The following is a 144179-nucleotide window of genomic DNA, read 5'->3' on the forward strand; positions in this document are numbered from 1 at the left end:
TCAAGAGAATAACTTCCTTCAATGCAGGAAATATGAAACCCCTTAGTGATGCTGCTCCAAACTTTAACACACCCCCAGGAAAAACAAATGATTGTTATATGCCTCAAATGTTAGACATCCAACTCAAACTTTTCTTTTTATGCAAATAAATACAGTCTACAAGGGTGATTCTGCAATCCGCTGTTTCTTTCAGTGAGGCACCTTCACAGGGTTCACAGGTAAATGGAAGGTCAGGGGCTACAGTGTAGTGGCCCAGTCTCCAAACTGCATTGCTTGTCCGTTTGCAGTGTAGGATTTGCAAAATCGCACCTTGTATGCAGCCAGTGTGGCAAAAGCAGAAAATGCCAGCAATGCACAGTTGGTGAGTCCACATGTGAAAAAGAGTTAAGGTTTTGGGTGGGCACTTTCATTGTAACAGGTTATTGGTTCGTACTGTAATATTCTGATAATGTTCTGGTGTGCTAGTCATATTTGTGAATAAAGTGAATATATGAATTATTAATGTTGGTTGAAAAAAATATCAATATTTAAAGATAAATCTTTCACCTGAGAACATTATTTCCCCCCCATCTTCTCTTTGGATCCCCTCAGATTGGTTAAATTCTGCACTTCAGTGGATAGCATGTATATGCAAGTTACCTGACATTACCAGATTGATATCAGAGCTGAGAGGTTATACCGGTCATAAAAGATTGAACAGGCTGGGGCCCTTTTCTCTAGAAATCTAAATTCTACAATAAAATTGGAGATATATGGTAAGAGTGATGCTCAGATCAAACAACGAATTTCAAAATGGTCTAAGTTTGATCATTTTGGGGTTTCTTTGTACGAATTCCAAATTTTGGACAAATCCAACCATTTTGAGTAAGTTTACAAATTATTAATTCATATATGTAGACACATAAAGGTCTCTCCAGGTTTTTATTACCCTGCCATGTGGCATTATTAAGGGCAATCTAATAGAGACCATTGAATTCATTGCATTCAACCTGTAGTATTTTGGAAGGGAGAAGGATGTAACCGTATGGTAAGGATGATTTGGATTGTCAAGGATGGAAAGTCTCCAGCAGCCGTATAATGAACTTGCATTCATCAGACTTGTGTGATACAACTCAAAGTGGAGGTGGATTAAAGGTTCATGGTTTCATCTCCTAGCTTGCCTACATGAATAAGCTCAAAGCCAAATTTCACCAAATCTCAAAGAAAATTGAATTTTCATAACTCTTCAGCCTTTTAAACAGTTATACATTGTAATTAATAAGAGATGTGCTAATGACTAGTTTAAAATCAGATCCATTAGTAACATACAACAAGGACTAACTTTTAGAAACAAAATGAATTACAAGTACAAATTTTAAATATACCATTTCAATAATTTTGAAATAGGATATGTTTACTATTGGCCAGAGGCACTATACTTTCAATTAAAACGACTATGGGATACACTTTTCTGATAATGGGTGCACTGGATCGCCTAGTGCAATGAATACAGAAAAATTGGGTTGGGAGGAATGCATACTTGTAAGCAAGTCCATCTGATTTTCTAGCCAGTAATTTAATTTTACTCACTTTACCCTGAGGATTCAAGACGTAGAACCAGGAAAATCTACCCCTTTTTACATATGAGTCAAAATTAAGACTATTAATTCAAGTGCAACTGACTTGTATGTTATAAATTGATAATTGTCACTCATTTCACAAATAACCTTGCAGAAAATCAGACTTATGATGAAAGCCACATGAAAAGAGTGACATGACACTTGTACTGTGCTGTATTACAAGTGCACCCTCTAGTGTCGTTCCCTGACCTGATGAAAGCCTAGTGTCCCATCTATGTATACACCAATGATGTATTGCACCAAGCAGGTAAAATAAACCTCGTGTTTTACCACATATGTTCTCATAACTCTCTGTATTTGTCGCATTATTTAAGGTGCTCATTGGCAACTTACATGTTGCAAATTAAAAATAAATGCAGCATTTCCTTTCATTGTTTTGAGGAAGGCAGCTGCAGTATGAGAAATATTTCCCAAAACTGATCAATTACAGTCTTCATTCAACAATTTTCAATAACTAGTGTAATTTAACCCCTAGTGATCAACAAGGTAGATCATTCAATGTGATTACTTGACTGTATTAACTCAGGTTTGGCTGAATCCTGAGAAAGAAGCAAGGACATCTTGACATTTTAAGTATAATCAACCTGGGATTGTCCAATTCACAATTCCGAGGAAGCTGGTATGTTGAGGGGATGGGAGGGTTACAGAACATTAATGTTAAGGAGAATTCAGGCCTCATAACTTTTATTTTCTGTCTCCTAAGACAGATGAGTAAGATTTCAAATCTATTTCAAATACCTATTTCAAATTTCAATTACTTCGCATCCACTTTTCATTAGAACATTACAGCGCAGTACAGGCCCTTCGGCCCTCGATGTTGCGCCGACCTGTGAAACCATCTGACCTACACTATTCCATTTTCATCCATGTGTCTATCCAATGTCCACTTAAATGCCCTTAAAGTTGGCGAATCTACTACTGCTGCAGGCAGGGCGTTCCACGCCCTTACTACTCTCTGAGTAAAGAAACTACCTCTGACATCTGTCCTATATCTATCACCCCTCAACTTGAAGCTATGTCCCCTCGTGTTTGCCATCACCATCAGTGGAAAAAGACGCTCACTATCCACCCTATCTAACCCTCTGATTATCTTATATGTCTCTATTAAGTCACCTCTCCTCCTCCTTCTCTCCAACGAAAACAACCTCAAGTCCCTCAGCCTTTCCTCGTAAGACCTTCCCTCCATACCAGGCAACATCCTAGTAAATCTCCTCTGCACCCTTTCCATAGCTTCCACATCCTTCCTATAATGCGGTGACCAGAACTGCACGCAATACTCCAGGTGCGGTCTCACCAGAGTTTTGTACAGCTGCAGCATGACCTCGTGGCTCCGAAACTCGACCCCCCTACTAATAAAAGCTAATACACCATATGCCTTCTTAACAGCCCTATTAACCTGGTTAGCAACCTTCAGGGATTTATGCACCTGGACACCAAGATCTCTCTGTTCATCTACACTACCAAGAATCTTCCCATTAGCCCAGTACTCTGCATTCCTGTTACTCCTTCCTAAGTGAATCACCTCACACTTTTCCGAATTAAACTCCATTTGCCATCTCTCAGCCCAGCTCTGCAGCCTATCTATGTCTCTCTGTACCCTACAACATCCTTCGGCACTATCCACAACTCCACCGACCTTAGTGTCATCTGCAAATTTACTAACCCACCCTTCTACACCCTCTTCCAGGTCATTTATAAAAATGACAAACAGCAGTGGCCCCAAAACAGATCCTTGCGGTACACCACTAGTAACTAAACTCCAGGATGAACATTTGCCATCAACCACCACCCTCTGTCTTCTTTCAGCTAGCCAATTTCTGATCCAAAGCTCTAAATCACCTTCAACCCCATACTTCCGTATTTTCTGCAATAGCCTACCGTGGGGAACCTTATCAAACGCCTTACTGAAATCCATATACACCACATCCACTGCTTTACCCTCATCCACCTGTTTGGTCACCTTCTCGAAAAACTCAATAAGGTTTGTGAGGCACGACCTACCCGTCACAAAACCGTGCTGACTATCTCTAATGTACTTATTCTTTTCAAGATGATTATAAATCCTGTCTCTTATAACCTTTTCCAACATTTTACCCACAACCGAAGTAAGGCTCACAGGTCTATAATTACCAGGGCTGTCTCTACTCCCCTTCTCGAACAAGGGGACAACATTTGCAATCCTCCAGTCTTCCGGCACTATTCCTGTCGACAATGACGACATAAAGATCAAGGACAAAGGCTCTGCAATCTCCTCCCTAGCTTCCCAGAGAATCCTAGGATAAATCCCATCTGGCCCAGGGGACTTATCTATTTTCACACTTTCCAAAATTGCTAACACCTCCTCCTTGTGAACCTCAATCCCATCTAGCCTCGTAGCCTGAATCTCAGTATTCTCAACAACATTTTCTTTCTCTACTGTAAATACTGACGCAAAATATTCATTTAACACTTCCCCTATCTCCTCTGATTCCACACACAACTTCCCACTACTATCCTTGATTGGCCCTAATCTAACTCTAGTCATTCTTTTATTCCTGATATACCTATAGAAAGCCTTAGGGTTTTCCCTGATCCGATCCACCAATGACTTCTCGTGTCCTCTCCTTGCTCTTCTTAGCTCTCCCTTTAGATCCTTCCTGGCTAGCTTGTAGCTCTCAAGCGCCCTAACTGAGCCTTCACGTCTCATCCTAACATAAGCCTTCTTCTTCCTCTTGACAAGCGCTTCAACTTCTTTAGTAAACCACGGCTCCCTCGCACGACAACTTCCTCCCTGCCTCACAGGTACATACTTATCAAGGACACGCAGTAGCTGCTCCTTGAATAAGCTCCACATTTCGATTGTTCCCATCCCCTGCAGTTTCCTTCCCCATCCTACGCATCCTAAATCTTGCCTAATCGCATCATAATTTCCTTTCCCCCAGTTATAATTCTTGCCCTGCGGTATATACCTGTCCCTGCCCATCGCTAAGGTAAACCTAACCGAATTGTGATCACTATCACCAAAGTGCTCACCTACATCTAAATCTAACACCTGGCCGGGTTCATTTCCCAGTACCAAATCCAATGTGGCATCGCCCCTGGTTGGCCTGTCTACATACTGTGTCAGAAAACCCTCCTGCACACACTGGACAAAAACTGACCCATCTAAAGTACTCGAACTATAGTATTTCCAGTCGATATTTGGAAAGTTAAAGTCCCCCATAACAACTACCCTGTTACTCTCACCCCTGTCGAGAATCATCTTCGCTATCCTTTCCTCTACATCTCTGGAACTATTCGGAGGTCTATAAAAGACTCCCAACAGGGTAACCTCACCTCTCCTGTTTCTAACCTCAGCCCATACTACCTCAGTAGACGAGTCCTCAAACGTCCTTTCTGTCGCTGTAATACTCTCCTTGATTAACAATGCCACACCCCCCCCTCTTTTACCATCTTCTCTGTTCTTACTGAAACATCTAAATCCCGGAATCTGCAACATCCATTCCTGCCCCTGCTCTACCCATGTCTCCGAAATGGCCACTACATCGAGATCCCAGGTACCAACCCATGCTGCAAGCTCACCCACCTTATTCCGGATGCTCCTGGCGTTGAAATAGACACACTTTAAACCAGGTTCTTGCTTGCCAGTGCCCTCTTGCGTCCTTGTAACCATATCCGACCTCACTACTCTCAACATCCTGTACACTGGCACTACAATTTAGGTTCCCATTCCCCTGCTGAATTAGCTTAAACCCCCCCGAAGAGCACTAGCAAACCTCCCCCCCAGGATATTGGTACCCCTCTGGTTCAGGTGAAGACCATCCTGTTTGTTGAGGTCCCACCTACCCCAGAAAGAGCCCCAATTATCCAGGAAACCAAAACCCTCCCTCCTGCACCATCCCTGCATACTGAATACACTATACATTTTCATACTGAATGCACTTGCATTAACAATATATTCAACCACTTGCTCCAACTGACATCCAGGGAATTCCCACAAATTGAAATCCCAATCTTGCCAGGGAGGCACAGGTCTCTGATGGAAAATGATGTTGATACATTTTGAGCTGTTGAGGTGGAAGGCATAAACATTTAGGAACAGGAAGAGGTCATTTAGCCTCTCGAGCCTATTTTGCCATTCAGTGGGATCATGGCTGATCTGTGACCTAACTCCATGTACCTGTCTTTTCCCCATATCCCTTAATACCTTTGGCTAACAAATACCTATCAATCTCAGTTTTAAAGTTAACTATTGACCTTGTATCAATTACCATTTGCAGAAGAGAGTGCCAAACTTCTTCCAAACTATGTGTAGACGTGATTCCTAATTTCAATCTTTGGAGATCTGGCTCCAATTTTTACACTATGTGCCTTAGGCTTAGACTTTCGAACTAGTGGAAATAGTTTCTCCCTATCTACCCTACACGTTCCCCTTAATATTTTTAAATCTTTGATCAAATCACCCTTAATCTTCTAAATTCCAGGGAATACAACCCTAATTTGTGTAATCTCTCCTTCGTAAATTACAAATTTGGTAACTTGCAGCGTCTTTAAGTGTTACAGGAGGAAGATTCTCAATTTACTGGAGAAAACAAAATGACAGGAATATCAGAAACTATTGCAGTGATTTCATTAGTTCATCTCCTATTCCATAAAAATGGTAGCTGTTGCTGACTCATAACTTTCGATTGGAAGTTTTTGGAGCTTTTCATTTCCATTGTTAGGTGTTGATCTGTACATTCTATACTTAATTGGTTGCAGTTTAATGAATATAACATTTTCAGCTTATTGAGTGCCACAGAGATATACAAATGTATATAATTTATTTAGTGTAATACTAGACTTTCAAATAGGATAAATCTGGAATACTCTTCTGCACTGTAATGCTATTTCCTAGCTACTGCTTATTGTGTTTTATTTTAGTGGTACTTACCCTTTAACAGCTGGTTCCAATTCTTGTGCTTACTTCTTGTGGATGTGAACAATCCCATGGCACTATTTGAAGAACAGGGAGTTCTTCCAGTGTCCTAGCTAATATTCTTCACAAGGCCAATTCCACAGGAGACAGATTTCATTCATTTGTTGTTTGTGGCGCTTTGCTGTGCACTAATTGGCTGCTACATGTGCCTGTGTAACAACAGTGGCTGCACTTCAAAAGGAATCCAACAACTAGAAATCACTTTGGGATGCTCCGTGGATTAAAAGGTGCTATTTCAATGAAAGGTCTTCATTTCTCTCTGTACTGCAGCTTCCTTGAGCTTGTTCAGAACATTTTAAAGCTCACTCGTGCTGGTAAGGGGCAAATAGTTTACCTACAGAACATAAAGTTATAGCTTATGCACCACATAAGTACAAAGAAGGTTTACTAGACTAATACCTGGAATTGGACAGGCTAGGCTTGTATCCGCTGGAATTTAGAAGAGTAAGAGGCGACTTGATTGAAACATATAAGATCCTGAGGGGTCTTGACAGGGTGGATGTGGAAAGAATGTTTCCCCTTGTGGGAGAATCTAGAACTAGGGGTCACTGTTTAAAAATAAGGGGTCGCCCATTTAAGACAGAGATGAGGAGAAATTATTTCTCTCAGAGGGTCGTGAGTCTTTGGAATTCTCTTCCTCAAAAGGTGGTAGAAGCGGAGTCTTTGAATATTTTTAAGGCAGAGGTAGATAGATTCTTGATAAGCAAGGGGGTGAAAAGTTATCGGGGGTAGGTGGAAATGTGGAGTAATCAGTTCAGCCATGAACTTATTGAATGGCAGAGCAGGCTTGAGGGGTCTAGTGGCCTATTCCTGCTCCGAATTCGTATGTTTGTATGTTAGTACATTTAAGTTACTGTGCAAACCTGAAGCATGGGTCCCAGTCACAGTGACCCTTTTTTTAAAAACTTTGTTTATTGAATCCACTGAATGGGAAACTGATGATGTAACCATGGTAGATTAAAATCCAATTTATCTGTTTTTAAGATAGCTCTAATTTTTAAAAAAGTGATCCCCTGATAATAATGCAAATGTACTGAACTATCTATATACTTTAAAAATCTTGCAAATTTGTACACTTCCTGTCTGTGGCATTTTACTTCCTGTTGTCATACATTTTGCCTCCTAACTGCCTTCTGAAATGGCCTAGCAAAGCCACTCAGTTGTCAAGGGCAATTAGGGATGAGTAACAAATGCTGGCTTTGCCAGCAACCCCTACATTGCATGAAATAATATTTTTTAAATGTGTCAACTTGCATTATACTCTTGCACTATGGGAGTATGAACAAGTTATATACAAATGAGGAGCATGGTCCTCTTATAATGGGCAGAACCCTGACAGTCTGAACATACCTGCTCGTCTGAGGATTGACTTTGGCAGATAAATCCTCAAGAATTGTATTATGTAAGTTGAAGAGGTTCCCCAAATAACAGCCATGCATATGTTATCTGATGGAGTCTCCAGGTTCACCCAAAATGCAGGTACAGGGCTAATGAAATTATCTTTTACCTCACCGAATGGGCAGGATTTCTATTTCGGGTTTGGGACCTTGACGTTGTGTTCACTTCCGGGTCCCGACCTCACATACCATTTGCAATATGCACCTGTTGTGATTTTAATTAGAAAAGAAGTTAATTGGCCCAGAGTCACGTTCAACGCCCAATTAGGGGCGGTAGATGTGGGGAGGAGGCGGAACACAGGAAGCAGCAGGCTTGATTTAAAGGGATTTAAAGCCTGGCAGTTGCTGTTCATCTGTAAAATAGGTGAAGCTGAGCAGAGGGCAGTGGGCCCCTGTGGCAGAGCAGCCCCCCATTTTCTGGTGCCTCACTCGAGGTGCCGATAGAAAGGAGAACTATCCTGTTCCCTACCAACAGCAATAGAAAGCTGCAAAGCTGAGGAAGAAGGCATGACTGGAGGTGGCTCATGAGGTTAGCAGCAGAGGTGTTGCTGGAAGCAGTGAATGCAAGAAGGAAGAACTGGGTCCAGTGCAGGAAATGTTTCAATGACCTGCTTAGGTCTGGCAAGGTGAGTCCAGAGATGGCATGCCTCCTCACCAGCAGTGACCAGAATACAAAACTGAGGGGCATCCTGAGGGCGCATAAAGTTCTGCTGACCACAAGACAGATGTTTGCTCAGCAGCATCAATGACCAATAAACATAGTTCATTATCTGAGCGCTACTGGACAGTGGGCTATTAGGAAGTCTGCAACATCCTATGTGAATGAAAAGCTACAAGTGGTGAGGGAGTGAGGCGATGTCCTAACACCATGTTTTCACTTTGCAGGCCTAATGGGAGAACAATACCAGGGAGAGTGAAAGGGGGTTCTTGGATGGTGGAGTCCTGCAGCTCATGTCTCTAATGCATTTCGAGGAGCTGCCCCTTGATCTGGCCAAAGTAGCAAGCCACCGGGATGTTAGAGACGGAGAAACGGGAGTCCATCATAGACAGGGTGAACAAATCTCAACATCCCCAGATTCAGGGGATGCATGGCAATCCTCCCCTTACAACAAGCTGTCAATGCATAAACTGTCATCTACATTATTTTGTGCAGCTGAAGTATCTGGTGATTTTGCCAATTTCTCATATCCACCTTCTGTTATATCTCTCACGGGGGAGGAGTCACAACGCTGTCAACCTGTTCAGGAGGAGTCATAGAGGAAGAAGACAGCTCGGAGTCTACACCGTCATATTTATCTTGCGCACCCTCCACCAGTACAGACACTTGCACGTTGGTGAGTCTTCGGGTGTCATTAGAAACAATGACGCAGAGTGGAGCATATATCACCTCAGAGCAGCAGAATACGGGGGAGGCAGAGTCGGCTGTAGCCAATCCCCCTCAGAGGATGGAGGACAGGCGCAGCCCTGCTTATCAGGGTGGAGATGCAGAGCCAAGGGATTCATGAAACAGGTGGCTCTACTTGGAGATGTCAGATGTAATCCCACATGTTGGAGTTACCTAAGGCTCTGCTGGGTCATGGGATGAGACTGGAGGAGTCCATTCATCTCATGTGCTCCACAATGTCTCAGTGCCTTTGAGCACATGAGCTCCTTCATTGAGAGTGGCCAACCTCATGGAGAGCCCTATGCGAAGCACTCAGAGTGGATGTGAAACAGCGCACTGATATGTACAGAATGCATGCTGCAGTCTGTAGCATTGACTGGTCAGTGGTGCAAATAGTGCAAAGAAGCACGGAGTAGATGTAGGTTGCGCCCAGCTGGTAGTATCGATCAAGGGCGCCAAGAAAGGCCTGAGGTGGCGACAGATGATGATGAGGGGATCATCCCTCATGGGACTCTGTCACCATCATCTGCCTCCATGGCCCCTTCGGTGGACAAAGCATCTATATAACACACATTATTAGAGGCTGCCCCTGCAGTAATGCCAGTGCAGCAGCCTTTGGACGTGCCCCGCTCCCAACACATCCACAATGATGCTGAGCACCCTGGCATCTCAGACCCAGACAGGCACAGGCAAGCAGACTGCCTCCGCCTCATTCTCAGCCACCGGGGGAGTACCTTGTAGGAGTCGCTGTGAGTGCAGGCCAGCATCTCAGTAGCGTCACTTTGTGGGCCAATGGACGGAGGAAATTGCCACTGCCCTTTGAGTTTGCGTGCCGCTAACCCTCTTGAATCCAATGTAATCCCCTGCCCTCATAGAGCATCTGTCACCTCCATGATGCTGAGATGCCACCAAGGTCTGCTGCCGCTATTTAGTACACGGTTGCAAAAAAGTGCAAGACCACTATGAATTTTACAGCCATGCGAAAGGCCTTGGCGATGATTCCTGTGACCCCTCGTATGACCCTCAACATGGGCACACAACTCAGCAAACATCTGCCTGGACAGGTGCAGCCTTCTTGGGTACTGATGCTCCGACATGTCCAGGTAGCTACTCCTTTGGCAGTAGACACTCTGCTGAGGGTATCGCCTTCATTGGATTCTTGCCCCATTCCTCACCCCCCCCCCCCCCCCCCCACCCCACCCCCACACCCCTGTTGCCCAGGGGTATACCCCTGTTCCTGCAGATGCTGCTCCTCATCACTAGTCGATCCTATCTCGGGGTAGCTTTATCCCATTTCCTGTTACGTTCTTCCTTCCTTTCTACTAGAATGTGCAGTCTTCAGAAACCCCCCTCTCAGGAGCCTGTGAGGCCCGTAAGCCAAGGGACCCTTCCAGCCAACCCCCTCCAAAGTTGTGCTTCCCAAAATGCCCTTGTCAAGAGTGAAAGGATATGACAGATAAATCTCCTGACTATGTACAGCTGGTCGTCTGTGAATGAGGGCCTTCTCTGAGCCTTCCCTCTTTAATGGAGCCTCTTGCTGCTGTGCCGCTGTTCTGACTGGCTCCCCACTGTGTTTGCGCCTGCTCCTACCTGTCGTACTTGATCCCATGCCTTACAACGAAAATTCAAAACTGGTGCCTAACGAGCTGACAAGAAGCTTGTTAATTGGTTTATCTGGCCATTATTTGATCTCAGGTGGGATGCTTCTTCAGAATCTCAGCACAGCCTTTTAACTTTGAGTGTGCCAGTTTCATGTCGGGAAACTGTCACACCAACCCAAGGGGTGGCTTTAAGTGACTTGAGGGACAATCCTGTTCCAGCCCTCTAATTGATATAAAAATCCTGACCAATGTTTCCTACCAGCAAGATGGTAAACACAGTGAAATATATTCAATAACAAATTTTTAGTTTCTGTTTAGAAGTTCAATGTTTGATTTGTGTTACCTGATTTACACCAGGGCAGTGGTGGAATATCACAATTAGACTCAGTATTTGGAGGTGAAGAAAGTCCCCGAGCGTGGAATGGTATCATAACAGTTATCACGTGACTGGACTAGGATTCCAGAGGCCTGCATTAATGCTCCAGAGATATGAGATCAAGTCCCACTATGGCAGCTGGGAAATTTAAATTCAGCTAATTAAATAAATCTGCAATAAAATGCTAGTATCAGTAATGGTGATCATGAAACTACTGGATTGTTGTAAAAACCCATCTGGTTCACTAATGTCCTTTAGGGAAGGAAATCTGCTGTCTAACCTATATGCGATGACAGAAATGGCCTAACAAGATATTCAGTTGCCAAGAAGGTGGCTTACCTTCTCCAGGGCAATTAGGAATGGGCAATAAATGCTGGCCTTGCCAGTGTTGCCCACATCCCCATGAATGAATAAAAAAGATTTTTTTTTAATGCAGGAGTTAAGCAATTACTACTGCTCACCAACATTAGTAATATTCTATTTACTTAACAGATGCAAAGCTTCTAGCAGGACTTTGAGACTGAGTTTCAGAACTCATTCTAAAAATTTAAAAAAAATACAGACTATTGTGATGATTATCCAGGTTCCTGTCTTTTACTTCAATGGAGGACACAAACGTCAACTGTGGTGATTCCATTGCAATTTCAGCTGAAGTTAGTGAGCTTAGCCCAGACCAACAGTGCACCTAGGACCTTCCTGATTTGTATTCCTCAGTTACTACATTGACCAAGTAGGTCATCAGGGAAGCCTTAATCACAGTATTTCAGTAAATAAAAACTCAAAGTTAACAGAAACTGGAAACATATGAGTGTTGACATAATCATTCAATATTACTAAGATTTGAAAAAGCTAATGATTATGTTCACTCTTCTAGCACACCATTAAGTTAATTGGATAACTTTTCCTAGTGATGCTGACCATTAGATATGTCTTTTTCGCACATGAATTATCACTTTGGATGTTCAAGTCCATAAATTATCGACACATTCTTCATGATGTAGCTGCACCACAGAATTGCCAAAATTGGTTGAAGACTCATGAACCAAAGTAGCTAAAAACTAGCAATCCAATTCTAGGGTTTATTTCTGTCTGGTACAGTACAAATAGAAAAGAACCAAAACTACAGCATTATCATCACATCACCATGATCAATATTTTTTCAAGGTAATGCCAAAAGTGCTTTAAACAGTGGAATACATTTTTTTTTAAAAAAGGAGTTATACCTTAAGACTTTTCAATAATATAGCAATAAACCTTTATAGATTCTATAATTAACTATCCAATGAAAGATTGCAAATGTAATAAAAACTCTTATTTACTATTTTTAAACATAAACTATTTGACGAATAAAACAAATACTTTCAATTATAGTGCTCTTAGCTTTTTTTAAGTGCATGATGCTTCAATAAAATGCTCCAAATTAATACAACGCTATCTTTCCAGCTCAGCCTCCAGTATCTCTCCCCATGCATCCACATCCATTTCACACATGCTGTTGTGCAGAAGCTCAGTTGCAGAATGAATGTAACTGTATTGGCCGTCTAACCATGCTCGTTTTATGTTGCTTTTCTTGTAGTTCCTCACCAGGGTAACCTACAAATGAACAAAACAAAATCTCTTAGACAATCTTAATATTCTTTTTATCATCAATTGAACAAAGGCATTGTGTGAGGTGTGCTAAAATCGACAATTAAGACGATTCTTACTACCATTAAGCTATTTGTATTATTGTATAAGATTAAGTTTCATGAAATCCTGCACAATAAATGTGGATTAATGATTTCATTTCTTAAAAGCACAGGAAAGAGGTTGTGCAGATCTCTAATGTTGTGAATGCAATGTTTTTCAGCATTTCATGACTTCATACTAGTAATGTTATTATTTACTATTACACTCTGCTGTCCGTGTCCTTGCCCATCACCCACTGTGTTCGCTTACCTACATTGGCTCCTGGTTAAACAACAATTCGATTTTAAAATTCTTATCCTTGTTTTCAAATCCTTCCATGGTCTCACCCCTGTCTATCTCTGTAATCTCCTCCAGCCCCACAACCCTCTGGGATATCTGTGCTCCTCTAATTCTGGCCTCTTGAGCATCTTGGATTTTTATCGCACCACCATTGGCAGCCATGTTTTCAGCTGCTGAGGCCCTAAGCTCTGGAATACCCTCCCTAAACCATTCTGCCTCTCTACTCACTTCCCTCCTTTAAGATCCTCCTTAAAGCCAATTCTTTGGCCAAGGTTTTGTTCACCTGCCCCACTATCTCCTTATGTGCCTTGGTGTCAAGTGAAGCGCCTAAGAAAGGTGCTTAAATTAAATTATGTTAAAGGTGCTATATAAATGCAAGATGTTGTTGCAATAGCCATGCATTGTGATCTCTTAATCTACTGGGGTCTGGCAAACTGACAGACTGATTAAATTTGTGTAGCAAGTGCCAGGGTCAATGAACACATACTCCTGTGTTAGCAGCTACCATATTTTGTCTCTATTAGATTTCCTTGTGAAAGGTGCAATTGCAATCTAAACTAAAAAAATTGAAAGGTACTGACTTTGTTTTGGCGGCTAACTTATGACTCTCTCTGTGAAGTAGAATTTTTACATGGCTGTCACAAGGAGAATATGGGTTGCTGAGGAAGAATTCCAACAGTATAGCTGAATGTTATAATAAACCTGTAATGATTCAGAACTGGGTTAAAACTGCCCAAACTTCCTTCATGTACAACTTTTTCAACAAGGAAAGAGAAGCATTTTTCATTGCATCAGTCTGAGCTGGATTGCAAGCACAGTTCCAAAGGTGAAAGACAATGTGCTAAAATCCACTCCACCTAGTTTCCTGGTTAAGGTAACTTAAAGATGAATTATTGTTTTTCATTTCTTTATATTTACAGACAATTGAATGGGATATGGAAGCTATTGTTGACAATGAACTCAGAGATGTGGATATATTCAGATTTTCCATCCCTATTCCTTTTAGGACTTGGCTTTGTCGTAGCAAAGTTATTGGGTCTGCCTAACTAAAGTACTCTGTGTGCTTGCAGTAATCACTGCTATTATTGTAGATGGAACAATCCAAGTTTCAATACAATTAAAGATCATTTTGTAAGACAAATTATATACAAGTATTTATTGCAGAACTCTAAAATATGGATATAAAAAGGAAAAAACTGTAAATGCTGAAAATCTGAGAAAACAAATCTGACCCATCAACATCTATAAAAAGATAGGTTAATATTTGGATCAGACCAAAACTTTAACTTGTCTTATTTCTCTACAGGTGTTGACAGACTTTGCTTATATTTTCAGCATTTTTTGTGAAAGTTATTTTATAAAATATAATTATGTTTAAACGATCTATAATATGGACACGGAGTTCATAAAATTGTATACTATAGCACAGAAGGAGGCCATTCGGACCATCGGGTCTGCACTGCTCTTTCAAAGAGCAATCCCAGATAGTCCCGCTCCCCCGCTCTTTCCCCATATCCCTGCAATTTTTTCCCCTCTAAGTATCAATCCAATTCCCTTTTGAAGGTTACTATTGGATCTGTATCCACCACACTGTCAGATCAGGTGGTGCATTCCATTACTAACCACTTGTTGCATAAAAAGGGTTTTCCTCATGTCACTTCTGGTTCTTTTACCAATCACCTTAAATCTGTGCTCTCTGGTTATCGATCCTTCAGCCACTGGAAACCGTTTCTCTTTATTTACTCTATCTAAACTCTTCAAGATTTTAAACACTCTATATAATCACCTCTTAGCTTTCTCTGCCGTAAGGACAAGAACCCCAACTTCTCCTGTCTATACACGTAACTGTAATCCTTCATTCCTGGAACTATTCTAGTAAACCTCGTTTGTACCTTCTCCAAAACCTTTACACCCTCCCTGAAGTGTGGTACCAGAATTGGATACAATACTCCATCTGGGGCCGAATTAAAGTTTTATATAGTTTTGGCATAATTGCCTAGCTTTTATACTCGATGCCTCTGTTTATAAAGCTCAGAATCCCCTATGCTTTATTCACTGCTTTGGTAACTTGTCCTACCACCTTCAAAAGATTTGTGCACTAACATCCCCAGTTCTCTCTAAACTTACATCCCCTTTAAAATTGTGCCATTTAGCCTGAATTGTCTCTGCTCATTCTTCCTCCCAAAATGTATCATCTCACGCTTTTTCTGCATTGAGTTTCATTTGCCACGAGTCTGTCCATTCCACCAGCCTGTTTATGTTCTCTTGAAATTACCACCTTCCTCATCTCATCTGATGTAGTAGTTGGCATTACTTGTCTCTCTTGTTCTTTGCTAATCATTATAAACATAAGAACATAAGAACTAGGAGCAGGAGTAGGCAATTCAGCCCCTCGAGCCTGCTCCGCCATTCAATACGATCATGGCTGATCTCATCTCGGCCTCAACTCCACTTTCCTGCCTGTTCTCCATAACCCTTCAACCCATTACTAATTAAAAATCTGTCTATCTCCTCCTTAAATTTACTCAATGTCCCGGCATCCACCGCACTCTGGGGTAGTGAATTCCACAGAGTCACGACCCTTTGAGAGAAGTAATTTCTCCTCATCTCTGTTTTAAATCTGCTACCCCTTATCCTAAAACTATGACCTCTTGTTCTAGATTGCCCCACCAGAGGAAACATCCTCTCTACTTCTACTTTGTCAATCCCCTTAATCATCTTATATACCTCAATTAGATCTCCTCTTATTCTTCTAAATTCTAGAGAGTAAAGGCCTAAACTGCTCAATCTCTCTTCATAAGACAAACCCCTCATCTCTGGAATCAATCTAGTGAACCTCCTCTGAACACCTCCTCAAGAAAGGGGACCAAAATTGTATGCAATACTCCAGGTGAGGTCTCACTAATGCCTTGTACAGTTGCAGCAACACTTCCCTACTTTTATACTTTATTCCTTTAGCAATAAGTGCCAAAATTCCATTTGCCTTCCTTATTAGCTGCTGCACCTGCATACTAGTTTACTGCGATTCATGCACAAGGACACCCAGCTCCCTCTGCACCAAAGCACTCTGAAGTTTCTCTCCATTTAGATAATAATTTGCCTTTCTAGTCTTCTGACCAAAATGGTTAACCTCACACTTATCCACGTTAAACTCCATCTGCCAAATTTTGTCCCATTCACCTAACCTATCCATATCCATTTGCAAATTTCTTATTTCTTTATTGCAACTTACTATCCCACCTATTTGTGTCATCTGCAAATCTGGCTATAGTACCTTCTATCCCTGCATCCAAGTCATTAATATAGATTGTAAATAGTTGGGGCCCGAGGACCGAACCCTGTGGCACCCCACTAGTTACATCTTGCCAACCAGAAAAGGACCCATTTATCCCGATTCTCTGTTTTCTGTTGGTTAGCCAATCCTGTATCCAAGCTAATAAATTGCCCCTAACCACGTGATCTTACTTTGTGTATTAAACTTTTGTGCGGCACCTTATCAAATGCCTTCTGGAAGTCCAGATATACTACACCTACAGGATCCCCATTATCCACTTTACTTGTCACAGCTTCAAAGAACTCTAGCAAATTAGTCAAACATGACTTACCCTTCATAAAACCATGCTGACTCTGATGGATTGCGTTTTAACTTTCTAAATTTAGTTAGAGTTTAGTTTAGAGATACAGCACTGAAACAGGCCCTTCGGGCCACCGAGTCTGTGCCGACCATCAACCACCCACTTATACTAATCCTACAGTAATCCCATATTCCTACCATATCCCCACCTGTCCCTATATTCCCCTACCACCTACGTATACTAGGGGCAATTTATAATGGCCAATTAACCTATCAACCTGCAAGTCTTTGGCATGTGGGAGGAAACCGGAGCACCCGGAGGAAACCCACGCAGACACAGGGAGAACTTGCAAACTCCGCACAGGCAGTACCCAGAATCGAACCCGGGTCCCTAGAGCTGTGAGGCTGCAGTGCTAACCACTGCGCCACCCTCCTGTTAAATGTCCTGTTATTACTTCCTTAATAATGGATTCTAACAATTTCCCAACGACAGATATTAAACTAACTGTTCTATAGTTTCCTACTTTCTTCCTCTTTCCCTTTTTGAATAAGGGTGTTATATTAACATTTTTCCAATCCACTGGAACCTTCCCCGCATCCAGGGAATTTTGGAATATTATAACCAATGGATCCACTATCTCCGCTGCCACTTCTTTTAAGACCCTAGGATGTAGGCCATCAGGCCCTGGGAACTTGTCTGCTTTCAATCCCAATAGTTTGCTCAGTACTTTTTCCCTAGTGATAATGATTGTTCTAAGTTCCTCCCTTTCTATAACCTAGGCAAAATACTGATTTAGTGTCTCAGCCATTTCTGTGTTCCCCACTATTAACTCCCCAGTCACATCCTCCAAGGGACCAACATTTACTTTGGCTTGTTGTGCTTAAATGTCATAAGTGCAGACTCTCTGCTGAATAGAATAAGCATTACCCTTAAAGTGTTTCCATTCCTATATTTTTGTATTTATTATAATACCATGGACAAATACGGGGAGAATGTTGGGGAAAGAAAACAAGAGAAACATAGGAGACACTAAAACATTCTTAGATACAAATGGAAAGAAAGGCAGGTTGGCAGTTACTAACACAGATGTTTAACTTTTCATGCAACTCAAAACATAGCAAACTGCACTTACCTTCCATGAAAGTCCACTTGCTCGATCACACTGCAGCTCTCTTTTACAGACAGCCAATATTGTTAAGCAGTGATTGTACCACAGACTGTCACTGTTTTCAATCAGATAATTCCAGGTTTTGCATGTCATGGCAGCATTAGACAGGCTTTGAATGTCCAGTTCACTGAAAATTTTCAGAGTTAGCTCTTGAGGCAAAAACTGTGCGAAATCATGACAGTTTTTCACTCTTTTCTGTTCAGTGGAGAAAGGAGTTTTATCTTTACCAACTATGCTCTGTTTATTTTTTTTGCAAGACCTGAGCATAGTTTTTTGTTCCAGAATTTCAGAGGTATTTTCAAAACCTACAAACAAAATTCAATTTTACTTATCTTATTGCTTTATTTTTCTGTTGCTTGCTTTACAGACATAAGTCTCTGTCTTCAAACTGCTTCTGTCTTTCTATTTGTCATCTACCCTTTCTTTCTGTGGTTCTCATACATTACGTGTCATTATCTCAGCCTGTAATTTTTGTGGTCTCCTTATATAAACTATAAGTACAGTCTTTAAGGACTATTCCCACATCTACAGCCTGCAAATTACCTTTCTATGCTGAGTTTATCCATGAATGCTTCATGTTATTTCTGAATCTGTGAATTTTATCCCTGAAGCTGTCTGGTTTAACCATTTACTTCCCTGGTTTATCCTGCCTATTTTAGCAGTTTTGTATTTCTCAGGTTTATCCCTTATACCTGTCAAATTCATCTCAGAATTAAGGATTTTTTAAACCCCAGTTTATGCCAATGATTTCCTGTGTTCTCATCCCATGGCCCATGAGGCTTGTGTTTCTTGTTTCTCTGCTAAGTCATGTTCCATACTGAGCACATTTTACACAAACATCAGCATTTTCAGGCCAGCTGCTGTTTATTTCTGGAGGCACCGCCTTCTCCCTCTTAGCCACCTTCCCCCTTCAACCACAGTCGCTCCCTCTTAAACCCTTTAACCCACTCTCTCCACTTTAACCCATTCGCTGACCTGTTCCGATTCTTTTCCTTTGGGTTTAAATGTCCGACGGTTGACGTTTGTTTACCTGAAGCGTCACGCTCGCGCATCCGTCCGTTTTCCGTGTTCCTGCGCATGCGCGGAGAGGGTACCGTGACCGGTCGCGCAGGCGCGAAGGGTGGGCTGCCGTGCAGCATGCCGGGAGTTGTAGTTCCAGCTATTGTGAAGGTGCTGCTCTTCCCGCTGCCGAATCTGAGAGAAGGTGCTCAGGCCGCGCGGGGACAATAACCCGGGAAGGAGAGAGGGCGAGTGCGGCAGGGGGAATGTGATATTCCGAGGCTGAGGGCAGGATGGAGCTGGAGCCACAGGACGGGAGCGGGACCATCGCCTTAGTGAGCGGCCTGAGCGCCATTGGCCGTGGGCCGTTGTTCCGGGTAAGTGGCCCTGCACCGCCCGACCTCGCCATCTCCCCGGTGCCGCCCAGCCGCGCTCAACCCCACCATCCAGTACCCTCCACCACACCGCACTGACCTCGGACCCGCCGCAAGCCCCGCACTGCCCAATGACACTGAGCCTGCAGCACAGAAACAGGCCATTCGGCCCAACTAGTCTGTGGTGTTTCTGCTGCAATGGAGGTTCCACCTGCATATAATCCTCTATTCCCCTCTCCCTCATGTATTAAACTAGTTTCACCTTAAATGCATCAATACGGTCCACCATCTACAAGGCACAAGTCAGGAGTGTGATGGAATACTCTACACTTGCCTGGATGGGTGCAGCTCCAACAACACTCAAGAAGCTCAACACCACCCAGGACAAAACAGCCCATTTGATCAACACCCCATTTACCACACTCAACAGTTGGGCGGCGCAGTGGTTAGCACCGCAGCCTCACAGCTCCAGCGACCCGGGTTCAATTCTGGGTACTGCCTGTGTGGAGTTTGCAAGTTTTCCGGGTGCTCCGGTTTCCTCCCACAAGCCAAAATACTTGCAGGTTGGTAGGTAAATTGGCCATTATAAATTGCCCCTAGTGTAGGTGGTAGGGAAATATAGGGACAGGTGGGGATGTGGTAGGAATATGTGATTAGTGTAGGATTAGTATAAATGGGTGGTTGATGGTCGGCACAGACTCAGTGGGCCGAAGGGCCTGTTTCAGTGCTGTATCTCTAAACTTCCTCCACCACCAACGCACAGTAGCAGCAGTGTGTACCATCTACAAGATGCACAGCCAGAACTCGCCAAGGCTCTATCGACAGCGTCTTCCAAACCTGTGACCTCTACCACAGAGAGGGCAACAGACAAGTGGGAACACCACCTGCTGTCACAGAATGCTTCCCCTTGTCCACAAGTCCAAGGGACTGTGCCATGCAACAAGCAGACTCCACACACCAGAGAAAAATTAGAGGGAGCATTATCCCTGGCATGTCCCTGAACCCACATATTTCCTTGTTCCTTTTCTATCTCCTTTCATGCCGTTTCTGTGCTTATCTTGTTTGTGCGACTAATCATCTGCTCCCGTGACTTACTTCATTCCCAGTAACGATGCACTGCATTTGCAATTGGGGAACTTAAGTGTACTTTTGAATAGAAAGTCCAAAAGTTGTTGTAATAGTAAGTGACTCTGTTTTTGGGGGGCTGGGGGCTTTCGTTTCTAGGTTTCCGATAAACGAGTGTCCAGAAACCATGGTCTGCTGGAGGTGGTTGATGAGAAGTTGCGCATCAAACCCGTGAGTAGGTTTCTGCCTGAACAGAGATATTTATTCAGTAGTAGTTCATGCCTATAGCCAGACTACTCAGAAATGCCCAATCTCATCTAATCTCAGAAGTGAAGCAGAATTAAACCTGGTTGGTACTTGGAATACCAGGTGCAGTAGTTTATAACCTTTGAGGCTTTCTGTGGCTGGGTACTGCATGACATTCCGTGTTCAGTTGATTTGGAAAATATTATGATTTGCCTTCAGTGTAAACTTCTGAGATTGATTGGACCTCCTGTTCAGATAAGGGGCATCTCTGGAGCTGTTTTTCTGGCCAATGATATTGAGGTAACTCAGTGTGTTTCCCTTCTTGGTCTAATATTTAAAAAAAAAGCATAGTTCATGTTTGTGTATCTTATAAACACTGACTAAATCGGTTTCCAGTTCAGCTCAAGTGTCCATGGACTCTGCTATTTTCCACAGGGTTGAACTAAGGCTAATATGGGCCTTTTTATTTCCAAATGCAGGGCTCATGCACAAGTGAGGAAGAGCATACTGGAGAAAAATGGGTTTTCTGTAGAACATGTAGCAACATAGAAATCTCTCATTGAAGTGTATATGTATAGATATATATACATATACACACACATCTTTAATCATAAATTTAAATTAATAATTCATGTCAATAATTAGTAGCCTACAATATAGAATAAATCCAGAACCAACTGTTCTTGCTAAAAGCCACCACAATCTTATGCCAGCTGGGCTTCTCTTCAATTCTTAATTGAAAGAATTGTGTCGAATTCAACTAGTTGTAAACACGTTCACATAGTGTGATGTGCCCTCTTGATAATGCCAACTACTACATTTAGTTGTGATGAGGAACATAGCAGACTTCAAGAAGACATAGATAGGCTGATGCAATGGGTGCACACATGGCAGATGAAATTCAATGCAGTAAAATGTGAGGTGATGCATTTTGGTAGGAAGGATGCAGAGAGACAATGCAGTGGTACAATTTTAAAGAGTGTGCAAGGACAGAGGGACTTGGGTGTGTTTGTGCACAAATCTTTTGAAGGTGTCAAGGCAGGTTAACAAAGCAGCGAATAAAGAAAATCAGAACCTGGGCTATATGACTAGAGCATAGTGTGAAAAAGCCAGGAAGTTGTGCTAAACCTCTATAAAACAGTAGTTTGGCCCCAGCCAAATTGTGTCCAATTCTGGGCACACTTTAGGAAGGACATGAAAACTTTGGGTAGGGTACAGAAGAGATTTACTAGAATGATTCCAGGGTTGAGGGATTCTAGTTATGCGATTGAGTGGAGAAGCTGGGTTGTGTGCTTTGGTAGAGGTATTTAAGATCACAAAGAGTTTAGATAAGAGTAAATTAAGAGAAACTGTTTCCAATGGCTGAAAGGTCAATAACCAGAGGGCACAGATTTAAGGTCATTGGCAAAAGGACCAGAGACGACATGAGGAAAAACATTTTATGCAGTGAGTGTTTAGGATTTGAAATGCACTACCTGATAGGATAGTGGAAATAGATTCAATGGTAGCCTTCAAAAGGGAATTAGATAAAGACTTAAAGCAGAAAACAGTGCAGAGATATGGGGAAAGAGCAGGGGAGTGGGACTAAGTGGATTGTTCTTCGAAAGAGCTGGCACAGACTTGATGGGCCGAATGGCCTCCTTCTGTGCTGTACTGTTCTGTGATTCTATGATTTTCATTCCTACACATAGGTCTGTCAAGCTGCTGTGGCAGGTTAATTTTGTTCAGCCAGATTTGGTTGAATTCAATTATTTCACACCCTAATCTCCCAGAGATTGCTAAGAAATGTTAGACAACAAGGTGGAAGATTTCTGTTGAAGGGGATGAGAATATATCAGGATTTCTGTCTTCCATTCAATGCTGTCATAATATCCTGATTTGTTCTTCCTTGGTCCTTCAAAGGTGGGAGATGCTATGTGTGAATCAGGGTCTTGGGACTTAATTACAAAGTTCTGAATATGAATAGATGTGATCCAAGGCTGTGAGATGGGACAGTCATGACAAATTTTCAGCTTTGAATGCTGAGATTTAATGTGACAGATTCTTTGAATAATTATTCTTTTCTTTGTTTATTGTACCATGAATGTGGCAGATGGTGAAAGTTGATCAGATTTTGTTTGGCATTTGCTCATTATTGCAATACATCTGAACAGGTCAGCAAATAATATAATCCCAAAATAAGAAACTGAAGTTTGCTGAAAATCTAAGTGTTTGTATGCATATGTCTGGCTTTGTGTGTGTTTCTCTATCTGCTAGTCACTTAAAATTTGTAACTTGTTTTTTTTTTAGGCAGAATGCCCTGTATAGTGACCAAACGTTCTCTTTGGCCAAGTAGATAGTACATACGAGGACCATTACACCATTAAATAGAGAGGGTTTAAAAAAAAACCTGTACATTAGCCGTACTTGCTGCCTACAGGGGGAAAGGAGATTTTGACTTATAATCATCAGAATTTTTTTTTTGGAAATATATTCATTATCTTGAAACTTGTCATCCATTGTACAGAACTTGTCAAATTTGAACTCTGAAATAAGTTTCTTCCTGTATCTATTTAAAGTCACTATTTGATTTTTCTTTTCTGCACATATTGCAACTGTTATCAGTAAATCTGATGTATTTAAAATATTGGGATTTACTTTGGGAAAAGAGTCATAGGGTCATTCTGGCATAGAAGTTGGCCATTCAGCCCATCGAGTCTGTGCTGGCTCGAGAGAGAGCAAGCCAATCAGTTCCATTTCCCTGCCCTATCCCCAAAGCCCTGCAAGTTTATTTCCCTCAAATGCCCATGCAATTTCCTTTTGAAATCATTCATTGTCTCCGCTTCCACCACCCTCATAGGCAGCGAGTTCCGGGTCAATACCACACACTGCGTTAAAAAAAAGTTCTTCCTCACATCCCCCCTGTATTTCTTGCTCAAAACCCTAGTCCTTGTACCGTCAGCTAACGGGAACAGCTTTTTTTGTCTACCCCATCTAAACCTGTCATAATGTTGTACACCTTTATCAAATCTGTCCTCAACCTCCTTTGCTCTAAGGAGAATAACCCCAGCTTCTCCGACCTAAGCTTGTAGGTAAAATCCCCCATCCCTGGAACCATTCTGGTAAAAGGTATAGTATGCTTTGCTAAAATGCAAACCGAGTTCTTAGAGGTGTTTTGCACCTGGTTACTGGTAGAGGGCAGTCAGTTCCTATTAATTTTGTTTATAAAGAATCACTACTTTTAGATCTGGTCAAAGTGTTGATTGGTTCCAAATAATGTCTAATCCACAATTCGACAACAAAATCTTACTCTTGCTACAGCAACAGCTGCATTTATATAGTGCCTTTAGCATGGTAAAATGTTCAAAACCACCTCATAGACCCGTTATCAGACAAAATGTGACACTGAGCCACATGAGGTATTGGGACAGGTTAAAGAAGTAGGTTTTAAGGAGAGTCTTAAAGGAGGACAGAAAGGCAGAGAGGGAATTCCCTCGGCACCTGATGGAACGGCCGCCAGTGGTGCGGGGCAAAGGAAATTAGGGTGGCACGAGGCCACAATTGGAAGAATGAAGAGATCTCAGAGGATTGTCGGGCTGGAGGAGGTTTCTTACGACCAGGTGAGAAAGGTATCTAGGGGTCCCTCTCAGCCTTCACCTGGTCATACTGTAACAGGGTTTGATTTTAAACACACTTTTTTAGCTCTCCCGTGGTGAATCCTTGTTTACCGCTTTCCAATTATGAGGCAAAGAAATGAGCACAAACAGGCTTTCTTAGGTTTAAAGAACAAAGGTGAAATTTTATTAAAATTTAAACTTAAACTCTAATTCAGTTAACGCCTGTGGATACACGATGCGCCCACACTAGCATGCATATGCGATACATACACGCAGATAGGGACGGAAAAGAGTAGAAGAAAAAATAAAGTGGGAAGGTTTGAGGCAATATCTGAAGAGTTGTTATGGTTCTTCGAGCTCACTGTAGAGTCCTTGCTTGTAGTTAATTCTTGCTTTTCGTTGGGGCCCAGTATTCTTCTTAAACCTTGTTCACTGTAGGAGACTTTTCTCTCTTGGGGTTCATGTGTCTTCAGTGGATTCCAAAGCTGGTGAGAAAGAGATGGGAGCAGACAGGAGAGGCTCTTTTCAATCCAGGAACCAAGAGTTTTCTGTCAGTTCAAACACTGTCTACAATTTAAAACTCCCGAAGTTGGCCAGCAGGGTAGTCACGTAACTGGTATAACCACTTCTGGCTTTGTGTATTGGGTGGGTCAGGGAATGATCCTTTGCCTACAAATACTGTCTGTTAATATGCAAAAATGTCTTTCCAGCCAGGGGCATGGCAACCCCTTGTATCAGGCCTTCTCCTCTTCCCAGCACAATTTTAAATTTAATGTCCATGTGACAAAATTAATGTGCCTCATTCTTGGCAGATGGGGGCCTGCATGACAGGTTACAAAGATAGGAAAGGCAAGATCATGGAGGCATTTAAACACGAGGTTGAGAATTTTAAATTTAAGGCATTGCTGGATCAGGAGCTAACGTAGACCAGTGAGCACAAGGGTTGGGTGAATAGTACTTGCGAGTCAGGATATGGGCAGTAGAGCTTTGGATGAGCTGAAGTTTACAAAGGGTGCCAGATGGGATACTGGCCAGGGCAGCATTGGAATAATGGAGTTTAGAGCTAATAAAATTATGAGTGAGAGTTTCTGCAGCAGAGACTACAAGTAGACATTTTAAATAAGGTAGAAGCTGATTATTTCATTTGTATGCACAAAGTTTATTCTGTTATCCCAGTTAAACTATTGTTCTATATTGCTGTCGGCTTTTTCATGTTTGAGATTAATTCTGGAGAAACAAACCAGCAGTCTTTTGCAGTGAAACTTATTTAAACTGTGAATAAGCATAACAGGACAGTACTTCATGCTCTTTTCAAGTTTAGTTTTTGTTTAGTTTAGAGATACAGCACTGAAACAGGCCCTTCGGCCCACCGAGTCTGTGCCGACCATCAACCACCCATTTATACTAATCCTACACTAATTCCATATTCCTACCACATCCCCACCTATCCCTATATTGCCCTACCACCTACCTATACCAGGGGCAATTGCTAATGGCCAATTTACCTATCAACCTGCAAGTCTTTGGCATGTGGGAGGAAACCGGAGCACCCGGAGGAAACCCACGCAGACACAGGGAGAACTTGCAAACTCCACACAGGCAGTACCCAGAATTGAACCCGGGTCACTGGAGCTGTGAGGCTGCGGTGCTAACCACTGCGCCACTGTGCCGCCCTGGGATTTAATCTGTTTTCATCCTCCATAGTGTTAACAATATAAATTCTTTTAGACTTATCAAAGTACTGTTTCATGTTATGATTCTGTAGTAGTTCGGAGTAGGATTTTTGGAAGGATAACCAGTAACTAGTAATGTTTAATCAATTCCTAAACTCTGAAAATATTCACATGTGTGCAACTTTTAATACTGACATGATTCTGCCTAAAAGTATTAAATGAAGGCAAGGGCAAGCTTGATATACAGCAGAAGAGAATAATATATTTGGATGGTGCTTTCATAGTTCATTCGTGTGTTTTATAAATTAAGAAATTCATCCCATGAGATAGCTGGTCTGATCACCCTACATCTATTGCTTACTAATGAGTCTTGTGTGTCTATCATCCACTCCCTACAAGTTCAGGTTTGTGCTTAATGGCAGATGTGTGGCAGTATCCAACGGTAGGTCTGCTTGAATTTGTTTAAAAATATTGACAAGTATGATGCATTCTGTTTTGAAGATGCCTCTCTTCGTTTGTTGAGATGCTCTGTAGAATTCTTGTGGCTCTACAGCATTTTTGATCAGAGGAAGGTCATGTAGCTTGAATGTTCCAAATGTCTGAAAAAGGAGTCCACATGGTTGGAGTTGCAAAATGAATTTCCCATAACACTAATTTAAAAAAAACTTACAAACTAGTATAATGAAAAACAGAACTTATTCAGTGACTGGAAACCAATGCCCTAATTCAAAAAGTGTGGAATTACAGAATCTGATACCCAAATACAGGTAATTCAGGTACCGTACGCTTTTAAAAAAGAAAAATTCAGTCATGAGATGTGAGCATCGCTGGCAAAGCAGTATGTGTTGCCCATCCCTAATTGCCCTTGAGAAGGTGGTGGTGATCCGCCTTCTTGAACCACCGCAGTCCATCTGGTGTAGGTACATCCACAGTGCTGTTAAAGAGGGAGTTCCAGGATTTTGACCCAGTGACAGTGAAGGAATGATGATAAAGTTTTAAGTCAGGATGGTGTGTGACTTTGAGGGATATTTGCAGGTGATCCTTGCCCTTGTTCTTCTAGGTGGAAGAGGTCACAGGTTTGGAAAGTGCTGTCAAGAGCCGTGATGAGTTGCTGCATTGCATCTTGTAGATGGTACACACTGTTGCCACTGTGTGCCCATAGTGAATAGGGTGCCAATCAAGTGGGCTGCTTTGTCCTGGATGTTGCTGAGCTTCTTGAATGTTGTTGAAGTTGCAGAATTCCCAGCCTTTGACTTGCTGCTGTAGCTACAGTATTTATGTAGCTGGTCCAGTTTAAGTTTCTGGTCAATGGTAACGCCCGCCCCCCTCCCCAAGCTGTTGATGGTGGGGGATTCATCAATGGTAATGTTGTAGATCAAGGGGAGATGGTTAGATTCTTCCTTGTTGGAGATGCCTTGAGTAAGACCTACCATTTTACACTAATTACAAGTTTTATTATATTGCTGAGATGATGCTGATGTGGTATTATTGTTTTAAATGAAATCATTTTATACACTAATGAAAGAACTCTTAAAAGCAACTGGGTGATGTTATTTTCCAATAATTCCACTCCTTCAGACTCTAAAAAGCAATTTTAAACTTACCAAAAAAGGCAAATGCTGAAGTTTTCATGGAAAAAATTTTGGAATGGCAGAATGCATTTTCTGAAATGCAATGAACCTTAGAAACTAACGTTAAATCCGAAATAAAAACAGAAAGTGCTGGAAATACTCAGCAGGTCAGGCAGCATTTGTGGTGAGAGAAACAGAGTTAATGTTTCAGTCTGATGACCTTTCATCAGAACTGGAAACATTTCGAAATTTAACTTTCAACAACAATAACAGCTGTTATTTATAATGCCTTTAATATAATAAAATGTCCCAAGGCGTTTCACGGGTGCGTCGTAAAATAAACTTTGACACCGAGCCACATAAGGAGATCTTGGGGAAGATGACTAAAAGCTTGGATGACAGGTAGGTGTTGAGGAGTGTCTTCAATGAGGAAAGAGAGATTTAGGGAGGGAATTCCAAAGCTTAGGGCCTTGGCAGCTGAAGGCACGGCCACCAATTGTAGACCAATTAAAATCGGGGATACTTGAGGCCAGAAATAGAGAAGCGCAGAAATCTCGGAGGATTGTGGAGCTGGAGGAGATTATAGTGGTAGGAAGGGGCGAGGCCATGAAGAGATTCGAAAACAAGGGTGAGCATTTTAAAATCGAGGCGTTGCTTAACCAGGAGCAGCTGAGGGTCAGTGAACACAGGGTTGCTGGGTGAACAAGACTTGGTGTGAGTTATGACACAGTCAACAGGTTCTAGATGGCCTCAAGTTTACATTACAATAGTGACTACACTTCAAAACTACTTCATTGGCTGTAAAACATTTTGGAACATCCTGTGTTTGTGAAAGGCGCTATATAAATGCAAGTTTTTCTTTCTTTTCTCAAGTTTTTGTAGAGTAGAGCATGGGATGTCAGCCAGGAGTATGTTGGAATAGTCAAGTCTGGAGGGAACAAAGGCATGGGTGAAGGTTTCAGCAACAGATGAGCTGAGGCGGGGGGAGTTGGGCAATGCTACATACTGCTCAACTACTTTGCAGACCCCCGGAAAGTCTTTACAGATCCCTGGGGGTCCACGGATCCCATTTTGAGAAACCCTGCCTTATTTGACCATTTACTATTGTTATGATGTCAGTTGGCACCAGCTGTAAAGCTGATTGCAGTCAGTAGCTTTAGCGACATTAATGTGTTGGATATCTCTTGTTTTTTTTATTCCAGTTGCACACTAATCCATGCTTCTATCGGTCCTCAAGTGGAGACCAGTTTCTGCCCTTGGAGAAAGATAAATGGCACTGGCTGAACCCAGGAGACTCTTTTTCTTTGCTGCCCGACAAATATATATATAAAGTCATCTCCTCCAGCCTTGACCAGACTTTAAGGTGACTTTTCAATTCAGAAGCAAGCAAATAATTATATCTATGTGGTGTGGATTCATTCAACATTAATAGGATGATATTTTCATGGATAATGTAACCTTGTTACCTTTCTAATATTTGACTTCACATTCCAACATTATAAAGTTTAGAAAAGTAGTTTTTGATGAACATGCATTGTTTTTAAGTAGAGGTAAATCCATAAAATATGCAACTCGTTGAATAGTTTTGATCTTAAGCTACTTTTATATGAGAATTGATTGATGCTGTTTGCTTTGCAGTTGCTAATTTAACATGCAGATCTTTGCAAGTGGTAATGATTCACAATAAATCTATGGATGACTGTGCTTTAAACTGTCCTCCATATGCCCTGCGAATGCAAGATATACAACTGGGAAAATTCACTATTCTGATGTAAATCTTCTAGTCTCTCTAAACATCATCACTTAAGATGTTCCATCTCATATAGGGGATAAGAATACAAAATTATTCTGCTTCATAAAAAAGGAGACAGAGCAGACATTAAGAATTACTGATCCATCAGTCTATTGTCTCATTTGTACAAAATTCTAACTGGAATTACTCAAAATAGGAGAAAGACAACATTAGACGAACAACAACCAAGAGAACAGGTGGGGTTTAGGGAAGGATACTCTACAACAGACCATTTGCAGACAATGAACTAACTCATTGAGAAGGCAAATGAATATGAGAAGGCATTCAATTCAGTGGAACACAGATTTATTGATAGCTTTAAGGAAAACAGGAATAAATGAGAGATATGTGAAGATCGTAGAAGAACACAGATGCAACAACCAGAATACACATCGACAAAGATGTAACACAGACAAGGGATACATCTCACCATAAATATTCACATTAATGGAAAACATATTCAAGAAGAAACCCTTAGACAAGAGCAGATTAAATATTGATGGAGAAAAACCAACAGACTTAATGCTTTGCAGATGATGCACTAATTACTTCTTCTGTTAAAGACTTGGAAGTACACCTTAAAGACAGTAAAAATATTGGACTGAAAATGCACAAAGGCAAAACAAAGCATATGACGAACTTTAAGACAGAAGACACCATATGCATTGAAGACAAAGAAATTGAGTAAGTGACTGAATACAAATGTCTGGGCCAAACATTAAGGAAGCAGGATTGTACAAATGAAGAGGTACTGGGTAGGATTAGGGCAGGATGGAGTTGTTTCGGGAGATAGACTCATTACGTGTGATAAGAAAATACTACTGGCATTAAGGAGGAGAGTGTATGATCAGTGTGTGCTACCGACTATGACACATGGGGCGGAATCATGGACAACTACAAAATATACAGAACAAAAACTGTGTACAACTCAGAGAGCAATGGAAAGGCAAATGTTACACATCTGTATTCGTGATAAAATCAGGTATAGTGAAATACGCCAGAAAACCGGAGTTAAGGACATCATTCAGAAGATAAAAGATGCCAAATGGAGATGGGCTGGGTATGTTGATGGAAGAAATGATAACAGGTGGGTAAAAAGGCCAAAGGAGTGGCAGCCATGAACAGGAGATGAAAATGATGATGGAGAGATGACATAATATCATACCTAGGAACCACATGGGCAAGAACAGCAAGGGATAGAGATAAATGGAAAAGGCATGAGGAGGGTTACATCCTACAGTAGATGAACGCAGCCTAAATAATAATGATGATGAAAAATACTGTTCTTTTGTAGAAGTAAACTTAAAAATGCCTATGGGAAGTGTGATTCTTACAGTTCTTTTCTGGCCCAGAAAGATTTCCTTCCCATCCACCTCTTCCTTTCCTGCAGCATTAACCCTACTCTGCATCTACTTGTCCTAAAAGTTAGTGAAATTTATATTTAAAATTTGTCAAATGTATAACTTGGGTTGCTGTAAAACCACATGAATGTGCAGAAACCTTTGAAGTACAGAAATCACTTTTAGTGGTAAGTATAATCAATTATAAGTGGCAGAACAGTGCCCTTCAATAAGTAGCACATGAGAACATTCAATACCTACCTTGAGGAAAGTTTTGCTGTTTATTATAATCATTAAACATGAATTATTTTTAAACCTGTAAAGATTCTTTTCAATTGAGCTTTATCAGTCCATTATATTTTGCAATCAGGAGTTTCTTTCTGTTGAAACATTTAAATGGTCACACCAATTTGAACAGAACCATGAAAAGGAATTTAATTACACATGTTACACCAAAACTTGAAATTGGCTTATACACACCACTGAGTCAGTGGCGCTTGAGATTGCTTGGCCATGTGAGCCGCATGGAAGATGGCAGGATCCCCTAGGACACATTGTACAGCGAGCTCGCCACTGGTATCAGACCTACCGGCCGTCCATGTCTCCGCTTTAAAGACGTCTGCAAACGCGACATGAAGTCCTGTAACATTGATCACAAGTCATGGGAGTCAGTTGCCAACGATCGCCAGAGCTGGCTGGCGGGCAGCCATAAAGGCGGGGCTAAAGTGTGGCGAGTCGAAGATACTTAGCAGTTGGCAGGAAAATAGAAGCGCAAGGGGAGAGCCAACTGTGTAACAGCCCCGACAACCAATTTTTTCTGCAGCACCTGTGGAAGAGTCTGTCACTCTAGTATTGGCCTTTATAGCCACTTCAGGCGCTGCTCCACAAACCACTGACCACCTCCAGGCTCTTACCCATTGTCTCCCGAGACAAGGAGGCCAAAGAAGAAGAAGAAATTGGAATAGGAATTTTTATTAATGTGTACAAAATGTATTTTTTAATCAATATTTAAGTGAGGTACTGAAAATGTATTTATGCCATCTTTATAATTAATGCATTGCAGAAACAGTGATCAGTCAAGTTTTGAAGACATCACCGATGAGCACACTAATTCTCCAGGAAATTTGCATATGGGTAAAGGGGATGCCAACGAAGGCCCAGATATTTCTCAGGGTCACACAGTAAAACCCACTACGTCATCTGGGGCTGTGACAACAGATGATCATTCCAGAGAGCAATCCAGTGCATTTGAACCAAATAGCATTTTGCAGAACCCGGTAAGGATTGTGTAATTCGCAAACTTGCTGTTTAAAATTTAAACCAATTCATACTCTTTCAACCCCAGTCTAATATTGTGCCTGTTGAGTAAGGGCCTGTTAGATAACCTGGAATCTTCTGAGATTCAGACTGCCTTTTGAAGTTTACTGATAGTGACTGCTGTGGATTTTGACTTGGTCTGCAGGAAATTAGTGTAATCATATTAACTTTAAAGTGTCTAAATGTGTCCTGTGGAGGAAATAAAACTAGGTGCAGTATCACAGTAACATGCTTGCACTCTGTATTGTGATATTGAGTCATACAGGCCAGGAGAATCGAAGGTGCAATCTTTGGTTGATGCTGAAGTAGACTATCTAGTTTTGCCTGTCACAATTTGCCATGGCTCCCAGGCCAGGGAGAAGATAAAGTGAGTCAGGATTCTTAGTCCGGGTTGCTCTGTATTGATTTCTGCTGGAAGTTTGTGTGTGTGACTGAAAACAGGACTGGCTCCAGCTTTGAATTACCGATGCTAGGCTTGCACAAAAGGAACAGCGGCTTGGGTGCAATCCATCGTTCTTTTTAAAGAAATTGTCACTGAATGGTTCTGTTCTTAATTGATTTGCTATTTAATCTAACTCGAGTAACTTGATTACCATACAGCTTTGTTTAAAGAGATTATGGGCTGAATTTTGTTCTGACGATGGGGGTCCCAGCAGCGGGCCAGAAGGTGGGGAGAGAATCTACATAGCCCTCCGATGGACCCCCTGTTGCAATTCCACGGCGGGCAGGCAGTTAACTGCCTGCCATCCCTTTAAGGGACGAGCTCCTGCTTGCAAGAGCTGCTGGCCAATCAGAAGGCTGGCAGTTCTGCAGTACCAACAGCGCCACTGGTTACTAATATAAATGCTAAGACAGGTTGTGGCCGATCACTGGACCTAGTTACACTGAAGCACTTGTTTTAAAATCTAATTAGTAACATTTTAATTCAATCCTATCCTGTATTAGGTTTAATTTTTAAGAAGAAAAATACGAGCTGTCCTCGCTGTTCAGTGTTTTGGTGAATGTTTAGAGTCCTGGGCTGGGTTTAAACTACCAGAGTAAAAACAGACTTGCTAGAAATGCACAGGCAGTCAATCTGAAAGGGAAAGTAAGTAAATTATGGATGTAATCCTAAAATTACATATCTATTAGAACTGTCAGGTGGAAATACCTTATAAACCCAAATGATATTTCCTTGCCAGCAAAATAGGTATCCAAGTATTTGTGAAGTACTAATGTAGTTTATTGACCTAGCAAGGAATTAGTCACTTTCTACAGACTCTCAAGTGTGTTAGCCGTGCCTCAGTTGGTAGCACACTCACCTCTCAGTCGGACGATTCTGGATTCAAGTACTGAGGGAGTGATGCACTGTCTGAGGTGCTGTGCTTCAGGTGAGTTGTTAAACTGAGGTCCTCTCTGTCCTCTCAGATGGATGCAAAAGATCCCATGGCACTATTTTTGAAGAAGAGCAGGGGAGTTCTCCCCAGTGTCCTGGCCAATATTTATCCCTCAATCAACATCACAAAAACAGATTATCTGGTCATTATCACATTGCTGTTTGTGGGAATTTGCTGTGTGCAAATTGGCTGCCACGTTTCTGACATTACAACAGTGACTACACTTCAAAAGTACTTCATTGGCTGTAAAGAACTTTGAGAAAGCACTGCAATGCCCTGTTGGATAGCCTTATATGGAAACTAAAGGTCTGCAAAGGAAACCCAACCGAGCCTGAATGCCGGACCCGGAAGTGCGACCTGACCCGACCCGAACCCAACATATGTCGTCGCGTCCCGTCAGATCAGGTAGCAGGCCTTTACCCATGTTCTGATGTATAGGTCTGCTACCGGACTCGACCCGACGGGTCGCAACAGCATGTGTCGGGTTCGGGTCGGGTTGCACTTACTGGTCCGGCATTCTGGCTCGGTCGGGTTTCCTTTGCAGACCTTAAACCTGGTGATTGTATAACGGGCTATATAAATGCAAGTCTTTTCTTTCTATCAAGAGTCTGGAGGACCACAGTATCGGTTATGCTGGTGGCTTTGGAAAGCATTCTTTGGTCTAGTTGGCCCTCTCCCTACTTAAGAACAGCAGATACTCACCACAAGCAGTTAGGATCTTTGCGTTAAACCTTCTGCATCCTGAAATTACTTCTGGATTTCTTAACATGAATATTTTCTATTATACAAAAACTATAGTGCATTGGGAAATTTGGTGGATTATGTATAGCGTCCACAAATATGCTGTTTGTTTTCAATTTTATGCCAACTAGCTGAAAGTTTTTTTCATGAAATATGGATTTAAGATCCTTGGAATTGAAGGACATGTCTGAAAGCTTTCTAATTATATTACAAAGATGCATTTTATTATTGCTTTTGGTTCTAGACTTTGCAACTTGATAATTCAATCAAGTTTTTAAATGCTTTTATTAAATAATCAAAGAGTCTTTTCGAACAATCTTTGAAAAAGGAAACATTCTGGGCTCTTCCAATGAATCAGCAAAGTCACCTAGTGAGCTGCTGAACCATATAGATAAGCTTACTCATCCGATGAAAGGAACTGAATTATCATCAGTACTTTCAGGTTGGTAGGTCAGGAAGAATAAATTGGTCACAATTTTAGGTCCTGAATTCTATGCAATGACTGGATAAATATCCAGTGAATATTGGGGTACTGTTGTGATCCCATATTGTAATTCCACTTGAGGCAAAATATTTAAATGGATCATGAGGCAGTCTAACCCGTCCTCTGCTAACCAAAGTAATCTTGTGTTTTTGTAGTCAAAGAGTGAGCAACTGAAGAATGGTCATGCACCTCAGAACCCGGTGCAGAGGAAAAGAATCTTGCCCGCTTGGATGCTGCAAGTTACAGCAGAAATACTAAGTACTTCATCTACAGTCAGTAAAAAAGGTAGGACTGCAGACTATTAAAGACACTTGTTGCAACAACAGTAAATAATTTTGATTAAATTCTATTTTGACAGAAGACTCTTTACTTAATACTTTTCTACCCAGAAATGTCCAGTATGGTTGCGAAATTGTGCACCACCTTTGTGGCCTGCAGATCTGAACTTCTGTTTGTACCAACATTTTTGTGTTGTCGGGTTGATGATTTCATATTGTCATTGCTGTTTCTCCAAGAAAAGCAATATCAAAGTGCAAAATTGCTGTAGGTTCTGCCATAACATTTTATTTTTTTAAACCGATTCAGAAACCCGCCTTTATGAGAGTCACAGTTTTAAAACTTCAACTTTTCTGGAAGATTCAAGTGATGTCCTCATCTGTCACTTGGATTGTATGTTACACTGAAGTGTCTTCTGCCCTCTCAGGTGCATGTAAAAGGTCCTGTAGCACTATTGAAAGAAAAGCAGGGAAATACTCCTAGTATGGAGACGAATATTTATCTCTCAACCAATGCTGCCAATTTATCCCATTGCTGCTTGGGGACTTATGGGGAAAATTAGCTGCTGCATTTCCCCACTTCACAATGGTGATTACTCTTCAAAGTACTTAATTGATTGAAACATTTTGAGACATCTTGAGGTCGTGAAAGGAGCTATATAAATTTAAATTCATTCTTTTGAGATCTGTGAATCATGTTTGATATGCAGATCCATTGGATTAGGAGCAGCTTAAAATATTCTGTTGGTGCTGCCTTTAACTACTTGTGTCTTATGAAGTCACTTGATGGCTTTCTGAATGGATGAAGTTATAAATGACCGTTGATGCAAGATTAGGTCTAGAATTGCCTGTTTGTCATAGATGGTGTGTACTAGAGTCCCATATTTATATATTGTATTTATTCTTGTGATGTGAGAGGCTCTGACAAGCTTTGTGTTTACTGCCTATCGTTAACTGCCCTGTGAAGTTGGTGGTGGGTCCTCTCGAACTGCAGCAGTTTGATAGGTCACATCAAGAGGCAGCTATAATAATAACAACAATAACTTGTATTTATATAGCGCCTTTAACATAATAAAATACCCCAAGGTGCTTCACAGGAGGACTTTAAAGCAAGATTTAACACTGAGCCGCATAAGGAGATATTCGGGCAGATGACCAAAAGCTTGGTCAACGAGGTAGGTTTTAAGGACCTTCCAAGGAGGAGAGGTTTAAGGAGGGAACACCAGAGCTTCAAGTCTGGGCAGCTGAAGGAATAGCTGCCAGTGGTGGAGTGACTAAAATCAGAGATGCTCAAGAGGCCAGAATTAGAAGAGTGCAGATATCTTTGAGGCTTGTGGTGCTGGAGGAGATTACAGAAATGGGGAGGGATGAGGTCATGGAGGGATTTGAAAACAAGGATGCAAATTTTAAAATCAAGGCGTTGTTTGACTGGGAGGCATCGCAGATCAACAAGCACAGGGGTGATGAGTGAACAGGACTTGATGCGAATTAGGATAGGGTCAGCAGAGTTTTGGATAACCTGAAGTTTATGGAGGGTAGAAAGTGGGAGCTCGGCCAGAAATGCATTGGGATAGTCAGGTCTAGGGGGAGCAGTGGCTGAATAAAAGTTTCAGCAGCAGATGAGCTGAGGCAGGGGTGGTGTCAGATGATGTTACGGAGGTGGAAATAGGCAGTCTTGGTGATGGCGCAAATATGTGGTCAGAAGCTCGTCTCCGGGTCAAATATGACACCAAGATTGTGAACAGTCTGGTTCGACCTCAGACAATTGCCAAGGAGAGGGATGGAGTTGATAGCTAGGGTGAAGAGTTTGGAGTGGGGACAAAAGATAATGGCGTCAGCCTTCCCAATATTTAATTGAAGGAAATTACTGCTCATCCAGTACTGGATGTCAGGCAAGCAATCTGATAATTCAGAGACAAAGGAGGCGTTCAGAGAGGTGGTGATGAGGTAGATCTGGGTGTCATCAGCATACATCTGAAAACTGACACCGTGTTCTTAGATGATGTCGCCGAGGGGCAGGATGTAAATGAGAAATAGGGGATCAGGGATAGATCCTTGGGGGACACCAGAGATAACACTACGGGAGTAGGAAGAGAAGCCATTGCAGCTGATTTTCTGGCTATAATTAGATAAGAATTAAACCCAAGAGTCAACCATATCGGTGTGGGATTGGAGTCACATATACTCCTTCCCCAAAGGACATTAGTGAACCTTTTTACTCAAGCCAGCTGTTATTTCCAGTTCTTTTTTTCAAAAAAAAACTGAACTCAAGTTCTCTGGACTATTAGCTCAGGCCTCTGGCATGTTAGTGCATTAACGTAACCACTATAGTATTTTCCGTATCAATTAATATTAATTAAAATTTGACTGCTACTTTTGCTTGTAGAATTGTATTTCAGGCAGAGTTACTATCTAAAACTCTGTTCTTTGTCTTTGTACATACAAATGCAGTTAATTATGAATTTTTGAAACCGGATTATTTGGGTTGTTGGAAATTTAGATCTGCTGCAGGTATCTTTTTGGGTACAATGGCATCAGTTATTCCTGCAAGCAGTTTGAGTATCTTCTATTTGCATATGTATAACTGATGCATTGCCTGATGTGGTAAATACAGATTCAGTAGTAGCCTTCAAAAGAGAATTGGACAAATACTTGAAGGAAAAAAAAATTGCATGGATATGGGGAAAGTCAGGGAGTGGGACTATGGGACTGCTCTTCGAAAGAGCCAGCCAGACTTGATGGACCGAATGGCTGCCTTCTGCGCTGTACTATTCTGATTCTGTGATTCAATCTCTCTAAGGTGAACCAAGGAAACATTTAGTTATGGCCAGCTGCTATTTTTTACCTTAAGGCCATCATACTGAACAACTGTTATGACTGAACTCACTCACTCAGTTCAATCTGTACAATAATAGTCAAAAATAAAGAATGTACAATGCTCGTCTGCATCAGTAGGTCATCAAGGTGGTTTATAACTGTCCTCTGATATTTCTAACCTTTTTGCCTCAGTGAAAGCCCTCTTTAATAACAAAAACAAGAAATGCTGGATTCACTCAGCAGGTCTGGCAGCATCTGTGGAAAGAGAAGCAGAGTTAACGTTTCGGGTCAGTGACCCTTCTTCGGAACTGACAAATATTAGAAAAGTCACAGATTATAAACAAGTGAGGTGGGGGTTGGGCAAGAGATAACAAAGGAGAAGGTGCAGATTGGACCAGGCCACATAGCTGACCAAAAGGTCACGGAGCAAAGGCAAACAATATGTTAATGGTGTTTTGAAAGACAAAGCATTAGTACAGATTAGGTGTGAATATACTGAATATAGAACATCAGCAAGTGCAAACCTGAAGAAAAACAACCTGAAAAAAAACAGTGGGTAAGCAAACTGAACAAACTAAGATGAAATGAAATAAATGCAAAAAATGTAAAAAGGAATGCAAAAAAAAGGAAGAAAAAATAACTAAAAATGACTAAAAATGAAAGTAAAGTGGGGGGCTGTCATGCTCTGAAATTATTGAACTCAATGTTCAGTCCGGCAGGCTGTAGTGTGCCTAATCGGTAGATGAGATGCTGTTCCTCGAGCTTGCGTTGATGTTCACTGGAACACTGCAGCAATCCCAGGACAGAGATGTGAGCATGAGAGCAGGGGGGAGTGTTGAAATGGCAAGCAACCGGAAGCTCAGGGTCCTGCTTGCGGACTGAGCGGAGATGTCCCTCTTTAATAATGCTGACTGTCCTTGTAGGCTTTCCTTTTGTAAAAGCTTCTCTTTCTCTGCCCACCTGTATGCTAGCTTTTGTCATTATTACTTCTTGCTGCTCATAGCCAGACATGGATTAATTTATTTTCTTTATTCCAAATTCTAAATTTGAGGTCTTTATCTGCTCTCGTGGTGCATCTTTCCGTGTTGCAGTTTCTGCTGTTTATTACTTAAAAAATAACATAGTTGGCAATTTTCCAATGGATTAAAAACAAATCACTTGATTTAAAATGCAGTGCTATTGAATGTTTTTATTTATCCTCAGGACATGTTGCTGGAAAGGAGGCATTTATTGTTCATCCCTGGTTCCCCTAAAAAGGTGGCGGTGGGTGTTTGTTTTGGAACTACCGCAATCCTTGGTTTTGCACAATGGTATTAGGTAAGGAATTCCAGGATTTTCCCCCAGCGATGGTGAAGGAATGATGTATGTCCAAATCAGGATGGTGTGTGAGTTGGAGGGAAATAGGCCATGATGTTCCCATGATAGTGCCATTCTCGTCCTTGGAGGTGTTGTTAAAGTGAGATCGGTGAGTTGCTGCAGTTTCCTGTAGATTGTACATACAGCAGCACAGTGCACCAGTGGTAGGAGGGGTGAATAGATTACAATTGATATCCTGTGGTGCTGCATATTTATCTGTTTAAAATGCCCAGTCTATATGCTGTGTGTTTTTCCCCCCCCTTTGTTGGCATTGGATGGCAGGGAATTGTGAATAGACACATTTCGCTAAGAGTTTGAAGAAAAGTAAGCGAGCATTTGAATTGCATAGAATTACATGGAATTTACAGCACAGAAACAGGCCATTCAGCCCAGACTGCTAGTGTTTATACTCCACATGAGCCTCCTCCCACTTATCTTCATTTTACCCTGTCAACATACCCTTCTATTCCTTTCTCCCTCATGTATTTATCTAGCTTCCCCTTAAATTCAACTACATGGTTATATTCCTATTAAAGCTTGGCTTGGGTATAAAATTAAAATCCTACCCAAGCCCAAGTCCTTTAATTTTTTTTTCACGCCTGACCCGACACGAATATCCTTCATCCGTTCCGGCAGCAGGGTATTCCTGCAGATGGAGTTGTGGGGAATCATGGGTAAGCCTGATCCCATGACTTCCTGGAAGCAGCACTGTCCAGCCCAACCCAACCTGAGCCCGAATGCTGGACTAGGAATATAGACCCAACCCGAACCCGACACATGTAGTCGGGTCTAGTCGGCTTTGGGTTGGGTAGCCGGGATTTAATTCCTATGAACCCTCATCTGTCACTGGCCCAGATACTTAGTTATTTAATATAATTCGTTTTCTAGATCCCCTGTTAACCATTTCAGATTCTGTCCCCCACCTCCTTTAATTTACACCTGAGCTTCTAAATCCATGCCAAGAATTAAATTGGAACCAGTCAGGATTCCAGCAGCAATCCCATTCAGTATACCCTCTTTCCCCCCCCCCCCCCCATGATGATATTCCACTTGCTAGTTAGTTTCTTAGGCAGGATCTTTCCATTCTTAAGTCTTTTTGCAATTTATGTGATTGTTTTTTTTATCATCCACATAATCTGAAGTTTATTCCTGGCAATCAATTCCTTGTGAAACTGTCAGGTTTGTAGTTGCCTGTATATATTTTGTCAGCTTTTATAAAATAGATATCCAATTAGCTAGTTTTCCGATCTAGTGGGATGTCCTTCACATTCATCAACTCATTCATAATGACTAGTATGACCTCACAAATTCCATCCATTGTCTCTCTCAATAACTTGTGATAATTACTATTAATCCTTGAGGATTTATCTATTTTGAGCCCTTTAGTCTGTCCAGAATCTCCATTTCCTTCTTTCCAAGATGGTTGGACTATCAGTGGTTATGGACTAATGGAAAGCTGATTGGCTACTTATTTTTATTATCCCCAGGCTGTCCCCAGTGGCAGGAAGTATTTCCTCTGATCCCCAAATAGCAACATTTCTCTGAATTTGTCTTGTTACCAGTCTGTGGAGATTGACAACTGTCTTTAAAGTATGCAATCCTTGAAGGATTGTGAGACTGAATCCAGTCATATAGTATCAGGTGACTCAAGCTATGACACAGCTTGATTGCATAACTAAATCTATCCTGTATGTCAGTTCAACGGTACCCACCTTTCCCTGTGTATCGGTGAAGCATTCTTTTCCAGAATACGATTGGGCATCAGTGGTGTTCCTTGGCAGCACATTCTGGGTAAAATGCACGACTGCCAATCAGTTAGACCGAAACCATTAATATAAAGTATTTGCCTAGAAGAGGTATTTGTGAATTTATGAATACTTGAGGATAAGGCCATTGTCCTGATGATATATGAAAAAAAATCATGCAATTTTCAGTTAAAAATCCTGGTGTTCAGTGGCATTTCTGTGGATGATTCTACTTGACAACTCAGGGTCATTGTTTTATTACCCGCTTGTGAAAAATCTTTATTTCATTACGTAATCAAAATGAAATTGAGGGTAATATTTTGATTATAATCTGTATTAATTTTCTTTTATTTTGGCTGTGGCTTATTGAAGTGATTCCAAGTTGCTGTTCTTCGTTGACTTTTTTTGCAGTGATTTTACTTCAATTATTTTTTTATCTTAGCAATTAGATTTAGGAAAGCATCCCAGTAGAGTTTCCTGACAAACGCTTGAGTATCAATCTGAAATGCTCCTGATGCATTTTACATTATTTTGACACAAGCCTCTTTATTTTTGTTGCTTATCTCCATGTTGTAATATTAAATAGTCTGTTGAATCTTCTACAGCTTCTTTAGATAGTTGTATTAAATAGAGACAATAAAAATAAAGCATTGAGCAACGGAAAATCCTCTGAGGATTTTCGTCACTATTATGTTTGGATTTTATCATAAGTTTACATGCTTAAACCAGAACTCCCTACTTACATTTAGAGCATGAGCTTCTACAGCTGCACTTCCTCATTGTGTATCTATCCAAAAAGTAGATGCGGAGTTCCAAGGATGAAATTTCACATCCTGTGTTTCTTCCCTGTAGCATTCTCTCCCAGATACTGTTAGTACTTCGAACTGTGTCTCCTCTGCAGAGCTATTTAAACTCTTCTAACCATCACTTGCTAAACCAGGGTTACTGAAGTATACACAAGGCCATGGCAAGTGTGTGACTTGCCCATTGAAACCTTGGTACAATTTGTGTGGGGGGTTTTCGCAATTTAGAATGGTGATTTTAATACATTCCAATTATTATTTTAAAATATATTGAGACCACAAATGACTTTTTTAAATCACAAGTTCAGATCTTTTCCTTTCTCCATGTGGTGAAGTTGTTGGCAGTGGGGGGGGAACCGGAGTGGAGTGCTTATCATTCATTACATTAAGTCGCAATTCTTCCTGATGTGGTCAATCTTTACAAATGCTTAGGTGGGTCATCACATGGGGATACTGTATCTTTTTTTTTAAAATGAAGATTCTCGCAATGATTCAGTGAGTAGCTACTCCATGTAAACTAAACTAGAAAGATACAAGACTTGGGCTGGATGGGTTGATCTGAGCTGGAGCAGTCAGACAGACTCTGGCTAGAATTTTACACTCCCCCCACACCCCCCAGGAGCTGGCTGGAGGTGGGGGGTGCTGTTCCTGTTGCCAACCTGCCTCCGGAGGAGGTGGAAAATGGCTCGCCTACCCTAGGCCATTTGAGGCCCTTAAGAGCAATTAATTGCCACTTAAGGGCCTCCTCCTGCTGCAGCGGCAGATGAGCACCTCGCCAGCTGAGGGCGGTAATACCTGGTCGAGTCCCCTGTGCCCCCTGGAGAGTAACCCACCCCGCTGGACCATCTGTCACTTTCGGACCACCTACTCTCGATCGACCCCCTTGGCGAGGCCCCACACACTTACCTCCATTCCGGGCCTACTCCATCTTGCTGGTCCTGGCTGGGTGCAGTCCCAGCAGTGGCCACCGCTCCCGGTGGTGCTGCTGAGCCTGCGGAGCTGTCGGCCCACTGATAGGCAGGCAGCTGTCTCAGGTGGGACTTCCTGCCTCAGAGAGGCAAAGTCCTGACCGAGACCAATTAAGGGCCTGGGCCACATACAATAGCAGCATGGCTTCCAGGCCTGGTGGACGGGGCTTCTCCCCCAACTTTTCAGCCGGTGGGCCTCGAGAAGGTGGTGGTGAACTTCAGTTAGGGATGGGCAATAAATGCTGGCCTAGCCAGCGATGCCCACATCCCACGAACAAATAAAAAACTGCTTGTGTGTGGATGTTGGGCAGGATAGAATGCAATACCTCATAATTATAGTCTGTTGGCACTCATTGCCTCATGAATATAATGACCACTCTGGCAAACTGCTGAGGGGAGAGCACAATGGGGTTGCTGACTGGTTTTCATAGAACCATATTCCAGAATGGAATTAATATCTCCAGCAGTGGGGGAAAGAGGTAAGTAGCAAGGAAAAAAATGCACCATTTTTCTGCCAATTTGATCAGTTGTACAGTAAGTCTTGTTGCTATAAATTCTTAAGGGCCTAGTTTCCCACTGCTATTTTAATAGTCATTAATTCATTTAGTTAAAAATAAATGATTTAAGGACTTTGTTAAAAATAACATAGAAAAAACTGTTACCCAAATGGGTTAATCATTGTGCTGCCACAAGAAATTAAATCCCTTAGTTCTAATTTCCTTGTCAGCTGGAACAGTTTTTCTGCTACTTACATAAACAGAGAAAAAATTTACTGTGTAAATAATTTTTATCTAATGTAAACGAGTGTAGTTATCTACTCATGGTTCCTCGTTCTAGAATTAATTCTTTTGAAACTGCACACAATATTGCAAATTGGGCCTCACTAGTGTCTTCTCTAAGTGTGGAATAGCTTCTTTTGATTTGTAGTCAGATGTCTTCAGGATGTTTCTCTATTATTTGATTTTTTAATTTCTTCCGCTGTAAGGAAAGATTTGATTAATATGCACAGATGTTTAGGTTCTTACATAGACAATTTTTTATCGATAGTTGAATAGATAGTTTTATGTAGATGGTAGTTTTCTGAGAGAACAAATACTCCATAAACTAAACATTATTAGTAAATTTGGTGGTTAATTGTATCCATTTGTTTAGGAGTTTAGGAAGGCAGAACCCATACTACTTGTTCCTGGGTCAAGATGTAGAAGCTTCCTCTTAAAATTACAGTTAAGGCTGCTACCTGGAGCAATTTACATGCTTTTGCCAATATTTTCTTTATCAACAGCTCATGGTGAAAACTCTGTGGAGCTGCAGTGCTCCATGCTATTCTGCACATTCAGAGTCCTGTCAGCAATCTGTGCTTTGGTATAGTTCCAATTATGAAAGTTAATGAGTGAGGAAGCATGTTGAATTAGTTCCAAATGGCTGGTCCTCAGTCTTTGAAAGAAGTTCACATTCGACACAAAGGCTACTTCCAACTCTCTTTCCAGCTTACTGTTTGTATTTTAGTTTTATTGTCTGGCACTTGCAGTTATGGCCCTGGTGCTGCCTTTTAAAAGAACTAACAATGTGGTTCAAAACAAACCCTTGGATATAATGGAAGGAGGGGGAGAATTGGAAAATTAAAATGGCAACATACAATGTGAATTTCTTAAAAGACAGCGCCACTAGCTTATCCCCAAAAATAGATGTCCATAATTTATATTTGTGCATGACTGTTGAAACAGCGAGGGAAACCTGTAAGTAGGTAATTTCCCCCATTTTCTGTTGACATGTCATTTTCACTGTTCTAAAAATGAAGCTTTTTTTAATATAAAAAAAGAATAGTTGAAGTGGCTTTGGCCAGTTTTTGGATCGATTCAGCTGTTAGAATACCATATTGCCAAAGCTTAGATACCTCCACAGGTACCATATTCGAATCTCCTGTAGCACCAACTTTTGCAGTGAAAGTTTTGTGGAAATATGCTAGTTTTATAATCCATTTTTTTCACATTTTCATAGTGCTCCCCCCATGTTCAGTGATCAAGCAGTGTAATTTTCATTGGCTCTGTACATACAGTACCTAAAAGATTCTGTGCTTTTTCCACTGTCAACATGAGCGGCAGTAGGCCATTAGCCCCTTGAGCCTGCTCCACCATACAATAAGATCATGGCTGAATTTCTACTTCAACTCCACTTTTCTGCACTATCTCCATATCCCTTGATTCCTTTTGTATCCAGAGATCTATTGATCACAGCCTTGAATGTACTGATCGACAGCTCTCTGTGGTAGAGAATTCCAAAGATTCACAACCATCTGAGTGAAGAAACTTCTCATCTCAGCCCTTAGTTCTAGACTCTCTAGCCCAAGGGAAACAGCCTCAAGGGATTGGATTTTAAGAGCTCACCGCCAATCTTAGCAGCAAGCTCAGAAAACGTTGGCTCGCCCATGCAGACTGCACGCCAAAGAGCCACTGCAATCTAGTCGCGTGGCGGCTCATTTAAATGGCCAGGGGGTCCGGCGCCACCCCCCCAAATCACGTGGAGGGGGCAGGTTGTCCGTTGTCAACAATGATGTCAGCTGCCTGTGCGCAGGCTCTGGCGCTGTTTTTAAAGGGCACATTTAAATTTTTAAACAAATAACCCCCTCCCCTGCCCCCACCCAAAATTAAATAAATACATTTATTATTGTTCATGAATTTATTAATTACGTATAAATTTCTAACACCCCTTTCCCACCCTCCCCCAATAACAATTACAGTAACCATTTTCCCTCTGCCCCCCCCCCCCCCCCAAAACACTTACCTTTTACATCTGACCTTCCTCCCGCCCCCAAACGGCACAAAATTTAAAGGTCAGCCCTTCTCACCATCCCCTTGCATCCATTGCATTTATTTGAACCCCCCCCCCCCCCCCCCCGCACTGAAAATCGTACCTCCTCTCCCCTCCCCACCAGTGTGGTGCTGTGTATCCCCGGATGGGGATTTGAAGGTGCGGGAGTGCCAGCCGCCATGCCGGAGATCATGGCGGGCGCTCATGTTCACAGGTAAGTCTATTTAAATGTATTTATTTTATTGATTTGAATATTTTAATTGAGGTCCTGTTGCCCAGTGGCGGGAGATCCACCACGGAGCCTCGCTGCTACCAAGAGGATCGGGCCGGGCCCTCACAGCATTAAGGTCTGTGGCGGGTCTCATCCGGAACCATCTTCAGGCCCCCCCGCCATGGAACTCGATGACTGGGGGAGAACAAAATCCAGCCCAAGGTATCTGCCAAGCCCTCCAAGAATTTGATACTTTTCAATGAGTTCACCTCTCATTCTTCCAAGCTCCAGAGATTGAAGGTCCACAATATCAGTATGTGTCTTTTTTTTTTAAACCTTGAAAATCCTTGTTGAAATTCCTGTTTTTATTTGAATGCTTTGATCAAGAAGCCTCTGATTGCATGAGGCCACAACCTGCCAGTGCCAGAGAGAAAATGGTGCAGTGAATTGCAGGCATAAAAGGATAGCTGTGGGGGAAAAATACCACCAATTAACTCTGATCTTTGAGAGGGGCTAAAGCTTTCAAGTAAAAACATGAATAAATTTACATCAGACACAATAGGGAATGTTCTAGGTCATTTTAATCACTTCAACCTACATTTGTATAGTGCAATTAGCATAGAGGTGTAATCAGAGAAAAATTGACGCCAAGGCAAAGAAGACGATATTAGGAGGAGTCAAAGAGATGCATTTTAAAGGAGGTGATGGAAATGGAGTGGTGAAGACGTTTTCAGAGAACATTCCAGAGCTTAGGGTCTGGACAGCTGTAGACTTGGCTACCATTGGTAGGATAAAGGGATAAGAGGCCATAGTTTGAGGAGCGCAGAATTCTTGGAAGATTGCAAGGCTGGAGAAGGTTACAAAGATGGGGAGAGATGAGGCATTAGGACCTGGGAACCAATGTGAAAGGTGAGTGGGACTAGGTCTATGATGGGAAATGGGCACAGACTTGTGCATGAGCTGAAGTTTACGGAGGGTGAAGGTTGGGAGGCCAGGAGAGCATTGAAATGGTTGAGTCTTATGACCAGGCATAGATGAGGGTTTCTGTAGCAGATGTGTTGAGGCAGGGCCAGAGATGGATAATATTAGCGGTGGATGTAAGTGGTCTTTATGATGTGTAAGATATAGGGTCAGAGGCTCAGCCCATGGTCAAAAAGGACACTGAAGTTGCAAGTCGTCTGCTTCTACCTGAGATGGTGGTTGAGGAGAAAATGGAATTGGAAGTGAAGGTATGGCGATGGTGGCATGGTGAATGAATTTCCCCCCGCCCCCATAGTCTTTCGCGTATCGCTGCTTCGCCTGCCCCCAAGGAATCAATGTAAGCAAGCGAATTTCTCCCGCAATGGCTTCAGTCTTTCCAGGTTTTTAACTGGGGGAATTGTGGCTCACCCAGGACTGGATGTCAGACAAGTAGTCTGGGGTCAAGAGAGAATTGGGAATGGGCTCTTAAAATTGCACTTCCAACTTTTTAATATTAGCAACAGAGTAGAAATAGTTAAGATATGGAGCATTATGACTTGTAGTTAAAACCTCCAGATTTTTCTGGAACATAGTCGAGTTTATCCCGTGCTTGGAATATCCAGTGAAGTTAAGCCGTATAAAGCCCACGGAGAAAAGCATGCAGACAAGTCTTGCATGCTGATAGGTCTTGCCTGAGCCAGGGATGACAACATTGTGGGCTTGACTAGGTGCTTCATTTTATTTTCCTAGGTTACTTTGGGTCTCCTTTTTCTTCTGGGTGTGTGTATCTCCAATAATAATGCTGTGATCTGTGTTCTGTAGGGTAACAATTCGCAACTGTCCAAGATCATATGCACTGAGCACACCTTGTAGATCAGGAAATAGTCCTTTTGTAGCAGTTGGTACATATCATTTTGCAATGTTTGTGCCTTTACAGATACAGTTGGAGAACCTTCAATTACATAATTGAGAAATGTATCTTGTGAGAGGAGGGGTGTAGCAGTTCCAGAATCAGGGAACAGGTGGAGCTGAGGCTGGAGCCACGTATCAAACGTAGAGGGGGAGGGAGAGTGGTTTGAACAGGTTTTAGTTTAGTTTAGTTTAGAGATACAGCACTGAAACAGGCCCTTCGGCCCATCAAGTCTGTGCCGACCATCAACTACCCATTTATACTAATCCTACACTAATTCCATATTCCTACCACATCCCCACCTGTCCCTATATTTCCCTACCACCTACCTATACTAGGGGCAATTTATAATGGCCAATTAACCTATCAACCTGCAAGTCTTTGGCATGTGGGAGGAAACCAGAGCACCCGGAGGAAACCCACGCAGACACAGGGAGAACTTGCAAACTCCACACAGGCAGTACCCAGAATTGAACCCGGGCCGCTGGAGCTGTGAGGCTGCGGTGCTAACCACTGCGCCACTGTGTCGTGGGTATTTTTCCCCCATTAGTTCTAAAAGCACAGAACATTTCCAATTGCTCTTTGGGAGTAAACAATCCAAAAACGAAATGAATGTAGAAGGGGAAATCATCTATGGCAGATAATGGAAACTGGTTTATCGTATTTTCATACGTCGTGACACACGTTTCATGGTAATAATACGCTCTCTTGCTTTAGTGCTCAAGATGGCATCTTATCCTCAAAGGACTTTAGATTTCATATGCATGCTGAGATTGAGTATGTGACTCTTTGTGCAAGTAGAAATTCTGAATTTAGTTTGTTGTTGGCTGTGTAACTCCCTTGACCTCAGCAACAGATGGGATTAAACGTAGTGAAGGATAACTTTTTTTTTAAATTATCTCGTTTGACACCTTCTGTCCTGAAGTTACTGACTCTTGTTGCAATAGGGGTATCATGGGCACCTGTCCTCCTCTGTCCTGTCGCCCAGGTGGCCACTCATAATATGTGAGAGTAAACATTTAATGTAGTTAAGGCAATCAATCACGCAAAGCATCACAGTGAAACCCAATATTGTCACCACCCCAGTGTTGATGTGCACTTTGAAGAGGTGGATTGGAAATGGATCTAATTTTTAAACGGTTTCCAGGATTCCTTTGCTTTTATCCTTAATAAAAGAGCCTATTCTGTTTCCTTGAATGTTAAAAAGGGGGGGAAACTTTTTTTCCATAGCACTCTACAATTAATTGATGCACTCGTAACTTATTGTTTCAATGTGTGTTAGTTTTGGCATCAATTCTTGAATGAGTTCTTGTCTGCGGTTACAAATCATTAAGATGATACGTGGCTTGATGTTTGAGTACTCTTTCAGATTTTTTTAAAGTGCAATATAGAATTTTCTTTCGGTAAAACTGAAGGGTAATTAATCTTTAAAGCCATTAAACTGACAAAATTTGGAGCCTTTAATTAAATATACTTTGCATGTATACATTTGAGTATATGGTGGGGGTGAATGTTTGACAAGTTGGTGTGTTTGAGCATCGGTGCTGAAGTGCTGAAAGTTGCCTTGCATTTCTCCCCTTTATAGTTTTGAAAATCTCTTAAACACAGACACATAACTGTTGCAACAAAAGTAAAGTTGTTTAACCTCTTGTAAAAATAGGAGTTTTGTTATGGAGCTTTATCTGCTGTTAGTTGGCTTTTGTTCATTGCATCAGCTCAGTTTAAATAGTGAAATGAAGGATTTTTTTGAATAGGTTTTCCCATCCTGATTTTCAGTATCACTTTGATAATATAAGGAATATAGAATAGACTTATCAAATTTGCTTTATAATTCTTTAAATCATATAAACTTTCATTAAAGTACATTTCAGATTTTGTTCTCTCTTAAATATTTGAAAACTCTTAAATTATGTTCCTGGTGGAAACTCCCATGAAAAGTTGTCTTGTGTCCATTCTGTTGGATGTTGGTGTCATCGTCTTCGACAGACTAACAAACTTCAATATAGGATATCTATAATGAAGGCTGTGAGCTTTTCTAATCAAGTCAAATAACATTACATCACATCACCAATGAGCACTACAGGTACTAGTGAATAATGTTGCCAGATGTAACTAATGTGGATTTTAGGTATATTAGTGCTTTTTAGATGAGGGATGTCATTGGGGTGTGCAACAAATTTCTCAAATTAGACACCTATTCCAGTGATGATATAGAACAGGAAGCAGCAATATAAAGACCAGTTGACTCTGTACTCAGCATCTTAACCTCAATCTTAGACGTGTATCCCACTATACCAGTGTGACATGTCCATTTCCCATTTCAGACATCCTTATTTTAAGTGAACGTATCGATCTATGCTGTGAATCCTTAGCCACTAGAAATTGTGTTGAGCCCTCCCAATCTGATTTCACACAGAGCGCTTATAGCCAGTAGACAGAAGGTTTTCACTCTATCTCTGGGTTATTTAAAAAAAAAACGATCTGAAATTTGCATTGGTTACTATTGTGTTTGGCATGATTCTTGGGTGAAAATTAATTTAGCAATTTTTTAGGCTGATGGTATGGCTTTGAAATTCATCAGCATATTAAAATATTTTAATTACCTTCCAATAGCTTTTGAGTTAAATGCTTATGTAGTACTGAGCTGTACAGACCAGAGTTCCAGTTTGCAACCTGGTCTGCACAGAGTTGGTTGATGTTGTGAGGGATATAATTTGGAGCGTGGAAACCATCCTCAGTAACTTAGCATTTGAAAGAAGAACAGTAAGTGATTATTCCTGGTCTTGATCTTCAAAGATGCACATAATCACATTTCCTTGAATGTAATGCCATTATACAGAAACACGTCACAAGAAGCTAATAGTACTAATCCTTCTAACAAAGGCTGAATCAATCCGCAAGAGTTTAAATGTTTTCTTCAGAATGTATTTTGATTTAGCTTAATCTGCAAGACGATTTGGAAGACACTTCCTGATGGCTGGACATTTTCTTCTTCATTCTTGGGATTTGGGTGTCACTGGCAAGGCCAGTATTTATTGACCTTCCTTGAGAATTTGGTGGTGGGCTACCTTCTTGAACCGCTGCAGTCCATGTGGTGAAGGTACGGCCACAACGCTGTCGGGTAAGAAGTTCCAAGATTTTGATCCAGCGACAATCAAGGAACGGCGATATACATCCAAATCACAAAGAGACAATTAGAGGTGGTTATGTTCCCCGTGCACCTGCTGCTTGTCCTAGGTAATGGAGATCATGGGGTTTTGGGGGTGCTGCCGAAGAAGTCTTGGTGACTTGCTAAAGTGCATCTTTGGCAGCATCTCAGTATTACATGCTGGTCTTTCCCTTCTTAAACCAGAAAAGGAGGCCCAGTGCCCATATAATGTTCAGTGGCATTACTAGCACCAAATCCGCCACCATCAACATCCTGGGGGCCACCATTGACCTGAAACTTAACTGGACAAGCCACTTAACTGCTGGTGACTACTAGAGCAGGTCAGAGGCTGGATGTTCTGCAACTAACTCTGATTCCCCAAAGTATCTCCACCACCTACAAGGCACAAGCCAAGCTCACACCTGAAGATTTTGAAGGTACCACTAGATGGCTGCTGGCATCAGTAGGACAGCACCATAGCAGCAGTCATTATCTGCAGAGTAGTGGGGAGAAAGCTTGAAAAGAAATTCTAATCAGCAAAGTAAATTATATAGTAGGAGAATAGTTCAGCATTGAAGTAATATATCAGTGTATAATAAATACAACCAATTGCTTTTTTATTTCTGTCCTTTATGGGTGAAAATATACCTGAATTTGTTCATTGACTGAAGCAGTTTGCCTCTGCTGAGCTCCAGTGAAAACATTTCCGCAGTGGAGAACAAAAGCATTTATGAATCTCTTGCCAGCAAATTAGCCTGGTTCAGATTTCTAAAATTTTCCTGGATAGGTTACAGTTTAGGGAGGAGTTTTTTGTGAAAAAAAAAATTTGTGAGACACATGGTACAAATATTTTGATCTGAAACCGTTAGCATAGCTTTCCATTTGCTTGGAATTTCTGGCATTTTATAAATATATAATCAAGGAATGTCTGTAAAAGAGATGAACCACAGTGAAGGTTTGAGATATTTGCTGGTCTTTGTTTTCAGAGCTTTACGTACTTGTATCATACATTGGTTTTCCCTGCTTACCTGGAAGTAACCAATCAGCAATGATATTGCAATGCTGAGCTGTTTTTTAAAAAAAAAATTGTCAAGAAGTAATCAATTCTGCTAAGTATAGAAGAAATGCATTCATGAGAAACCCTAAATGGAATCCAGCTGTGAGAACCATCATTCGGGCAAGTGATCATCTCTGGCATTGTCATTGTCTCTGGGGCTTTTTAAGTTAAATTGCAATAATCAGGAATCAAACTGGTCTACATGTGTTAAATGTTGGAGTTGATTGTTTCACCAGAGTGCATCACTTGCCAAAACCAAAACCATCTAAAACTTTTTGGCTGATTCTACCTAATCAAGCCAAGGAGCTTGCTTGCTATTTGGACAAACAAAACACTAGTCAATGTAGTTGTCCACTATCAAAAACTTGCATTTAAGCAGTGCCTTTAACAGTGAATGCCCCAAAACGTTTCAAAGAAGAAAGAATGAGGAGAAACAGGCACTAAGCAGTAGTAGAGGAAGAGTTGAAGTGATGGAAGGCATGTTCAAAGAGGTACATTTTAAGAAAGTTTTTGAAAGTGGAGAGGGAACTCGCAAATCACAGGTTTAGGGAGAGTTTCTTGCCGGGAAGGAGGGAGACAGCTGAAAGCAGCGCTACAGATGTTGGGGTGGTAGACATGAGTTAGGACTCATGGATGGAGGAGTTTGCAGCATTGGGGTAGGGTAAGGCTGCGGATGAATATGCACGTAAGGATGAAGGTTTTTGTTAGGGGGCAGGGAACCAATGAAGATCAGACAGGATAGCTATTAGGGCAAGTGATTTAGTGCCACACTACATCCCATGACAAATCCTGTGAATTTTTGCACTTACTGCGAGTATTAAGTGCCAGTTTATGAGTGGATACAATAGTAACTAGTCCTCTCTGCAACCAAAGTTTAGCTTTATGCTCCTTCAACTACTTGGGCTGAATTTTATGAGTGCATCCCGCGCGAATGCGCTGTCCCTGATCCCCCGTGATATTATGCGTGGGGGCTCGTTTAAATAGAGGGGGGGGCGGAGCAACTGCCCCCGATGACATAAGGGGGCCACCGCTGCATTCCTGGCAACGGCCTCTGGTGCCAACGCACAGGCGCCGGCACCCTTTTTAAAGGGCTTTAAGCCCTGAGCACACATTTAGATTTTTAAAGATAGACTGCACTTAATATATTTTTAATAAATAATTAGGAGATGGAGGCCCTTCCCCTATCTCCCTAATGGTCATTTCATTGCCCGAAATAACCATCCATTGATTTTACAAAGATCCGAACTTCCCCCCCACCCCCAACCTTCAATCTTTTGCCCTTCAACCACTTCCCACCATCCCCACATCCAATTAAAATTGATTTCCCTGGTCCTCCACCCCTCCTGCCCTGAAAATACTATTGCTCCCCCCTCCCCACCAGGTTCTTGTCCAGAACACCGTGCAGCGTTCCAAAGGCGAGTGGAACACGACTGACGGCTGTAATATCGGAGTGGGACGGCTGCCGTCTGCAGGTAAATTTGAATGTCGTTAGGGCTCATTTTAATATGGAGGTGAAGGGCCCGCCGCCTGTTGGCGGGGGAGGGGCCGCTCTGAGGTCCGCCTGCCGCCGGTAATATGCGGCGGGCCCTTCCTGACGTCGCGCGTCAAGGCGGGTCTCTCCCCGCAGCATTTTACTGGCCCCCGCGCCGCGACCTGTGACGTCGAGGGGCCGGTAAAATTGATCCCCTTGTCGTCATTGCATTCAAAATGGAGACAGCTTTGTCAGAACCAACTTTCATATTAAATTTATTCCTGTAGTCTTTCCCAATGGATATTTATGCATTATTTCATAGCCTATCAACATTGTAATTACAAACCATATTGTTTAATATTTGTGCTCATTTAAGTAGTAATATGGATCCCGAATTGAATTAAATTAATTTACAATTGTTTTTTAAAGAAAGGTGTCCTTTAGCTAGAATTAATTTCTCTTTTAATTGTTGATATAATTGAATTAGCAATTCTCCTTGAATACTGATAATTGTTCAAAGTAATCCATTTGAATTCACTGAAAACAACCCTTGGCACATGACAAATGGCAAATGTCCCATTGAGCCTCTTCCTTTCAACAGAGCATGTAAGCAATTTACATTTTTACAGGTTTTGCCCAATTCAATTAATTTCCTAGGGATGGTGAATCCACAGGTGAAACTTCTTCCAAGAGAATTAAGCTGTCATTTTTCTCCCTAACTCTGCAGTTGATGAACAAAAACTCCAGGGTATCAGGCTAACTTTACAGTTTTCATTATTTACCTGGCCAGTCACTTTGACGTTATTCCAGCAGCACAGGAACAACAGTGTATCCAAGAGTATTTGCCTATGTCTGTCTGATTCTTCTCATCTGCAGGCTGTTACTAAATGAGATATTCATCCAGCTCTTTGTGAAAGGTTTATACATCTGTCTAATCGTTATAATCTTCCACCCTTTAGTTAATAAGATATTCATTCAACTCTTTGAAAGGAGTCAATGAATTAAGATGTCTATCAAACACAGTTAATGTTGTATGCCATTGCAACAGCATGTGGCCAATGAGAGAATTTGATTAAACTATGGTCTTTCACAAAGATTTCCAGTTTTGTATTTGTGTTTTCTAGTTTTTCAATTACAGTTTAAGGCCAATAACTGGGTATATCTACAGTGTCTTTATCTTTCAACGTTTAAAAAAGAACTGGCTCTTGTTCTTAATTAGTGGGTTCTGTGTTTTTGCAGGATTCCTCACAGAATAGTAATTGAACTGAGCAATGGCTCAGATTGTGACTCTATATGGATTAGTGTTGATAGGTACATTGGAAAGTATGAGAACAAGTGCGTTTTCCGAATCAGTTTGTGTAACTGGAAACACTATAACCATGTAATTAGTGTTGAGCAAAGTGATATTTCCACGCAAATGTTGTTCTGTCTTGATGGGTAAATGTTGAGAAAAGGATTATATGTCATTTATTCAATTTATTAAAATAAAATTGTGGTGTTTGCATTATACTTTAAACACTTAACCTATATTTAAAGAAAACTGAAATCCCTCGCAAGTCCCCTGCCCCTTTGCTAAAGAGCAAACTGTTTTTTCTCCCTAGAAAAGTTAACCAATGGTGATAATTAATCTTGTCTTACAATGTGTCCAGCTATTTATAACTGATATTATGTTCATTTGCAGGCTTTCCTTTTACCTGTAAAACTAAATATGGAGCTACCTTTTTACTGGATTAAAATTACAGATAATCTGTAATACTATTCCACTTGGACTAAATATTATATTTTGTAACAGACTTTATAGTAATCAGAATGTTTTAATGGATTTTCCATTGCTAAGGGTTTTTGTATTGTTTAATCCATGGCATAGTCAAATGAGAAAACTTGTTATTGTACTGTCTATAATTATTTTTTTGTTCATCTGTTTCATTAGTTTCCTTGAGCCATCAATGTTAGCTTTTGACAAAAATAATTTTGAAACTGTGTGTACTGTTGGCAGCTTTTACCTTTTGAAATACAGGCACATTGTGAAAGGGGGATTTTGAACTGATCCCTGCATGGATGCACTACCTTTTGTTAACTTAGTATAGCATCCTGAAAAATCTTATTGATGCCCATCCACAAACTCTTTGTCTTAATGATTTTATCAAAAACCAAAACAAAAGAAAATCTATTATTTGCTTAGAGTTAGATTTTTACTTGCCAAAATAAGCTAGTAATTTACATGTAAATGTTTTAAAAAGCTACAATGCTCACTAATAATTTACTACATGGTAGTTAGTTATCAGCTGCAATCTGAACATCAGATGTAATATTTTTAAGTTATGCTGAGAATCTAGGTATTCCTCTCAGCCATAGCTTAATCAGAACATCCAATGCAGATGAATTTTCAGCATTCCTTCCTGTGGGTTAAACATCATCAATAACAGGTGCTCTTAGGTTTTAGGTTTCCAAGCTCATGAAATAGCTTACAGCTTGGTGAGATAGCCTCTGGAGAATTTACTTCAGGCAAATGGCTGGAACATAAAAGAAAGGAGAAAATGTATTTTTAAACTTTTCCTTGGCATTGATCATGGTTTGCACTTTGCGCTATTGAAGGGAGAGGGGTGTATATACCCAGTAAATTAAACTTATTTCCAAGTTCTAAAGATAACAGGGAAGTATGTTTGGTTCTTTTGTGGGATGGGAAATCTTTGCTGCAGGTAGACAAGTAAGTACCCCAGTTACAAAAAGTAAATCTCTATGCAATGGGGAAAATCAGCAACCACTAGCCCCTCTTTCCCCCCACCCCCCCCATACCTTTCTTTACCCTTTTCTCTCTCCCTATAAAGTGTTCTAAGATGTGGCTCTGCATGTAAAAAGTACAGAAATGCAAGTTGTTCTAGGTAGTCAGTTTCTGTTGGATGTTCTTGTGGCATAATGATATACCATGATACTCGATACTTGTGTTCCTGATATCTCTAATCGAGATTAGCAGCATTTAAACTGTTGCATTGTTAATAAATTTATTGTTATGCAATCATATGACACAATCATAATTTGTAAATTCTATTAGATAGTAATACAACTATGTCCACATTATGGAAACTATATGATGATTGTGATGTCCTCTCAACAAGACAATTCCTTCCAGTATTGCTGTAAACGAATCTGTTCTATTGTGCATTTATTGTGGAAATAGTAGAATTTGTAGGGGACAATTATCTGTTAATAAATAACTTGCCCTGTTTGCTTTAGTGCACATAGAATTATTTTTGCAGTGTTTTATCAAGACTTTGGTTCATAATTTGTATATCTTTATCTTGCTTTAGGTAACGTAAGGGGACGGGGAAGAGGAAAAAGTGATGTGGATCAGACCCAAACTCAGGTAACCCAACCAGGAAGAAAGAGACACGAGTCCTTTGAGAATGTTAAAGAAAATGAAGCAACAGATCAACCACAGGAGAAAAAGAGTAGAAGGAAGAAAACAGAACCAAATGAAGATGAAGAACAAAGCAAGGTAAGACTACTAAAATTCCTCTTTGGGATTTAGTAATGAAAAGGCTTAATTTACTCCCTTCATTTTTAACTTCAATATTAATGATATGAATGAGCAACATCTCTACCTCTACAAGCTTGGACTGATTTCAAGTTCATTTTCAGGACTTCTGTTGCAGCTGGACAATTCTGTCTCTCATCAACCCTAAGACTATATTCCATTTCCTACTTAATCAGGGATGTTTCTCTATCATTCTTGAAGTATGGCATGGACTCGATGGGCTGAATGGCCTCCTTCTGTGCAGTTATGATTCTGACTAAGGATTCACTATTTCTTTGCATTTCATTCCCTGAGTTTGCAACTTGCAAAAATTAAACCTTAAATAGTAAGGAAGTTTTAGGAGGAGTAATTTAATCCTCTTTTTTAATGGAAGCAAATTAATAAGCATTGTAAATTTAGTTGAGTGTTTTTAAAGCATCAGTTTTCATTATTTAAAATGGAAAAACTGCAGGTTTTAAGTAAAAGCTTAACATGCTGGAAATGTATAGCAGGCCAGTCACTATCTGTAAAGATAAAATATAATTTTTGATGCTTCAGGTGTGTACCCTGCATCAGCAAGCAAGCTGCGTTAATTTGTATATGTTAATTTTGTTTTGACTGGTTGTCATGACTAACTTGGCAGCAGTGAACTATGATGAAGAGAAAGATGATAAATGCTAGAAATATAATAAAAGATTGGCCTTTTCGGTGTAGCCAGTCTTTTGCTTTCAAACTCTGGTCTGATTTGTGGTTCTGTCATTGATTTTCATTTTCTTGTATTAAGTTCACACCCACCCCTTTCCTGCCTCTGTACTTGCTTAAAACGTGTTACATCTCTAATTTGTCCAGTTTTGACAAAAGGTCATCGATCTTCCATCCAAAGGTGCTGCCTGACCTGCTGAGTGTTTGTTTTTATTTCAGATTAAAGTGTCTGCTGTTGCAATTTGTTTAATTCTATGCAGAGGAAGTAAATAGATGGTTGCAATTCTATCTCTCCTAGAACAATACTAAAGAGAATACTCTTGGCGCAAATTCCACTAATGTGAAAGGCAAAGAGGAAATGAAGAACAAACTCATTGCACCTTCTAAGGCTAATGACGACTGGAGGCTCGATGACACTGATGAAGACAAAAGCCAACATAATCATGGCTCGCATCAATCGCATGAAGTAAGTGACTGGGTAGTGAGTCGTAAAGAGGAGGAGGAGGAAGTGCAACGAGTAAGCAGAGGAGGCGAGCAAGAATCTGAAACCACACACACACACAGTCCAAAACCTGATGAGCCAGAACCAGCAGAAGGTGCAAGTGCTTTTCAAAGTATAGAGCAGAAGAAGCCTCGGAGAGCCCCTTGCATGTATGGAAGTAACTGTTACAGGTATCAGAAATCTATATATATAAAGAGATATGTACGTAAAAAATCATGTGCATTTCATATAGCTGTATCCATCATATCTTCCAAATGCACATTTTTGGTTTTAACCAACAGAAACAGATCACGTGAAGATTTGGGGAAATCGCCAATCAAATGTTAAAAAAACTATATAAACTTCAATAGTAACTGCTGAGGACATGTGAAAACAGCGATTTAAGTATGAGTATTCAGCAAAATTTACCACTGAAGGAAAGGAATTGAGAAACAATTCAAAATTTTTTTTGGAAATCCTTTTTGGCTTCTCTGCTATGCTGATTACTTACTACTGGAGATAGTTTGTAACATGATAGAGACATAAACTCCACAGTTCATAAGAAAATGATTAAGCTTGGTAATGCAATGCCTCTAGGAATGGAGACTGTGTGTAAGTGAAACCAGAGTTACAAGTCCGTGCAAGTTCCCAGACCAGTTAGTGTTGGCACGAGACACTCAGGCTACCAGGTTATAGCTCCCAGAATACACCTGCATATGACCTATAACCATTATGATTGATATCAAGACTGACTCTTCACAGAGTTAGAAATAGTAGTTTAAAATCAGATTTCTGGAATTCCAGTGAAGACATGGAGCAGCCTTCTGGGTGGATGATATTTGAGTGGTACTGAGTGTGGTTGGGCACAGGAGGGAGAAGGAACTGCCAACTAAACTAGGACTAAGTACAAGTGAGAGAGGGAGGAGGCTTGTCTCTTGCGGTTAGGGTGGGTCAAGTAGCAGGAGATTATTGGCAGGCAGATATGTGTGGTCAGCGATAGATCTGAGAGTTTCCTTTCAGGCTGCTGCGGGTGCATAGGATATATAGAATATAGAAGCATGGGATAAGGATGCACAGCTGTAGATAACGTAGATAGGGATTCTAACGGAAGGGATAAGGAGAATTGGGTGCAATAGCAAGCTGCAGTGGTGGCAGCAGAAGCGAGAAAGGATGTGGGAAAGAGTGGGTGATGGCAAAGGGAATAGGAATGAAAGAAGGGGTGAGAGAGCAAGGTGGTTAACTCTTAACTGCCTGTTGAAATGGCCTAGGGATGAGCAAGAAGCGCTAGCCTTGCCAATGAGACCCACATTCTGAGAATGAATTCTTAAAAAAAAAAGGCTGATACAATTCAAAATGCGAGGCCCAGCAATAGGATGCTTTGTTTTGTTTACAAGTGTTTTTTTTTTGAAACAGCAGCTTAACCTTTGGGCTTCATGCTGTAAAACTCCAGCTTTCTAACCCATTAACATTCTGTAAATGTGCATTTTATTCAGTAATGTCTCCTGTTCCAGTTCATCACATGAATTTTACCTGGATGCCGAAGGTGTCTCAAATGTTTTACAGTTCCAGTGTGAATTATGTTATGTCCTAATCTTTAATACCTCACTGCTTTTAATCATGGGTTCTCTTATGATCATTTGCAGTGGTGGAACTGAGACATACACAATTGGATCTGATTAAAGAAAGAAATAAGATAAAAAGAATTTGGTTCCAGTGGTCACATACTGCTGGTTATTGAAAGACCTTGAAAACTTCAAGCTTCAATAGTCACTCACATGGTTTTTTGACTGACTGCCTACAAAGTTCTCTCTAGTTGTACCTGCCAAAAATGCACATCATATTGTCTTCTCCACAAGGGATCAGTGTCTTAAAGCAACTGTTCCCAACTGTCCCTGTTTTTAAAAAAAAAAAATCTTTAGTTATAAGATAAAGATCACATTCTAGAATTATGCATATCTGGAAAGTTATGCAAATAAAATTCAGTGAATCAGCACAAGACAATTCAGAAGAATAGAAGACAATTTTTTTTTATATTCGTTCAGGGGATGTGGGTGTCGCTGGCAAGTCCAGCATTTATTGCCCATCCCTAATTGCCATTGAGAAGGTGGTTGTGAGCTGCTGCCTTGAACCACTGCAGTCCTTGGGGTGTAGGTACACCAACAGTGCTGTTAGGAAGGGAGTTCCAGGATTTTGACCCAGCGACAATGAAGGAATGGCGATATAGTTCCATAAAGTTATAGATGAGGTTAGGTAGTGTGGTAGGAAGAATCTTTTAAAGTCCAAAGAAATGGCACAGAAAATAGGTTATAAATGCAAGTAATCAAATTGGGTAATAAAATTACTGCAATAAGTAGCACATGGGCTACTTATCCATGCCCACACCTGGCTAACATTCAAGCTTGAGCTGATAAGTGGCAAGTACATTCATGCCACAGAAGTGCCAGGCAATAACCATCTCCAACAAAAGAGAATCCAACCATCTGTCCTTGACATTCGATGGCAATACCATCACTGAATCCCCCACTATCAACATCCTGGGTGTTACCATTGACCAGAAGCGATACTGGACCAGCCATATAAATACTGTGGCTACAAGAGCAGATCAGAAGCTGGAAATTCTGCAGTGAGTAACTCACCTCCTGACTCCCCAAAGCCTTTCCACCATCTAGAAGGCATAAGTCAGGAGCGTGATGGAATACTCTCCACTTGTCTGGATGAGTACAACTCCAACAACGCTCAAGAAGCTCGACACCATTCAGGGCAAAGCAGCCCCATTCACCACCTTAAACATTCACTCCCTCAACCACTAATACTCAGTGGCAGCAGTGTGTACCATCTACAAGATGCACTGCAGCAACGCACCCAAGGCTCCTTTGACAGCACCTTCCAAATTCACAAACTCTACCACCACCTGTAAATTTCCCTTCCAAGCCACACACCATGCTGACTTGGAAATATATCACCGTTCAATGTCGCTGGGTCAAAATCCTGGAACTCCCTTCCTAACTGCACTGTGGGTGTACCTACACCACATGGACTGCAGTGGTTCAAGAAGGCAGCACAGCACCTTCTCGTGGGCAATTAGGGATGGGCAACAAATGCTGGCCTTGCCAGTGATACTCATCCTATGAAAGAATAAAGAATAGACTGCGAAGGCAAGACCAATCTGAAATACTCAGTATAATTTGGAACCATAATGAAATAAATTAGATGGGTGTTTTTAAAGAAGAAAGTGAGCAGAAGTGAAGAGAAAGAAAAATATTGAAGAGGCGAAAGAATAGAACCGTAGAGAGAAAAATGAAAAGAAATTAAAACAAAGTTAACATGGAGACTGTAGTTGCAATTCCTTGGAGTTTCAAAAGTCCATCCTGGGCCTCTTGAGAGATTGCTGTACAAATGTAGTTACCTCTCAATTATTTGAGGGTTGGAATGTCTGCTGAAAGACTGAAGCGGGAATGAGTTTGAGATCCTGTACACATTGCCGATTGAGAAAAATTTTGTGTGTGTGTGTTTTATCAGTTTGAATTTGCTGCAAACAGCCATTTAAAACTCCTTAACGCTTCTAAAAAGGCAGAAATATTTATAGCTTGAACATAATTTTTAAACTCATTCTGCACTCGATTTCTTTGGAAAAAATCTGATGTTAGATTTGGATAGTTTGGAAGATTCGAAATGGGAAAACCAACACATAGTTTGCTGGACTATCTGTTTCTAATTAAGTCAGTGTTGGCATCTTTGCAGTTTCTGTTTCATTTGATCATTTTAACCTTCCTTTCATACCAAATAACCCTTTGTACAAAGCCAGTTAATGGAAGATTTTGTTACTGCTTTGCTTTTCATTGGCTGTGTGATGTTTCCTGATTGGGATAATGGATGCATTTGAGTCGAGAGTGAGAGTTCACCACATCTTTGAACTGTTTAGTAATGATTTCTCCTGCTGTTAATTCTTCTTCTGATTATGTTACATTGACCAAGGATTTATAATAAACCAGAAGTGTGCATACTCTCACTATCCAATTGAATATACATTGTTGAACTGAGTCTATTTTAGCAAATAGATTCTCCATGTGGCAAAAGCTTCACATTTAGAAACGTTCTCACTGGTGTAACTATTGCTGATTCTAACTATATCTGTAGGTTTTAGTTACCTCATAACATCCAAAATATTTCAGACCATTCAGACATTTTCATATTATAAAAATGCCAGAAGGTTATGTTAAAAGGAGTACAAGTTCAGTGCATCTTTTTAACAGTTCCACTTTTGCACCCACAGGAAAAATCCAGTTCATTTTCAAGAGTTGAGTCACCCTGGTGATGCTGATTATGAAGACTCAACAGATGGGGAGGAAGATGATGACAGACCAGAGTGTCCTTTTGGTACTGCTTGCTATAGGTCAGTAATTTATACTACAACAATTAGCATGTTTAAAAAAAAGTCCAAAGTCACATTTAAAGCTATCTTCCTTTTTATTGATCAGTTTTATGAGATCCATTGTAGGGAATTCTGAGTTGAGCTCTTCCAAGATTCGCTCATAACTACTGAATGACATATCAAACAAGCAATTCTTTGGAACCCAAGAGAGAAAATTCCCTCTTACTAAAGTTGTGTTTTTTTTTCATTGTTGATTTCATTTTATATATGTTAATGTGCTATACAAATACCAGTTGTATAAAATCAAGCGCAGACTGGGAGATGTCCGACTTACGGGAGTACGCTCATGATGCTGTGCTAATTGCTCACATGGAAATTCATAGACTGTTTGTCCCATGCCTGTAACTTGTTTTTCCGTGACAATAAGCGTCAAGAAAAGCATGGTCATGGGACAAGATGTTGCATCTCTGCCCCAATCTCACTAAATAACACCCCATTGGAAGTGGTTAGCAAATTCTGCTACCTTGGGTCCAGGGTGACAGACAATCTATCCCTTGATGCAGAGCTCAATACACACATAGGGAAAGCTGCTACCACCTTTGGCCGACTCGCAAAACACACATGGGATAACACCAAGCTGACTCTTAGGACCAAGCTGAAGGTTTATAAGACCTGTGTTCTCAGCACCTTGCTATATGGCTGTAAAACATGGGCGATTTACAGCTACCAGGAAAAGAAGCTCGATAATTCCCATCTCCACTGTCTGCAGCACATTATGGGTATATCCTGGCAGGACAAAATCACAAATGCAGTAGTCATCTCAAAGGCAGAGCTCCCAATCTGTTGGCATTAATCAGACAGGTGGCTTCGGTGGATCGAACACAACTGCAGGATGGAAGACGGTCATATACCCAAGGACCTTCTGAATGGTGAGGTAGCTGGGGCCAGACGACCATTGGGGCTCCCAAAGTACCACTTCAATGATGCTTGCAAGCATGACATGAAGGCTCTAAATGTCGACTATTGCACTTGGGAGTCACTAGCTGGTGAAAGAGGGAAATAGCGTTACATCCTGTGCACTACCACGACAACCAGTGGTTACAGCAGCTTGGCAACAAGTGCCAATGCTGAAAACAACTCGCAGCATCACTTGGCAGCTTCACCTGCAGCACTTGTGGCAGAACCTGCCTCTCAAGGATTGGCCTTCACCGCCATCAGCAAAGGTGCACCAAGAGAAGACACCCCACCTCAATGGATTGTTTGCTGTGTGCCCATCATCCTTCGTAGACGGAAGGATGCCAACATGTATAAAATCAACAGTGGGTGAAATATCCGCACATGTAGTTGCAGTGCCTGTGACATCAAAGTCTGCAATGCCCTAGATAGCTGCAGTCACCAAGCTCAGGCAAAACAATGAGAGAAGGAGAGGGGTGGGGGTGGAGCAGTTCCTGGTTCACCTTGGCTAGAAAGCACAGGGGGAGTCTGTAAATGGAGGAGAAATGGGAACTGGTCCGGGATTGCCTGTAAATGAAAGAGAAGTGGAGACAGCAGCTCTGGAGAGGGACAAGTAAGAAGCAGTGGAGGGAGTGGGGGGTAGCTGCAGGCAGCAAGTGTGATGACATCACCAACCGCAGGCACAAGCCAGTACCAGTATGAGTAAATGGGCGAACACCAATGAAGTCAGTGGTGAGAGAAACTGCTCACATGCCGACGGGCGCAGTGCAAGCCGTATGCACAGGCACAAAGATGCCTGGCCGATCGGCGTCAGGAGTTAGTGTCTTTGCAATCCAGCCTATACAATCACACTCGATTGCCACTTTATGGTTGCCACTCTGTGGGTGACTTGATAGATGGGTTTCTTTTGAATAGTGGCCACATATATCCGTTTTAGTCCACAAATCATTATGGTGCCATTAACAAGGGGAACAATTACTGCCTTGGAATAACTGCATCCCTTTTGTAGAAATGGCTATTTGAAGACCTTTATTTTCCACCTGTGTAGCAGTTCCTAATTTGTTAATTGCTCCATAGCAGTTTGTAGATTATAACGGATATGCTTGCCCACTTTCAAAAGAAACCCATCTATTATAGCATACAGTGTAAAATTAAAATCAATCCCTACAAACTAGTTCATTGAGCAGTTGAAACATTCAGTTTCATGCTGATTGACTTCAGCTTCAAAATTGGCACATTAGCCTTTCATACAGAATTTCTCAGTGTATCCCAATATAAAACAGTAGCTGCAAGGAGACACAAGTTGTTTATGTAATGCACCTTTGTAAAGCAGTGTTGATAAAATATTGACAAGATTAAGAATAGTTCTACAAACAGCTAAAGACTCAACTGGTCTATCTAGCCTGTTTCGCACAATTTGTGATGTGTTTTATATCACTGTGTATATACTCTCAACCCACCCACAAGCCATGCAATCTCCTGGGAGAGGCGTAAAAAACAGATAAACACCCAGGCCAATTTGGGGGCAAATCTGGGAAATTTATCTCTGACTCAAGGGTTTCAAAACTGCTCCAGGAGATTACTATGGCTCTGAATTCCCTGAAGTACCTACCTTTTGCAAGAGGTGATGTCCACCTCGAACAGAAACAGGTCCAGCTCCTGCTTATGAAACATCACTATAATTTTGCTTGCTAATTTTCTTCTAGATAAAATCTGCAAAAATAGTGCTTTGGTTGTGATGCCCTCCATCGTCACACAGCCTATGAAAACCCTCTATGTAAGTCTTTTGGGTGAGATTGGAACCTTGCTCCAACGGGTAAACTGCCTTCCGAATAGAAGTATGAGGAAAGTTGGCAAGAAAACTGAGTGTTATAAAATAAAACTAGAAAAATGTAGTGAGAGAACATTTTTAACCACTCTATTCTCTGACTAAATAATCCTACTGAGGTTCTGAAAAGGTTAATAGAGTGAAACACACCACCATTTTATCACATGTATTGTGTTTAATTAATGGTAGATTAAAATGTGTTTTCCCTTTTTGTAGGAAAAACCTACAGCACAAGAAGGAATACAAGCACACACAGCCTCCAGGTAACATTGATTTCTGTATCCCGCAAACTTAATGGGCTGAATTTTACCTTGGGTAGATGGGAATTCGCCACTGACGTGAAAGTCGGTGGTGAACCCGCTTCCGCCTAGCCCGGGGATCCGTCCTGTATTTTACGGATCCCCAGGCTTTAATTGTCCTGAGGTGGGACTTCCACCCACTTGAGGGTGGAGGTCCCGCCTCTGTGAGCTGCTGGCCAATCAGCGGCCGGCTACTCTTAGTCCCAGCAATGCCACCGGGAGCGGTGGCCACTGCTGGGACTGCAGCCCAGCCGATGCCAAGGAACCTGGAGGGAAGGTAAGGTTGCCTCACCAGGGGGATTTTTCTTGGTGAGGCTGGAGTGGTCATTTGTGCAGAGAGGGGGGCGTCTTGGGTCCTGGGGGTGGGTTGGGAGGGCCCTCAATCGGGCACCCTGTGCCTGATTGCCATGGCACCCCCCCCCCCCCCCGGGCCGCGGAAAGGCTGGCAGCTATCGCTGGGCGGCCTTTCACGTTCCCAGCACGCCCACTTGCTTCGGGTAAAATACCCATGGAGGTGGGCGAGGGCCCTCAAGTGGCCAATAAGTGGCCACTTAAGGGCCTTGATTGGCCCCAGGTGGGCGGGCCGTTTCCCACCCCCCCCTGCCCGGCGCTGTAAACTTGGCCAGAGGCAGAAGCGGGGCGGGTAGGCCTCCTGAAGCCTCCTGCTCAATTTTACGCCGCCCTCACCCCACCATCCGACCCACTGGGGCGGCATAAAATTCAGTCCAATGCATTTAATTGGTATCTTGATTTTTGACATATATTTCCTTTTCCTGCAGTGTTCAGTATATTTATTGTGAATTGGATTCGGCTTTCATCTGTATCCCTCACATAAGAACAAAATGCTATAACTTTTTCACACAATCATAAGTGCTCATTTCTCAAAGAATTTTCAATGTCCATGATTGTAAAGTTTCCTTCGTATTTTGAGTTGCACATTATAGAGAGCAATGTGCTGGAAATATTATTAACAGCAAGCTACAGGACTTCTACCTGAAATTTCTCAGTTCAAGGTTAACGTGATGTTTTTGAAGGCTTTTGACCATCGGTACAAAACCTTTGTTTTGGGATGCAGGTTATTCAGTGAAAACTCCAGTGAATGGAGCCTTTATGGTCCGGGGGCAATATAAAACAAAAATTTGAGTTACTGCTTTATAGTAGTTTATGCGGCAACTTCAGAAATTAATTTAGGACTTCTTGCTATGAAAAGGAATTAACTTTTTTTTAGCATTATGATAAATCTAGATGGATTTGATGGGAATTGGAAATTGTGAATTATTTTTCAAAGTTTGCAGTTACGTATTCATAGAATTTTTTGTGGGTACAGTGCAGCAACTAAACAACTTCATTAATTTCTATTTCAAACATCTATTTTAATTCTGGATATATAGGAATTCAATTTTTCATTTATTATAACTATGTAAAGTAACATATTTAACTTGTAATATATATAGATGTGCACTTTATTTTAAGGGAATGGTAATTAATTTCATTCCCCATAAGGATTTTCTTTTCATACACTTGAAAGTTAAAATAAATAACACCACCATGGTGGTGAGCATGTGAGAGACACCACTAAAAATATGATCAGGATATTATGAAGAATTATTAGATGATACTGAACAGTGAAAGGAATGGCAGCATAGAGGAGTGGAACCTTTTTATTTAAGCACTCAGTTGCCGAATCAAGCACTCCCAGGCCAAGTATATTGCAGCCAGATGTCGAGTAATTCTCCAACAGGGTAACTTAACCTCATCTTCAGTACAACAGTCCATACTGTATCAATCATGATATTTTTCCATCTCTCCACACGATCCATCTTTACAGCTTCTCTGAGGGAGATTGCCAGTTACTGCCAAGTTAGGGCCAATTTTATGCTTTTTGCCCATGGCCAACAGGATTGAGTCAAGACTGCCAAAGCCCCATTCCATATAGTTGCTTAAAGCTAGCAGAGAGATTTTCATCAGTAAAAAATTCAAACACAGGCTCTAAAGATGAGTAACACGCTTAACCCACTGTAGTATGGAGTCTTGCAAGTGATAAAATTATCCATTGTAGTTAATCATAAATGAAAACGATTCAATGGATGACACAACCTCATCACCTGCAAAATACTTACCACTTCACAGTCGTTAAATTTTGTGTTGACATTCAGATTACTGTAATTTTTGTTCATATTAGATTTGGTTCCTCTTATGTGATAACATTTTAATTTTAGAAAGTGAATTACGAAGACCAAAAGGGAAAGTTGTGCAGAAAGGTAAGGAGGTATTTTATTTTTATTACTCTTATAGATTTATTTTATGTTCATTCCCGAACCAACACCAATAGATTATCTGGTCACTTATCTCATTTACTGTTGGTGGGACCTCAGTGTGTACAAATCGAATGCCACATTTACCACATTGACTACGCTTCAAAAATAATTCAATGGCTATACAGTACTTTGGGACATCCTGAGGTTGTGAAAAGCACTATATAAATGCAACTTTTTCATTTTCTATGTTCTGCCTCTTTATATAGTATTTGAACTAGTATTTATTTCTCTGGACTTCCCTTGCATGGTGTTGAGAAAGTCATTGGTTTAATAATTTATCAAACTTCCCAAAGGACTGGTCACGACTGAGGGAAATTGAATGTAAGAGAAACTTGTGTGATCATTTGCTTTTTAAAAAAAATACTACTTTTGTCCCACTACATACGAACAGGAGTAGGCCACTCGGCCCCCCGAGCCTGCTCTGCCATTTAACAAGATCATGGCTGATCTGATTGTAACCGCAACTCCGCATTCCCACCTGCTTCCAATAACCTTTCGCCACCTTGCTCATCAAGAACCTATCTACCTTTGCCTTCAAAATATTCAAAGACTCTGCTTACACTGTCTTTTGAGAGAGTTCCAAAGACTCACGGCCCTCTGAGAGAAAACATTTCTCCTCATCTCTGTCTTAAATGGGTGACCCCTTATTTTTAAACACTGATCCCTAGTTCTAGATTCTCCCACAAGGGGAAACATCCTTTCCACATCCACCCTGTCAAGACCCCTCAGGATCTTATATGTTTCAATCAACTCGCCTCTCACCCTTCTAAACTCCAGCAGATACAAGCCTAGCCTGTCCAGCCTTTCCTCATAAGACAACCTGCCCATTCCAGTTATTAGTCTAGTAAAGCTTCTCTGAACTGCTTCCAACGCATTTACATCCTTCCTTAAATAAGGAGACCAGTACTGTACGATTGAGGGAAGTGGCAGCATCATATCCTTTTTAAAAAAAATTTATCAACTTATAGAATGTTTAGCCATGAATTGACCAAGAATATGATGTTTTAGTTCATATGAAAGCTGCAGGGGAGATATTAAGATACTGAGTCAATTGTACTCTTTAAATTCCACCGGGTTCTAAGAAGGTTGAATCTGATTAATACAGGATTATTTCAAGTGGTTAAGAAACGGATTAGAAATAGGAAGCAGAGAGTACTCACAAGAAGTGTAACGTCTCTTGGAAAAACTGTTGACTGCTTGGGCCCCTATTGTTTCTAATCTATTCAAGTGACCTAGATACAAAAGCCAACTATAAGATGGTCCAAATTGGTGATATTACAAAAATTGGAAGAGCAATGGCAATTGAGAATGCAGCAAAGGATTTTCAAAATGAATAATACAATTGGGTAGAAACCATGGTAAATGAAGAAAACAGTGGCAATTGGTTGGGAGGTAGGAGAGAGAGAGAGTAGAGATAAAATTAATGTACCCTGATTGGTGGAATGTGACAAGTGGTGTTCCCCAGGCATCTACTGATGTCACAGCTTTTCACTATATATAAATCAATGACTTAGATGGAGCAAGAGAGAATTGTCTGTTCAAGTTTGCAGATGATGCTAAATTCGGAGGCACGGTAATTGTGAAGATGGGAGCAGGAGGTTACAAAGGGCCACAGGCAGATTAAGTGAGTAAGCAAAACTGTGCCAGATCTAGTTCAATATGGGAAAGTGTGGGGTCATCTATTTTGGATTCAAGAATATTTTCTTAATGGCAAGAGAGGAGAAACTGTGGAGGAGCAAAGGGATTTGGGTGTCCAGGTACACAAATCACTAAAAACTAGTGCACAGATGCAAAAAGTAATCAAAAAGCCTAATGAATATTGGCCTTTATCTCGGAGGTTGGAATATCAAGGGGAGGAAGTGATACCTTAGTTGTGGAGAGTCTTGGTCAGACGCCATCTGGAGCACTTCATTCAGTTTTGGGCTCTGCACCTTGGGAAGGATATACTGGCCTCGGATTGGCTGATTCATTAGAATTATGCATTGGCTGAAAGGGTTAAATTGTGAGGACAGGTTGTATTTCCTTGGCTCATTGGTTGAGGGTTGATGTAATTGGGTTATTTACACTGATAAAAGGATTAGATAGAATAGAGAAGCTGTTTCTTCTGCTGGGGGATCCAGAAAAAGGGGGCACAATCTTAAACTTGTAGCTAAGCCAATCAGGAAGCACTTTTTCCACACAAAGGATAGTGGAAATCTCTCACACTAAAAGGCTGTGAATGCCAGGGATTTATTGACATTTTCAAGACCAAGATCAACAGAATTTTGTTAGGTATAATGCCATCAAGAGATAAGGATCAAATATGGGTAAATGAAGTTGAAGTACAAATCAACCATGATGTAATTGAATGATGGAACAGGTATGAGGGGCTGAGTGGCTTCCCCCGTTCCTGTTTTCCACTGTTCAATTTGTTTTAAAAAAAAATAGGGAAACAGTACACAGTGAATGGAATTGAATTGAGAAGAAATTTCAGAAGTGACCTGAGAGTAATTGTGAACACATTAATTTCAATGTCCAGACAAAGTGATTAAAAAGCCAATAGCTAAGATACATAGTCAGAACAATAGCAGACAAATCTACAGAAGTTATGCGAAGGGTTTACAATGTTCTGCTCAGTTCACACTTGGAATACTGTATTCAGTTTTTGCTATAGAAAATAGATATACTTGAATTAGAAAAGATACAGAACATTACTTTTGGTTCTGCCTAGCAACCTTGTCGATATTAAATAATCTAGTTAAGGTAAACCCAGATTCTTAGCTTGAAATATGATATGAGAGGACCAAGAAACAAACTGAAATGAGCAAAAAGTAAACTTAGAACAGTAATATTATTTGAATGTTGAGAACTAATCTACCAAATGTCGTAACAAGGCACAGTGGCGCAGTGGTTAGCACCGCAGCCTCACAGCTCCAGGGACCCGGGTTCGATTCCGGGTACTGCCTGTGTGGAGTTTGCAAGTTCTCCCTGTGTCTGCGTGGGTTTTCTCCGGGTGCTCCGGTTTCCTCCCACAAGCCAAAAGACTTGCAGGTTGATGGGTAAATTGGCCATTATAAATTGTCACTAGTATAGGTAGGTGGTAGGGAAATATAGGGACAGGTGGGGATGTTTGGTAGGAATATGGGATTAGTGTAGGATTAGTATAAATGGGTGGTTGATGGTCGGCACAGACTCGGTGGGCCAAAGGGCCTGTTTCAGTGCTGTATCTCTAATCTAAATATTGGGATTATTTAATATACAATTAGATGGTATGACTGGAGAGGTAATGTACTTCAATGAGCCAAATGCCCTTTCTTTAATCTTGATTTTTCTTAAATGTGTTCATACTGTGCTTTAGTTTTTAATCGTTGTCTCAGACATTATGCATATGTATGAATATATCTTTACATTATACACTTTACAGCCTTCTGGAATCAGCATTGAGTTCAACAATTTCCCGTCATAACCCCTATTTCTCTCCCTCCCCCCTGCCCCCCCAAACTTTTTTGTTTTTTATTCCTGCTTTTGGATGGCAGCTGGTGGTGATGATTCTGCTTTTCGCATTTATATCTCCTCTAGATCCAGCTTTTTGTTTCTTTGCTTGTCCCACTACAGTCTCCTTTTGCCTTGCACCATCATCCCTTTTGTCATTTGCTCTTCCTTCCATCCAATTGCAGACCTTCCCTTTTGTGCTTTCGGCCCCTCCCCTGCCTCTGTACTTGCTTAAAATCTATTTCTGTCTCCACGGTTGCTGCCAGCCCCACTGAGTATTTCTATCAGTTTGTTTTTATTTCAGATTACCAGCCTCTGCAATATTTTGCTTTTGTAAGAATATATCCAATCATTTTAAAGACCAAGATTTATACTATAAGGATATTAATAGATAGGAATCAAATGTGGGTAAAGCAGGTTGAGGTACAGATCAGTCATGATCTGATTAAATGCTGGAACAGGCTCATGGGGCTGAATGGCTCATTTCTGTCTGTATCCTCTCTGTAGATATGCATTGTTGTCCACTATGTGAATATACACATACATGCACACAACTGATTTAGGAGCAGTTGCCAAGCAGTATGTTATAACTAAACCCAAATGTTATTGAACCTTAATTAATATTTCTATGCACAGCACTAAATGCGTATTGGGAGATTTAAAATAGACATACATCTGAACCCAATAAGTACTTCAGGAAGTTTTGAAGCAATGAGTTGAATTGTCCAAGAACAATTACAACTTTGCAGTACAAACAGAAGAAAGCTTAAAATCCAGTTGGATTAAAGTTGCTAAATATTTTCAGTTAATGGGAACTCTTCATTTGGCATTCCTGCAGTGGTAGCTACACTTACTTGAGATATGGTGAATATTCTGCTATAAAACTATATTTCTTGCCAATAATTATTGATTTGCGAATCTTTTCCTTTTCCTAGGTAAAAGCGGTCTGGATGATGAGAGTGATGATGGTGAATATGACCTGAATGATAGCTTTATTGATGATGAAGAGGAGGATCTGGACCCTACTGATGAAGATTCTGAATGGGAGCCAAGTTCAGATAGCAATGAAGATATTGATACACTAACAAAAGAAGCCAATAGATTTGTAAAGAATAAAAAATGAGACTTGTCTTTGCATCTTTTTAACTTTGAATACTAATTGATTTTGTTTTCCTTCTGGTTGCACTGAAAACAGCATTTTTTTTTTTGGCTTGAGTTTCTTTTACAGTTGAGTATTACACTACTATCCTCTTAATGTTTAAATTATATCCTGTCAATTTTAAGTGATTGTTAGTTCACTGAGTGAGGCCAGTAAATATAATTTGAGCATTTTCAGTGGGCAGTTGAGTGTAGTATAAGAGCATAAAGTTTACAACACTGCTTGTTTCTAGGTAAACTTAAAGGAAGGAAGTTTCAGGGTGTTGCATAAGAGCAAGTGAAGGGTTTATTTCTGATCTAGCTCCATTGTAGCTTTCTTCTGCTCAGTAGCAGGCCAGGTGTTGTAGCACTAGAGTCCTCAAGTTTTGGAAATACATTTTTTTAAATTTAAAGAGAATAGCCATAGCAGATGAGAAAAGAAAAAAAAGCAGTATCAGAGTTTTACTGTCCAGTTAATGTCCAAATTTCTGTTGACTGATTCAGGCATGCCTCCCAGAATTGAACTAAACCAATTGTGCACGTTTGTTTGTAAAACAACTCTCTCTGTCTTGGAATGGAGAGGCAGGGGAAGAATACAAGTTTTGCTCCACAGCACATATGCTCTTGGATGAATTCACTGCCAGATGTCTACCACTGTTCTGACAGCAGATATGCTCCTCTTCCCACAGCCTGTCTTCAAAAATCCAAACCTCAACAAAGCAATAAGAAAATAATTAATTCTGAAGAAAAAGTTAAAATTCTGTCACCTGCAAGTCATTGTGATGTAAGTGGTGTCCCGGGAATTTGAAAGTGGTCCTGCCTAACATGACAGAACTGCTTCAAGTAGAAACGGTGTTCTGATACGCTGAAGAGTCTGCTGTAAATTATGACTTCTGATCTTGGCAGTCATCCTTTCTTGATGGTTGGTGTCAGCCTGGGCCAGCCAACAAGCAGATACTACATTACTGACCTGCATGGGCTGTCTGCCCACCTGCACTTAGAAACAAAAGGTCTTTGGCACCCCCAGCAACAGAATTCATATCTGTCGCCAGTAAAACTGACTCATAATAGTACTGCTACTGAAGTCAGGGCTGTTGCTCATGATAGTTCTGTAGATTAATCGGGCCATAAAACTGATAGAAAAGGTAAAGGCAATTTTTTGTCATCAGTTGTTATTAACACTGAGTTTCACATTGCAGTGGATGGAAATATTTTTCAATTCAGGAACATTTTTCAATTTAACCTAATTTACATAGATAGTGAATATCCCAATAAAATATCACTTGTGTAGTCCTTCCATGCCTGCCCCCCACTAAATCTGCTCTTCCTGTCGAGTGAGGAAACCGTCCATTTTCTGCCACGTGCCAAAACGCTCTGGCTGTGACAGTGATAATGTGAGCGATCAAAATGGAAACTTGCCCTTGTGGTACAATCTCATGGCCTACCACTTCATGGCACTCCATCATTCAGATATCTGGTGCAAATATAAACTATCGATTTCCTATGTAATGTGCACTGTGTGTAGATATACCAAAAAAGAATGTTTTGATTTTTAACCCTACTTTATGCCTTGTAGATTGGATGTATATTTGAAATAATTCTTTACTTTTATCATGCAGAATCTTGCTCATATGAAAATGGCTTGGAAAATAATTGGTTTGCAGATCTGGTGATAATAGAGTTAGCTTGCTGATTTCAGTTGTTTTATTGGCTTACTATTGTATACTAAATTTGGTATGTGGGAGCATAGTGTTTCATTGGAAACTCATTATAAGTATCTATTATGCCTGTAGTTGGCTACATTTTAGCGCTAAAGGAACTGTGTGTCACAATAGCCACTAGAACCAGCAGCTTCCTACAAATCATTGAAAATGTATTTTGAATTTCTTTTTGTACACAATTTTTCTTAACTGAAATTTCTAATGTCCAAAATGAGCTAAAACAAAATATTTTTTAAAAATGCATATTTCATAACAGCATAATTACATTTATCTATTTTTGCATCTTTTAATATCCTCATGAAAGATTTTAGTTAAAAGCCTCAGTTTCTCACAAAAGTCTGGGTTTGCATGTAATCTTTTTGCCCAGAGCTGTGTAATCTAAGCATGTGCGGTTTGCCTAATTTCCCAGCCTGTATCAGTACCCTGCAGTCAACTGTACTGATGGAATATTTTTCCTCAACTAGTAGCATTTTCTATTCAGTAACTTCTTTTCAAATTTTGAAAAACAAGAACAAATTTCAAAGTTTATTGAAGTAAAATTTGTAAAGTTCTTTAAAAAAAAACTGATGCTGTTTCTGTGTGAGAATGACTCCTGATCTCTAACCTTTTGTGTTATGCTGTATTAAATTTCAAAACTATATTAAACTAAGAGCACTGAACATGAGTCTGGTGTTAGAATGTTAAGAGGCAGGAGTAAGCTGCCTTTCAATAAAATCATGGCTGGTCTGCCACATCAACTCCACTTTCTTGCCTGATCCCTTAATTTCCCTAGTTTCAACTGTGGCTCAGTGGGTAGCACTCTTGCTTCTGAGTTAGAAGGTTGTGGGTTCAAGTCTCACTCCAGGACTTGAGTGCACAAATCAAGGCTGGCACTCCAGTGTGCTGCACTGTTAGAAGTGCTGCTTCAGATGAGACATTAAGCAGAGGCCCAGTCTTCCCCCTCAGATGCACATAAAAGATCCCATGGCACTACTTCGAAGAGGAGCCAGGGGAGTCATCGTTGGTGTCCTGGCAAATGCTTATCCCTCAATGAACATCACAAAAACAGATTATCTGGTCAGTATCCTATTGCTGTTTGTGGGAGCTTGCTGTGCACGAATTGGCTGCTGTGTTTCTTTACATGACTAGTGACTACACTTCTCTGGCTGTATAGTGCTTTAGGACGTCATTTGTGAACAATGCTATATAAGTGCAAGTTTGTTCTTTAACTTCAACTGCTCATTATTCCACAGCTGCAAACGGATCGGGTGATCCAGCTGGGTGTTAGCTAGATCACAAAATTGGGGGGAAGCATACTTGAAATTAAAAACAAGAGGTAAGATGCCAGCAGGTTCATTGGTTGGATTATTGACTAAATAAACTCAATTACTAAAGGAGCCTTCAGATGAAGTAAAAGAATAATAAGAAAAGCTAAATTGAGTTACTAGCATGCAGGAAGCTAAAGTTATATTATCATCAAATAAATTATGAAAAGAATGCTGTAAACTTTCATGCCAAGGTGTTAGAGGTTTAGCTGTAATCTGAGATGTGAGACACTGATGTGGATTGAGACTGAGAGCAAGTGAGACTGAGACTCTGATGTGCGATGAAAATGAACTGTGAGGGGAAGCTCGATAACCATCAGCAATATGACTGGAAATTTGCAATCACATAATGAGCAGTTTGGAAGATTTTATGAAGGGTGTGAATGCACTGAGAAAAAAATATTCTTTGATAAAATTTACTGAACTGATTTTTAAAAATAACACTTTCAGGCATCTCCGTTAATCTTGGAGGCTTTTAATTTCAGCAATAGGTATTGTGCAACAAGAGATGTTACCGTAATAAAGCAAAAGCTATGTTTTTACTACTGTGGATTTAGAGAGCAATTTTGATGATGTATGTAAACTGGCAGACTGAAGGCACCTGAAGGATTAAATCATGAAATGAACTTTTTGATCCAAGTTTACAGGCTGCAGAAAATTTTTTTCAAATTCACATAGAAGAATTGGGAAGTAATTAATTTGAATACATTTCCTTCATACATTTTTCAGATGCCAGTATAATTATCTTTGGAAATTCATGAGCCACATAATTGGGAGGCTGAAGGCTGGCTGGACTAACTGGCTGGTCCAGGTTTTATTGAACTATCCACAGGACAGTTTGAATTCAGAAGGCAGTGTGTAACTGAAGCGGAAACAAGCAAGTCTCATGCCTGGGTGTCTCTCTGGACCCACGGAAGACACATAAACCTCGAGAGAAAAGACTCCTACATTGGAACAAGGTGAAGCGTGAACTGGGCCCCAACGAATGGCAAGACTTACTGGCAACCAAAGACTCCACATTGAATTTAAAGGACTGTATCTACCGGATATTGCCTCAAACTTTTCCCCTTTATTCCTTCTACTTTTTCTGTCTCTATCTGCGTGTGTGTGTTTATCGCGTATGCATGCTAGCATGGTCGCGTCACATATTCGTAGTCGTTAACCGAATCAGGGTTTAAGATGAATAAACTTCTATCTTGTTTAAATCTAAGGAAACCTGTTTGATTTCTTTGCTTTACAATTGGAGCAGTGAACAAGGATTCACTAGGGAGGAGCTTAAAAACACGGTGTTTTAAAAATTAAATCCTGTTACAGTTAAACCAGGCAAAAGCTGAGAAAGAACCTTGAGACTCCTCACCTGGTCATAACAATTTCTTTTTTAAATCATTGGTTGTCTCCAATTCCATCACCCTCGTAGGCAGCAAGTTCAAGGTCATTACCACTTGCTGTGTAAAAAAAAAGTTATTTTTCACTTTCCCCCGCCCCAATATCTCTTGCCTTAAAAACCTGTGTCCCCTAGCTAATGGGAACAGTTTTTCCTTGTCTACCTTATGTAAACCTGTCATAGTCTTGTACACCTCTACCAAATCTCCCCTCAATCTCCTTTGCTCCAAGGAGAACAACCCCAGCTTTTCAACCTAACCTTGTCGCCAAAATCCTCCATACCTGGAACCATTACAGTAAATCTCCTCTACACCCTCTCAAGGGCCTTCACATCCTTCCTAAAGTGTAGTGACCAAAACTGGATGCAATATTCTAGTTATGGCCTATAACTAAAGCTTTATAAAGATTCAGCGTAACATCTCTGCTTTTAAACTCAATACTTTTATTTATGAAGACCATGATCCCATATGCTTTGCTAACCACTTCCTCAATATGTCCTTCGAAGATCTATGCTCATGCACCCCCAGGTCCCTCCGATCGTGCACACTCTTCAGAACTGTGCCAAAATACTGCAGATGCTGGAAATCTGAAATAAAAACAAAGTTTTGGAAATACTCAGCAGGTCTATCAGCATCTGTGGAAAAAGAAACAGAGTTAACATTTCAAGTTGGCTGTGACTTGTCATATCTGACTCAACGTTAAGGCCATTTAGTCCCTATTGCCTCTTCTGCCAAAATGCATCACCTCATACTTCTCTGAAATAAATTCCATTTGCCACTTGTCTGCCCATTCTGCTGGCCTATCAATGTTTTGTTGCCGTTGATTTGCACCATCCTCGCTGTTTGCCATTCCTCCAAGTTTGGTATCATTGGCAAATTTTGAAGTTTTACTCTTTATTCCAATGTCCAAGTCACACATATATCTCATAAAAAAGCAGCAGTACTGGCACTGACCCTTGGTGAACACCACTGTCTACCATCCTCCAGTCTGAAAAATGATAAGCATAACTTTGTTTTCTGTCCTTAAGCCATTTTTTTTTTAAATCCAAGCTGACACTGACCCTCCTAATCCATGAGTCTCAATTTTGTTAACCAGCCTTTTATGTGGTACTTTGTCAAATGCTTTTTAAAAATCCATATAGACATCACCAACTGCATCCCCTTCATCAACCTTCTCTGTTACTTCATCAAAAAATTCAATTAGTTTAGTCAAGCACAATCCAAATCCATGCTGGCTATCCTTAATTAATGCAAACTTCTCCAAGTGCTTGTTGATTTTCTCTTTGATTATTGTTTTTAAAAGCTTACCCACTACTGATGTTAAACTTACTGGCCTGTAGTTACTAGGATTTTTCTTGCATCTTTCCATGAATAAGGGTATCACATTTGCCACTGTCCAATCCTCCGGCACCTCCTTCATAGCTAGGGATGACTGGAAGATTATGGTAAGCCCTTCCCCTATCTCCACTCCAATTTCCTTTAGCAACCTGGGTGCAAGCCATCCGGACCAAGCATATTATCCACTCTCAGCATAGCCAGTCTTTCCAATACATTCTGCCTCTCAATTTTTACCCTATCCATTACCTCTACCTTCTCTGCTTCTACTGGTATTCTGTCAGCATCCTCTTCCTTAGTAAACATTGATACAAAGTACTCATTACGTACTCTAGTCTTGCCCTGTATCTCTAAGTATATTGTTACGACCGAGGCGGGAGGTGTGCACTGTTAATTTAGTCTCACTTCTCCATGGGTCACAGCATATCAATAAATTTTCTCACTAACCGAAAATCAATTACATACTCTATTTGTCCCCCAGAATAAAGCACACCAACCAGATTTCTTTAATCAAAATTAACTTTATTGATAAACTAAGTCAGAAGCAATAATGAAATAAATCTATATACAAAAAAAAATTAAACTCCTTATTCCCCCTAACCCTCATGCACACATGCATACATTCAAAAACTGGGGGGGGGGGGGGGGGGAAGGATTTTTTACAGTTGTTTCTTAGGAATAAAAAGGAATAAAATAATTGGGTTTGCCATGTTCTGGTAGGATGTTTTTGGGTCAGTGAGGTGTCCCAGAGTTGAATAGTTGGATGTCACTCGAAGTCTTTCCAGGCAAGGTTGATGAACAGTCTGTGTTGGGTAGGCATTCAAGGCAATTCGTCTGCAGCAGGCTTCATATGGTTCTTTCAGCAGGGGTGTAGCAACAAGTCTGCTTAGATCTCACAACAGCAGTATAGCAGTGGAAGCTTCCTTCAGATTTCAGGATCTCTTAAAATGCAGGAGGCACCAGGAACCACTCTTGATGCAAGGTTCTTCAGAGACAGGAGGCAATAGGCATCTACTACCTCTGATATACAGGGGTTTCTTCTCTAGAGATGCAGTCTTCCTCTACAGAGAGGGTCTTTTTCTCCAGGCAGGACGCAGCCAAATTTCAAAATGCCTGCTCTTTGTTCATCTCATTGGTTTTTAAAAGTGTCCAAAGTGAAAGTGAAAAACTTTCCTGAGCTGATCACATGACCAGACAGAGCATCTCCTCTATCATTCAAAGTGTTGCTCTTAGGAAGTCAAAACCCCTTGCTGTTTCCTTGAAATTGCCTGCTTGCCAGTTCTTTTGTACAGAGTCAAAATCCAAACATTTCAGCTATTTGCAGGTCAATGTCCACTGAGCAAAAATCCTTTTCTCAGTTTTTTAAAAACACACAGAATTCTAAGCTCTTAGTACAAAAAATAAAACCCTTGTAACAATATATCACCCTCATGTCCCTAATACGACCCACTCCTCCTCTTACTACCTGCTTACTATTTACATGCTGACAGAAGATTTTTGAGTTCCCTTTTATGTTAACTGCCATTCTATTCTCATATTCTCAATTTGCCAATCTTATCTTCCTCTTCGCTTCCCCTCAACTTGTTGTATATGACCTGATTAAAGAATTCACCTGACATGCATCATACACCCTCTTTTTTTTCATCATATTCTCTAACTCTGTCATCCAAGGAACCCTGGCTTTGGTTCCCCTACCTTTTGCTCTTGTTGGACTGTACCTCGCCTGTACCTGAAGCATGTCCTCCTGAAAGATCACGCATTGTTCCGTGACAGTTTCCTTGTCAGCCCTTGGTTCCATTTTACCCTGGCTAGATCCCTTCTCATTCCATTGAAATTAGCCCTCTTCCAATCTAAAAGTTCTATCTTAGATTATTCCTTGCTTTTCTCCTTTACTCGTCTAAACCTTATGATACGATGATCACTCTTTCCCAAAAGCTCCCCCACAGACACTTGCTCCACTTGACCCACCTCATTCTCAGCACCAGATCCAGCAATGCCTCCTTCCTAGTTAGACCAAGGACATACTGATAAAGGAGGTTCTCCTGAATACGTTTCAGAAATTCCTTTGCCTCCTCACCCTTTACTTTAACACTATCCCAACCAATTTTTGGGTAAAGTCCCGCAAAGTCACCACGCTATAGTTCTTGCGTATCTCTGCTATTTCCCTGCAGATTTGCTCCTCTCTCTTACTATTTGGAGGTCTGTAGAATACCCCAGTATTGTGACCAGACCCTTTTTGCTTCTCAACTCTAACCAAATGCATTCTGTCCTTGTCCCTTCAAGGATATCCTCTCTTTCAAACACTACAGTGCCTTCTCCAATCAACACTGCCACTCCACCTCCCCTTTTTCCTTCCTTATCTTTTCTGAACACTTTATATCCTTGAATATTTAGCATCCAGTCCTCACCATTTTTAAGCCACATTTCTGTTATTACCACCACATCATATTCCCACACGGTTATTTGTGCTTGTAGCTTACCAACCTTGTTCACCACACTTCTTCCATTTACATACACACATTCTAAACCTATCTTTGTATTCCTTATTGTCCTTAGTCAGCTCCTATCTCTAGTATTTCTCTAGTATCCTTCTCTAATCCTATCCAACACTCTCACTTTATGCACCTTATTCCTGTTTTCTACTTCTATATGCTGGTGTCCATTCCCCGCCAATTTAGTTTAAACCCTCCTTAACCACACTAGTGAACCTGCCCGTGAGGACGTTAGTCCCAGTCCTGTTGAGGTGCAACCTGTCCCTTCTGAATAGGTGCCTCCTGCCCCAGAACTGGTCCCAATACTCCAAGAATCTGAAGCCCTCCTGCATCATGCCTCAAGCTATGCATTGATCCTCCCTATCTTCCTATTTCTACTCTTGCTAGCGTGGAGCAGAAGGCAGTGGAGGCCAAGTCATTAAATATATTCAAGAAGGAGAGAGATATATATCTTAATGCCAAAGGGATCAAGGGATATGGGGAGAAATCGGGAACAGGGTACTGAATTAGATGATCAGCGATGATATTTTTTGAATGGTGGAGCAGGCCTGAAGGGCCGAATGGACTACTCCTGCTCCTATTTTCTATGTTTCTACATACTACAAAATGGGAATTTTTTTTTAAAAAAGGTTAAAATGCTTCTGGGTCATTAAAAATCACATGTGAGCTTCATATAGGCCAGATAGAGAAAGTGGATTTGCAGCCTACGCGAATGGAAAATTGTATTACATTTCATTTCAATGCATTGTAATATTTGAATGGAGCTCTGGCTCGGTTTCAGGGAGGTGATTTAGGCCAGTCTGAAAGGTCTGCTGGAAAATCATGCTCAGCAATAAAATGGTGCAGACCTTGCTTTATAGATTTGAATCACATTTTCTGGTTCCCTACTGTCTGTTGCACTCCTGCAACACAAGCCTTAGTGGCCAAATAATGTACCCATCTATTTTCGTGCCATGTTTAAGGATTCGGAGAAGGATTTTCATCACATTTGTCAGTGCTAATTTGCTGCAGACTCGTATGTTAACAATATCACTTTCAAAATGTGGGTCCAGATGTTTATAACATCTTGTAGACTGGACAGGAAATGTGGCTAAATGGGAAATAATTACTGTACCCCAGTAATAATACATTGGACCTACCTCACTGCAATACTGCGCTCCCTCTAAAATTGAACTTAGGCTTTTTTGAAAATTAATTGGGTAATTTAATGGCTGCAGTTTTGAATTTGCAACTCCAGATTATTGCAATGTTTTCCCTGGACATCATCAATGGAGAGCTGCTAACCTTTCAGCTAGGAATTGACAGTGATGTCCTTCCAAACTACTGGAAACAATCAAGTTGAAGGATTACAGCCATGTCTGCACAACCAGCTCTTAACACTTGTAAATGATTGCCAACAAAGAAAAATACAAAATTGGTTGACAACATGGAACAATTTCCTCCCAGGACATTTTGTTCTGGAGACACCAATATTTGCTTTCTGATAGTCATCTGACATAATTTCAACTGCTCACTGTTAGGCATAATTGACCTGGCAATGTTTATGTTTGTAGAAGCCAGGAAAGAAATAAAGTTGAAATGAATAAATCATTCTAGGTTTCCATTTTGCTCTGGTGCTCACCTCTAACAGGTAAAGCCAATATATTGATCTAGAGAATTTCCATAAATATGTTTCAAATTTCCTATATCTTTACGTGGTCCATCTCTGACTCTTCTCTCACCCTGCTCAACCTCATTCTCTACTTTCTAATACGGGCTTCCAAACACATCCATTACGAGCCCACGAACTCCCGCAGCTACCTGGATTGTACTTCTTTCTACACTGCTTCCGAGAAGGACTCTATTCCTTTCTGTCATTTTCTCCATCTGTTGATGTTGCCATCCACACCAGAGCTTCTGCAATGTGCTCCTCTTTCCTCAGCTGAAGGTGCCCCTCCTATGTGGGTGACTGAACCCTTAACAGGTTTATCCGATTTCTTGTGCTTCTGCCCTCTCCCCTTGCCTTCCTCTCCACCCCCAACCAGTCTCACAACTGTGAGGATTCACCTTGTTCTCACTTTTCATCCTATTGGACTCTGCATTCAGCATCATTTCCACCAAATTAAACATCATTCATCAGAAACTTGCAACTTTTGACCGAAATTTGTCTTTCTTTAGGTAAGGAGACTAAAACTGCACACAGTACTCCAGATGTGGCCTCACCAATGCCCTGCATAACTGTCGTAAGACTTCCTTACTCTTATACTCTAATCCTTTTGTAACAAAAGGTAACATACTATTTGCCTTCCTAATTGTTTGCTGTACCTGCATGTTAACTTTCTATGATTCATGTACAAGGACACCCAGATCCTTCTGAATGCAAGCATTTCCCAGTCTCAACATTCAAAAGTGTTTTTTTATTTTTCCTATCTTCTGCTCAAGCACTGAAGTGCCACACATACACTGAAGAAGCAAATAGTCTACTCACATGGATAGATTTGAGTTCTTTAACCATTTTAAAGACCTCAGTCAAATTTCCCTGAAGGCTACTCATTTCTAGAGTAAAAAAAGGTGCAGCTCCCTAGGCCAGTTTGGTAATAAATGGCTTGCAATATCCATCTAGTGGTTCTTCTCTGACTGATTTCGAGAGCCTCTATATCTCCCACCATGTGAGGGGACTAAAACTGGATACAGTATTCTAGCTAAGGTCTAGCCAAGGTCTTATGCAAGGACAGTATGGTAGTTTGTGTCTTAAATTGAACTGTCCTAGCATTACATTCCAATACCTTTTTAAGCTTTTCCAATATTCTCATTGCACTGGGTGTGAATGCTTAAAGGACTCGTGTTCTTAACATCTGGGTCATTTTCACCATCAACACTACTTAGTTCAAAGGCATGTATGGTATTTGCATGCTTGCTGTTAGTCCTAACCATATGTATAACATTGCATTTATACTGATTATGGGCGGCACAGTGGTGCAGTGGTTAGCATCGCAGCCTCACAGCTCCAGTGACCCGGGTTCGGTTCTGGGTACTGCCTGTGCAGAGTTTGCAAGTTCTCCCTGTGGCTGCGTGGGTTTCCGCCGGGTGCTCCGGTTTCCTCCCACAGCCAAAGAATTGCAGGTTGATAGGTAAATTGGCCATTGTAAATTGCCCCTAGTGTAGGTAGGTGGTAGGAGAATGGTGGGGATGTGGTAGGGAATATGGGGTTAATGTAGGATTAGAATAAATGGGTCGTTGTTGGTCGGCACAGACTCGGTGGGCCGAAGGGCCTGTTTCAGTGCTGTATCTATAAATAAATGGCACCTGCCAATCACTTCTAGATCTGATAATTGTTGTTATTCTCTCATCAAAGCTACCAAAACTCAGACACATCGTCCATGAAACATAGAAAGCAGGAGCTGGTCCTTTGAGCCTGCACTGACATTCAATACGATCATGGCTGATCGTCCAAACTCAGTACCCTGTTCCCGCTTTCTCCCTGTATCCCTTTAGCCCTAAGAACTACATCTATCTCTTTGTTGAATATATTTAATGATTTGGCCTCAACTGCTTTCCAATGTAGAGAATTCCACAGGTTTACCACTCTCTGGGTGAAGAAATCCCTCCTCATCTCAGTCCTAAATGGCTTACCCCTTATCCTTAGACTGTGAGCCCTCATCCTGGACTTCCCCACCATCGGGAACATCCTTCCTGCATCTAGTCTGTCCAGTCCAGGTAGAACTTTGTAGGTTTCTATGAGATCCCCTCTCATTCTTCTAAACTCTAGGCAATACAAGCCTAATTGACCCAATCTCTCTTCATACGTCAGTCCTGCCATCCCAGGAATCAGTCTGGTGAACGTTCGCTGCACTCCCTCCATAGCAAGAACATCCTTCCTCAGATAAGGAGACCACAACTGCACACAATACTCCAGATGTGGTCTCACCAAGGCCTTGTATATTTGCAGCAAGACATCCTTGCTCCTGTACTCAAATCCTCTCGCTATGAAGGCCAACATACCATTTGCCTTCTTAACTGCCTGCTGCAACTGCATGCTTACTCTCAGCGACTGGTGTACAAGAACACAGAGGTATCGCTGCACCTCCCCCTTCCCCAATCTATCACCATTCAGATGATAATCTGCCTTTCTGTTTTTGCATTTAATCTCTGTGCATATAATCTCTGCACATTATAACCTCACATTTATCCACATTATACTGCATCTGCCATGTATTTGCCCACTCACTCAACCTGTCCAAATCACACTGGAGCTTCTCTGCATCCTCCTCACAGCTCACACTCCCACCCTTGCACTTTGTGTCATCTGCAAACTTGGATATATTACATTTAATTCCCTCATCTATATCATTAATATATATTGTGAATAGCTGGGGTCCCAGCACTGATCTCTGCAGTATCCCATTAGTCACTGCCTGCCACTCGGAAAAAGACCATTTATTCCTGCACTTTGTTTCCGGTCTGCCAACCAGTTCTCTAGCCATGTCAGTACCTTACCCCCAATCCCAGGTGCTTTAATTTTGCACGCTAATCTCTTATGTGGGCCCTTATCGAAAGCCTTCTGAAATGAACATACGTGTCATTCCCCCAATGCCTTCATTCAGATCATTAAAGATTGTGAAGAACAACAGACCTAAAAACCGATCTCTGCACATTATTCTACTCTGCTGATATTATTTTCTTTTCTTATATGTATAATATATATGTGCCTAGCACTGATGTCTACATTGCGAGGTGATTTCTAAATATCTGTAACAAAGGGCATTTGCTAAGTTTATATATTGGCAAAAGAACCAGGGAGGTGGTGAGGAAACTTTTTTTTTACACAATGAGTTGCTGTTATTTGGAATGCGCTGCCTGAAAGGGCGGTGGAAGCAGGTTCAATAGTAACTTTCAAAAGGAAATTGGATAAATACTTGGAAAGGAAAAAAAAATGCAGGGCCATGGGGAAGGGGTCAGGGAGTGGGACGAATTGGATACTCTACCAAAGACCCAGCATAGACATGATGGGCCAAATGGGCACCTTCTGTGCTGTGTTATTTTATGATTTGATGATTGAGGGTTTATATATTCAGTTACAAGGGCACCTTTTTTTTCCAAACCATGGCAAACTTATACTAATCACGCCACATAAAACAACATAATGAGCCCTAATTTTGTACTTTGTATATCATTTAATTATAATTTATATCCTCATTAGATTTATGTCAATTTGAATTATGCATCCTACAGAAACAGAAGATGGAATTATTTATGGTAGAATTTTTATCTAATTTTCTATTAGCTATCACTCTTCCCATTTTGCCCTTGGGCTGTCAGTACAGCTGCTTCAGAAAGACACAGGAAAGAGCTACATCTTTCATACCATAGAATCTAATTACCTGCAGACATGCTTACAGAATTCTAATGGCGTAATTGTACGAACAGAAATTCAGAAATATACAAGTTTCAAATAACGTTCTTGATATTTACCAAAAACTTACCTTGGTTTCTTGTAGAGCGGAAGCTGCCTGCAATCAACTGGAATAAAATCTAATCCCTCAGTCCCAGATATTAAATACATAATGATTAAGAATTCAGACTGAAAACTACAAGTTCAGTGCAGCTTTGGAAGAATGTGATGCTATTTGTGTGTGGCTCATTTCTATCATCAACGTGACAGGTTTCACTTTGGTATCTTATCCAGTTGGTCATTACTGCAGGCTGGAAGTCCATAAACCACCATTTCCTTCTGATTTGCAACATACTCAAAGGTAAATCTAGCTCACTTTCAATTATCTTAATAACCAGATAGTAAAAAAAAGTCAAGAGGCATTAAAGTGTGCAAGGGAAATAATGTATTTCAATTCTAGAGGAGTAGAATACAAAAGCCAGGCAGTAATGTTAAATTTATATAGAACTTCGGTTAGACCACACTCATTCAAAAACTGTGCACAATTCAGGCTTCCATACTATTAAAAAGGTATTGGGCTGAGTTTTACGCCGCCCCAGCGGGTCGGATGGTGGCGTAGTGGTGGATGGGGGCAGCGTAAAATTGAGCGGGAGGCTCCGGGAGGCCTTCCTGCCCCACTCCCACCTCCGGCCAACTTTACGGCAGTCGGGCGGGGTGGTGGGGAGGGAACAGCCTGCCCACCTGAGGCCAATCAAGGCCCTTAAGTGGCCACTTAACGGCCACTTAAGAGTCCTCGCCCACCTCCATGGGTATTTTATCCATGGCAAGCGGGCGTGCTGGGGACATGAAAGGCTACCCAGCAATAGCTGCCGGCCCTTCCGCGCGCCGGGGGTGGGGGGGGGGAGGCGGGTGCCATGGCTGTCGGGCGCAGGGACCCCAATTGAGGGCCGCCCCACCTCCCAATCCACTCCTGGGACCCATGACGCCCCCCCCCCCTCCCCCCAAACGACTACCCTAGCCTCACCAGGGCACGACCCATCCCCCTGGTGAGGCACGCCCGACTTATGTTCACTCCTGGCTCCATGTCGTCGGCTGGGCTGCAGTCCCAGCAGTGGCCATCGCTCCTGCTGGCACTGCTGGGATTAAGAGCTGCTAGCCCGCTGATTGGCCAGCAGCTCACTGAGTCAGGACCTCATCCCTCGGTTGGGTGGAAGTCCCGCCTCAGGACAATTTAAGACCGGGGACCCCTAAAAATGCGAGACAGATCTCCGGGCTTGGCGGAAGCAGGTTCACCACTTTTACGTTGGTGGTGAATTCCCACCCGCCTAAGGTCTAATCCAGCCCTTTGAAGTACTAGAGAAAGTGCAAAAGAGATTTACAAGGAAATTACCAGAATTGAGAGGATGCAACTATCAGGGAAGATTGAGCAGACTGAAACTGGAAGACTAAAGTGAGACTTGCTAAAGGTTTTTAGAATTATGAAGGAGTTTAATACGGTGGAGATGGAGAAACTGAGCCCGATATTGACTGGGCAGGTTCCGCGAGTAGTGGGGTAGGGGGCTAGTTTTGGTTCCACAGTGTGCGTCTTTTCTTTCTATCAGTTTTCCCACCCAGAAGCCAACCTGATTGACACTCTTGCCTCCCTGCCAGGCGGGGAATGCTCTGGATGAGACCACAGCCCCTACCAGGACCAGGTAGGGAGCCTGCAGCTGCCTCAGTGAGAGCAAGGGGGGAGCGGGGATTGGGGAAGTCCCCTCTCCCTGGGAAGGGGTCTGATCCCGGGTGGGGTATGATAGCCAACCCTGGGGGTGGGTGGTGGGGGGGGGGGGGGTTCTCCAATCCCAGGGGTCCAAGCCTCAATCCCAGTTGTGGGGTGTCCGACCCCCAATCCAGTGGAGGTGTCTTTGGATGGGGTTTCTAGTGGGGGTGCATTGTCTGATCCTAGGGCACAAGGTAGGTTTGTGGGAAAGGGGGGGGAAGCACTCGTGCTCTTCCTTGCCCACAAGCAGTGCTGGAAAGGAACTTGCCTCTTCCACACAGCGTTTGTCTCCCATTAGCTCCCTCAGGCAGCTTGGCTGGCCAGGATTAAACCTGGAAGACAGGCTAAATATGAGGCAAACAGCCTCATTATAATACTTAAATGGCCAACCTGCCTCTTGGGAGTGGATTGGTTGCCTGCACCATCTCCCGCCTCCATTAAAACTGGAAGTGAGCAGGTTGGAGATGGGCTGGGGTCGGGTTTGAGATTTTTAAAATTTTAAGATCCCTCCGATCCCTAGTCACCCACTTTAATAGAAGATTGCCACTAACAGTTCAAATAAAACATTGAGGATAAACTTCCTAAAACAGGGAGTGGTGAAAGCATAGGACTAGCTGTTACATGGAGTGGTTGGACACCATGGATGCATTTCAGGGGACTCTTGAGAATTACTAGAATAAAATGATATGGGGCAGGGTGGAAGGAGCTCATTAAATTTAAAGGTGACTCGTGTTGGCTATAAACACTGGCATAGATCAGTTGGGTCAAATGTCCTGTTTCTGTGCTGTGGATGCTACAGAGTTAGGTAGGGGTACAGTAGCATAGTGCCTATGTTCCAGAGGCCTCGATTAATGATCCAGCGACACGAGTTCAAATCCCACCACAGCCTCAGTAGATTTTAAATTCAGTTCATCAAATAAAATCTGGAATGAGAAGCTAGTATCAGTAATGGTAACAATGTAACTACTGGATTGTCATAAAAACGCATCTGGTTCACGAATGTCCTTTAGGGAAGGAAATCTTCCATCCTTACCTGGTCTGGCCTACATGTGACTCCAGACCCACTGCAATGTGGTTGACTCTTAACTGCCCTCTGAAATGGCCTAGCGAGCCACTCAATTGTATAGGAAAGGGCAATAAATGCTGGCCTTGCCAGTGACGCCCCATGTCCTGTGACTGAATAATTTAAAAAAAATACATCACATGCAACAAGAAACTCTCCCATATGTTTTACAAAAAAGCATGTCTGACCTGGATGTAAGAATCCCATTTCCAGATTGACTCGTTTTCAATGTAATCGCAATAGATTGAGCATCATTTGCAATTCATTGACATTTTTCTCATTAATTTGGAGAACAGATTTCAGGATGCATCATCATTCTGTGTGGTTATGGTACTGATGACATGGTGCACAAAGTAAACTGGCATCTGCTTAAAGGGAGACAAGCTGGGCTGTACATCTGCTATTTCTGAAAATCCTAAAAACAACAAAGCACGCCACACATTCATTGCAAAGAAAAAATCGCTTGAAAGTCACATCATGAGTCTTCCCTTTTGGCCTGTGTTATGTAGAAAAGCTAGTGAAGCGTCAGAAGCCATTCTGCTGTCTATTGCAATTCTGGAACAGTTAATGTCTCCAACTCCCCCAGGCCTGTGTCCAATGGTTCAGTATAACCACTTCAGATTTACTAAAACACATCTGGCAAGATGGCAGCAAACAAAGCCAGCACGGGTAACTTTGAATGTAAGTAGCTTCAGATTCTAAACTGTGCTGCCACCCCCTCCCCATCCCCACCCCCTTCTCCGTAAGCCTTCACGCAATGCATTAAAGCTGGCTCTGGCTTTGTTTACAGTACTTTGGTCGGTGGTGTTTATTACAGCCAAGTACACACCATACTTGGTTTATCCATAATTATACAATTTTATGTATTCCTGTATTTCCTCACTTTGCCATGCTCCTTAATTTGGCATAATCAGCAACATTTTCTTGTGAATAATTCACAAATTATTTTTATAAATTGAGAAACCCATCACAAATCTCCATTATGGAATCACTGCCCATATCCAGCCGATCTGACAACCATCCATTTATCCCTATTTTCTTTCCATTCCATAGCCATTTCCATCCATGAACTAACTTCCTTAAATACCATTTACCTTAAACTTTCTAACATTCTCTTACTTGGCACATTATCATACACTTTCTGAAAATCTATAAACATATCAAACATAAATAAATGTAGAAATATATCTGCTGCATTCTCTTTCTCAGTACACACTGTGCTTACTGAAAAAGATCAATTAATTTAGTCACACATGATATCCACTGTACCAGAACACCTAAGTGTTCACCAATGTTATCCCATGTAACAGACTTGAAATTTATCGATAACTTTGGGACCCGCACTAAAGCCCAGCTACAGTGGGCCCAGTGCCATCAGTTCCCATTGTTGCACAGCTGGCGATAACCCCAAATGAAATTTGCTGGATTCAGTAAACCCAAACCCAACCATCTGGGGGAAAAATGGGTTTTCCTGACTGCTGCCATGAGTGAATCTGACAAGTTTACTTTGGGATTATTGCTGACTTTGTGACACCCATGCGCGGAAGCTGGTAGCATGAATTAAAGAAAGAAGACTTGCATTTATATAGCACCTTTCATGACCACAGGATGTCCCAAAGTGCTCTATAGCCAATGAAGTACTTTTGAAGTGCAGTCAATGTTTTAATGTAGGAAACTCAGCAGCCAATTTGCACACAGCAAGCTCCCACTAAAAAGCAATGTGATAATTACCAGATAATCTGCATTTCTTTGTGTGATGTTGATTGAGGGATAAATATTGGCCAGGACACCGGGAAGAACTTCCTGCTCCTCTTCAAAATAGCATCATGGGATCTTTTACATCCACTTGGGATGACAGACCGAGCCTCGGTTCAACATCATATGTGAAAGGCAGCACCTCTGATAGTGCAGCACTCCCTTAGTACTAGGCATCAGCCTAGATTTATGTACTAAGGCTTTGGTGTGGGACTTGAATCTACAACCTCGTGACACCAGAGGTGAGAGCATTACCCACTGAGATGCAACTGGCATGCCTAGTAAGGCACCTAACCTAATATAAAAGCCACTCATGACTAAATGCGATAACATTGCATTTACTCAATAAACCAATGGAGCTGTTTGGGGAATTGTTAATTTAGAGGGTATTTTTGAACTTTGGATATAGACTTAATTCTGTAAAACATATTTTAAGAGCTAATCCTTCTGGAAACAATGGTCCACTGTGAAGTATAAGAAGCGACTCACACACCCATGTTCTGATCCTGATGTCATGCAGATCCCCACCTGCCAAGAATGAGGCATATTAATTTTGTCGTATGAACATTGATTTTAAACTGTTGCTGGAGTGAAGAAATGACTTGTTTGAAGATCACCAGACACTGGACTGGAAGGACATTTGCATATTAAGAGACATTGCTTGTGGAGACAAAGGGCTATTCCCAATTAACCCAAATGGATTTTGATCACCAGACATTGAAGGTGCAAGGAAGTGCATTCCAGGCCCTGCTAAGATGATACAATCCACAGAGCCAGGACGGGTTAAACCAGCTGGTCACATGACTAACTGGCTGGTCCAGGTTTTTTGAACTAGCCACAGGACAGTTTGAATTCAGAAGGCGGTGTGTGCAACTGAAGCTGGAACAAGGAAGCCTCTCTCTCGCTTTCTCCCAAGCCACTGGACCCACTGAAGACACGTAAACCTCGAGAGAAAAGGCTCCTACATCGAAATAAGTTGAAGCGTCAACTGGGCCCCAACAAATTGCAAGACTTACTGGCAACCAAAGACTCCCCGACTGGAACTACCAGATATTGCCTCAAAATTTTCCCCTTTATTCCTTCTACTTTTTCTGTCTCTATCTGCGTGCGTGTGTTTATCGCATATGCCTGCAAGCGTGGTTGCGTCGCATATTCATAGTCTTTAACCGGATTAAAGTTTAAGATTAACAAACGTCTGCCTTTCTTGTTTAAATCTAAGGAAACCTATTTGATTTCTTTGCCTTACAATTGGAGACGTGAACAAGGATTCACTAGGTGTTTTAAAATTAAACCCTATATGGTTAAACCAGGCAAAGGCTGAGAGGAAACCCCTAGACCCCTTCTCATTTGGTAGTAACACTGATCTCAGAGCTATTAACAAAAACAGGTACAAACCACAATGGAAGTGAACCAAATAACGTGTTGCACATTATCCAAATGATTGAAGTAAAGCAGGTGGTTTTAGTAAAACAGTAATTTGATGTGATTAATTAAAAATATAGTTGATGTATAATTAGATGGTATATTTCACTGGATGTCACGGGAGTTGAGACCCAACCCCGAAGGGTTGTGAGCCTGAAAGTAACGATGCAACAGATCAAACCTTGTTGATCTGGTGGAGCACCCAGAACAGGTTCTAGGTCAAGGTGGTTTCTGATGGTGAGAAAAGGTGAAAGGAGAAAGCTCAGTCAGTTTCAGATTGACAAGAGAGACACCAAGGAGCGACAGAGAAGAGGGTACAAGATGTACTTTTCATCTTTTGACATCTCCAGCTTCTTTATGGAGCAATATGAAAATATAAAAACAAATCACTTTTTATTTGTTTTAATATTATACCACATTTGGCAGGGTCACATCCATACTGAAAGGGTGAGTAGAAATCTTTTTGAGGTCTTCCTGCCTAGTACTCGAATACTGCATTTAACTGCTTTTTTTTGCATCCCTGTTTAATGTAGTTCACTTCTACTCCTGTTAGCTTCAGGCTAATTAACCAGCAGAGGGCCTCATCTGCAAGACAATCCAAAGGTAAATTTCTGTAAATTGACAACAACTAACTGATATACAACAGAGGCAGTAAGACCCATCAAATCTAGCTCAAACAGCTGGCAGATCTAAGACCAGCAAAATGGGCTGATTTCCACTGGGGCGTTTGCACAGTCTTTTGAAATTCTCCAAAGTTAATCTCAAAATTCTTTCTTAAAAGAAATTTTTAATTCAATCCAAAGGAGTATGATTAACGTTTATGATCTTTGCTAAGTTGACACATCATCATTTAGAGTGACTAAAAATATGAAGTGTCTTTATACATACTGTGTATTAATGAGAGAGTAAAGAATAGAAAGTGGGGAAACAAGCCAGCATAGTGTCAACATAGAATCAGAGTTATTAGGATCGAGGAGACATGGGGAGGTTATTGTCTGGGCTAATCTTTGTCTTGCTGACCTTGCTAGTAGCAAAATGCTGTCCATTTATCACATAAAAAGAAAAATAAGTCAGGCAAATATTTAGAGAGATAGCGCATCTGGAAATGTTTTGTTGGTGTATCAAAAGCACAAGCCAACAGTAAGACTTCACAAAATTGACCAGTCCGTTTGCATCAGACTGACCCCTTACAATATTATCCTATGTTATACAGGCAAGTTCTTATGTAATAAAAGCAAAATACTGCAGATGCTGGAAATCTGAAATAAAAACAAGAAATGCTGGAAAATACTCAGCAGGTCTGGCAGCATCTGTGGGGAGAGAAGCTGAGTTAACGTTTCAGGTCACTGACCCTGCATCGGAACTGGCAGATATTAGAAATGTAAAAGGTTTTAAGCAAGTAAAGCGGGGGGTGCGGCAAGAGATAACAAAAGAGAAGGTGTAGATAGGACAAGATCACAGAGGATAACTGACCAGAAGGTCATGGAACAAAGGCAAATGGTATGTTAATGGTGTGCTGAAGACAAATCATTCGTACAGAGAGGGTGTGAATAGACTGTAAAGCACAAAGCACTCCAAGCACCAACATTAAAAGAAAATAGAAACAGTGGGTAGGCACAATCGAAACAAACTAAACAAACTAAAAAGACGAAAACAAAATAAGCAAGTAAAAAAGAAAAAAAAAGAAAAAATAACGAAACATAAAAGAGGGGGCCTGTCATGCTCTGAAATGATTGAACTCAATGTTCAGTCCGGCAGGCTGTGGCGTGCCTAATCAGTAAATGGGATGCTGTTCCTCAAGCTTGCGTTGATGTTCGTTGGAACAATGCAGCAATCCCAGGACAGAGATGTGAGCATGAGAGCTGGAGGGTGTGTTGAAATGGCAAGCAACCGGAAGCTCGGGGTCGTGTTTATGGACTGAGTGGTGGTGTTCCGCAAAGCAGTCACCCAATCTGCGTTTGCAGAGGAGACCACATTGTGAGCAGCTATTACAGTATACTAAATTGAAAGAAGTACAAGTAAATCGCTGCTTCACCTGAAAGGAGTGTTTGGGGCCATGGATAGTGAGGAGAGGAGGTAAATGGGTAGGTATTACACCTCCTGCAATTGCAGGGGAAGGTGCTGTGGGAAGGGGACGAGGTGGTGGGGGTAATGGAGGAGTGGACAAGGGTGTCGCGGAGGGCACGATCCCTTAGGAATACTGATGGGAAAGGGAGGGGAAGATGCGTTTGGTAGTGGCATCATGCTGGAGGTGGCAGAAGTGGCGGAGGATGATCCTTATGATGTGGAGGCTGGTGGGGTGGAAAGTGAGGACAAAGGGAACCCTGTCGCTGTTCTGGGAGGGAGGGGAAGGGGTGAGGGTAGAGGTGCGGGAAATGGGCCAGACACGGTTGATGGCCCTGTCAACCACAGTGGGGGGAAATCCTTGGTTGAGGAAAAAGGAAGACATATCAGAAGCATCGTCATGGAAGGTAGCATCATCAGAGCAGATGCGTCGGAGATGGTGAAACTGGGAGAATGGAATGGAGTCCTTACAGGAGGCAGGGTGTGAAGAAGTGTAGTCGAGGTAGCTGTGGGAGTCGATGGGCTTATAACGGATATTAGTAGACAACCTATCCCCAGAGATGGAGACAGAGAAGTCGAGGAAGGGAAGGGAAGTGTCAGAGATGGACCATGTAAAGGTGAGAGAAGGGTGGAAATTGGAAGCGAAGTTGATAAAGTTTTCCAGTTCGGGGCGGGAGCAGGAAAAGGCACCGATACAGTCATCAATGTACCGGAAAAAGAGTTGGGGGAGGGGGCCTGAGTAGGACTGGAACAAAGAATGCTCGACATATCCCACAAAAAGACAGGCATAACTAGGACCCATACGGGTACCCATAGCAACACCTTTCACTTGAAGGAAGCGCGTTGAGTTGAAAGAGAAGTTGTTCAATGTGAGAACAAGTTCAGCCAGGCGGAGGAAGGTGGTGGTGGATGGGGACTGGTTGGGCCTCTATTCAAGGAAGAAGCGGAGAGCCCTCAAACCGTCCAGGTGGGGGATGGAGGTGTAGAGAGATTGGACATCCATAGTGAAGAGGAGGCGGTTGGAGCCAGGAAACTGGAAATTGTCAAAATGACGGGTGTCAGAAGAGTCACGGATGTAGGTGGGAAGAGACTAGTCCAGTTTGTTACAAACTACAATACTTAAATTGGAGAAAGAATGTTTGAAGACAGAGAGCTCCTGGCTCCTGGATTGAGAGCATCTCTCTCCTGTCTGCTCCCATTTCTTTCTCAGTAGCTTTGGAATCTATTACAGCCACACGAACCCCAAGAGAGAAAGGTCTCCTGCAGTGAACAAGGTTTAAGAAGAACACTGGGCCCCAACGAAAAGCAAGTACTGCCTACAACAGGACTCTAAAGTGAGCTAGAAGAACCGTAATAAAGAAACTCTTCCGATGTTGCCTCAAACCTCTTCACTTTATTTTTCTTTTGCTCTTTCCTGTCAGCACCAGGCATACCTCAAAATGAGGTGTCAACCTGGTGAAGCTACAACACAGGACTATCTGCATGCCAAACTGCGTAAGCAGCATGCGATAGACAGAGCTAAGCGATCCCATAACCAACGGATCAGATCTAAGCTCTGCAGTCCTGCCACATCCAGCCATGAATGGTGGCGGACAATTAATCAACTAACTGGAGGAGGTGGCTCCACAAATATCCACATCCTCAATGATGGGGAGCCCAGCACATCAGTTTAAAAGATAAGGCTGAAGCATTTGCAACAATCTTTAGCCAGAAGTGCCAAGTTGATGATCCATCTCTGCCTCCTCCTGAAGTCCCCAGCATCACAGATGCTAGACTTCAGCCAATTCGATTCACTCCGCGTGATATCAAGAAATGACTGCAGATACCGGATACTGCAAACGCTATGGATCCTGACAATATTCCGGCAATAGTACTGGAGACCTGTGCTCCAGAACTTGCCGCACCTCTAGCCAAGCTGTTTCAGTACAGCTACAACACTGGCATCTACCCGGCAATGTGGAAAATGGCCCAGGTATGTCCTGTACACAAAAAGCAGGACGTCCAACCCGGCCAATTACCGCCCCATCAGCCTACTCTCAATCATCAGTAAAGTGATGGAAGGTGTCATCAACAGTGCCATCAAGCGGCCCTTGCTTAGCAATAACCTGCTCTGTGATGCTCAGTTTGGGTTCTGCCAGGGCCACTCAGCTCCTGACCTCATTACAGCCTTGGTTCAAACATGGACAAAAGAGCTGAACTCAAGAGGTGAAGTGAGAGTGACTGCCCTTGACATCAAGGCAGCATTTGACCGAGTATGGCATCAAGGAGCCCTAGCAAAACTAAGGTCAATGGGAATCAGGGGGAACATCCTCCGCTGGCTGGAGTCATACCTAGTGCGAAGGAAGATGGTTGTGGTTGTTGGAGGTCAATCATCTGAGCTCGAGGACATCACTGCAGGAGTTCCTCAGGGTAGTGTCCTAGGCCCAACAATCTTCAGCTGCTTCATCAATGACCTTCCTTCAATCATAAGGTCAGAAGTGGGGATGTTCACTGATGATTGCACAATGTTCAGCACCATTCGTGACTCCTCCGATACTGAAGCAGTCTGTGTAGAAATGCAGCAAGACTTGGACAATATCCAGACTTGGGCTGATAAATGGCAAGTAACATTCGCGCCACACAAGTGCCAGGCAATAACCATCTCCAACAAGAGAGAATCTAACCATCTCCCCTTGACATTCAACAGCATTATCATCGCTGAATCCCCCGTTATCAACATCCTAGGGGTTACCATTGACCAGAAACTGAACTGGAGTAGCCATATAAATACCGTGGCTACAAGAGCAGGTCAGAGGCTAGGAATCCTGTGGCGAGTAACTCGCCTCCTGACTCCCCAAAGCCTGTCCACCATCTACAAGGCACAAGTCAGGAGTGTGATGGAATACTCTCCACTTGCCTGGATGGGTGCAGCTCCAACAACACTCAAGAAACTCGACACCATCCAGGACAAAGCAGCCCGCTTGATTGGCACCCCATCTCCAAACATTCACTCCCTCCACCACCAATGCACAGTGGCAGCAGTGTGTACCATCTACAAGATGCACTGCAGCAATGCACCAACGCTCCTTAGACAGCACCTTCCAAACCCGTGACCTCTACCAACTAGAAGGACAAGGGCAGCAAATACATGGGAACGCCACCACCTGCAAGTTTCCCTTCAAGTCACACACCATCCTGACTTGGAACTATATCACCGTTCCTTCACTGTCGCTGGGTCAAAATCCTGGAACTCCCTTCCTAACAGCACTGTGGGTGTACCTACCCCAAATGGACTGCAGCGGTTCAAGAAGGCAGCTCACCACGACCTTCTCAAGGGCAATTAGGGATGGGCAATAAATGTTGGCCTTGCCAAAGACACTCACATCCCAAGAACGAACATAAATTGTATCTATCATCAGTATATATGTCATTCTTCCTGATGAGTGCATTTTTTTGTAAGGTTTTTGTTGAGGCTAATAATCCCATCCCAGCATCTTGTTCGAGGGCCCCTCTCCAGAAATGTGTCAAAGGGAGAGGATGTTTGCCTATGATTCCCCAGTCAGCTTCTGGTTTCAATTTTCCTCTTGTGAGTAGTTGCCAGTTGGAGGCCAGGCATTGCCCATTGGAAAACAAGGGAAACTTAAATAAATACTATGAGACCAATAGTTCTATTAAATACATTTCTTTTAATAAGGCATTTTCACTTGCTGTAAGTCAAATAAGATAATCTTGTGTTCTAATAGTGTTGCCCCACAGGAGAACAAAAACTATACAAAAGAAACGGAACAGAATCATAGCTTCATAAAAACTCCACAAAATGGGAGCCCTCAAATCCAGGCCAAATGGATGATCAGTCAAGGCTAACAATGGCCTGCAGGCCATCTTGTAATAAATGCTCTTATATGAATGGCATTCATTTTAGCATACCTTCCATCTATGGAACCATTTAGCACTGGCTGCTTCAGGCACTGTTAGCTGCTTGTAATATTCCTCATGTTTTCACAGCTGCATTGCCCCATCAGATATTACAGAATTATTTAGCACGATCATTTTAATTGTGGTGCAAACCATGATGAAAGCTTCTTTGTTTGTCTTTATCTCTAATGTATACTTGCATTTGCATAATGGCTGAGAGGACATTTTGCCTCTAGAATAATCAACAGACTCTCATTAAGAAGGTCGTCAAAAAACCGAAGAGACTCCAATAATTTTCAGCACCAATGCAGCTGAGCTGACCTTTGACTTCTGATGAAAGGTCATTGACCTGAAATGTTGGGCTTGATTTTTAACCCTGTCTGGCGTGTGGTTCGCCAGCCCCAGATCATTTTTGCAGAGGCGGGATTGGGGGTGCCAGGACTATCTGCCCACACCTGGTGAGTAGCCGTCACGGCTCATTAAGAGCCTAATAAGGCCTCCAGGTCTCCACAGGAGGCGGGGGCCAGTTTAATTGTCTGGAGGCAGCCTCCCAGCGGCAGACCAGGGGGCCATGTACCAGGCAGGCCTGGAGACCCTCCATCCCTGCCTGGGTGCAGGAACAGCCACAGGTTGGCCTGCAAATGGGTTCCCCCCACCACAATGGTGGCCCGGCTGCAAGATCCATATTTCAACTAAAGTGTATAAAAGTTGGAGAGATGGCACCTCTATCTTGAAGCCTCCACTCCCTTACTTACCCTCTATTGCAGCCTGCTGCTCCTTTCAAGCTGGAAGGTCTCTGATTGGCCCTCCAGCTTTGAGAGCCTTATCGCTGTCCTTAATTGGACATCAAACCACGCTCTGGCAATTAATTGGCCACACCCGTGAAAATTTGGGGAGCCAGTTCAGGACCCAGAAACAGTCCCAGAGGGAAAATCCTGCCTGTTAATCCAGTTTCTCTCTCCACAGAGGCTGCCTGACCTTCTGAGTTTTTCAGCATTCTCTATTTTTATTTCAGATTTTCAGAATTTGTAATATTTTGCTTTGGGTGATGGTGAGGGAGGGGCCAGAAAGGAGGGGTTGCCAGAGAGGGGGCATACCTGAGAGGAGGGTAGGTGCCGGAGAGGGGGTTGGATGCCAGTGGGGGGGAGGGGACAGAGGGATAGATGGAAGAATAGAAGGAAGAATAGAAAGGGAGGTATGGATATAAGGGGGAGGGATGGGGTAGAGGGAGAGAAAGGGATGGACTGGAGGGGAGGGGGAGATGGGGAGAGGGAAGAGGGTGAGGGGGCATAGGGAAAAGGAGATGGAGGGATCCTCCTTTAACCTGCTATTATGAAGGCTAGACCTAGAGAGGATGTTTCCAATTGTGGGACAGACCAAAACTGGGGGCCATAAATATAAGCTCGTCACTAATAAATCCAATAGGGAATTCAGGCAAAACGTCTTTATCCAGAGAGTGGTGAGGATGTGGAACTGTCTGGATTGTTCTGCAGAGAGCGGCATGGACTCAGTGGGCCGAATGACCTCCTTCTGTGCTGTAATTACTCTATGAATGTTTTTAATGCACAGATTTGATGTGGATAATAGGGTTGTTTGTAAGCTAAACTTGTTATTTAATTAAGTACAAGTGATAATAATGCAGCTAACTCCAAATGGCTTCAGCCATAAGACATTAATTGGAATCAGTTGAGCAGCCTACATTGGCAGGAATGTCGCTGAAGTATTGATTGCTTTGTTCCCTTAGGTAGGCCTTAGAACAGAAATTAGTTTTGGTTCCAGTAAATTTCAGTGGTGTTATTAAACGCCATTAAATTGATGTAAATTAAGGTAAGATATTAAAGCACAAGATTCTGTACTAATGAAAACCACAAAGTATATTCTGCAAAGTGATTGCACAGACCTCAAACTCACAGAGGGGAACCATGCTTAAAGGGAATACAGTTCAAAGACAGGGGCAACAGTCATTGATTCTCCACCACCTTAAACATTGACTCCATTTACCATCATCTACAAGCACTGCAGCAACTTGCCAAGGTTCCTTCGACAGCACCTTCCAAACCAGCAACCTCTCCCACCTAGAAGGAGAAGGGCAGCAGACGCATGGAAACACCCCTACCTTCAATTACCCCCTCCAAGTTACACAACATTCTAACTGAGAACTATATCGTCTTCCTTCACTGTCACTGAGTCAAAATCCTGGACCTCCCTCCCTAACAGCACTGTGAGTGCTAAACAGCAGAAGCAGCATGCTTTAGTCAGAACTAAGTGATCCCACAACCAACAGTTCAGACCAAAGCTCTGCAGTCCCGCCACATCCAGTCTTGAATGGTGGTGGCCAATTAAACAACTAACCAGAGGAAAAGGCTCCAAAAACATCACCATCTTCAATGATGGGGGAACCCAGCAGGTCAGTGCAAAAGACAAGGCACTTGCAACCATTTTCAGCCACAAGTGCCAAGTGGATGATCCATCTCGGCCTCCTCCTGAGGTCCCCAGCATCACAGATGCCAGTCTTCAGATAATTCAATTCACTCCATGTGATATCAAGAAACTGCTGAAGGCACTAGATACTGCAAAGGCTACGGGCGCTGACAACATCCCAGCTGTAGTACTGAAGACTTATGCTGCAGAACGAGCTACGCCCCTAGCCAAGCTGTTCCAGTACAACTACAACACTGGCATTTACCCGACAATGTGCAAAATTGCTCAGGTATATCTAAACAATCCATCCAATTACCACCCCATCAGTCTACACTCAATTATCAGCTAAGTGATGGAAGGTGCCATCGACAGCGCTATCAAGCAGCATTTACTCAGCAATAACCTGCTCACTGATGCACAGTTTGGGTTCCGCCAGGGCCACTCAGCTTTGTTTCAGCCTTCGTCCAAACATGGGCAAATGAGCTGAACCCAAAGGTGAGGTGAGAGTGATTGCCCTTGAAATCAAGGCAGCATTTCACTGAGGGTGACACCAAGGAGTCTTGGCAAAATTGAAATCACTGGGAATCAGGGGGAAAACTCTCTACTGGTTGGAGTCATGCTTCTCACAAGGAAGCTGGTTGTGATTGTTGGAGGCCAATCATTTCAGCCCCAGGACTGCAGGAGTTCCTCAGGGCAGTGTCCTGGGCCCAACCATCTTCAGCTGCTTCATCTAGTGTAAGGTCAGAAGTGGGGATGTTCGCTGATGATTGCACAGTGTTCAGTACCGTTCACAACTCTTCAGATACTGAAGCACTCTGCACCTGCATGCAGCAAGACCTGGACAACATTCAGGCTTGGGCTGGTAAGTGACGAGTAACATTTGAACCACACAAGTGCCAGGCAATGACCATCTCCAACAAGAGAGAATCTAAACATCCCCCCTTGGCATTCAATGGCATTACATTCACTGAACCCACTCAATTCTACTTTTGTGTCCTCTCGCCATATCCCTTGATTCCCTTAGTATCCAAAAATCAATCGATCTCAGTCTTGAATATATTCAATGACTGAGCGACAACAGCTCTCCTCTTCAAACATACCCAGACCACCTGGAAGTTTTTAAAATCTCGGAATGGAATTTTGTTGGGGCGAAAGTAAACCCAATGCCCTCATTACATTAAAGTGGAATCACCCAGAGCAGCTCTCAGTGCATATGTACAAATGGGCCATTCTCCCATGGCCAGCAGAGAATGCCATGCATGGCCATCTGCAGCTGTTGTAAAGCTGAGGCCTGCCAGATCTGTTGGTGTTGGTGAAGGTTTCATGATAGACAGTTGTGTGAAAAAATGTTAAGACCAGCAGCAAGAGGAGTTTAAAAGAACGACTCAAATCTGTGGTGAAGGAGTTGCTATTTCTGCAACTGAGCTGAACAAGCAGCTGTTAACAATTTTTATTTCTGAAGCTGCTAGGAAACTAAAGGATATTGATCTAGAATTCAAGAGAATAATGAGGTGGTCCCACTGCTTTCCATTCTGCTTCAAATAAACAACAATGACAGCTCATAACAGTCTCATATATAATCATTTGGATTGTGGCACTTAACACCTGTTAATTAAATTATGTTAGCGAAAAGGAGTCCAGTTGGACAGACGACATCTCTTGGTAACACACCCTCAAAATAATGATCTGCTTTCTAATGTTGTTCTGAATCAATAAATGCCTGACTCAAGTATAGGCTTCTCTCAATGTTCAGTTTAAAAGTACTGAGCTAAAGGACAACTGTAATTCAAACATTACGAGCCAGATTTTGCTGTAACATGACATGGGTTGGCATCTGCTGTCTGTTAGACTTGCCCCTGCAACCTTCAGTTCAAGAACCTTTTGCCCACTAAGTTGTTGGAAGCGTCAGCTGATAACAGTGCAGCCTGGGCAAAGGGCATCCGGGACCTGACTGAATGGGGCAAGCAACAGGGAATCTCCTTAACCAATGGGATCAAGGGATTGGGAAAGAAATGCAGGAAGAACTGAGAAGGAGGGTGAATTAAAGAGGGTAAATTCAATGTTAAATAAGGGGCAGATAGAGAAATAAAGAGAGAGAAAGAAAGATTGGATTAAAAGAGAGAGAATAAGGGACAGAAAGATAAAGTAAGAAAAAATATATGAAATTTAAAATCTGACATTTTTAAAATCTTCCAAGAAATTCAAAGCCTGAAGGAATGACACTCCATACTTGTAATAGTTTATTTTCAGGGTCAGAGAGGTTATTTGGCAGTAATTAATAATTATCACATCATTAAAAAGGCACTTACTCTACTAATGACTAACCCTAACTACATGACGTTCTGTGCACATCAATAGTGAGATAGACAGAGCGATGTCGTTTTCTTGAAGCTAATGGCAGAACTGCAACATTTGGATTTTTGAATTTAACCGTCTGTCTGCTTCATGAGTGGAATTACTGTAGCATTGGTGCTTAAATAGCGGCAACACCATTCATCTCATCGCTTTTTTGCCAGCAAATTTTGGTGCAACATTTCCTGGAACATTTGTGATGAATTTATTAGAATTTAAACAGATAATTTAACCAGTACACACTGCTTAGAATTCAACCATGATCTCCCTGGCTGTATTTTAGCCGCCTCAGAACTACATTTAATTCAGAATATTTTCAGGGGAATTTTAATATAGATATGCACATAATTTTTCTGGAATTGGAAAAGTAAATTGATGTTTTAGATTGAAATTCTTCTTTAGAACAATTCAAAAGAATTTCACGTTTCCCAATCAACTACTTTACACCGAAACATAAATGTGGCATTTTTCCCAATATATTATTACTCTTAAAGTCGACATATAAGTAGCAAGGGATATGGCGAACTTTTGTTTCTATTGAAAATTTGCCAAGTGCCCCTTTTATGAGCTTAGTGAATAAATGTTCCTCTGGACCCAAGCCTCTTTGTAATATTAATTTCCCAGCTTTGTGTTTTTACTAAATCCAATTATCATACTATACATAGGTTACTATAAACTTACATAGGATAACATTGAAAATACAGAAACAGGCCATTTGTCCCAACCAGTCCATACTTACATTTATGCTCCACTTAGCCTCCCATCTTTCCTTATCTAATTTTATCAGCATAACCCTCTGTTCCCTTCTCCCTCATATGCTCATCTAGCTTCCCCATAAATGCACCTATACTATTCACCTCCATTACGCCCTGTGGTAGCGAGTCCCACATTCATCCACTCTCTGTGTAAAGAGGTTTCTTCTGAATTTCCTATTGTATTTTTTGATGATTATCTTATATTGATGGCTTCTAGTTTTACTCTTCTCCACAAGTGGAAACACTCCCTTTGTGAATATTCATCAAAACCTTTCATAATTTTAAAGACCTCAATTAAGTCGCCCCTGAGCCATCGCTTTTCAACAGAAAAGAGACCCAGCCTGTTCATCCTCTCCTGATCGATATAACCTTGCAGTTTTGGTATTGTTCTTGTAAATCTTCTTTGCAGTCTCCCCAGTGTCTCTATAATCTTTTTTTAATGTGGCAACCAGAACTGGGCACAGTACTCTAAGTGGTGTCTAACTAGTCCAGGATCACTCTGGCACTGAATACCATGGAGTAGAAACTGCTTGTACTGAAAGCCAAGTACAAACAGGCAGAGAATGTGCATTCTCCGTCCATTTCTACTTCAAAATTACAATTAATGTCCTACAATAACCAAGGACATCAAATTGCACATTTGAACAGCATCCCACCTGAAACAGGCCCATTGACTGGCGTGCTTGAACATTGCATCACCAATCCTTGGGCATCCAAAGGGTGGCTGAGGTACCCGACCTCTCCCCAACTGTCAGCCACACATCATCTGTTCTTCAGATAAGAAACAGCTGAATGACAATTGGAAATCTTCCACAAAGTGATCCCAAAAGATCATGCAGGATTAGTGTATATGGGGAAAGAATAAAAGTTTCAGTGGATTGTGTAAAAAATGCTGTATTTATAATTTTTGACTTACAATGGGACATATAAGATTGGAACAACAATAACTTGAATTTATACAGTGTCTTTAACATAGTAAATCATTCCAAGGCATTTCACAGGAGCATTATCTAATTGCCAAGCCGTAGAAAGAGATATTCGAGCAAATCACCAAAAACTTGGTCAAAGAAGTAGGTTTTAAGAAGTCTTTTTAAAAGAGGAAAGAAAGGCAGAGAGGTTTAGGGAGGGAAGTCCAGAGCTTAGGGCCCAGGTAGACAAAGGCTTGGCCATCAGTGGTGGAGTGATTAAAATCAAGGATGTGCAAGAGGGCAGAATTAAAGGAATGCAGAGATCTCGGAGGCTTGTGGGGCTGGAGGAGATTACATGAATAGGGACTGGTGAGGCCACGGAAGGATTTGACAACAAGGATGAGAATTTTTAAATTGTGACATTACCGAACCGGGAACCAATGTGAGCGTAGGGAAGAAAAACACCATTCATTTAATGTTACTCCTTTTACAGAATTCTACTTAAAGTGATGAAAAACATCTGATCCTGCAAACAAAGCCATGGATTGCTGATTGAGTAGCTACTTATCCAAGTAAGTTAGACTGGATGCTGATTGGTTTACCTATTCACATGTTCTCTTACATCCTGTTTTTATATTGTTAGCAAAGCTTCACCTCATAGATTAATGTTTTTCTGAAATACTTCACTACATCCTGTGATTGTATGTTCCATCAGCTCTCTTCAACTTAATTATATCCTTCTTTATGAGACCTTGGCTGTATAAAAAAAGACATTAAGCCCATTTCAGCTGATTAAACTATTTGTTAGAATATATATTGTGCATATGAGCATAAAGGAAGCCTAGCTTCCTAATTATGTAGCAAAGTACATGGTGTTGCATTTCCCGTTCGTAATAACTGTGAAGGAGGTCTAATTTTAGTCAAGTCATGAGCTGGTAGCAAATCAGCTAGAATGCATACTTAGAGAATTCAACTCCAGCCGAAATCAATGTGGTAAATGCAACATAAATTATTATCCTGCAGATTGAAGTAAAATTAGCAGCAAAAATAATGCAAGTAATTAACAAGTAGAGTAACAGCAAAGAGTGATTCAAAGAATATATTTGCGATCAGTCTAGAAATCTTGAAAATGACATTTCCTTCAAACAGAATCTAGACAAATTATCCACTAATATTATCAACACTGATTGGCTGAATTAACCATTACACTTCTTTCAAGTTATTTTGCCTCAGAGGATGTTTGGGTTAACCATCATGGACTCCTGTCCTTTCTGAAAAGACATCATTGCTGTTTGGCTAAATCAATTGCACCACAGGTAAGAACCAACTTGCTGTAGAAGGTTTCTGATTACATAGATGTGAAGGGAATTAGTGATCTGATGCTTGGCGAACATGTGTGATTCAAGATCGCTCAAAATTGTCTGGAGCCATTTCCAGAATCGTTTAACTAAGACTTTTGATGCCTATAACATGTTTGTTTCTTCACTGCAGAAAGTCCTGTCTTGCTGCTAATTTGACCAACACAAGAGAACTTGCAAATGAAGGAACAGTCCTAACTCTTGCTTATTATACCATTCCTCTAGCTTTCCTCTAGGTAGAAAAGAACATTAAAAAAAAATCAATACATCTTTCTCATTACAGGAACAAAATGCTGCAGACGCTGTAAATCTGAAATAAAAACATGCCTGGCAGCATCTGTGGAGAGAGAGAAACAGAGTTAACATTTAAGGTCTGTGACCTTTCATAAGAACTGGGAAAAGTTAGAAATGTAATAGGTTTTGAGCACATGAAATGGGGGAGGGTGGGAAGAAGAACAAAAGGGAAGGGTGGTGATAGGGTGGAGGGCAGGAAAGATTAAATGAGAAAAGGTTTCATGGTGCAAGGCCAAAGGGAGTGGTAATGGGACAAGTAAAGAAACAAAAGATGTGTCTGGAGGAGGTGTGAATGGCAGGACGCTGAATAGCTGCCATCCGAAAGCAAAGGAAATGAGAGCAAGCAAGAGATAGAAAAAGAAAACAAACCAGCAAAGAGAAACAAAACAAAATGGGGGCAGAGGTTATGATCTAAAATTGTTGAACTCAGTGTTGAGTCCAGAAAGCTGTAGAGTGCCCAGTTGAAAGATGAGGTGCTGTTCCTCAAGCTTACATATGGTTTCATTGAATTCCCCCCTCCCCCACCTCTCACTTGCTCAAAACCTGCTAACATTTCTAATCTTTCCCAAGAACACAGGCCTAAAACGTTAACTCTGTTTCTCACTCCACAAATGCAGCCTGACCTCTTGAGTATTTCCAATATTTCCTGCTTTTATTTTACCTCTCTCATTTGACTCCCCTAACAAAGATTATTCCTATCAGAGTGTGCGTTTTAACTTCCACCTTTGTATTTTGTGTTTGCTTTTGATATCCCTTTTGTATATCCAACAGTTTAATCCTGATAATAACTTCTTCTGACCATTATGCACCATTAACATTTTGCATTTCACAGGGAAGAGAAAATTCTAGTTTCAATTAACAACTTTCCTAGACTTTGTGCCAGTGAAACATTTCTTCTCCAGGTGCAATTTCCAACACAAAGGAACAAAGATCTGTGATGTTGGGTCTCTGTCTCTTCATGTGGCAACTAAGGATGGGTGCAGCAGGTGCACCCAAATAGAGTGCAACCATGAAAAGGCTGGGTGTCAGCTGTGGCTCAGTGGGCAGCACTCTTGCCTTTGAATTAGAAAGTCGTGGGTTCAAGTCCCACTCCAGCTTGATGCTCCTAGAGCAGTACCGTGGGAGTTGCAGTCTCTTGGATAAGATGTTAGATTGAAGCTCTGTTTGTTCTCTCAAGTGGATGTAAAAGCGTGGCACTATTTTGAAGAAGAGCAGGGGAGTTCTCCCCAGTGTCCTGGCCAATATTTATCCCTCAATCAACATCACAAAAAAGATTATCTGGTAATTATCACTCTTCTGTTTGTGGGAGCTTGCTGTGCACAAATTGTCAGCCATGTTTCCTACATTACAACAGTGACTGCACTTCAAAAGTACTTCATTGGCTGTAAAGCGCTTTGTGACTTCCTGTGGTCATGAAAGACACTATATAAATTCAAATCTTTCTTTTTTTTTCTTTTTCCCATGCCTCTATTCTCATTTTTCTGGTGGGCATCCAGATGACTATGCCCTGAATTGTTCCAGGGTCAGGCTTCAGTGCTGAAGGCCTCATGGCTGTTGGGCTTCGGGCAGCAGTCAGTAGACCCTAACCTGGGTAGACATTCCGGCTGCTGCAGGTCTCTGAGGCCTGTAGCCATACTAGGATTGCTAAACCCTCCAGATTGCCCTGGAGGCTTAGCAGACACAACGGGTTTAAGAAATGTAATCATGGAAGCTTTCTAATTATAATGTAACTCAATCTGATGTCTTGAAAACATTGAGAGTAGAGTGTAGATCTCAAGTGAGGAGAAATTTTTTTTTAATTGCTTAAAGTATCATTATGCAACACCATGTCCTGCTACACTCAAAATTTTAGGACGAAATTTAGGTGTAAATGCAGGGAACTCACATCTAGTCCTGTGCATCTGTCATTGTAACCCATAGAAGGAGCCTTTAGTTCACAGCCTTAGCCAGCCTGCACATCCTTCGACTGCTTCATACTATTATCATTGAGATATGAGGCAGAGGAATGTATCTATAATTTACAGTGGAGCACGTAAATGCAGTCGAGCTACATCAAAGCAGATTGCAATCTCGCCTCAAGTCATTAAATCTTGCCATTAAGCCAGCTCCATTAACTGACTGAATGAATCTTGACTGTGAACCAAATTTTCCCTTGACTTTTTCCCACCTCCAATATTCTTATGGCTAACAATCAAAAGGGTTCAAAGAATTTTTCATTTTTAAAGTCAGAATTTATTTTATAAGTGACAATTTCCTTGCTTCAAACATAAATTTTCATGCATGAGAGAATATGGTGCAATATTTCTCCTTCCCTCAGGCCCAAATGGCTTGTGCTGATTTCCGCTTGTCTTACGCCGGTTTTTTGTGGTCCTGCGTAGGCGAATTAGATTATCAAGAGATTTCAGTGGAAATCGGCATAAATTTTGCCGTAAGTTGTCAGTTACCACATCCAAGGAGATTCCAAGCTATTGCAGGCCCAACCTCGCTTGTGGCAGGAAATCTGGAAACGGCCAGGAATTTAATGGAATGGCTTCCTGCCCAATTTCCTTCCACTGCTCACTGGAATTAAACCGGCAGCATGGGCACGCTATGAAGTCAGCAGCCTTCCCACACGGCAGTGCCACCACACAGCCGCCACGACATTACGCGTGGGGGCTCATTTAGAAGGTGACGGCGGAGCAGCTGCCCCCAATGATGTAGAGGGGGCGGCTGCCGGGTTCCCAGCAATGGTGTCCAGCGCCACTGTGCAGGCGCCAGTTTTAAAGGGCTTCAAGCCCTTCAGGATAGATTTATATATTTAAAGGTGCCCGAGTGATGAAAAAATTCATATAAACGTTTATTTCAACATTGCATCCCCTCTCCCACACCCACCCCCCCTTCCCGCCCCACTGAGTCCCCAACACATAAATTGACATATCCCCCCAAAAATACACTTTTTGAAATTCTGAACTTTCCCCCCGCCCCCGGACTTCAGTATCTTTGACCCTCAACCCCTTCCCACCATCCCCACAACCAATAAGATTGATTTTCCCCACTTCCCCCACTGCCCAGATAGTTTTACTCCTCCCCCCTCCTCACCAGTGTCTCGCCTCGGAATTCCAACGGAGTGGGGGCTGCACCAAGGCGACACCGCCACTGCTAATATACGACATGGCCTTCTCGGCATCATGGGTCGTACTGGGCCACTCCCGCTAGCATTTTACAGGCCCCCCCCCACCACGATCCACGGCATCGAGTGGCTGATAAGATTCAGCCCCAGGTCTAAATTCGAATCAAATGCGCCTGCTATTGAGGAACATATAATGGTGCACAGTTTTTGAAAGTTTCTTATAACTGAACTTAAATTAATTAGCATTAGCAGCTACCAAGTGAGTCTGATCCTTTCTCACATCAGCTGTAAAACAATTATTTTCTTAATCCATTAAATGTGCTCTCCATACTTTTACATTCATTATTTTTCCCACCCTCTTTAAACTGTGTTTATTTGCAAATACATCAACTGAGAGTGACTTGTATTCCCTTCCTTTGTTTATATGCTAATCCACAATTACAACTGCCAGATTCTTCAATTTTCTGATAGGTAACATTGCAATTTCAGCAAACCATCTTCAACTGCATCGTCAGTGATCTTTCCTTCATTATAAGGTCAGAAGTGGGGATGTTCACTGATGATTGTACAGTGCTCAATTCCATTTGCAACTCCTCAGGTACTGAAGCAGTCTATGCCCATATGCAGCAAGACATGGACAACATTCAGATTTAGGCTGAGAAGTAGCAAGTAGCATTTGTGGTACAAATGCCAGGCATGACCATCTTGAACAAGAGAGAATCTAACCATCTCCCCTTGACATTCAACACATTACTGTTACTGAATCCCTTACCATCTACATTCTGAGGGTTACCATAAACCAGACACTTAACTGGACCTGCCATATAAATAAAAGCAAAATACTGCGGATGCTGGAAATCTGAAACAAAAACAAGAAATGCTGGATTCACTCAGCAGGTCTGGCAGCATCTGTGGAAAGAGAAGCAGAGTTAACGTTTCGGGTCAGTGACCCTTCTTCGGAACACTGCCATATAAATACTGTGGCTACAAGAGCAGGTCAGAGACTGGGAATTCTGCAGTGAGTAACTCACCTACTGACTTCCCAAAGCCTGTCCACCATCTACAAGGCGCAAGTCAGGAGTATGATGGAATACTCTCCACTTACCTGGATGGGTGCAGCTCCAACAACACTCGAGAAGCTCAACACCATCCAGGACAAAGCACATTATCGTCCAATTAAATAGTCACTTCCTCCACCACCAGCGCATCGTTGCTGCAGTGTGTACCATATACAAGATGCATTGCAGCAACTTGCCAAGGATTCTTCGACAGCACCTTCCAAACCCGCGACCTCTACCACCTAGCACAGGGATTGGCAAGCTTTTGTTACCTGAAGAGACTTAAAACATTTTTTTTGCCTAAAATAAAAACAATTGGGAGCCACAAAATGAAACTTTAGCATTTCTAAACCAAATACTTGGCAAATTGCCGTGACTCTGGTAGCACGCATAATTTGCATATGTAATAAATTAAATGCATATATTGAATTTATGTATCAATAGAAACAAAATAGAAATTAAAGTGGAACTAACTCTGAATTATCACATTTTTTGTCTTTTTGTTTACTATAATCTTGTCAGTAATGTCATCTTTAAAACAAACTATAACTTAAGATGCATAGAATTAAAACAATTTTTTCAGTTATTGATTCTCGTTATTAAAAAATGCTTCTAATATTCCGAACAATTTATCATCTCATCTATATTAGAAAGAATAATGGTCACAATCACACAATGTGTTCCTCGAACCAAAGACATTACCTATAACCATGGTGTAGCTATACCACTTGAACAGGTTTATTTAGAGCACAATGAGGGTTTTCATTAAAAGAATAATTTCAAACCATCAAGTATAGCATCATGAATAGACTATTATCCCTACAATAAAAACACAGCTCCGACTTTTCTTGACAATTTTTTTTAGGCTTTTTTCATGTTAATGCAATCCAACTGGAAAAGGTTGGGAACTGCAACAGAGTTGTTAAACGGCTTCATGTGGCTTCGAAGCCTCAGGTTGCAGACCTCGACTAAGAGGACAAGGGCAGTAGACACTTGGGAACACCATCACCTGCATGTTCCCCTCCACATAACACATCATCCTGACTTGGAAATATATCGCCATTCCTTCACTGTCACTGGGTGAAAATCCTGGAACTGCCTCCCTAACAGCACCTGTGTCTACACCACATGGACAGCAAAGCTTCAAGAAGACAGCTCAACACTACCTTCTCAAGGGCAATTAGTGATGGACAATAAATGCTGACCTCGCCAGCGATACTCACATCTCGTGAGCCAACAAAAATAAAATTGCTATTTACATCTAAATTGTACCAAGGGATTATATTTGACATAATTCTACCCAGTCAGAAGTAGTACTAGCCAACCAGAAATATTTACATTTGCCTAACTTGTTTACATAATGTTATTGCTTCTGTTACACGAGCAGTACTAGAGGCAAAAAGGAGGCCACAACCCTTTGCCATTTGATACGCTGTCACCTGCCAACAATGAGGCATATTAATTTTGTCATATGAACATTGATTTTAAACTTGCTGGGAAGAAGAGAAGGCCTGTTACAAGGGCTGCCAGACATTTAGCTGAAAAACATTTGCATACTAACAGACAGTGCTTGTGGAGACAAAAGGACCATTCCCTGACGCATTCAACCCACAATGGATTTTGATCATCAGACATTGAAGGTGTAAGGAAGAGCATTCCAGACACTGCTAAGGTGATACAATCCACAAAAGCCAGGACTGGATAAACCAGCTGGTCACATGACTAACTGGCTGGTCCAGGGTTTTTTGAACTAGCCAGAGAGAGTTTGAACTGAGAAAGAATGTTTGCTCCTGGATTGGGAAGACCTCTCCTGTCTGCTCCCATCTCTTTCTCACAAGCCTCTGGACCCACTGAGGACACATGAACATCAAGCGAGAAAAGTCTCTCACATCGAACAAGGTTTAAGAAGAAAACTGGGCGACAATGAAAAGCAAGACCTACCTACAATCAAGGACTTTACAGCGAGCTCGAAGAACAGTAACCAAAACCACCTTCAAATATTGTCTCAGGCTTTTCCACTTTATTTCTTCCGCTCTTTTCTGTCTCTATCTGCATGTGTGTATCGCGTATGCATGCTAGCGTGGACATGCTGCGTATCCATCGGCGTTAACCGAATTAGAGTTTAAGTTTAATAAAGTTCAATCTTTTTTTTAAACCTAAGAAAACCTGTTTGGCTAGTTTCTTTGCCTTATAATTGGAAGTTTTTGAACAATGATTCACTAAGGGGGAGCTAAAGAAACTATGTGTTTAAAATTAAACCCTGTTATGGTAAGACCAGGTGAAAGCTGAGCGGGAACCCTAGACCCCTTTCTCAACGGGTCATAACAACACAAATATATGGGTGTAAGGTTAGACTAGCATTTTGGTATCTGCCCATCACTGGTTAATCTGTCAGCCAGTTAGACTGTAGCCTTGGCTTAGTTGGGAGCACACTTGCCCGAGTCAGAAGGCTCTTCTCAGAGGCAACACGCTACAAATGTAGCACAATTACACAAGTCACACTTGTAGAAAATGCTGCAACCTGGATTATTAGGGACTGGAGCTGAGGAATTCTCTCTGGTGTCCTGGCCAATATTTGCTCCTCAACCGACATCAGTGAAACAGATGATCTGCTCATTATCTCATTGCTGTTTGTGGGAGCTTGCTATGCACAAATTGGCTGCGACGTTCCAAAATTGCAACAGTGACTAGACTTGAAAAAGTACTTAATTGGCTTTACATCACTTTGGGCTCGGAAGATTCAGAAAGGGGCTATATAAATGCAAGTCTTTCTTTAACTTTAATGTTGACTTCAATAGAAGGAGAATCAGGCAAGGTCCATGATAGATGGCTGATTCACCACTGCCAATTTTCCACATGGTGCTGAAAGTTAAGACCTACTGCATAGCCTCTCCATCAGCCTTATTAAAAAATTAACAATAATATTTTCAGAAGCACTTCTTTGGGGTGGGTGGGTGGGGGGGGTCTGTGTGTGGGGGGCAGCTGTGTGTGTGTGTGTGGGGGGGAGCTGTGTGTGTGTGTGGGGGGGTGGTGGCATATTTCCTCTGACGGGCATTTCACCACCTTCTTCTTATGACAATTCAGTCAACCTTTACATTCCTTAGCATCCCAGGTATTTTGTTTATTTCGGATTATCTTAGCCCTGCCATTTGTACGATCAGAAGTTGCTGGTATTTTGTTGCAAGGTTCAAGATAGTCATCTCTTGCATTTTAGAAATGGTTGGACCAATATATACAGTATTCTTGCAATGGAACATGTCATGTAATGTTGGCTTTGTGAAATATTTTCCACAGCTCTGTGTAGAATTTAGCTTTCACCACTGGCCGTGAGTAGATTTAATGGAAGGAATATCATGCGGTGGGGGTAGAGGATTACCAGTTGTTAATTTAGATGAAGTAATGCTAACTTAACACCTTGTGGTTTATCACTAAATTGATTTTTTGGAATATAAACAGTATCATATTTATCATACTACATATTTTAACTGCCATATCACCTTTAGTGATTTTTTATAACATGAATTATGTCAATATTATTTTGTAAGGTACTTTTTGAATTAATAAATCATCCATGTGTCTTTCATTACCATTGAATACTTTACAGATCCCAAGCTATTTGTTCCGTTCAATTGATCCAAGACCTTAATGTCAAAACTAACATTGCAACAGAAGTAATTACCTTAGCATCATTCCAATGAGACTTCCCAGAGTTTGATGAATTGCCGACAAACCCAGATGAGATTTGTTAAATCGAGAAAATATATTTTATCACCTTTAAACTAACAATTTTTAAATAAAATAAGCATGATCCTATAAGACATATTTCACATCATGCTACAGGCAGGAGTGAATTGTGCCCAGAAACAATTAACATGAAAAAGCAATGGCCCCTGATACGGCAGTGACGAATTATTGTTTGCAGTACACTTCTGGCCAAAGCATTTAGTTACAAGCAAGAATAAAAATAAAAAGAGATACACAGGCTAAAAGTAATAAACATGAAAAAAAGTAATGGAGGAGTGTGGCTCAGAATCTGTGACCGGTGGCACTGATATAGGGAAAAAGGTTCAAATGTTGTCATTGGTTCCCAGATTTATTGAGACCTAGCTAACACTTATGTCATTATCATGAATCTAGTTAAAGAGCAAATGTTTCAAACTAGCCAGCATGGATTTCAAAAGGATCAATCAAAATAAGAACATAAGAAATAAGAGCAGGAGTAGGCCATTCGGCCCGCTCCAGCCTGCTCCACCATTCTGTAAGATCATGGCTGATCTTCTACCTCAGTTACATCTTCATGCACTATCCCCATATCCCTTAATAACCATTAACAAAGTACCAGATGAAAGCTTACTAGAAAAAAGAAAAGGCATGGAATTAGAGGGAGGGTAACAAACGGCAGTAGAAATTGGGTAGAAAGGAGTTAAAGGCTGCTTTTCAGAGTGGGTGGATGTGGGTAATGGTATCCCAAAGGGTTCACTTCTGGGATCACTTCTGGTCACTGTGTACATCAATGGGTTGAATATAGACCGAGAGAGAATTGTATATAAAAAAAGGTCATACTTAAATAGAAAGTATAGCTAAATCTTAGCTGATTAGGGGAAGCTGCAAAGCAATATGAATGAAATGGGGGAATGGGCTAAAAATTGTCAAATGGAATTCAATGTCAGTAAGTGTAAGGTGATACACTTCATTGAAACAAACAGCTGAATAAGAGTAGGCTCAGTGTTGTTAAAGAGCAGAGGAATTTGGGTATATTACAGCATCAAAGGCAGCAGCTCGGGTTCAAAAGGCTATAAAAATAGCTAATGGAACTGTTAGGTTTTATCACAAGAGGAAAAGCTTATAAAAGCCAAGAGATAATGATCAGCCTTTATAAAACCTTAATAAGACCTCAGTCAGAACACTGTGGCCAGTGTCAGGCTCCACTTTACAGTAAAGATATTGAGGCTTTACAGAAGGTATATTTCAGATTCACTATTGTAGTGTTGTGCTGTATTAAGTCTTCATTAAATGGTAACTGCAGGCTTTATATTTGGATTCAACACAAACATTATTTATTGTCTTACTTATCTACATTGTCTGATTTCAGGTCCTGGTCTTTTCCTCACTCGTGTATATGCTGTCTGCAAAGCCATGTGCTGAGTGTGTCTCCTTATATATGTATGATGATGCCATCAGTTGCATCAGTGGCCTGATCTCTTAAAGGTACAGTTTCTTAAAGGTGCAGTCACCACTACACTTCATTACAACTAGGATGGTGCCTCGTATGAGGAAATACAAATACTTGAAAATAGCGGCTTTGTTCAGTAGAACACTGCAGATGGCAGGGCAATAGGTGGAAGGGTTTAAAATGATGAAAGGGTGGGACAGGGTAGCTAGAAGCACACTGATTCCAGTAGTTGAGGGGTCCAACAAAAAATCAAATAATCCAAGAAATTCTGATCACCCTACACAAAAATCTAGGCTGACATTCCAGTGCAGTAGTGAGGGAGTGCTACACTGTCGGAGGTGCCGTCTTTCATATGAGATGTTAAAGCAAGGCCCCATCTGACCTCTCAGGTGGATGTAGAAGATTTCATGCCACTATTCCAAAGAAGAGCAGGGAGTTCTCCTTGGTGTCCTGCCAATATTTATTCCTCAATCAATGCCACAAAAACAAATTATCTGGTCATTATCACAATCACATTGCTGTTTGTGGGAGCTTGCTGTGTGCAAATTGGCTGCCGTGTTTCCTACATTACAACGGTGACTACACTTTAAAAGTACTTCATTGGTTGTAAAGTGCTTTGGGACGTCCTGAGGTTGTGAAAGATGCTATAAAATGTAAGTCTTTCTTTTCTTTCTTTCACTATTCAACAATGACATTAGACCTGTATTTCGATCAGGCTTTTTGTGTTCCAAGGTGATTTGCTGAGACATGAGACACCACAGATGTTGAACCGAAGAAGGAGGAATTAAAAGGGGCAACCAGAAGCTTGGTAAATAAGGTATATTTAAAGAAAGTCTTCAAGAGTAGACCGAGGTAGAGAGACGAAAGGGTTTAGAAAGGAAATAGAGTGGGACCCATATGGTTGAAATCCCAGCTGCCAATGGTAGGGCAAAGGGGGGAGGTGCGTAAATTAGAGTGCTTAACATCTAAATAAACTCACCATTTCTTGACTTGAACACTCATTTTGATTGCATCCCTGAAATGTATGAACATGAATATTTAAGCAGGGGTTTCATTGCACAAAGATTTGCAAATGTAGCAGATTTTTTGATGATTTCTTTTGTAAAGTATTTTTTCCTTCTCTTCCTTTCTGATGGTCCTTCTACCATACCTGGCTAAGAGGCCAGCTCACAGGCATTTGCTTATAACAGACCATCAGGAACTAGGACTCAGGGTGGCTCCTCATCTGATTTATCCTCTTTTTTTATACGGAGCCTTTGCTTTGCATCTCCCACTGAATCAAAAACTCATCATGAGGGATTATTGGTACAATCCCATTTCCCATTGATTCTTGGCGTATCATTTTGGAAATCCACTGTGCTACGAGTCAGACTTTAAAAATTGGAGCTTATTCCCAAACCATATAGGAAGTGGAGTTTGGGGGAGAGTGGGGTTTATATTGATTGACAAGAAAACTGCATATAACCACTGATTGCAACTATTTAATCTCTTTCATTACTCTGGTGGTAAGTCAATCTCAAAAATGTATAGAAGGTTTTAAGTTATCCCCCATTCTCAAAAAGTGGACTTTTAGTGTTCAGCTTTAGAATAAACTAATTTCTTCCCCCCCAAAAAAGATATTTGGTTTAAATTTGGTTAATCTCCTTTGTTGTGAAATGCACTACTGTAGCTGTTTTTTATTCATTTATGGGATGTGGGCGTCACTGGCTAGGCCAACCTTTATTGCCCATCCTTAAATGCCCTTGAGAAGGTGTTGGTGAGCTGCTTTCTTGAACCGCTGCAATCCATGTGGTGTAGGTACACCCACAGTGCTGTTAGGAAGGGAGTTCCGGGATTTTGACCCAGCGACAGTGAAGGTATTACTTATGCTACGACCAGGTGAGAAAGGGGTCTAGGGTTCCCTCTGAGCCTTCACCTGGTCTTACTGTAACGGGGTTTAATTTTAAATACACTGTCTTTTTAGCGCCCCCTTGGTGAATCCTTCTTCACCGCTTTCCAATTATAAGGCAAAGAAACCAGCACAAACAGGGTTTTCTTAGGTTTAAAGAAGAAATGTTGAAATTTATTAAACTTAAACTCTAATTTGGTTAACACCCACGGATACACGATGCACCCAGGCTAGCATGCATATGTGATACACACATGCAGATAGGGAAATAAAGAGCAGAAGAAAAATAAAGTGGAAATGTTTGAGGCAATCTCTGAAGGGGGTTTGTTACTGTGCTTCAAGCTCGCTGTAGAGTCCTTGATTGTAGGTAGATGTTGCTTTTCAGTGGGCTCAGTATTATTCTTAAACCTTGTTCACTGTAGGAGACTTTTCTCTTTTGGGGTTCAGGTGTCTTCAATGGGTTTTGGAGTTCTGTGAGAAAGAGATGGGAGCTGACAGGAGAGGCTGTGGTGAGCCAGCCAGTGGGAGGGCTTTTCAATCCAGGAACAAGCAACTTTCTGCCCAAAATGTTTGTGGAAATTCAAAACACTCAGGTTGCCCAGCAGGTTAGTCATGTGACTAGCTTGTTTGACCATGTCTGTTTGTGCATTCAGCCATCTTAGCAGCCAACCTGGAATGTGAGCTCCCCCACCTTCAACATCTGGTGATCAAAAGTCCATTGTGGGTTGAATGTGTCAGGGAATGGCTGCTTTGTCCTTCCAAACACTGTCTGTTAATATGCAAATGTCTTTTCCAGCCACGGCTGATCTGTTTAACAAGTCCTTTCTTCACTCCAGTAACAGTTTAAGTCAATGTTCATGTCAAAATTAATGTGCCTCATTCTTGGTAGGTGGGGGCCTAGCATGACACCTGAGTTTAAGTGAATTGAATTGTTGAAGTAAGACATTATAAAATATATGGCAGTTCTCATGACTTCTGGTGGAAAGTTCACTTATAATTCTTCATGTAAGGAAGGCATTACTGGTCCCCTGCTATGGAAAGTTTTGTTAGTATGTGAAGGGAGCAGTTTATGATTCCCTGACGAGCACACAAGCCCAAATATTATGCAAACCTATGTCTAGTAAATGTTTCAGCCCTGAGTTTCTGGTTCCTAATTATATGTAATCCGAGCCAAAGGCATTAAAGGCATTGCTCCTCAAAAGCATGCATTTTTGGTACATGCTTAATTTAGTTGTGATTGTCTCCTCCTTTTGTTGGTATTGTCACTAGGATTAGTTTTATAAATTATTTGTGTAACCCTACGCTATTTATTCCACCACAAAAACTAAAAAGTTAAAAGAAGGATATCCTTTCATCCTCATCGTCTTCTCGTCATCTAACCTAAATTACACTTTGAAATGGCAGTCAGACGGCTGAGGGAATTACACTTTCCATTCATACTGTTCTGCCATCTATGGAATATTGCGTAGCTACCTGAGTTAGAACTCCAACTAATATTCAGGTTTGACCTGAAAATGGTATTATAGTGGATTTTTTAAACAATATTTTCATCTCTGTGACTGTGACATATATGTGGTAAAATTGCTGCCAAAGACAGCCAAAAATAAATGTAATTTAATGTTATACCACAGGAGAATTCTCCTAAATCAATAATTAGTATTCTTACAGGTAAACACAAATAACAGGCTCTGTGATATTGCTACATCATTCCATTAAGATTTAATTGTGGGTGCGGCTAGCCTGTTTATTTTTGCATTTTCATTCTGGACACAGTTCCATTAATTAGTGTAATTATTTTTTCATGTCAGTGTCAACAATCTGACATCAGTATATCTTTAAAAATCTTCAGCCACTGTGAATAATTCTGTTGGATGTCTGAAAATGTAATGACAAAATAACAGCTGTGTCATATTGCTGCCAGCTTACAACCATTTTTCAAAATATTCTCAGTGTTTTTCATTTTTGGCTTGCAAACTATCACAGTTAAGTTAATGTGTTATTGATACACCATTCAACCAGCAGCATCAATGGCCAAAGGCACCCATGCAGTGTGAGCAGTTCTATTTTTGAAATAGTGCTGCCATACTTGTCATGGGCACACAAGTAAGTGCATGGGCATGAGAAAATGCCATGTAATAAATGTTTAAGTGTTTTTGTTTCCTTTTATGTGCCTAATATTATTACACTTCTGTATTAAATAATTTTATTCCAGCTATAAGATGCCTATATAATGCCACATTTAGTTAATAAGAAAAATATAAATTTTCCGTCCAAAAACGATGCAACTTTAAATCACACTTACACTGTGAGGTTTAACATGAGACTTAAAATAACGTGACTTTATTCAAAGCAGAGGTGCAGTGTTCTATCTGGGCGTTAGGACTGAGGGATAGGCATACACACAGAGAGGATTCAGAACCACCACAAAGGCCTTATGAAAACCAGTAGCAAGGACCTATATTTATATTCAGGTGAACAGCATTATTCGTTTATACAGGATATACAACAGATGTGTCCATAATCATTATTCAGAATTCATGAAAAGTCCTTTGAACTGTGACTGCTTAACTTATATGTGGAGGCTTCAGTGATTGAGAGAGCAGCTGCTTATCTTCTTGAAGAAATATCTTTTGACGTTTGCTTCTGTTTCTGGGACTCTGCTGGGTTCTTTAAAAAATACTTTCTTTTCAGGAAATATAATGGGTGCTGGACATCAACAGGTCCAGGGAGCGGGCAGTCGAGGTTACATCCGTGCCCTGGTGTCCCTGGAGAGGGAGCACGCGGTGTCCGCCAGTGTACTTGAGGCCTTCCGCGACCAGTGGGCACTGGGTCGGGGGAGTTGGGGGGAACTGGAGTGCATTGTCACTTCTGGGGATGTTATTTTAATTTGAATTGCTAAGCCTCTGAAGTTTTTGTTACTGTATATTACTGATGTCCCTTCAATAGAGGCACTTAAAATCCTCCTTCTAAGTTATGATTAAGTTCAAAAGAGGTATAATCAGGGCTGATGGCATCAACAGAAAGTTACTGGCTGAACACCATAAGTTAACAGGGGAGTTGAAGCTGAGTTACTGGTTATGTTCATTTTAAAAAAGATTTCCAACAGGCATTCCTGATAGCGCTATCAGCAGTTTCTCCATGCACACCATTACATATTGAAAATCCAGAGGGTGATTCGTTCAGTACTAAATATGTCCCTTTACCACTCCCTTTGGCCCTGCACCACTTTTGTCATTTACTCTCTCCTGCCTTCCGCCCTATCACAAACCCTCCCTCATGTTCTTTCCTCACCCCCCCCCCGTTTAGACCGATTACATTTCTAACTTTTCCCAGTTCCAAAGATCATCGGCCTGACGCCCTTCTTTCTCCACACATGCTGAGTATTTCCAGCATGTTATTATTAATAATTGTCTTGACTATTTGTGAAGGACCCTCCGCCAGTGTGATCTTTTCTTCCACGGAGCTACTCGGGCTTATTTCTTTAATTAAATTCGCAAAATATCAAGTAATCGTTTGTTGATAATAGTTATAAAAACTTACCTCCGAATTGACATTTTGAAGGAAAACTGTCTAAATAAGCAGACAAAACGGGACGGTTTCCTTATAATTCGTTTTATTCGTGCATTTGCTTTAACCATGTCAACTTTTAATTCTGTAGAATGACTGTTGCCGTTGTAAAACCTGCTTGGTCATTCTGAGAGCGATGATGGAAATGATACTAGGCTGTTTAGCTGAAGCACTGGGATAGGCGGAACCATTTTTCCAAATTTGACAATACATCGAACCACAAATAAATAACGATTACAATTTTGGATGGAAATAGCCACACACGAAAAAACAGACGCAAGCAAACACATTACAGCACTTCATCCTAATTATCTGGTACAAGTTCTCAGCAGCAGTTGTCTGAACCAATACTTACAATGTAAAATAGACAAAGAGTTTGAAAACACTTTGGCAATGAACCATAGGGGGACACGGCTATACTACAAGGGCGGGGGTAACACCCAGTCTCTGAACACACAGCTAAATAAACATCGCAGACCCCAGCACCATCGGGAGTGCCTATTTCAGTTGCATTTGGTCAACTTCGTCCGACACCGGCAAACCGGTTGTTCTGAGATCTTGTTCTTGGGTTGATTTGCTGCTCCCGCCATACGTGGATTTCCACCTCAGCAGAATCATCTTCTTAAAGTATTTCATCGTGTTGTTCTTGACTGTCACAAAAAACATGGTATTAATCATGCTGTTGCTCATGGCGATGCACTCGACCATGTAGAAGACTGTAATGTAGTGTTTCTGTTTGAGAACGAGCGTGGGGTAGAAATCGCGGACTATTGTGAAGGCATAATAAGGAGCCCAGCAGAGTATGTAAACAGTGAGTATGCCCATGAGCACCAACACAGTCTTCCTCCGACACCTCAACCTCTTCCTAATCTGTTCAGTCTGGAAACCAGGCACACTCTTAAACCAGAGCTCTCTGGAGATCTGCGCGTAGCACAGCCCCATACTCACCGAGGGGCCCAGGAACTGCAGAACGAAGATGAAGAGGAAATAAGATTTATAGGACACTTGCTGTTCTGCCGGCCAGATCTGCCCGCAGAAGATCTTGTGCTGAGCGTTGGTTTGTGGAATGACGGTCTCAGCGGTGAAGTAGGCGGATGGGATGGCCAGGAGCAGAGAGGAGAGCCACACCACCCCGATCAGCACATAGGCGGTCTGATACTGAATTCGGGGTTTGAGTGGGTGCACGATAGCCAAATAGCTGCAGCAAAGGGAAATGACAATGAGAATCCATCACTTATTAACTTCCATCACTATACACAGGGGGGGGGGGGGGTAGAAAGTTCCAGTGCAACTTCAATAACTTTGCACATGATGGAAATAAACTGGAAATAACACATGAAAGCATCATTCATAAAGTTTTTTTTAATATTAATATGTCAGTGATGCTGAAACTGAATAGCTACAGTAGAGGAATAGGTAAAGTATTGGAAAATTTTGAATGAACAATGTAGCACAAAAAATGACGGCTATATTGAAACCCAGAAGTGTGAACGGGATTGTGTTAACACCTGATGTATTGTGTTTTCATATGTTATTCACAGTGTGTTTCTATTATATATAATTGAAGTTTAATGTTGCACAAAGACTTTATAAACAGCCTGGAGAGAATAACACGGTAATCCGTCACTGCCCAACACATTGATTTCTCCCTAATTAACACAATAATCCGTCACTGTATAAATATGCATGACATTTCGAATGATTCAACGTTTGTGTTAACTGGGATCACTCTTTACTTGCGACAGAGAGCGATTTGGGTATAAAATCTATGTGTATTTTGCTCTTGAAACCAATAAAGAGCAAAGTAATTTTCAAACGGACTTGAGGCCACACAACAAACAACTTGTGGGATTCTGGTGTTCCTGGAGAGGGAATGCACAAAATAGTTTTAAAAAAAAGACTAAAACACAAATCAAGCTGCTGCGGATGCTGAAAGTCTGAAATTAAAACAGAAAATGCTGAAAAACACTCAACAGGTCAGGCAGTATCAATGGAGAGAGAGAGAGAGAGAGAACCAGTTCTGATGAAAGGTCACGGACCTGAAACGTTAACTCTTGTTTCTCTCTCCACAGATGCTGCCAGACCTGCTGAGCATTTCCAGCCCTTTCTGTTTTTACTAATAAAGGACTGTCGCCTGAATGGGGGGAAAGGGATTTTTTTTTTCGATTTGCTTCCATTATTTTGAAGCGGCTAGTCTAACATTTCACTTTCGGAGAGTTTGGGAAAGGCATTCTCCGGGATTTCAGGGATAGAATAGAGAGGGAGAGATCTAGATACCGCTTTGTTCTCTGAATATTTCCGCTGATCCACCGCATCTCGTTCTGTTTCATTTTATGAGATTTCAAATTAAGAAAATATGTGTTTGCAACAATGAAAAGCGGGAGATGTCAGAGGAAAAAAAGATTTTTGAAATGAAAGTGTATGCTAAGAGATTTTTGAAATCCACCTCATTATTGATTAAATCCAAAGAAATTGACAAATCCCACTATCTCTGGGCTACACAATATTTATTCACACTTTGAGCGGTTTATCACATCAAATGTTCTGCTATCTCTCCGGTTAACACATGCCTTTTAAAAACCTCACTTACCGGTCTATTGCAATGGCCAGGAGAGCATTTGTGGACACAAGGAGGGAGGCGGTGCGGAGATAGTTCACAGAAGCACAGAGAATGTGGCCATGCTCCCAGGATAGCTGTTTGACCACATAGTAATCCAGTTCAAAGGGACAACACACGATAGCCACCAGGAAATCCGAGAAGGCGAGATTGGCGATCAGGAGATTAGTCAGGTTTCGGAGCTGCTTGTAACGGGCTAACGTGACCATGAAGATGAAATTGCCAACACCACAGACCAACATGATAGAAACCAAAGCCGCCCCGACCACTGTCCTGGCCGCCCTGAAAGTACCACCAGCAGTGAAATCCTGCCGGTCAGACCGTGAGATATCATAATCCCAGTTCTCGCAACTCAGGTTCTGGGACAACAGCACCAGTGGCTCGGGAAATGGCTGGTAAACTTCGGCGAAGTCGCTGCAATGGTCGCTCATTGTCAATTTGGGTTTTACTCCTGGCTTTTCAGAGCTGGAAACACTTTAAACAAACAGCAGAAGATGAAATATTTAATAGCTGGGAGCCAGAGGCTGGGGATACAGCAGTCAGCATCTCATCTCACAGCTGATTACTTAAATTGGTATTAGTTAAGTATTAACACTGGGGAACATCTATCAAAAAACTTAAATACTGCAAAAAAAAAGCAATAATAGTCATATTATTACTCGCGACGAAAGATTGTGAGGAGTAACAGTAAGTGATTTTGTATATGTGTCGGTTTTTACTACTTACGATTTTTAATGACTTTATACACGTTTATACAGAGACAATGTGAAGTTTATATTTAATGAACAGCACATGGCAATACAGTAATATAATCCGTTGTCTTTACCATTCGGATATATATAAGATGAGTAAAACGTTAAAACCTAACCCTTACGCTATTCTGCTCCAAATATAGTCCAATGCATATATTTAACTGACATTAGTTTTTACATTGGTCACCATTCAGATATTTTCATATTCTTCCCGTAAACAATCCCGACTTCATTCCCCAGCTCCTTCAATGTAGAAAACTGAAATTACTGACATACTGAAGGAACACAACTTCATTGCTTGCACTATGTAATTGTAAATATTTCAGGAGGTTATTTTCTTTAAAAATCAATAATAAAATGAGCTGCTTCCTTGTGAAATGTACAATCTATAACGGCATTGGCTGAATAAAGTTTATTTGGTTACCATTGCTGCGAACTTGACTTTCATGTCTTGTTCTGTTTGCCGAGAGACCGCTGGTCACTTCAGCCCCTGATTTCCCACTGTCGATTGTGTTCCGTCATTCTGTCTTCTGACCAAGCTCTGCAGCCTGGCGGAAGGGTGGCGCAGTCTTTGACGAGGAGCTGAGATTAAGGCGCTGCAGCTTCACATGCCTCGCAATGACTAACTTCTGTCCCCATCCAATGGTAAATATCAACTCAGCAAGGGCTCTGACGCATTTCCCACACAAAAGGGGCAGCCACACGACTAGGAGTGTACTATAGACCCCCAAATAGTGAGAGGGAGGTAGAAAAACAAGTGTGTAGGCAAATTTCTGAGTGCAAAAACTTTAGGGCAATAATAGTTGGGGATTTCAAATACCTCAATATCAACTGGGATACAAACAGTGTGAAGGGCACAGAGGGCACAGAATTCTTGAACTGCATTCAAGAGAACTTTTTTAGCCAGCACGTAACAAGCCCAACGAGAGGGGGCACAATTCTAGATTTAGTCTTCGGTAATGAAGCTGGGCAAGTGGAGGAAGTAACAGTGGGTGACCATTTTCGAAATAGTGACCATAATATAGTAAGTTTTAGCATAATCATGGAAAAGGACAACGATAAAACGGGAGTAAAAATTCTAAATTGGGGGAAGGCAAATTTTAGGAAACTGTGAGGTGATCTGGTGAAAGTGGACTGGATACAGCTACTTGAAGGAAAATCAGTGGCAAACCAGTGGGAGGCATTGAAAAGTGAGATACTACAGGCACAGTGTAGCCATGTCCCCATAAAGACAATGGGTGGTACTGCCAAATCTAGAGCCCCCTGGTTATCTAGAAGCTTACAGAGTAAGTTAAAGCAGAAAAAGAAAGCTTATGATGATCACAAAAATCTTAATACTTCAGAAAGCCTAGAGGAGTATAGAAAGTGCAGGGGTGAAGTAAAAAAGAAAATTGGAAAAGCAAAGACAGGACATGAAAAATGATTGTCAGGTAAAATCAAAGAAAACCCAAAAATGTTTTATCAGCACATTAAGAGCAAGAGGATAACTAAGGAAAGGGTAAGGCCTATCGGAGATGTACAAGGGAACTTATGCGTGGATGCAGAAGATGTGGGCAGGGTTCTTAATGAGTTTTTTGTCTCTGTCTTCACAAAGGAGAGGGATCATGTAGACATTGTAGTTAAAGAGGAGGAGTGTGAAATATTAGATATGATAAGCATAATGAGAGAGGCAGTACTAGAGGGTCTGACATCCTTGAAAGTGGATAAATCACCAGGGCCAGATGGATTGCATCCCAGGCTGTTAAAGGAAGCCAGGGAGGAAATAGCGAATGCTCTGAGGATCATCTTCAAATCCTCACTAGATACAGGAGGGGTACCAGACGGGTGGAGGTCTGTGAACGTTGTACCATTGTTTAAAAAGGGTGAGAGGGATAGGCCAAATAATTATAGGCCAGGCAGTCTGACCTTGGTGGTGGGTAAATTGTTAGAATCTATTCTGAGGGACAGGATAAACCGCCACTTAGAAAGGCACGGATTAATCAGGGATAGTCAGCATAGATTTGTTAAGGAAGGTCATGTCTTACTAACTTAATTGAGTTTTTTGAGGAAGTAACAAGGAGGATTGATGAGGGTAGTGCAGTGGATGTGGTCTACATGGATTTTAGTAAGGCATTTGACAAGGTCCCACATGGCAGACTGGTCAGTAAAATGAAAGCCCATTGGATACAGGGGACTGTGGCAGGTTGGATCCAGAATTGGCTCAGGGCCAGGAAACAAAGAGTAGTAGTTGATGGATGTTTTTGTGAATGGAGAGCTGTTTCCAGTGGCGTTCTGCGGTGCTCAGTGTTGGGTCCCTTGCTGTTTGTGGTATATATTAATGATTTGGACTTAAATGTGGGAGGCATGATTGGGAAATTTGCTGATGACACAAAGATTGACTGTGTAGTTGATAGTGAAGAGGATAGCTGTAGACTCCAGAAAGATATCAATGGTTTGGTTGAGTGGGCGGAAGAGTGGCAAATGGAATTCAATCCAGAGAAGTGTGAGGTAGTGCATTTGGGGAGGGCAAATAAAGCAAGGGAATACACAATAAACGGGAGGATATTGAGAGGGGTAGAAGAAGTGAGAGACCTTGGAGTGCATGTCCACAGGTCCCTGAAGGTGTCAGTATAGGTAGATAGAGTGGTGAAGAAGGCATATGGAATGCTTTCCTTTATTGGCCGAGGCATAGAATTCAAAAGTAGGGATGTAATGCTGGAACTGTATAAAACACTGGTTAGGCCACAGCTGGAGTATTGTGTACAGTTCTGGTCACCACATTACAGAAAGGACATAATTGCTCTGGAGAGAGTACAGAGGAGATTTACAAGAATGTTGCCAGGGCTCGAAAGTTGCAGCTAAGAGGAAAGATTGTATAGGCCAGGGTTGTTTTCCTTAGAACAGAAGAGGCTGAGGGGTGACTTAATAGAGGTGTACAAAATTATGAGGGGCTGAGATAGAGTAGACAAGAAGGACCTGCTTCCCCTAGTGGAGAGGTCAATTACCAGGGGGCACAGATTAAGGTGATTGGTAGAGGGATTAGAGGGGACATGAGGAAAAGCCTTTTCACCCAGTGGGTGTCTGGAATTCACTGCCAGGAATGGTGGTGGAGGCAGAAACCCTCCATTCTTTTTAAAAGGTACCTGGACCTGCACCTGAAGTGCTGTCACCTGCAAGGCTATGGACCAGGTGCTGGAAGGTGGGATTAGATTTGGTGGCTAGTTTTTTCAGCTGGCATGGACATGATGGGCTGAATGGCCTCCTTGTGTGCTGTAATTTTTCTTTGGTTCTAAATGAAACTGTTACCTTTAGCACACCTGACCCAGCCCAGCAAATAGACCCTTTGCTGACCGCCCCCCCCCCACCCCCCCAGCAGTTCCAACAAATAAAATGCTCAGATTATAGTCTTCAATGTAAACTACCCAAGAAAGGTCCCGCGTTTCATACAAAAAATATTATTAAACTGGGGAGAATTTCACACTTGGTTTGATTAGTGCTAGTTTGTGATTCTTTGGCGGAGTCTCCCACAAAATTGAGGCTGAACTACTTATCTACAAACCAGCACTGAAATAAGTGCCAGTAATTCACTCTAATTCTATCTACCATGGGTTGGTTTTGCATTGCTGTGACAATTCAGCACATGTTCCGGCCCTGAAAAGATTTTTGCTCATTTCTGCAGCTTAGTTGCTAGCACTAGCATCTGTGTCAGAGGGATTAAGTCCCAGTCCGGATACTTGAGCCCATAATTCAGGTTGATACTCCCAGTGCAGTAATGAGGGAGTGCTGCACTGTCAGAGGTGCCATCTTTCAGATGAGACATTAAATCGAGGCCCGGTCTTCTCTCTCAGGTGGATGTGAAAGATCCCATGGCATTTTGTTGAAGAAGAGAAGGGGAGTTCTTTCTGGAGTCCTGGTCAATGTTTATCCCTCAATCAACATCATAGAAAAACAGATTATCTGGTCATTACCTCATTATCTGTTTTATGGGAGCTTGCTGTGCACAGTTTGGCTGCTGTGTTTCTTACATTACAAAAGCGGTTACAGTTCAAAAGTATTTGATTGGCTGTAAAGTGCTTTGGGATGTCCTGAGGTCATGAAAGGTGCTATGGAAATGTAAGACTTCCCTTTCTCAACAGTAAACACTTGGATTCGGTGGAGCTGTACCCTTAAAATGGGGGAAAATCTAGTTTGGTGAGGCTGGAGGAAGGATCGAAAGTTGAGAAGAGTAAAATATTTGTTGAATTATCATCCTATATCTACACATGTAAAGGCCTTGTATCTAGCCACTTCAAAGATTCACACTCTCACATTTGTATCAGTAATCATAATGCCACCAAATGCACCTACTCACCAATAACCGAACTCCTGACTCTGTTACAGTCTTGATGTAGAGATGGGGAGAATAGCTGAATGCAACAGCAGAGTGAAAGGGGCTGCCTTTGACATCGAGGCAGCATTTGATCCAATATAGCACCAAGGAGTATTAGCAAAACTGAAATCAATGTGGGAAAACCATTCAGCAGTTGGAGTCTTACCTGATGCAAAGGAAGATGGCATGGTCACTGTCACTCAATCAATATACAGCAGGGCATCACTGCAGGAGTTCCTCAGGGAATGGTTCCTCCACCTAATCATTTTCAGCTGCTTCATCAATTACCTTCCCTTTGTCATAAGATCAAGAGTGAGTCTGTTTACTGATGACTTTACAGTGCCAAAGGAATCAGAGGTGAGATGAGAAGCATATCTTTTAAGCAGCGATTTGCGAAGATCGGGATGGAATGCACTGACTGAAAGGGTGGTGGAAGCAGAATCAATAGTAACTTTCCAGAGGGAATTGGAAAGATACTTGAAGGGGTAAAATTAGTAGGGCTATGGGGAAAGAGTGAGGGAGTGGGACTAATTGGAAAGCTCTTTCCAAGAATATTTCACAGGTATGATGGGCTGAATGGCCTCCTTCTGTGCTGCATCATTCCATGATTCCAGGGTTTTGAAGGTTGATGGGACAGTGCATTTTGGATCCTAAACAGAGTTTGGCTCAGTGCTATACATCCGTTTTGGTGTAGTACAGCTGCAAAAAAGATTTAAAGTTTAATCTACAGTCCAACCATTCTACTCCAACCACGAATGATATTCAAGTCTAAACCTAATGGAAGAGGCAAAACCAATTAGTGGTTAGCTTCCATGGTAATATTGTCACCATTGGTTTTGCTGGAGCTCCACTTTCTGAATAATTGGTGGGAAATTAGATGACCAATTTGATTCCTGAGTTTGATTGCTAATTTTGTATTAATGCCAAGTGGAAAGTTAGTGTCAGCCTTGATTTCCCATTAGGTTTCTACCCAATTTTGGGCCTTAATTCAATACGCCCAGGGACATCGTAAGGGAAACTGTGTTTGTTTGTTTCCCACTGATTGCTGCCCTTTCCAGTATTTTCCACCACAACATAATTAGGCTTGATATAAATATTGAAGAAAAACAGAGAAAACAGGCAAAGATAAAAGATTCTTGAAAGGAATAAAGCCAGCTCCATTAAAAATTAAATAACCCAGATAAATTGGAACAAAAGAAATTGGCAGATAAGTGAACAAACACTTGGGAAACATTCAGATTAGAGATACAGCACTGAAACAGGCCCTTCGGCCCACCGAGTCTGTGCCGAACATCAACCACCCATTTATACCAATCCTACACTAATCCCATATTCCTACCAAACATCCCCACCTGTCCCTATATTTCCCTACCACCTACCTATACTAGTGACAATTTATAATGGCCAATTTAGCTATCAACCTGCAAGTCTTTTGGCTTGTGGGAGGAAACCGGAGCACCCGGAGAAAACCCACGCAGACACAGGGAGAACTTGCAAACTCCACACAGGCAGTACCCAGAATCGAACCCGGGTCCCTGGAGCTGTGAGGCTGCGGTGCTAACCACTGCGCCACTGCGCCATTTAGGCTACAAATGATACGAAAAGTTAAAGGATCCAGCAACCTCCGGAGCTCCAATGACAAGTAGAAAAATGCAAATTAAAATGAGAATTAAATAAACAGGCATTTAACTATTTCAGATATGTACTTGATATCTGATGTAGATGATGGTGACAATTCTGAATTTTTACAGTAAAGCCAAACAGAAAATGCTGGAAATATTCAGCAGTTCTGGCAGCGCCTGTGGAGAGAGAAACAGAATTAACGTTTCAGCTAAGCGACATTTCATCAGAAGTGAAAACATCTGGAGATGTGATAGGTTTTAAGTACAGAGGCAGGGAAAGGGGGACAGCAGGGGACAGAACAAAAGGGAAGGTCTGTGATAGGGCGGAAGGCAGGATTGATCATAAAAAGGAATCATAGGGCAAGGCAAAAAGGGGTGGTAATGGAACAAGTAAAGGAACAAAAGGTAGGTCAGAATTTTTCTCGTTTCCCCCAGCTTGCTCTGACAAGGTAGGCTGGGTCTTCTCCTTGAACTACTGCTGTCCTAATGCTGATAATCTCCTTACAGTAGTGTTCCTTAGAGAATTCCAGGATTTTGATTCAGTGACAATGAAGGAATGGCAGCACATGTCCAAGTCAGAAGGGTCTGTGACTTGGAAAGGGAAAGATGCTCCCATAGCTTTGCTAACCTTATGGCAGTGCAGGGAGGTGCTGACCAGGTGTGTAAGGAATTCCTACAGTGCACTTTAGTAGTATTGGTGTCATATTTGACCCCAAAATGAATTTTTGGCCGCACATCTGTCTATTTACACCTCCTCAGCATTGCCCAACACTGCTTCCATCTCAGCTCATCTGTTGTTGAAACCCTCATATATGCCGATGTTACCTCTAGACGTGACTATTCCAATGCTCTCCTGCCTGGGCTCCCATCTTCCACCCTCCATAAAGAACAAAGAACAAAGAACAGTACAGCACAGGAACAGGCCATTCGGCCCTCCGAGCCTGCGCCGATCTTGATGCCTGCCTAAACTAAAACCTTCTGCACTTCCGGGGACCGTACCGCTCTATTCCCATCCTATTCATGTATTTGTCAAGATGCATCTTAAACGTCGCTATCGTACCTGCTTCCACCACCTCCCCCGGCAGCAAGTTCCAGGCACTCACCTTAACTTAAGCTCATCAAAATTTCTGCTGTTCATATCCTAACTCGCACTAAGTCCCATTCACCCATCACCCCGATGCTCATTGATCTGCACTGGGTCCCCCTAAGGAATGCCTCGATTTAAAAATTCTCATTCTTTGTTTTCAAATCCCTCCATGGCCTCGCCCTCTCTATCTCTGCAATCTCCTGCAGCCCTACAACCCTCTGAGATACCTGTGCTCCTAAAATTCTGGCCTCTTGAGCATCCTTGATTTTAATCGCTCCACCATTGGTGGCTGTGCCTTCAGCTGCCTGGGCCCTAAGCTCTGGAATTCCCTCCATAAACATCTCCATCACTCTATCTCTCTCTCCTCCTTTAAGATGCTCCTTAAAACTGACCTCTTTGACCAAGCTTTCGGTCATCTGCCCTAGTATCTCCTAACGTGGCTTGGTGTCAAATTATGTTTTATAATGCTCCTGTGAAGCGCCTTGGGATGTTTTACTATGTTAAAGGTACCATCTAAATGCAAGTTGTCGTTGTATTCAAACCAACTTTACATCACTAGGATGCCTTACTGAAATAAAAACAATTTATAACCCATGACTTCTTAAGGCAGTTATTGTGGCACGTATTATTTATTTATACCCTTCTGCCACAAAAATGTGCCAGGTCAATGATTTTTTTTAATCCACCTGATGGAAACCTAAAAATTAAACTGGTGGAGATGAACCACTCAAGTCTTGCAAGCTTTGAATGCTGTCTGTTGACCGTGACCACTGAGGTGTATTCCCTACTGCAGACTGTAGTGTTCAGTAGTTTAATTGGTCTGTGTTTGATTGTGTTATTCTGTTCACCGATTGATGCTCACTCTGCTCAATGACTTAAGCTGAATGGGGGAGCTATTAAGAGTAGAGAACTTTCCGGAAAGAACAGTCAGAGACTCCCCTCTCGATTGAATTCAGCTGCATTACTATCTCTTGGAGAACCACTGAATCAGTGTCCACATCTTCAAACTGGAAGCCTCAGGACCACTAAAGGAAAGTCATGCAACCACCAAATTCAGCCTGAAGCCAGCTGAGTCACCAACCTCCACAGACTCCTTTTATTTCTCTGGACTCTACTTTGGCCAATCTATCCTTCCCCACTCTGAAACCTATTGTGTGTGTGTGCGTGTTTGTGTGTGTATGCATGTTTGTGTATGTGTGTGAAAGTTGGAGTGTATTTTATTATTTTACTTAGATTAAGTACAATAAAGCTAGCCTCTTTCTTTGTTAAATTCAAGAAAACCTGTCCAATAGGTTCTTTTTATGATCACAGCACGTAAACAGTTAAATATCCACTTAAAAAGAAGAAAAAAACCTGTTCTGGTCAAACAAGGAGAGGGAAAAGAGGGGAGCCCTTAGACTCCTCCTCACTTGACCATAACATCCTCTAATAATTAGTTAGACTTCAGTATTCAGTATCATGGGTGAGCTGCATAACACGCCACCACACCCACCACACCCACCGCCCCACCGACTCCCACACCAAATCAGAATGACATGATATCACCTTTTGACAAGGAAATGCAATTTTCTGCTAGGATGGGAATGAAATGGGTTGGAAGATTGCAGTAGATTACAGAGAAAGCATACATTAGATCCGTGTGTAGACAAGGAATATAACCTAAAATGGAGCCAATTTGGCCTTCTGCTTCATATTTCAAGCAGTGTTCATTCCAACACATACAAATGCTCTCCAATGCATTAGTGCCATCTAAACCCTAGGTTAGGGGTCATCTTTGTTGCTCAACTCCAAATTATTTCTACATGGCCAGTGTACATTTGAAGGTATGGCTCTTGGGATTGAATAAATAATTTCAGAATCTGATATTTCAATTGAGTTAATCAAGGCTGACGTTCCAGTGAATTCATTTCAAATGATCTAATAAAACAGAAATGAAATTCATCTTTGGAAGAAATGTATCATCGCAAAACAACAGCACTTTGCATTTATATAGGGTCTTTAATGCAATAAAACATCCCAAGGTGCTCCACAGAAGTGTTATTAAACAAAATTTGACACCAAGCCACATAAGGAAATATTAGGAGATGGGCGTGCTGAGGGTGTGCTGTGCTATCAGAAGTGCCAGCTTCTGGATGAGGCATTAAACTGAGGCTCCATTTGCCCTCTTAGGTGGATGTAAAAGATGCCATGGCACTATTCGAAGAACTGTGGGGGAGTTCTCCACAGTGTCCTGGACAATGTTTACCCCAAAATCAACATCACAATAACAGATTATCTGGCAATTATCACTTCTGTTTGTGGAAGCTTGCTGTGCATAAATTGGCTGCTGCACTTCCTACATTACAAGAATGTCTACACTTCAAATAAAAGTTCTTCATTGGCTGTAAAGCACTTTGAGAAGTCCGGTGGTCGTGAAAAGCACTATATAAATGAAAGTTTTTATTTTCTGTCTCTTACACAAGACTACAATGTTCTATTTTTGAATCATTATCAAAATGATGTTGAAAGGTAAGCAACAACTGGTCTTGCAGAGCCCTGATCTTAATCACTCCACCATTGGCAGCCGTACCTTCAGCTGCCTGGCCCCTAAGTTCTGGAACTTCCTCACTAAATCTCTCCACCTCTCTATCCTCCTTTAAAAATCTCCTTAAAACCTCTTCGACCAAGTCACCTGTCCTAATATTTCCCTTATGTGATTGGTGTCAAATTTTTAGTTTAGTTTAGAGATACAGCACTGAAACAGGCCCTTCGGCCCACCGAGTCTGTGCCGACCATCAACCACCCATTTTACACTAATCCTACACTAATCCCATATTCCTACCACATCCCCACCTGTCCCTATATTTCCCTACCATCTACTTATACTAGGGGCAATTTATAATAGCCAATTTACCTATCAACCTGCAAGTCTTTTGGCTTGTGGGAGGAAACCGGAGCACCCGGAGAAAACCCACGCAGACACAGGGAGAACTTGCAAACTCCACACAGGCAGTACCCAGAATTGAACCCGGGTCGCTGGAGCTGTGAGGCTGCAGTGCTAACCACTGCGCCACTGTGTTCAATAAGGCTTCTGTGAAGCACCTTGGGACGTTTTATTGCATTAAAGACGCTATATAAATGCAAAGTGCTGTTGTTTTGTGACGATACATTTCTTCTAAAGATGCATTTCATTTCTGTTTTATTTATTAGATCATTTGAAATTAATTTGTACTCTCCGAGTTTAATGTGTGATCTGAAAATAAAACAATGCTATGCCCAGCTTCCTTTACTTTTTCAAGGATGTTATTTTCTTCGACAATTAAAGATTATATTTTTGTCTCTGACTGGGCTTTACTTTTCAATCCTTCTCTCCTTCTACATCAACTTTCTGCAAGTGGGTTCTGTTCATTTGGCTGTCATTTCAAATTTAGAAGTACACTGAACATTGAGGAACAGAGATACAAAATCAATAACATAAAATGTTTAGTGGAGCAAGTAAGAAAAAAAAATCAATGAGGAACTGGGTATCAAAATAAAATTTTCTCCAAAAGATGTTAAAATAAGTGGTTTGCCAAAAAATTGATAATGGGGAACAGATACAACTAAAAGTGGTCTCTCAGGTTTAGATGCCGAGAAGGGAAAATGTAATTAAGATCAATTGTTACATTAAACAAGAACAAACAGAGAGACTGTAATGTAATTGGAGTCCCACGTTACAGATAGAATATTCAATGCTTGTGAGTAACTGTTTTTTCTTTATTTCTTCGTTTTCTCAAATAATTTCACTTTTTCTCAACTTCAACTGCTCTGAAGGCATGTCAGAAATTTGAATGTGGAGATCAGCAGGATTGGCTATCAGGTGGAAACATTATTGCTTACGCAAAAAAACCCTGCCATCCACTTGATTAATATGACTGAACTAAAGATCCACTGACTTCCGGAGAACGATTAGTTTTTTTTTAAAGGTACAGACTAAATGTATTAACATAATGGTGATGTTACTGGACGTGCAATCCAAATGCTAATGATACAGCGATATGTGGTCAAATCTCACCAGGAGAGCTGGGGGATTTAAATTCAATTAATTAATTAATTAAATCTGGGCTAGAAAGCTAGTATGAGTAATGATGACGATGAATTGTTGTAAAATCCCATTTGGTTCACTAATGTCCTTTGGGGAAGGACATCTGCTGTCCTTACCCAGTCTGGCCTATATGTGACTCCAGACTCACAGTAATGTGGTTGACTCTGAAATGGCCTAGCAAGCCACTCAGCTGGATTCAAGAAGGTGGCTCATCACCACCTTCTCAAGGGTCCTTAGGGATGGGCAATAAATGCTGACCTTATCAGTGATGTCCACATCCTGTTAGTAAATTTAAAAAAAGTAGATAACATGCCTGAATGGTCATTTTAGTCCAGCAAGTGTGTGGAGCACATGGATTAATTTGTCTACAAGATAGTGACCAGACATTCAGATGTCTTCTCCTCCTTCCCCATGACTATTAAGACAAGCATCCTGCCAGTCTTGCCTCACCCTAGTCCTGAAGCCACATTTGTCTCTAGTTTCACCTCCATCTCTTCCCCCATATCCTCTCCAAGCTCGTGTGATCCATGACACTTACAACCTGCTCCATTGGCCCAATTCCCACTGAACTACTGAGCACCCAACATCCCTTCCTGCCCTAAAGACAGAAAATGCTGGAAATACTCAGCAGGTCAGGCAGCATCTGTGGACAGAGAAATAGAGTTAACATTTCAGGTCTCTTCCTGTGCCCTTTTCGACTGATGTTGCAGCTGGTTCCCTCTCTTCAAGCACTGACCCCAACCTTTCAAAACTGTCCTCAATATCACATTCCACACACTCCCAACTCAAGAAACCCACCCTCTGTCCCTCAGTTCTCACTAATTACTGTCCCATCTCTCATCCCAATTTCCTCTCCAGGATTATCGTCTTTCCTCAGATATGTGCTCACGTCTTCCATAACCTCCTGCTTGAACTCCTTCAGTTAGGTTTCTTCCTTTCCTTCAGCACTGAAATATTCCAATTCAAAGTCACAAATTAAATACTCTGACTGTGACCATGGTTCATTATCCCTCCCTGACCTCTCTGCATCTTTGATGGGACTGCCATTACTTTTTTTGACTCTTGATTATCCAATCCTACCTGAACATCTTTAGCAAGGGCTTCTCTTCCCATCTTCCAAGATGCCAGCTGTGGTTCGGTCAGTAGCCCTGTTCCCACTGATATCAGAAGGTTTAAGTTCTGCTCCAGCAGTGCAGCACTCCCTATGTTCCGGACCTGCCTCTTTTTCTTTCTTAAAGACGCTCCTTAAAACCTTCCTCTTTGACCAAGCTTTTAATCACCTGTCCTAATGTCTCCTTATATGGCTACTTGTCAAATTTTGTTTGATAATGCTCCTTTGAAGCACCTGGGGACGTTTCATTATGTTAGAGGTGCGATATAAATACAAGTTGTTGTTACTAATTTATCCTGCTCTCAAGAGTGTAACTTACACACACATGATATGCTGAATTATTTGCCTCATACGCTGTTACCAATGAGAAGCAACTCAAATAAAAAATATCAGTAATGACGTTGGAGGCAATTTTGACTTTGGGCAACAGGGTAAAATGGTCTCAGTCGATTCAATCGCCTGTTGAATATCTCTCCCAATTTCCATTTCCATGGACTTAATTTCCATCCCTTTCACTGTAATCCTGCTGACCTTACATATTAATTCCCCAGTTAACAGCAAATATCCCTTGTCAGAGGCTTTTGGTTTCTGTTGGATTCTAAGCCATTTCAGAAACAATTCTGCAGCAGGACTGATGGGCAAATGGGATGAAGCCAGTAATTCATGGCAGTCTCAGCATACTGAGCTGTGAGGAATTACTAGATTTCACCCGAATTTAGAATTCAGGTTTATGTTGTGGCCAAGCTGAATAGCTAGCATTGGGAAATTAGTACTTATTCTTTTACCAGGTCATGTGTAGCAAACAGTCTGCATTTTCCATGTCACTGGCATTTCCTGTTGCATTTTATACAGTGACAAAGGCATCCTGAGTCCAATGCCTTTATTTTTTTTGTGTATTCAATAGTACATGTTCGCTTTAAGCATTATTTCACTGATTTGTAAAAAAAAAAGTTTTAACACAAAGTTAAAAACAGAAGTTTTGTTGCAATATTTTAGTTCCTTATCTGCAGTCCACTGACTGGGGAGTAAAGTATTGATTGGCGTGCTGTATTAATCCAGCATCAACTGCATGCATTCTTCATAAAAGCTCACAACAGTGTGAGTGCCTGCAGGAATTATTGTCTGCCCCTTCCTTCTGTTAGAATCCGAGACAGTGAGAGCCAATTCTTTATCTCAAGTCCTGAATGCCGAGAAGAAGTAATTTCTGTGAAGCAGCTCAACAATGAATGGCTCTGGTTTAAAAATTAGGAGCAGGAGTAGGCCATTACTTTAAAATAGCTTTGAGTCCTTCTTGCTGATTTTCTTTTTCTTTGCCAGTAAAATTGTTACGTCAGAACACGGATTTAAGAAAAGACTTGCATCTCTATAGCACCTTTCATGACTATCAGACATCCCAAAGCCAATGAAGTACTTTTGAAGTGTAGTTACTGTTGTAATGTAGGAAACATGGCCACCAATTTGCACACAGCAAGCTCTCACAAACAGCAATGTGATATTGACCAGATAACCTGTTTCTGTGATGTTGATTGTGGGATAGGTATTGATCAGGACACTGGGGAGAACTCCCCTGCTCTTCAAAAATAGTGCTGTGGGATCTGAGAGGGCAGACAGGGCCTCAGTTTGACATTGCATCTGAATGATGGCACCTCTGACTGCGAGTGTGAGCCTGGTATGTTGTCCTCAAGTCTCTAGAGTGGGACTTAACTCCACAACTTTCTAACTCAGTGGAGAGAGTGCTACCAACTGAGCCACAACTTACACTGCTAGGTGATAGTCAGACCTCACTGCCCCATTTCAGCACCAAGAGGAATCCCAGAACGTGAAGTAAGGGAAATTGGGTAGTGCTGTAGCAGGAGCTGCAGCTCCAGAAGATATCTGCCATCCCATGTTGGGTGGGATAGTGCAGGAAAATACAGCCCCACATTTCCTCATGGTACAGTAACTGCTCATGACAGTCCAGTTCAAATCTCAGCAGTACCTTAAAGAGCATTTTAAGTGTCAACTGTGGTCCAGTGAGTAGCACTCTCACCTGTGAGTAGTACGGTTTCAGGTTCAAGTCCCACTCCAGAGACTTGAGCACAAAAATCCATTCTGGCACTCTGTGCAGTACCGAGGGAGTGCTGCACTGTTGGAGGTGCTGTCTTTCGGATGAGATGTTAAACTGAGGCCCCATCTGCCTGCTCGAGTGGATGTAAAGGATGCCATGGCACTATTTTGAGGAAGAGCCGGGGAGTTCTCCCGAGTGTCCTGGCCAATATTTATCCCTCAACCAACATCACAAAAACAGATTATCTGGTCATTATTGCTTTGCTATTTGTGGGAGCTTGCTGTGCACAAATTGGATGCTGCGTTTCCTGCATTACAACAGTGAATACATTTCAAAAAGTGTATCATCGGCTGTAAAATTCTTTGAGACATCGAGTGGTCGTGAAAGGCACCATATAAATGCAAGTCTTTTTTTAGAAAAATGTCGTAAGGCACTTCACAGGAATGTTATCAAACAAAAAAAGGTTACAGTGCACCTTGAAGACTGAGGAGTGACTCAATAGAGGTCTTTAAAATGATGAAAGGTTTTGCTAGAGTAGGCAGAGAGAGAGTGTTTCAACTTGTGGGGAAGAGCAAAACTAACAGCCATCAATATAAAATAGTCACCAAGAAATCAGATAGGGAATTCAGAAGAAATCTCTTTACCCAGAGAATGGTGAGAATGTGGAACTCGCTACCACAGGGAGTAGTTGAATTGAATGGTACAGATGCCTTTAAGGGAAAGCTGGATAAATACATCAGAGAGAAAGTATTAGAGGGTTATACTGATAGAAATAGGTGAAGAATGTTGGATGGAGGCTTCAGTGGAGCATAAATGCCAGCATGGACTGGTTGAGTCGAATGGTCTGTTTCTGTGCTATATATTCTATGACCGCATTTTAATTAAGCCTGACGCTTAAAATACCCCCCGGTCTGCAATTAGGCCAGAGAGTGTGTCTTTCACATTCACCCCACTCTGCTCACCAAAAATCTGCTCTGAGTCAAAATTGACTCCAAACTAAAAATGTTTCAATGCACTTTCCTTCTTACCACTAACTTATTTTCAATTTGTGTCTTTGCCGCTTGAATTCTTAATCAGAATGAACAATTTGCCTGGATCAATTTAATGAAGAGGCTCCAGGATGCATTAACCAACCGGAATAGAACATTTTACAAAGAAGCTCGGACTCCGCTGTCGCACATTAGCTTATCCTGCTTCTCTTCAAAATCTTTTGTTGAAGACTTGACCTTATCAGGCCACCCTCATGGATATTGTCATCATTTTCCTCTACTCCTTTCAGTTTCTGCAATGGCCATTTCAAATAAATAAAAATAATGGATAAATCAATGTGATTCAGAAAGAGGAAGAGTTGCAAAGTTCACTAAATCCATTAGTCTGATTAGTAACATTGAAAAATAAAGCTTTGTTTTGCACCATAGCATCAAGGAAGTGAATCTTTTCTTAAGATATTGAAAATGTATTAAATAACAGCGTGTTCATTTTCGCACACTTACAGGAAAACATCACTTTAAGCAAAGCACTTCCTTTGAGGTTCCTTAGCTAACAAATAATGTAGGAACAAATCATCAGCTGACAGAGCAATGCCACTGCTGCACCCACTAACCATCAATATTGGGCATTAACTGACAAGAGAGGGGGAATGCTAATTCACAAGGAGGGATGCAAAGAACTCCCTCACTGGGATCCTCACTCACTCACTGATCCCAGGACTGATCCTCACTGGGATCCTCACTCACTGATCCCAGTACTGACCCTCACTGGGATCCTCACTCACATATCCCAGTACTGACTCTCACTGGGAGCCTCACTCACTGATCCCAGTACTGACCCTCACTGGGATCCTCACTCACTGATCCCAGTACTGACCCTCACTGGGATCCTCACTTACTGATCCCAGTACTGACCCTCACTGGGATCCTCACTCACTCACTGATCCCAGTACTGACCCTCACTGGGATCCTCACTTACTGATCCCAGTACTGACCCTCACTGGGATCCTCACTCACTCACTGATCACAGCTCTGACTCTCACTGGGATGCTTACTCACTCACTGATCCCAGGACTGATCCTCACTGGGATCCTCACTCACTGATCCCAGCTCTGACCCTCACTGGGATCCTCACTCACTGATCCCAGTACTGACCCTCACTGGGATCCTCACTCACTGATCCCAGCTCTGACCCACACTGGGATCTTCACTCACTGATTCCAGCTCTGACACTCAATGGGATCTTCACTCACTGATTCCAGTACTGACCCTCACTGGGATCCTCACTCACTGATCCCAGGACTGATCCTCACTGGGATCCTCAATCACTGATTCCAGTACTGACCCTCACTGGGATCCTCACTCACTCACTGATCCCAGCTCTGACCCTCACTGGGATCCTCACTCACTCACTGATCCCAGCTCTGACCCTCACTGGGATCCTCACTCACTGATCCCAGCTCTGACCCTCACTGGGATCCTCACTCACTGATCCCAGGGCTGATCCTCACTGGGATCCTCACTCACTCACTGATCCCAAGGCTGATCCTCACTGGGATCCTCACTCACTCACTGATCCCAACTCTGACCCTCACTGGGATCCTCACTCACTCACTGATTCCAGCTCTGACCCTCACGGGGATCCTCACTCACTCACTGATCCCAGCTCTGACCCTCACTGGGATCCTCACTCACTCACTGATCCCAGCTCTGACCCTCACTGGGATCTTCACTCACTGATCCCAGGGCTGATCCTCACTGGGATCCTCACTCACTCACTGATCCCAGTTCTGACCCTCACGGGGATCCTCACTCACACTGATCCCAGCTCTGACCCTCACTGGGATCCTCACTCACTGATCCCAGCTCTGACCCTCACTGGGATCCTCACTCACTGATCCCAGTACTGATCCTCACTGGGATCCTCACTCACTGATCCCAGCTCTGACCCTCACTGGGATCCTCACTCACTGATCCCAGGACTGATCCTCACTGGGATCCTCACTCACTGATCCCAGTACTGACCCTCACTGGGATCCTCACTCACTGATCCCAGCTCTGACACTCAATGGGATTCTCACTCATTGATCCCAGGACTGATACTCACTGGGATCCTCACTCACTCACTGATGCCAGCTCTGACCCTCACGGGGATCCTCACTCACTCACTGATCCCAGGACTGATCCTCACTGGGATCCTCACTCACTGATCCCAGCTCTGACACACACTGGGATCTTCACTCACTGATTCCAGTACTGACCCTCACTGGGATCCTCACTCACTGATCCCAGTACTGACCCTCACTGGGATCATCACTCACTGATCCCAGCTCTGACCCTCACTGGGATTCTCACTAACTGATCCCAGGACTGATCCTCACTGGGATCCTCACTCACTGATCCCAGCTCTGACCCTCACTTGGATCTTCACTCACTGATTCCAGTACTGACCCTCACTGGGATTCTCACTCACTGATCCCAGGACTGATCCTCACTGGGATCCTCACTCACTGATCCCAGCTCTGACCCTCACTGGGATCCTCACTCACTGATCCCAGGACTGATCCTCACTGGGATCCTCACTCACTGATCCCAGCTCTGACCCTCACTGGGATCTTCACTCACTGATTCCAGCTCTGACCCTCACTGGGATCCTCACTCACTGATCCCAGGACTGATCCTCACTGGGATCCTCACTCACTGATTCAAGTACTGACCCTCACTGGGATCCTCACTCACTCACTGATCCCAGCTCTGACCCTCAGTGGGATTCACACTCACTGATTACAGGACTGATCCTCACTGGGATCCTCACTCACTGATCCCAGCTCTGACCCTCACTGGGACCCTCACTCACTGATCCCAGGGCTGATCCTCACTGGGATCCTCACTCACTCACTGATCCCAGCTCTGACCCTCACTGGGATCCTCACTCACTCACTGATCCCAGCTCTGACCCTCACGGGGATCCTCACTCACTCACTGATCCCAGTACTGACCCTTATTGGGATCCTCACTCACTGATCCCAGCACTGACCCTTACTGGGATCCTCACTCACTCACTGATCCCAGCTCTGACCCTCACGGGGATCCTCACTCACTCACTGATCCCAGCTCTGACCCTCACTGGGATCCTCACTCACTCACTGATCCCAGCTCTGACCCTCACGGGGATCCTCGCTCACTCACTGATCCCAGTACTTACCCTCATTGGGATCCTCACTCACTGATCCCAGCTCTGACCCTCACTGGGATCCTCACTCACTCACTGATCCCAGTACTGACCCTCACTGGGATCCTCACTCACTCACTGATCCCAGTTCTGACACTCACTGGGATGCTCACTCACTCACTGATTCCAGCTCTGACTATCACTGGGATCCTCACTCACTGATCCCAGTACTGACCCTCATTGGGATCCTCACTCACTGATCCCAGTACTGACCCTCATTGGGATCCTCAATCACTGATCCCAGTACTGACCCTCACTGGGATCCTCACTCACTCACTGATCCCAGTACTGACCCTCACTGGGATCCTCACTCACTCACTGATCCCAGTTCTGACACTCACTGGGATCCTCACTCACTCACTGATCCCAGCTCTGACCCTCACGGGGATCCTCACTCACTCACTGATCCCAGTTCTGACCCTCACTGGGATCCTCACTCACTGATTCCGGTACTGACCCTCACTGGGATCCTCACTCACTCAATGATCCCAGTACTGACCCTCACTGGGAGCCTCACTCACTCAATGATCCCACTACTGACCATCACTGGGATCCTCACTTACTCACTGATCCCAGTACTGACCCTCACTGGGATCTTCACTTACTCACTGATCCCAGTACTGACCCTCACTGGGATCCTCACTCACTGATTCCAGTACTGACCCTCACTGGGATCCTCACTCATTGATCCCAGTACTGACCCTCACTGGGATCCTCACTCACTGATTCCAGCACTGACCCTCACTGGGATCCTCGCTCACTCACTGATCCCATTTCTGACCCTCACTGGGATCCTCACTTACTTACTGATCCCAGTACTGACCCTCACTGGCATCCTCACTCATTGATCCCAGTACTGACCCTCACTGGGATCCTCACTCATTGATTCCAGTACTGACCCTCACTGGCATCCTCACTCATTGATCCCAGTACTGACCCTCACTGGGATCCTCACTCATTGATTCCAGCTCTGACCCTCACGGGGATCCTCACTCACTCACTGATCCCAGTTCTGACCCTCACTGGGATCCTCACTCACTGATTCCGGTACTGACCCTCACTGGGATCCTCACTCACTCAATGATCCCAGTACTGACCCTCACTGGGAGCCTCACTCACTCAATGATCCCACTACTGACCATCACTGGGATCCTCACTTACTCACTGATCCCAGTACTGACCCTCACTGGGATCTTCACTTACTCACTGATCCCAGTACTGACCCTCACTGGGATCCTCACTCACTGATTCCAGTACTGACCCTCACTGGGATCCTCACTCATTGATCCCAGTACTGACCCTCACTGGGATCCTCACTCACTGATCCCATTTCTGACCCTCACTGGGATCCTCACTTACTTACTGATCCCAGTACTGACCCTCACTGGCATCCTCACTCATTGATCCCAGTACTGACCCTCACTGGGATCCTCACTCACTGATTCCAGTTCTGACCCTCACTGGGATCCTCACTCATTGATTCCAGTACTGACCCTCACTGGGATCCTCACTCACTCACTGATCGCAGATCTGACCCTCACTGGGATCCTCACTCACTGATTCCAGTACTGACCCCCTCTGGGATCCTCACTCACTCACTGATCCCAGTGGCCTGATCCTCCATTACCATCCCAGCAGTCTG

General features: G+C 41.9%; 3 protein-coding genes across 6 annotated transcripts; 1 reads left to right on the plus strand and 2 right to left on the minus strand.

The window, feature by feature from the left end:
* Positions 1-11935: 11935 nt before the first annotated feature.
* Positions 11936-19146, minus strand: LOC137376199 (F-box only protein 48). Of its 2 annotated transcripts, none has more exons than XM_068044296.1 (3): positions 19076-19146; positions 18010-18350; positions 11936-12927 (listed from the first exon to the last, which is right to left on the minus strand). In XM_068044296.1, exons 1-3 carry the CDS (start codon positions 19122-19124, stop codon positions 12766-12768), a joined length of 552 nt encoding a protein of 183 aa, XP_067900397.1. In that variant the 5' UTR covers positions 19125-19146; the 3' UTR covers positions 11936-12765. The 2 variants fall into 2 exon arrangements, with proteins under 2 accessions (XP_067900397.1, XP_067900398.1); XM_068044297.1 differs by having other exon boundaries at positions 11938-12927; positions 19021-19086.
* A 32-nt stretch (positions 19147-19178) lies between these two features.
* On the plus strand, positions 19179-74604 carry aplf (aprataxin and PNKP like factor). 3 transcript variants are annotated; one of them, XM_068044293.1, is made up of 11 exons: positions 19179-19421; positions 20643-20714; positions 28772-28932; positions 31765-31978; positions 34775-34904; positions 56457-56644; positions 57663-58036; positions 62119-62238; positions 65216-65262; positions 67518-67559; positions 72023-74604. In XM_068044293.1, the coding sequence occupies exons 1-11, from the start codon at positions 19338-19340 to the stop codon at positions 72208-72210; spliced, it is 1620 nt and encodes a 539-aa protein (XP_067900394.1). In that variant the 5' UTR covers positions 19179-19337; the 3' UTR covers positions 72211-74604. The 3 variants fall into 3 exon arrangements, with proteins under 3 accessions (XP_067900394.1, XP_067900396.1, XP_067900395.1); XM_068044295.1 differs by having other exon boundaries at positions 67518-67567; positions 72023-72240; XM_068044294.1 differs by lacking the exon at positions 20643-20714.
* A 46102-nt stretch (positions 74605-120706) lies between these two features.
* Positions 120707-124645, minus strand: LOC137376743 (prokineticin receptor 1-like). The gene is made up of 3 exons (XM_068045721.1): positions 124463-124645; positions 123260-123760; positions 120707-121867 (listed from the first exon to the last, which is right to left on the minus strand). Exons 2-3 carry the CDS (start codon positions 123715-123717, stop codon positions 121168-121170), a joined length of 1158 nt encoding a protein of 385 aa, XP_067901822.1. The 5' UTR covers positions 123718-123760; positions 124463-124645; the 3' UTR covers positions 120707-121167.
* Between the last annotated feature and the right edge of the window lie 19534 nt (positions 124646-144179).

The sequence above is a fragment of the Heterodontus francisci genome, chromosome 13 (genome assembly GCF_036365525.1).
Source record: "Heterodontus francisci isolate sHetFra1 chromosome 13, sHetFra1.hap1, whole genome shotgun sequence".
Lineage (NCBI taxonomy): Eukaryota > Metazoa > Chordata > Chondrichthyes > Heterodontiformes > Heterodontidae > Heterodontus > Heterodontus francisci.

Bases quoted from the DNA above. Each gene is read 5' to 3' on its own strand.
- LOC137376199 (XM_068044296.1), bottom strand. From the start codon at position 19,124: ATGCGCAGGAACACGGAAAACGGACGGATGCGCGAGCGTGACGCTTCA. The intron at 18,351-19,075 runs GTAAACAAACGT...TTTTGTTTGTAG, and splicing joins GCGCGAGCGTGACGCTTCAG to GTTTTGAAAATACCTCTGAA. The intron at 12,928-18,009 runs GTAAGTGCAGTT...GTTCATTTGTAG, and splicing joins CAAGTGGACTTTCATGGAAG to GTTACCCTGGTGAGGAACTA.
- aplf (XM_068044293.1), top strand. From the start codon at position 19,338: ATGGAGCTGGAGCCACAGGACGGGAGCGGGACCATCGCCTTAGTGAGC. The intron at 56,645-57,662 runs GTAAGACTACTA...TATCTCTCCTAG, and splicing joins AAGATGAAGAACAAAGCAAG to AACAATACTAAAGAGAATAC. The intron at 67,560-72,022 runs GTAAGGAGGTAT...TCCTTTTCCTAG, and splicing joins AGGGAAAGTTGTGCAGAAAG to GTAAAAGCGGTCTGGATGAT.
- LOC137376743 (XM_068045721.1), bottom strand. From the start codon at position 123,717: ATGAGCGACCATTGCAGCGACTTCGCCGAAGTTTACCAGCCATTTCCC. The intron at 121,868-123,259 runs GTAAGTGAGGTT...CCTTTGCTGCAG, and splicing joins CTGGCCATTGCAATAGACCG to CTATTTGGCTATCGTGCACC.